Source organism: Tachypleus tridentatus, chromosome 1 (genome assembly GCF_004210375.1).
Source record: "Tachypleus tridentatus isolate NWPU-2018 chromosome 1, ASM421037v1, whole genome shotgun sequence".
In the NCBI taxonomy this organism is placed as follows: Eukaryota; Metazoa; Arthropoda; class Merostomata; order Xiphosura; family Limulidae; genus Tachypleus; species Tachypleus tridentatus.
In genome coordinates, this window is record NC_134825.1 from 99,121,405 (window position 1) to 99,265,583 (window position 144,179).

Below are 144,179 nucleotides of genomic sequence, written 5' to 3' on the forward strand. Positions count from 1 at the left end.
GAATTTTCTGGAAGAGTGGAATGTTGGAGACTCATAACTGATGAGTACTGTAGAAGCTTCCTCATGGGACCTCATTTCGTCTTGGCGACATATAATCTGTTTATTTTTTTTCTTCTTCACACAGAAGGCCTTGGTTGGCTGACTCTGCCAACAATTCTAATTTGTCTTTATTGTGAATAATAACAGACCAGAGAGTAAAAAACAGGAGTATTTGGTGGAGTTCATGCAGCATTCTACTACCAAGATTGAACTCTCACTTGTGTCTTGATGGTCCTTTAACCTTATTCTAGTCCAAGTTTATTTATCTCCATTCTAGCATTGATTTTTTTTCCATCAAACAGTAAGATAAATAGTCTTAAGAGCTGCAAAAATACAAAAATAACAGCATATAATCAGCAGAAAAAGATAATTATTTATATTCAACTCAGCACAAACCTAGTTTTAACAAAACCCTGGTCACGGCTATAAACTGTTAAAGCATTGTTATATTGGGGTAATCTTGAGTGATTTGTAACCTATAGGTGTCTGGAAAGTGAAGAAAGAAACATTTTAAATTCGAGTGTGGAGGTTTAAGGAGTGAAATGAAATGCAAAAGACACAGTTGTAGAGTGAAATACACATACCTTTATTAATCGTGAACAGATCAACTGTAGGCACAGCAAACTTTGAATATAACAAATAAGTGAGGACACAACAATGTACGGAGTATAAGAACACTTAAGATGCAAATGAACGGAACGAGTGTAATTCAAGAGAAAAATAGAAAAGCAGCTTTGGAATGAGACACTGGATTTCCGACATTAACAGAAGAAAGAAATTTAAGAAAAGTAAGAACATGTTTCTTGGCAGGAATCAAGACAAGAACCCTTTGTAATATATCTCAGATTTAGCCAGCAAACTGAAGGCTCATTCCAGATACAGTCACAATAAAAATAAAAAAAAAACATGAAACCTAACGGTATTACTTCACTCTTTCCTGTGAAACGTGTACAAAGAAAAGAAAAGAATCAGTCCACAATTTTGGTATTTCAGTGTCACTTTAATTATTTATTATGATAAAACTATTTCTTTATCAGACAGACTGTCATCTTTCATGCCAGTCGTAAACTGAGGTACAAAATTCTGTCTGGTGAAACAAATTTTGAAATATCTGATTCTCTAAATCTTTTTCTTTTTCTCCCTAGTAGCTCAGCTAAAAGGCTAGGGCTTATAACAGCAATAATCGGATTTTGATATCACCGATGACCAAAACATAAATGGTCATTGTGTAGACTTGCAGTTAGAAACAGTTGAATAAAATACCTTAATTTCGGTTTTAAATAATTCATAGGGAAAACACCACGTGTATAAAATGTAGTGATAAAATACAGCAATCGTGCTTTATGTTAGTACTTCCTTATTCATTTAATGCATAAATTGTATACAGATTCTTTCTCAAAATTTGAATAAATGTTATTTTAAAACAATTTTTATAAATGTTATTTTAAAAACAATTTTTATAAATGTTCTAAATTTAAGTTTTATATTCAGAGAGGTGACCATTCATCCGAAGGTTTGCCATAATGTCAGGTTACCCACAATGTACATGCACTGATGTCTGCAAGTAGTTAATGTCTGCTAACTAGTGCATACCAACTATAGTATCCACAGGAATGATGCATATAATCTACATTTTAAGTTTACGTACAGACTTGAGGCTTATATAACTCACATAACTACAGACATAATTGTTACAATATCACTTCTGTAAAAGGGTGAAAAGTTGACGAATTATATTTCAGGTAATTCAAAAGCTTTGAAACTGAAAAGTGATAACCAGTTTTTATTGAAAGGGCCTCAGAAGACGGAACTAATTGTCGCGATTATGTAATACATCAAAGAAGGGTTTATTTGTTTTCAGTATTTTCGCAAAGTTACTCAATGTCTGTCTGTGTTAACAGTCTCTAAATTTTAACCGATAACATAGATATAAAAGAGCTTGTCAATGGCGCCCGCAAAAAACTACTAGGTTTCTCTTGTGTCAGCGAATAGTGGAGTTTAAACACTACTATTCTAACATACTCACAGTCCCAAAAGGGATGTAGTGCGATTTTTTCCATGGTAGGAAGACGAAAACATTGGACCCACATATCCACAATTTGGCACACTAGTCACTGAGACATGCTCAGGCCAAAAATTTGAATTTTTTTTAAGAAATATATATAGAAATCGTAAGAAACTTGTCTCCTTGTTCAATCCCATCATATACTTTTATTGTTTAATTTGAAATCTATCAAACATTATTGATCAGTATATGTTCATTATATCTATTGATTTTGATAGGTTCCCATGAGTCTCATTCAGCTTTGAAACACGGATTTCTGGCCTTCACAGCTTTAGCAATATTTGTTTGAGAACAGTTTAATACAGTTTTGTTTTATATAGCAACTGGAAACTGTCCGAAGATGAGCATGGGCTATTTTGTTTTAAGAGAGAAGCAACAGGAAAGTACTGCCTATTACTTAATTATTTCAAAGTTTAATTAAACTATATCGAAAACGCAAATTTATTTGTAAGTGCAGAAGGATCTCGCTCTCGACCAGTGGTATTTTGGTAGCAGAGATAAAAAGTAAAAACTAAAACCTATTCGATTTGGGTGAAGATATCGACGAGATATAATAATTACTATTTGCAGTTTCCAAACCAAACAATGACTGACTGAATTATGACTGGCCACATTATCAGAAATCCCATAATTAATGATGGTACTTCTTGTATAACCGACGAGTTTTTTATATGAGCTTTCTTCTTCGCTTGTCGCGTCATCTGTTTTTCTTACCATCGCCATATAGAGCTTCAGTAGACAACTTCAAGACTCACGACAATCAGTGAAACTTTGTTACTCTTAAGAATGTCATTATCAACCACCGTTATTTCCTCCATTTCCTGCATATTTGAGATTTTAATTTATTTGACATGAAACTTCTGTATCTGCTACGAATACGATAGTGATGAACTTTTTGACATCCCTTGCTGAGGTAGGTTTATCTATAAAGCCGAAAAACGTTGTGGCAGGACTCAAAAAAGTATTTACATGGTACTATGCAAAAGTGTTAGAACAAAGTCAAAAATTAGATTTCAGGCTACTTTTGAAGATTAATGGAAGGTAAATTACAAATGAAACATCGAAATTTTTAATCTTCATATTTAGTACAACAGAAACTCAGTGGAAGTTCTTGAATTCAACAAACAGTTAATATTTCGTGTGTTCTCCTTTTGCTTTAATATCTGCATACAGTCTTTCAGACATTATTTCAAAATATTTAAGCAAAGTGTCTTTTAAGATTTCACTTCAAATGTCTGTAATACACCCCTATAAAATTTCTTTGGAAGTAACTTTTCATTTGTCAAGTTTTGGTCTGTCAAATCCCAAATTTCAGCATAGGTTGGTTGAGGGTTGGGATCATTATCTTATTGGTAGTAGAATACTTTACCAATAATACGCAAACCAATGAATTTACCATGACAGATTAGTATCTGATGGTACTTGCGCTAGTCAATTAATTCATCTATCTTGCAAATATTTCTGCAACCTCAACATAGTAGGTGTTATGCATTGAAGTAAGTATCTTTCACTTCTTTCCCGCAGGACGTACATGTTACGATTTTAATAACGTATTTCAAACTTAAGCTCATCCATCCATAACACCCTTTTCCAATCACCAACAGTCTAGTTTTTGTACTTTTTGACAAGTTTTTTGTCTCTTGACAATATTTGGAGATCGAAGTAAAGGCGTTTTAACTGCTACATGACCAAATCTTTCATTCTTGTTGAGTCTTCTTAATACTGTAAATCTCGTTACATTTGTGTCATTTGGTACATGATCGTTTATCTCATGCTTGAGATTCAGTGGCAATCTTACTTCTGTCCCGAAGATTACTTAAATGAAGATACTTAATATCAGTATCATTAATTTTAGTTGTTGTACTTTTTCCTTTCATTTTAAAATTTATCTGTCTCGGTCTCACGGTCTATGATGTACCTGACAGTGTTGGTGAGTTAATCTGCAGCAATTTGTCAAATAGTCCAACCAGTATCATGTAAAGCTTTTATACGAACTTTCTGCTTTACTGACAATTCTCTACGCTTTTGGGCTATGCCATGACAAAAAAAAAACTTAAACTTAATTATATAGTGTTAAACACTGGTTTTATCAAAGTGTATTTGTGGTGTGCTATTAAATTGATTTCTTCTAGCCTATACCAGTACCACATGCTAGCTCTTTGCTATTTTCTTTCCATATAGTTAAACCATTGCATGGAGTACGATGACAATTATTTCAACCCTAAATTTGGCCAGTGTGTGTGTGCGTTTTCTTACAACGAAGCCACATCGGGCTATCTGCTGAGTCCACCGAGGAGAATTGAACAATTTGAACAGTATGTCAACTATATGGGAATTATAAAGAATGGTAACAGCACCATAGCTCATTCAATTGTTAACAGTGATCAATGATGCATTACCATAGTGTTGAAATTTACATTCTGTAATGACATGGAAGAATTAGCTCCATAAAGTGGAAAAAAAATGACAAAATATTATTTGTCCTAACACTTTTACACATGCTGTAATAGTATTAACTCTCCGCCAACAAAAAGACGAAGTTATTAGACGACCATAAATAATAACTAGTGGTCTTATAATACAATTAAAAAGGCAGCAGTGGGTTGTATTGATGATTCACTTAAAGACTTCAGGAAGTTGTTGTTTTTGAATCAGAATTGGTAGTCATAGAAGTAAAAAGTTCATACTACAGAAAAAGGAAAAATAATTTTTAAAAATATTATCTACTAATATTTTGTGATTCATTAAAGTTGTTGTTTTTTGTTTGTTTGTTTTGAATTCTGGTTGGCCAGAAGAGCATGCGCTGAAATCTGTATATTGGTTTGCTATAGCTTCGTGTTATGAACAGTTTTATGGACTTCTCACTGGGTCTAGGTTCACATCCATCCAGATTTTGTGGATATAGGAACTTTAAGTCTTTAGGATAGCAGAATCATAATACTTTCCTTTCGAAAATTTGAACTCAATGTTTTAATATTTAACTTAATTAAATGAGTAAGTACTCTTTTTAAAGATATTTGCAGTTTACTTTTTCAAGCCCAGGAGATCTCAAACCTTCAAATAAGTCAGCTTTATATTTGGGATTCAGTTCTTCAAATATAGTGATTGACTTGCTCTAAGCTAAATATTTGTTTCCCTTTGTTCTGTAAATAAAAAGTGTGCACTTAAAATTGATTTATTTTTGTTCTTTGTTTGTACGTATCTTATAGATTTTACCAAGCATTCTGAGTAATTAAAATACAACGTAACATAGATGTTGGAGATATCCCAATACTACAATATTTTAAAAATTAAAAAAATAGCTGGAATTAGAAAGAATATATATATATCAAATAAAAACAACGTTTTGTCACTATTGGCGTGGCATCAACATGTTAACATTGACAAAATGTTGTTTTATTTGATGCTTTTTACTCTGTCCCATTTAAGCTGTTTTCTAATTTTTAAAAGCAAAGTAAACATACATGATGAAGATAACAACGGAACGACAATACATGCAAGTCGATGCACAAACCAACCATTTTATTAAAATGAGCTTGTAAGCTTTTCATGTAATTAAAATCAATTACAACTTTGTAAACTATTAAATGCTTGTTTCTTGTCAATTTAAATCTCTCTATTAGTGTGCAAAAAGAAGTCAGTAAAACAACCAAAAGTACAGTAATGATAATTTTATTTACAAAGGTGTGTGGGTTTTCTTATAACAAAGCCACATCTGCTCTTTGCTGAGTACACCGAAGGGAATCGAATCCCTAATTTTAGTGTTGTAACTCCGAAGACTTACCGCTGTAGCAGCGGGGCACATTTACAAGGGTCCTTGGTTTGTTTGTTTTGTTTTATCCAAAATAAAATGCTTCCTGTTTGCATTAGTTTATGGATAATAAACTAAATATTACGTATTAAGACAATTAAATCTTCCAAACATACATATGCTAACAATTTCCTCCTGTAGACTAACTAAATTATTGATACTAAAGAAAAAATATTAACGGTTAAATATTTTCAAACAAATCATTTTCAGTAGAATGTCGATAAAGTGATACAAATAAACAATTTTTAAAAGCTTTTTAGCAATCTGGATCACTCAATAACGCATTTTTAAGTTGTTACTTCTCAAGATCAATGGATTATAAAAAACATTTTAAAGGTTTAAAAATACTTCCAGTACTTTAGCTGGGTTCTAAAGACACTGAATCCAAATTTGTTGAGTATAACTTTCAATAGATAAAAGACAAATAAAATAAGTTATTCGAGTTTGTTGATTTTTTGTTTGGTGATTAATTTTATGTGTTTGAATAACTAATTTTATTTATCATTTATTAACAGAATTTAAGTATTTTGTTTATGAACACTAGATGACAGGAAAGAATCTGAGAGCCGTGTGCATCTATGGCCTTGGCACGTGCTCGAAGTAGAAGAAGATTATAAAGTGCAGTGGCAGTGTGTCTGTTCAAAGAAAGGAAAAGGTGAAGAGTGTAGTTTGGGTTATTTATCGCTAATATTTTAGTTGGATGTAGCAAGATGTCGTCAGCAAGTCAAGCGATTGACACGAACGCCATGACGTTAATACGATATGTTTTGGCAGAGCAAAAGAAATTTCCAGGAGCAACAGGTGATTTAACTGCTTTACTTAACTCTATTCTTACAGCGTGCAAAGCAGTATCATCAGCAGTTCGAAAAGCGGGAATAGCGAAAATGTAAGACTCCTGTGTTTGGTTTGGTATTTACGATTAGCAGTAACGAGTTAATAATAGTTTTCGAGAAATGTTATTGTTTGCTTTTCGGTTTCTTACTTGCGTTTACTAAGTCATGAGAAATGCCTTATTTGTAGTCATATTAAGTAATTTTTGTATAGGTATAACTTTTTGTTGTTTGTGTCGTAAGGTTTTACAATTTTGTCTATTGTTTTCATCTTCATTATTAAACTTTGGTTTCCCCGTCATGAATTCATTGCTAGTACTATAACAAAATTTCTTGAAGTTGCGTGGCTTTTCTAGGATCCTGAATATCTATGACAACGGGTAAAGTGGAGAATTAGGTCATGGAGGAAATGAACTCTCTTGAACTACTAGGATCACATTTTCATACAAAATATTATACATGTCCATGACCAAAGTCTGACATGTTCAGCATAAATATTAAAGGGCCAAATCCAAGTGATGTTTGATTGGGAAATCCACCATAGGCTATTTGTAGCTTTTGTGCTTTTGATTGGTGGTTGCATTCTCTGATGGACTGTGTGTGTGTGTGTTCTATAGCCAAAAGAGTTACTGCTCCATAACTAATGAGGGGGTGGATCCTAAATAAAATATAATGTGGAGTACCATTCATGTGCAACTAATCCTAACATGCACAAGACATCCTCTCCTTTCCAGCTTCAGACTTGGCATCTTGTGATGTGGCACTGTGCACTAGAGGATTGCTGTCTCAAATTGCTGCAGTCAATATCTAAAATGGTAACAAACTGTTGAATTGTCTTGCAGTGGTCTGTCTAATTGAAATAAAATATTCATCCTGTAGGCTAACCTATAAACTGAATTGTAGTGGTAAGACAAAGTTGTCTTCTGTATGTTATCATACTGGTTTTTCCCACTTGTGTTGTTGGTTTTTAGTTTGCAGTCTACAGATATCACCATTTTAACTTTTGTTTATTTGAAATTGGCATCAGTAATTATAAATAAATACTTTTCAAGTATTAAAGTACAAAATACAATTCTTTTGAGGCAAACATAACCAGAATGAAATAAGTTCCAAGAAACAAAACTAGCCTAATTTTAAATTAAATATAAGGCATTTTTAAACAAAATAAGTTTTTGTTTTGCATAACCTGCTGCATGTTTAGTATGGTGTTTGTAGTTGGTATTTTACAAAGAATCATGCCTAATTGTCATAACAGTAGTATTCACTTGTATTATAAACTCAACATTGTTTATATAGTCCATGCCTAATTGTCATAACAGTAGTATTCACTTGTATTATAAACTCAACATTGTTTATATAGTCCAATGAAGATTAACAAGTATGAGTTTCAGTTGCCATCAGCAGTGTATATGGTAAACAATGTTACAATGTTATTACTGTAAGGAACTAGATAAAGAATGTTGAAATAAAAAATATAAACCTAATACTAGGCTCTTATGACAAAGGTTTGGCAGTTTGAAAGACTTGTGCCATAAGTGAAGAATAATATTGTGTAGTGAATGCATATTTAGAAAGAATATTTATCATATTTTACTGAATTGTAGAACTTTAGCTCTAACCTACATACGTACTAAGGTATAGCCCATCACAAATGAAGAGTCAAATACTACTGCCCCTACTCCATAGTATACCTTAACTTCACATTTTATAGCTAACAAATTTAGGAAAATTCAAGCTTGGACAAAAGATTTAGTTGCAGTTAACTGTCAGAAGTATTTTAATTTGTTAGTCAATCAAAATTCAAAACCCTTGTGAAAATTTGCTATCTCAAGCAAGATAATTTATGTGAATTTCTTGACTTCAGCCAAAGTAAGTTAAAATTCAATGCCAGTTTCTTCAGATGTGATAGGTGAGGAAAAATTGACACTACTGTTTCTAATTAAAATCTAAGTTGAATTAGAAAAAATGTATACTACTTGCCCATATTTTGAGCATATTTAGATGGACTATTAAACTTGTTTCTGAAGAAATGTTAGCTTGTTTTTATCATTCTTGTATTTTAACTGCATTTAACTTTTCTGTAGTTGAAAATGCTGTACATGCAAGTATTTCTGCTGGGGTTAGTGATGAATGTGTAATAGTATGATTTATTAAATGAGAATTCAACTGTTAAGTTTTGTTTAATTGTCCCACTGTATGGTAAGTCCCAATAACCATTCCAATTTTGTAATTAAACATTCCTGTGATCATGCTATATATTCATTGATAAATCAGACAAATTCCAACTAATAATTTGGGCATTCAAAATGTTCAATTATAGAAAAACCATTCACTCTCAACTATTACCTGGCTGTTCAATCTTGTGTTTTTTGGTTTTTAAATCTTATGAAATTCCATACTGTTGCTTCTCAAATCTTTCCAGGAACTTTTGCTTGGGAAATGGTTCAAATGACACTTATCTATTTGGAAACAAAATTGAATATGCATTTAATGTTTTAGTTTTGGAATATTTCTTAATACAGCTTCATTGTCTTTTGTTACCTTCCCTGATAAACCTTTTCCTAAATTGTTGAATATACCCTACTGCAGGACTTTTTGGATCAAACTGATCTTGACTGGTTGAGTTTATGCACTGTCATCAATGAGGTTCCCTTAGAAAGGAGAACACTGATCGCTTTCTTAATTTAAAATCGGGATCGCTTTCTTAATTTAAAATCGGGATCACTTTCTTAATAAAATCGGGATCGCTTTCTTAATTTAAAATCGGGATCGCTTTCTTAATTTAAAATCGGGATCGCTTTCTTAATTTAAAATCGGGATCGCTTTCTTAATTTAAAATCGGGATCGCTTTCTTAATTTAAAATCGGGATCGCTTTCTTAATTTAAGTTAGGCTCTACATAGATATTTGAAATTTCAAATTATGGTTTTGGAAATTTCCTGGTATCAATTTATCTTTTCTAAGAATAAATATTCTATATCTACATAAACCTGTATACTAAATTTATGTTGACATAAGTATTAAAATGGTTTTTATTAGGTATTATTGCTTTTGTGATGCATTGTATTAGTTTTTGCTTTTGTATTGTAGATTTTATGCAAAACAGTATATCTTTGGATATTACTTTGAATAAACTACATTATCATAGTTTTCATAACAGGTTTTTATATTGATAATATTTATGAATGAAATAACCTAGCCTCATTTCTATTGACAGTAATTTAATATTGATTTGGAAACTTAGTGTTACTGTGGCTGTATTTGGGTATTTGTATACTTGTTTTAACGTGTTTCATGTTAAACTTGCAGAGCTTAGTTAACATTAATACTTAGTAGCCACATTTTGCAGACTAGTTTTAAAGTTTACTTTTATATATAGTGATAGAAAATTTTAATTACATAACCTAGTGAACTAATACCATATTTAAGTCAAATGGAAAATAGCAAAGTGGAAATCCTCTTAGTCATCATTTCAAAATCATGTCCACCTCAATCTTTATTGTCTGTGAATGAGGCTTATTGCCACAGCATCTGCAGTTGTAACATAGCCTTTGCCTGCCTGTGTTATCTTTAATATTCTAGCTAACCTGTTGCTTTCTAGTCTTAACTTCAAATATTAATACATGTTGAGGATCTATGAATAGAAGTAAGGGACTTTTAACAGTGCATTAATTGTATATAAGGCCTTTTTTATCAGGGCTCATTCAAATACAGTAGTGATTGACACTTTACAATATTGGATTGTTTGCACAACTGACAAATTAAAGTAAAATGTAATTTATCAATTGTACATGAATCATTAACAAATCATAATTATTTAAGATTTAAAAGTAAGTTAAGTAATTATCATTACTTTTACTTGAGGTAACTTGTTACTCAACTGGCAAACCAGAGTACACTAAGCTGTTTTAGCTGACTGCAATCATTTTATGTATGTTCAAGAAACATTTGCATTGTTTCATATCTTGTGAAATCTTAAATATGCAATTATGAAAGCTGAAGTGTTTATACCACATTTTAATTGCATTTAATGCTCCTTAACTTGGATTTGGCTTTTGTTATGCCTTTGTAGACTATCCAAAGTTGGGTGTGATTAATTTATAAATGCTCCTAAAAATTAGTACAAAAAAGTGGTATCTTTTACTTGTTTTAAAACATTCCTGGCCAATAGTGTTTAAGTTTTATATTTTGTATTTTAGGAAATTAACATTTGTTGGATATAATTTTCTTAAAGCTTAGATCTTGCACTAGTAATTCCCAAGGTTAGTAAAGACGGTGTGAAATAACTTTCAAAACTGCAATTACATCAAATATTCTTTAACTAGATCTGATATCACTGGATTGACAAATGCCTAGGTTGGTACAAAACTCTTAAAATATGGATACCTGGTGTTAGAAATACTTACAAAAATAAAAAAACGTGATTGCTTTCAGCTAGTTATCATTTTGTGATTTGAATTTAGGCATGACTTAACTACCTAATGTCTAAATCTTGTATAAATTTAGGAAATGTTAAATCTGTACTCTGTAGCACCTCTTAACTTGTACTGTATAAGCTCTGCCTGTCTTGCTTGCAGTTTGTAGAATATGAATGAACTTTCTTGTTTTTCAGTATTTTGTACCATAAACACACCTGGAATAGCATCTTCAAAATAATTACCAATTTCTTATTTAAAAAATTTTAAAATAAATGACTATGCTAACATTAACTTAAACATTTCATGGTGTTACTTGTTAGAACATGTTCTAAATTTTGTGAATCATAAATCTTAATGTAATTTTTCTACTTTAACACTTAGTCTTTTGAGTTTTATGGGGGAAGGGAGAAATCATCAAAATTAGTTGAGAAAAAATGCAAAGATTACAAATGAGTAATTTAAATTTTGATGTTAAAAATACATAATTGCTTAAATATACACAAATATGTAATTGATATTTATCATAATGGCATCAGTGATCATTACTGTAGTAAAATAGTGCTACTGGATGTGCATTTTTGAAAATACTTAACCATATACCTAAATAATGGGTTTCAAGAAATTAATAAACCTGTTATTTACAATAGTAGCCAGTAATGATTATCTGATTATCAGTTTTTAGTTACAATTTTATGGATTAAATTAAAAATACTTTGGCTTGATTTACAGCAGTTTGTTGATACACTGTTTAGTTTTATTTCATTGAAACCCTTGTACATTAATCTTAGTCTTTTGAACATGCTCTCAATCATCCAGAACTTCAAGAGATGGAGTATTTAGATAATTGCTCTAAAGGTATTTAATTTTATTTTTATAAATACATAATTGCTTATGCAAATGTTGCATCTTAGTGAAGTTGCTATAGAAATATTTTTGAGCTCCAGGAGTGAAGTGAATATCATCTAAAGACCTTAAAATACTATCTAGTTGAAACTGTTTCAGTTTTAGGCTCAAGCAATGCAACAGTTAAATAAGAGTTAATAGTGAAGTGTTTTAGTGTACTTAACTGTTATTTGACTCAAAGCCATTCCTGTATTTCATTCTATATATCCATTTAGATCATGATTAGACATATCAAGAGCTGGAGTTAATGTTACTATATTACTTAATGAAGCATTGGTATTTTAAAATTTTAAACAAGGACATATCTTTCCACAAAGGTTCTTTTATTCTCTCTACACAAGTTAGTGTTTTTTTGTTATTCAAACTAAATTTTAGTTTTATAAATATTGAGCAAATAAAATATTTAATGTTTTGTCAAAATGACTAATTTTCAGGCCAAAATTTGAAAGGTGGTGAAGTGGCTTTCATGCAAGTTTTATCAGCTGTAGTGTCTATTTGTTATCTAGTTAACCACAAATGTGCCTACTGTGCACCCAGACTGACATAAATTTCCAAATGTTATTAAACTTTGTAAATAATTTCAAGACAAGATGATATAAGTGTAATAGGACTAACATAACATGTTACTGTTTTTCCATTAACTTTTAAATTAATCCAGCAGTATGACATTGTATAATCATTGCTTATTAACTTTTCTGACATCAGTTAATATACTAAACTTAAAGATTTTAAGGGTGAAAGAACATTTTGCTTTTGTCAGTGTAAGTGATTAATTTATCACTTTCATATTAACATTATCTTTTTAGTGGCTTTTGGGATATTTTGAAAAAAATAATGGGAAATGTGTAATGTTCATTTCCTCAGCATGATTACATTTGCTTTGATGCAAATTCTTGAAATTACTGTGAACCTAATTCTTCATAATATTTCTGAGAAGTTTATTCAGACCTGATTAATTTACTAATTACCTTTGATCTTATGAGCACTGAGCAAGTTTAGTCCTAAATTATGAATCTTGCCATCTAGCTAACATCCAATTCAAAACATTAATGAATTAGTTTGTAACTATTCTAAAGTGTTACATGTTTTATTTCAGCAGTCAATGAGTTGTATTGTTTAACATAAATATAAACTACAATTGTTATACTAACTCTCAACAAGGTATGGATAAATTTAATAGGTTATCCTTCCAACACTGTTGATCAGACTACAAAAATGGGTAGTGGAAAGCTTTGTTTTACATTACAAAATTAACATACAAACTAAAATTATTCATTTTAAAACAGTTCAACTATCAAATGAAACACTAACTTGTCTGAAAGTAATCAAGAAAGGAAATTAAAACTGAAATGATGTAGATAGCAGAGAAATTTTCTTTTCTTTTTGTTGTCTGTACACAAATTATGATCTATGAATGTTATTGAAGTATAAGAAATGTTTTCTGAACATGTTTGAAATAATGAATTTCAAATGTAGTTTCTTAACATTCATTTTAATACTTGCAATTTGATAATAAACCAACTGGAGAAAACCTTAGTATAATAGAACTATATATGTCAACTTCAGACTGCACTTAGTTTATGGTAAAATGAGTTGTGTTGGAAGAACCTACAATATTGCTGTAGTATAGTAAGGAAAATACAAAGTTTTAAATCTTAAACTTTGTGTATCATTTCTAGGAATTCTGTGTAAAGTCAATATAGGGAGTAGTTATGAAGTTTTGTTTTTAGATGCATATGAAGGTTGAATGACTTGTTCATGTACACGTTTTATATCTTGCACATTTTTGTTTTAGTTTTGGTATAGCAGGCCAGACAAATGTCCAAGGAGAAGAAGTAAAAAAACTGGATGTTCTTGCCAATGACTTGTTTATAAATATGCTTAAATCATCTTTTACCACCTGTCTTCTTGTTTCTGAAGAAAATGAACAAAGCATTGAAGTTGAAACTGACAAGAGAGGAAAGTACATTGTCTGTTTTGATCCACTAGATGGCTCCTCAAACATAGACTGCCTTGTTTCGATAGGATCTATCTTTGCTATATATCGAAAGGTAAATGTAAATCCTGTGCAGTGTACTTTTCAGAACTAAGAACATTGAATTTCTACTGCTTTAATGTATTGAATTTAATTTGGTATGTATCTATGCACATGTATCTATAATCTGAATAATTGACTCATTCTATAAGCATCTGTTTAATTGTAAATTATACTTGCTCAAACTTTTAAACCTCCTGTTTAAAGAGCTCTTACAATCAGTTAATTCTAGCAAATTAACTTATCCTGTCATCCACATGGCTTATTTTGTTTTGCAGGTCATTCCTTGTAAGTAATAAATGAAATTAACTGACATTTCGATAAGCTAGGCAAATTGAAAATGAGCAGTTACAAAGCATGAATGCTGCAGTAATAAACTATTGTTTACATACTGGCAGCCCTCAATTTTGTCCTTTTTAGAACAATGCAAGGATGGATGAAACAATTGTGCTCTAAATGTTCACTGGGATTTGTACCATCCACCAATTTACAGTAGTTTTAATTTTTTTACTTACAAGAACATAAAAATGCTCATATTTGAACAGATTTACCTCCAGTATACCATCTTGTAAAAATTGGTATTGACAGAAGTGAATAGGAACAGCTCAACATACTGCCATGTGCATTAATTTTCATCTTACTGTTAAGAATACCATACTAAAAACTTAAGTTTGTACAATTTATAAGTCCATAATTATGAAGGAACTATTGATGATAATTAGGGATCTTTTATATTGTGCTTGTCTTTAAATGAAACTACTACAAACATTATCTGTTCTGGGTAGTATTAGCTCATGTTATTACTCTGAACACTCAAAAAGCATTTTATTTCTTTTAAAGAGAAGAAAAAGGTAAAGACAGTTTGCTGGAAAAGTGACTTAGGTGTACAATGAGTTTTGATACATTTAACTTCTACATTTTTTTTTTCTATCCAGACATCCACTGGACCACCAGTAGAGCAAGATGGACTTCAGAGTGGAAGAAACATTGTAGCTGCTGGTTATGCTTTGTATGGAAGTGCTACAATGGTAGTTTTATCAACAGGCAATGGAGTCAATGGTTTTATGTTGGACCCTGTATGTAATAGTTTACTTTTAATGCTAATGATGATAATAAAGAACTGAATATAATTGCCCATTCATAAGTGGAAAGGTTTCAAAAGTTCATCTTAAATAAATATTAAACTTATTCTGATATTGTCACAAAGCATTTTGCATTCTAATGTTACCCATTTCTTGCATACATTTAGAATTTTAATGTTAAAATTGAAACTTTAATGTTCAAATCTGATGCAGAAATAAAATCAGTTACAGTAAGTTTACATAAGCTTTTTATTTCCAAACATAGCACCCTGATAGAGGATTTAAAGCTTTTTTTTTATCAGCATTTAAAACTAATCTAAATATCATAAGTTTTTGATAAGGATTGTATTGGTCTGTTCTTTTGATTTGCAGTATATATCTATAAGATTATATTAAGTTACTTTGTATTTTCTTAACACTTCATCAGTAATGTTTGTAACAACCTGGAAATGCCTAATGTGTGCACTTGTACTAATCATTGAAGGTTTTGTAATTTTTATATAAACCTAAAAAATGATACTTTTAATGCGTAACTTTTATAAAAGATGTTTAAACTAAAAGTAGTTATTAAATACTATATACCTGGTACATAGTTATTTCAATTGGAATAGTTTTAATTTTACAAACAAGTTTATGTAATCTTTTAAATCGCTAATTGTTCAATTGTAAATTAGTTATTGTAATGTTACTTGAACCTTCTAACTTCTAATTGTTTTAAGTGTTATTGGATTGTAATATCTTGTAATGTAGCATATTTTAATGCTGTCAGATTGCAAGAACATGTCCAAAATGTTTGAACTAGTTGGTTAGTTAGATCAAGACTATATGATGTGAATTTAATGGTCATTTCTAAAATTAACTTGTAGCAAATTGTATTGGAATAAGAGTATAGGAGAATAATTGTCAATTGTGTTCCAAAGTAACTCTTTCATCAAACCTTGCATGCTATTTCAATTAAAGTACCAGATAAGACTAAAACAAGTGAACTGTGAGCAATTTGTTTATTTTTGAAATTTACCATCATGTCACACTTACTGTAGAGAATTCTGCATGCATATAAAGCCAGATGTTGGTGAGCCTTTTAATATTCATAGTAGTAATTGGTGAGACATAAATAACACTAACACATTTTGTTCCTGGATAGTATGTTATTTCTTGTATTTTGCAAAAATAGTGTCCATTATTCCCTTTAAACTTTGATTTTGTGACCTGGATAATGAAATTCAGAAGTTCACCTATTTTATATGTAAAAACAGGCAAATTTGCATTTTCATTTACATAAGGTCTGAATAAAACATGAATCAAGATTTACATGTATTTACACTAAAATTGTACAAAAATGAACAATGTTTAGAAGTGAGTTTTTGAGATTTGTAACTTTAATGTAAATCACTTTCACATGACCCCAAACAGTCTCCCCCTCATGTTTTCATTATTTGAATGCTGCTAAGGAGCAAAGTCCAGTATATCTTGGTGGAAGTGCTCACCTTGCTCCTCTGAATCTGCTCCCATATTCTCCCTGAATTTATCAATACAAGTCTCAGGGATATGGACTCTCAGGGACATCCTGCAACCCATTTTGCTGTAGTTCTTCACCAGAGCCTCAACCACTTTTACATAATTTTTTGCCTTGCGAGTGCCCAAGAAACTCAACTACTGACAAATCTGCCTCAAACTTTTTTTCTCCTTCCTACTGAGCTTCTTGGGGAAGTCTATGCACTCCAGGATATTTATTTGTGGTACAAGGAGGACATCAGCTTTGATCTTTGCCTTGGATAACTTGGGGAAGTCTCAAAGGTACTTGAAGGCTGCTTATTAAGAGCTCTGACAAATTGTTCCATAAGACCCAATTTTATGTGCAGTTGTGGGAACACTTAGAGGTCCACTAGTAGCTCACACTTGACATTGTGCCTTCCCACAGAGAACTTGGTTTGTTGTGGCCAGTGCTTCCTGTTGTAGTGCACTGCAGTGTCCCTGCTGTTCCAAAGGCAAGATAATGGGGAAAGGGAAACTTAGACACATCAGGAATGCAACCAGTTTGAAGTCTCCAATAACCTTCTAGCCAGCCTCATCATACTTCAAGGCTTCTAGCAAGGGCTTGTTGCTGTGATATTCCTCTTTGAGGTTCACCAAACAATATTTAAATTGTAAAAGGTCTAACATTTGTATAATATAAAATCTTACTATTCAGGCAAGCAAAAATTCTCTTACCTTTTAGTTTTTTGCAGTGTTTGCAAGTAAAATGAGGTGCCCAGGGTTTGTCTTGATCTCCTACAGGCATGCAGAAATATACCTTGTAGGCTTTACATTTTAGCAGATGATGTCACTTTTTTGCTCTTGTCTTTAAATTGGCCACATACATAGCAGAATGCATCTGGAGATGCTTGTAGCTTCTTGATGCCATCACTGATAGGTCTGTATTCACTTAGGCAGCTGGAACTAACCTAAAGCAGTGAGTGGTGAACCTGTGTTACTATGGAAAGTTCTAGAAAATTCTAAGTTAGAGAAAATTCTCTCAGCTACTCAGCACTGAATCTACCTGGAATGTTCTGGAAAACGGATAAATTTGAAAATTTCCTTACCCAGATCACAAAAGGAAAGTTTGAAGATAAAAATAAGTTTTCCATTTACTTCAGGCATAAGCAATTGAGAAATACTTTTTGCCCAGGAAAAAAACTAATTTTACATAGTGTAATAAGAGGCAAACTATGCCTAATATATGCACATCTGTAATGGTAGTGGAATTATGATTAGAACTAGGCTATACATCTGTTAAAGTTAATAGATAGTTGAAAAGGTTCAAGTGATTTGGACTTAAAGATGGTGTTCTACAAGTTTGTTAAACCACAAGACTGAGAAGAGCCCCACTGGAGGAGGGAAAGGAATTAAAAGAAACTGAAAGAATGTTAGTGCAAAATCTAAGCCCATAAAATTTGTGGAGGAAGGAAAGGAAAAAGTGAGATCATAAAATAAGATTCTAAAGCTCACTTGACAGAGCTATAAAACACAATGATAGAGCCAGCTCAGGCAAGTTGCCCAAGCTTGATGATGACATAAATGCTTTCCTGAAGAAACAAGATTTTTCTGAAAATTGGAACTGGGACAAAAGTGACTGAACAGTTTGTCTTGGTTCACTTGTAGGAAAAGCCTTGAGCATATGCAGTCATGATATCAGATGATGCCATAAACAATTACAAGTTAAAGTGGTCTTCTTGAAACACTGAACTTACTCAGTAAAGTTTTTGCCAGAACTAAAGTTGAACCTAACACTAAAACTATTTCAGTTTTTGGAAAGTCTAGTGATATGCCTAAAATGATGGCAGATCTAATACACAAGTGCTAAAGCCATAAAGGAGTTTATCAAACTGGCAGAATAATATATGGAAGGCTATGAATAAAGTAACTGTTAAGTCAAAGAACCACTGGTCAGTGGAAACCAAGGGGTAGTTGAAGTAAATATCACCTAAGGTGGCAAGATGCCAACACACAAAACAGATCTTATGCTTGTTATAAAATAGAGCACTTTTTGGGAGTGCAAGTCTGTTACAAATAAGCAATAGCAAAAATCTCAATCTCAGTATAATACAGTGAGAGCTACCTGTGAATATGGTGTTGGCAAGAAAACAAGCAACTCTCAATGAGTGCTGCAGCTATAAGGAAGTATTATTATGATTAAATAATGCATAATTATGGTCATCTCAAGTTAGTAGATAAATCAACAGTACAGTGGTGATTGGTATTTGTGACAAACATCAGAAGGTGCCTACAACCCATAACATGCCAGTAAGTGAAGGCTAGGTTGAATATAAAAAATTTTGTTCTAAAAGACATAGCAATTCTCAGTGCTGCACTTATCTGCTGACCAGATGACAGGCAAGGTTCATCTGTGCTTATTGATAGGACTGTGGAAAGGTTCTTCCATAACAAGAATAAAAGTAGACATTACATGTTAAATGGGAGAGCTTTAAATTGTGTATGAAGGCACATCTGTGATTTGGTGATTGGAAATGTACCAGGCAGTGAAAACTTGGAGGAATAAGACAGAACAAAAAGGAGACATTTGTAGTTACCATAATAGCTTAAAGAAACAAGACATCAAGCTCATGCAAGTCTTAAAGGTAAAATTCCAAATGTAAGTTTATGGAACTAAAGTACAGAAGACCCTTTGCTATAGAAACTTTGGCATGGTGTCTAGAAGAAATTAGCACAAGATCAAGAGGAAAATATGAATAGAGGAGTGGATTAGAACACTACCAGTTCTGTTTGGGTAATTTTACTGGAAGTTAAACAGATCACAGCACAAAGAATCCTGGATTTCAGTAATGAAGTTAGTTCACAGATTGACACTTAAGGAACAAAACATGGCAGCTACAATCTTCAAATTCCATTGGCTAGGAGACATCAGATGGAACAAAATTATTCAGGTCATGATATAGGACAGTACCTAGAAGGAAGGTGCCACTGGGTGACAGCTTCTCATAGAACTATTAAGCAGAATATGTGGACTTTATCACACTACCAGCTCTTGATAAAATGTACCTGCTAAAGACAACAGTTGACATACTGACAGTAATCAACTATGCAACATAGTATTCATAAACCACAGAAATACCAGACAGAAAAATTGAGTAGCAGAAATCTTCCTGAAAGCATTCTGCAGAACAGGCTTTTCAAAAGTCTTGTATGATGGAGAGACTTAATTTACTTGGAACTAATGAAACAAATGTGCACTCATCAGCATGAGGTAGCTCTGCCACCTCCAGATATACTGTACTTTGTAAGACTATTAATGGAGTCTTCAAACAGTAAGCTGAAGATGTGCCAGGCAGTACTTGCTTACCAGAAGTCTCAAAACTAAGTGCAGAATTTTCCCTTTAAGTTACTATACAGTGACAAGGTTGTATGTTGGTAGTGAAAAAATTGAAAATAGTGAGGAAACATACCAGCATGTTAGACATCAAACTGACTGGAGGAAAGCTATCAATGTGCTCTTGCAAATGTGTATGAAGTGCAGTCAAGCATTTCTGTGACAAGGAGGCTATCATGGCAAAATTAAATGGATTCAAGTTCTTTTACAAAACTGACTTCAGTGAAGAATTAGCAGATTCTGATGGAAACCAAATCTAGACACCCTTAGTAACATCAAACAGGTGCTAGTTGGTTCAAAATGTTTAGATAAGGCAACTCAGCAGCAACATTCACGCATATGATGAGTAAGATGTTGCACAAAACCAATATAAAGTGCAATGTGGATGACATTCTTGCCTATACTGCTAGATAATTACCATCTGTAAAAACTCTTTACTCAGGTGAGTGAAAGCAGGTTTGGCCATCACACCATCTGAGTAATACATCAGTTAGTGTCTGTTGGACAAGGTGAGAAATGAAAGGTAGCTGTAGAAGAAAAACTTACTTTCATACAAGGTACACAAACTCCAACTAAGTAGTAAATCAAATTCCACCAAACCCAGGAAGGATACCGTAGAAGTTTCATTCTAAACTACACTGAAGTTGCTACACCACTGACCTAACCAAAAGTCCAACTAATACAATGAAGTGGAAATAATCATAACAGATGGCATTCTGAAAGTTGAATATGGTAGGAAGTTTATTGTTCCTTAGAATACCAGACATTGAACAAATTTGTTCATTCAGACCAATGCATCAGATGTTGGAACTGGAGCATTAATATAATAGAAATGTTGGTCTGTTTTACGTAATGTATGTAAGTAAATTAGTAGGGTAGTGAAAACTATTCTCATTGAATGGGAATGCCTGACCATCATTTATCTGGAAGTTCCAGAATTACTACATCAGGAAGGAAATAAATATCCAGATGCACAATCAGAGGTGCAACACTGAGAATTTAAGGGTCCTGAGGTGGCTTTACCTCAAGAATTACCAATTCCCCATTGAGGCCACCTATGGAAGTGCAAGTGTTAGTACAGAATTGCAAATAGTCTATAGTGTAATAAAACATTGTATCTATTTTTCTTGCAGCATGTTGTTAGATGTACAAGACAGTTAACACTTGTGCTACACTTAATGAAACAATTGTTTTTAATAAGATCAAAATTTTATTGTAAGCTTTTAAGAATTGTAAACTGTAGTTGAACTAATTTGGTAATTATCTCAACCTTAAGTTATTTTAGTTGATGGCTATTACATTTCTAAATATTTTGGCTAGGTCTCTATCAGGCTATAATTATACATTCAAGATGTAATTAGTTAAAATTGACACTCACAAGGTCTGCATTTGATCAAATGTAATATTCACACCTTGTATTGAAATAAGAGTGAAAGATTTCTGTTAATTGTCTTCTAAAGTAATTGAAGTAGCCTCTAGTCTTTAGACCCCCCCCCTCTCAAAAAACAAACTCCAGGTACAACTTTAATCAGTGGTGTACTGAATATTTGTTTATGGAAATTAGTGGGAAAACCCACTTGTAGAGAAATATATGTAAAAACAGCTTGCTTGAGTTTGATTTTTATGTAGAGGAGCAAACATTTGAACCTTTGGTCATTGTCAGGTTCACAAAGAAAGAGGTAACTTGCCAATAGCTGACCACATATTTGAAGGAAGTTGTGTAACTGAGTGTAGGAATGTAGAGGGTGTGCTTAGATGTTGAATTATATTTATTAATACAAGTATAAAGGTGTTCCTTTGTATTGGTTTATTTTGGGCTTAAGTTGCATCGAAGAAGTAAGGCTTCTTTAATTTTGCATTTGTATGTTTGTTTTTATTTAGTATTTGGGTGTTTTCTATGGTTGTTTATTTGACTTGCAGTATTCAAAAACATGTGAAGGTAACTGTTTTTTGAATCTTGTTTCCAATATTGAAGTTGTGGCAGTTATCATATTGTATTTTACAAAATATTGGTGTGGTATTTCTGTGTAGTTTTTCCATAGTATAGACCTCAGTTTTGTGCCTGGTTTTTGAATAAATTTGATATTAACTGGAATGTCATATTTTGTTACTAGTTTTTGCCAAATGTTAGTTATTTGTTTGCTGATGTCAGGAATATATGGTATACAGCAGTATATGGTTTCGTGATTTTTCGATTCGTGAGATATATTTACTTTTGTTGGTTGATTTTGCTTTTTCTCTAGGTGTGCGTATAATGTTTTCTACGGTTTGTGGAGGAAACTTATTGATGTTGATGAAGTATTGTTTTATTTTGTCTAATTTGTTGTTAATTTTATCTGGTGAGCAAAGTTTTATGGCTGTTTATTTGGTTTCTTAGGATGTTGAGTTTGTTTTGTTTCATGTGCTGAGTCCCAAGGAATGTATAGTCCAGTATGGGTGATTTTTCAGTGGATTTGTTTTAAATTGTGTATTGCTTGTAATTGTGAAGTTAAATTTGTTTTTTTCCTGTTAACATTTGAAGTTAATGTTGATGTATAGTTAATGTAATTGAAAAAATTTTGTTCTGTAGATGTGAATTCTGTAATTATTGTCTACCTATCTGTACCAGTATAGGGGTGGATGTAATGCTGTGTTAATTGCTTGTTTCAACTTGTCATTAAAAAAAAAAAAATGGTTAGAACTGGTGAAACTGGGTTGCCCATGCTTTGGCCATTTGTTTATATATAGTTGGTTAGTTGAATTCTATGAGGATTGCTTATTGATTGATAGGTTAGGATCTTGCAGGCTTCAGCTGTTGGAATTTCTGTAAAGAGGGATATGATGTCAAAACTGGCCATTAAGGCTTTGATTAAGTTGATTAAGATTAGACTTGCAATTAAGTCTGAGCTGGCTGTTGCATTTGGAGAATGCCCATGCTATGTATTTACCAAGATTTTGATTAAAACATTCCCATGTGGACAGTATTGGTCGTAATGGACAATCTGGTTTATGAGGTTTGGGGATGCTGTATGTTTGTGGTGTGCACGAGTTGGTCTTGCATAGGTAGGAATAGTGTTTTTGAAATTGTGTTGGCTTTTTCATTTTTAGTAGTATTTTGTCTAGCTGTGTGTCTGGATTTGGGAGTACTGGTTTAAATTTGTCTGATAGTATGTCCTCCATGTTTTGGATGTATTCATTTGTGTTCATTGTGACTATAGCATTTCCTTTATCTGCTTTTAGAATTTGTCTTGTTTTAGGTTTTTAATGGAATTAATGTCTTTTTTGAGATTGTTTTTAGCTTTGTTTTGTGAAATTATGTTGATGGTTTTGTGAGAATTCTCTAAAATCATTTAAGATGTTTTTAAGTGTTTCTGGAAAATTTTTAATTTCTAGGAAGTTTGGTTGTTGGATGTCAATAAAATTGTTAAGTTGTCTTCTGTTGGTTGTTTTCTTGTTTTTGTTTTCTGTGCAAAGTATCACAAGTCTCCTGGCTAGGTCTTCTAAACGTGTTTTTAATTTCTAAAGTTAATGTACCTACATGCTATTGCAAAGTTGAGTCCTTTCTTAAGGAGATATCTCATCTGTTTAATTGTTGGTTGGATTTGTTAATTATGAGATTAGTCAACAGTTTGTGTTTGTGTCTTTTCTGTTGTCTGCATCTTAGTTTCTCTAGTTTTTTTGTCCCTGTCATTCATAGTGTTGATTTGGTTGTTTTGTTAAAGTATAAATTACTTGCTTTAATGCAGCATACTCGATGGCTTATTTTGTTGTTTGTCATGTAGTTCTTTGTATTTCATGTTCAACATGGCTTTAAGTAGTTTTTCTGTAAATTTTGTATGTTTGTGCATTGATTAAAAGTTTGAGTTTTACCTTTACAAAGTTACAGGTTAATCGTTCCTTCTCGCATTGTTGAATGAAATGTCGTGTATATGGTTTACATTCCCCCAGTGACCATAACATTCATTAAAATTCAGTCACTTCCTTATTAATTTAGAAATGTTAAATATAATTTCATGAAAATGTTTCATGTCAAGTGGTATTAGTTTCATTAACAGTATTAAGAATAGAACCTTGTATCAAATGGTTAGCTCAAATTTCTTCCCTTATTTTATTAATACTTGTATCTGTTTTGTTTTTGTTAAGGCTATTGGAGAATTTATTCTCACTGACCCTGGTATGACTGTTAAACCCAAAGGAAAAATCTATAGCATTAATGAGGGCTATGCTAGTGTGTGGGATAAGGCTGTAACAGAATATGTACGGAGAAAGAAATACCCACAAGTAAGTTTATTTCAAAATTTTATAGATAATGCTCTAATGGTTTTTAAACTATTTGTTTAAAATGGAATGGTTTATTTTGAGTGTTTTTGTTTACTTGGCAGTTTTGATTACTTTAACTGAATTTATTTAAAACTATGTACTTGTCTTGAGGCTTTATGGTTTTTACTCTTAGTGTAAGTCATACAAAAGTAAATAAAGAAATGGTGCAGAATGTTGTAGAGGCTGGCATAAGCTGAAGTAATCACCCTTGAATTTGGCATTAGTGATTAGCAACATAGAATCTAAAACTGAGATTATGCAGAAATATTCCTTATGTAAATATTTTTCTTGCCATTTCTTATTTTTCTTAACATTATCTTCAAACCTTGGTTATTTTGTATATGGTTTTGCATATGAATGCTGCAAACTGTCAGTACACTATGCTTTGTTTATTCATAAACAATTTTTTTGCAATTGTGTGGCATTAATTGTTGTGAAATGTCTGCTTAATACAGTTACTATTTTTACTTGGTGAATTTCTTTACTCTTATATAGCACAAAATAATTAAGATAGTAATTGAGGATAAATCAGGTAAGTTTTCACTTAATGGAAAACTTTGCATCCAAAAGCACTAACTACTCCCAAACCCATATTACCCCCCCTTCCCTATGCACACACACCTTCTCTAATATTCTATTTCAAAATGTTTCCTTATGTGATCATTTTTAAATTATAGAACTAATTATCTTTACACTCCACTGTAGAGGGGAAAACCTTATGGTGCAAGATACATTGGTTCTATGGTGGCTGATGTTCATAGAACATTGAAGTATGGAGGTATATTCATGTATCCTGCGACAAAGGATTCCCCAAATGGAAAGGTAAATCTAGATTATGTACAAATAATTCCACTATTTGAGCATAAATAGAACTTGTGAAAACCTGACTAGCTAATGAGAAACTTAGCTGTGGTACAACTGCAAAAATATGCAGTACATACAATTAAACTTTCACATAATCAACTACCGTAAACCATTTTTGTGGTGTTTGAATTATTGGTTAATTATTTCGTCTTCATTACTGCTTTACTAAATTAGTATTCATTGTCACTCTATTTCACTCTATTAATTTTGGCAAATCAAGATTTGATAATCCATGATGAGAAAACTTGGTTGTAGAGAAAATTGTATATTTAAAAATGGCTGGTTTGGGTTGAGAATTTTTTTGTAGAAGAGTGAACAATGTTTCGACCTTCTTCGGTCATTGTCAGTTTCCCAACGAAAGAGCTAAGTGACCAATAGCTGACCATGTGTTTGAAAAGGGTTGTGTAATTAAATGTAGGAATGTAGAGGGTATGTTTAGATGTTGGATATAACTATTAATATAGGTATAAAGGTGTTCCTTTATATTGTTTTATTTTGGGTTTAAGTTGTATAAGTAAGGCTTCTTTAATTTTGCATTTGTTTGTTTCTTTATTTAGTATTTGAGTGTTTTCTATGGTTATGTTGTGTTTATTTGACTTGCAGTGTTCGAAAATGTATGAAGGTGACTTTGTTCTTTGAATCTGGTTTCCATTTCTCTACTTGTTTCTCCAATATAGAAGTCGTGGCAGTTATCACATTGTATTTTATAAATGTTGATGTTGTTGTATTAGACAAAATAAAACAATACTTCATGAACATCAAGTTTCCTCAACAAACTGTAGAAAACATACATGCACACCTAGATAAAAAGCAAAATCAACTAACAAAAGTAAATATTCCTAACATCAGCAAAAAAATAACAATCAATTGGCAAAAACTAGTAACAAATTGACATTCCAGTTAATACCAAATTTATTCAAAAACCAGGTACAAAACTAAGGCCTATACTATGTGAAAATTACCCTGACAAACAGAACACCAACATTATAAAATACAACTGCCACGACCCTTATATTGGAGAAACAAATTGAAAATGTGAAGGTAACTGTTCTTTGGATCTGGTTTTCATTTTTCTAACACTGCATACCAAACACAACCATAGAAAACACCCAGATACTAAAACAAACATAAATACAAACATCTAAGCATGCTCCTTATATTCCTACATGAAATTATGCAACCACCTTCAAACATATGGTCAGTAACCCTTTCTTTCTTTGAACCTGATGATGACTGAACATCAAAACATTGTTCACTCCTCTACTAGTGCTTTCTATACCCATAGCAGCTGTTTTTAAATAAATCAAGATTTGCAGAGAATGTACAACTTGTATGATTTTTTAACTGGCAGTTTTGTTTCATGTCTAAACTTAAATCTGACTTTTAACTAATTTTAATTGTTAATTGTTTTAAGTCAGTTTTTTAAATAAGCTAAAAATTCTAGTTATGAACTTGATTAAACATTATGGAGTTTGTGCTATAAATATTTTAGTATTTAAAATAGGTAATTTTCATGCATCTTACTCTTAATATTAAAACTGAGTATAATTGTTTTTTACAAATTGAATAGTATATTACTTTGGAATTCTAATGTAAACTCTCAAACTAACCAATACTTCGAAGTATTGGTTTTATACTTCCAAAAATATATAAATAACAGGCTAAGAGTTGGTAGTAGGTGCATCTGTCTAGCTATGTCTTCTGTGTCAGCTTCAAATTGGAGAAAACTAGCTAATGTAACCCTTATAAAGCTTTGAGCAATATCCAAAACTTTTTTATTTTCATCGAAGCCAACTTTGTTTTCTGTAATGTTGTTGCTTTTTCTCATGTCTTAAACTAAGGTTTCTGTATAAAATATTTTTACTTTTTTTCTTTAAAGCTAAGACTTCTGTATGAATGCAATCCCATGGCTTATATAATTGAACAAGCTGGAGGAGTTGCAAGTACTGGCAAAATTCCAGTCCTTGATGTTGTGCCTGAGAAGATTCATCAGCGATCTCCCATTTTCCTTGGATCAAGAGAGGATGTGGAGGAAATTCTTGACCTTTATAAACAGTATGAGTAATGGCAGTAACTTCTCAAGCCACTTTTAATTGAGATGTTTTTGTAGATTATATAACTTTAATTATCTAAACATGCCTCATCAAAAATATCCAATTGAAAGTTGCCTGATATAACAATTGCAGTAATGAATGTGTAAAATATTACTGCAATGTTGAAAAACATTTTACCCCATAAACTTAGTTTTGAAAGACTTTTTTATAAAATATCTTTGGAATACATATTTTTATATAATTTTCAAGATATAGAAGTTAACATATAATGCAACATTATTCTACTTTAATTATGTTGAATTTTGTTGATAATGTTCTTTGTTCAAACATTGAAGCTCTTGCATTTCCAGTTTCAGTTTTTCAATTTTTCACAATAATTTTGACCAATTTTCAAACGTTTTCTAATACAAGAATTTCTTCAATAAACTTTAAATGTATTGCATGATCCTTATTTTGAGGATACTGACATTCATTTTTATTGCAGGAAAAGTCAATATTCTAAATGAAATTTAATTTATATTGTTTCTCTTTATTCAACTGCAGGATCTCTTGTAAAATTTGTAACCAAGAGTAGGAAATTAATGAGGTGGACAAAAAACAAGTTAACAGTTTTCTAGTTCATAACAAGTTTCTCTAGGTTACTTGTACCAAACTATTTACAAATGAAACAAAGGGTCCAAATGTAGACATTTTAGTTTAAATTCATTTACTATAAGCATTGTTTCATATATGAACTTGTGTGACATCTGTATAAATTCATGTTTGATAACTCCATAAAATGAAACGCATACATGCACAACTTCGCTAAGATTTAGTAAAGCAGTAGCCCTTAATGATATTCCAGACAATACATTTAACTCAAATAATACTGCTAAAACTATTATCATGTCAATTAAAAATATAGTGAATTGGCTTGTCCTTGGTACAGTCACTAAGTAATGAAACTTAAACTTATCATGTTCTCTAACTAAGCATAATTGAACATTTAAAAAACCAAATAAGCCTCACAATTACATTGCAAGTTTAAGTTCTGACATGTATTAACTATGATTGAACTTTCTGCTATTAAATACAAATTAATTTCAATCCTTTAACATTGACAAATGCATATTTTATGTAACTGTTACATTGTTTTATTTCATTGTAAAGTCTTGTTTCCTTCTTCAGAGGAAATGGATATTAAATTTGCACTTGCCTTATCAGTGCATTTTATTACATATGTTAACTAGGTATGAATGTCAAAGTTCAGTATGCTGTAAGGGTTTAAGATGCCTACTTCATGTACTAAAAATCTCTGGAATGTCAGATGTGTTGTTTTCATGCAACTTATTTTAATTTTCTAGTAAATTTTGCAAAACAAAAAGCCAATGTCTTTAAAATGGCTTACTTACTAAAAACAATTATAATAAAATATACCTTAACCTTTGTAGCTGTTTAACTAATAGTCTACAGTGTGAATTTCTTACATTGCAGTACAGTGTTAAGGTTAGGAAGTTAATCCCATAACTCATTTTCAGTATGGTAGCAGAATGCTTGAACACTAAACTTATTTTGTCAAAAAGTACAGTATTTTGAACCAGTTTTTTTTCTAATGTGTGTCAAAAGCAAAATTTCATAATCAATGTTTATGTAAAAATGCACTGTATTTAGTGCAATAATTGATCAATCATTTGAGATAACATTTGTCGGGCATGGAAGTAAAGGCATACTAGATATTTCATGTGATGCACAATTTATGTAGTTAAGTATAATTTCTTTTAAAGAGAAAAACCACTTAACTGTTTGTCCATAAGAACAAAGCAAATTATCATAGGTGCTCCTCCATGAATAATAAAAAGTGTGGAGTGTATATCTAAATATTAGTAATAAAGATGATTAATTTCATTAATACAGTAAAATAACTAGAGTTGGAAAGTATTACTAGCCAATACAATTGGCATAACTTATCCAGACAGTTTTAAGAAGCAATATATAAACTTGTTTGTGATGTGAACAGTAACAGCTTATTACTGCTTTAATACAAACAGTAATGTAAACTGTATCAGTCAACAATTGAATTTTCATTTTATCAAACTAGTCATTCTCGCACATCTCGATAGCACATTTTCTAGCTTGTTAACAAGTATAGCCCTAATGTCGGTAATGACCGTTATTCAATATTAGCTACATTCAATATCAACTGTGATGCAAGACGACAAACTGTACTCGTGTGTTTGAACTACGATAAAAGTGGCTGGACCTTGTTCGAACAAAAAATGAAAAATTGATAACTACTCTCTGCCACTAATAACTCTCCAGTAACCAATATTTCTTAGAGGAATATGCTAAGAATAATAGAACATTCTTAAAGCTGTTAATACGTTGCTATATCAAAATTTGAAATTACACCATCCAAGAGGAATTCCATGAATGTATAATAGAAAGAATAATATTCACCAAAATAGATAATAAATCTGAACGTCGGTGGGACAGCGGTAAGTTTACATATCTGCAACGCTAAACCCTGTTTAAATTCCTGTTGTAATCAAAACAAATACCAAATGTGGCTTTCCTTTCAAACTAATAAAGCTACTACTAAAATGCCGTCACCTAGAAACTATCCACTGGCTAGGACAAATCTAACACACTTTAAACCCTTACCTTCCCGCTATTTACACAACCCTGCTTTTAACAACAATTGTGTAACAGTTACTTGATTCACAACATATTACTGTTAACTATTTTAAGCAGTCCGAAATAATTATTTAAAATAAACATAAATACTCGTCGATCTGACAAATTGCATTTATAAACTTTGGAAATAATTATAGTAGATCAACTAATGTTTTGGTGAAACATGACGCATTTAGAGCAGTCCAAAATGGTTTTAGGAGAATATAAACTTCAGATAGTTGATCACATATAGCTGGTCTCGTTGAACGCTATTTACAACGGTTTCAGCTAAGGTAAGTCAACTATAGCTGGAGTGGTCGGTCAACTTCATGTCCCACGTAACCAGCTCGAGGTCAGGAATAAACCTTTCCATCATTTGTTATCGCAAATTTGGTAATCAACAACTGCACTGCCTCGCGTCATCACTGACGTCGCTTGCTTCACCACTGCCACAGACTCCGCCTATTTTGTAACGTCAAGGTGGCTTAGATGTTTCTTAGCGAGTGAGTCTTTTTTTTTTTTTCATGCGCTTGCAAATATGTTTATTGTTTAACTTTAAAGTGTTTAAATATATTTTGTTTTTAATCCCATAAGTGGATAATTCGAAAACGAAAGAATCCAGATGATGAACACTCAGAAAATACAGTTTAATTGATTCTGGCATCACTACTCCAAAGAGAATGGCGCGTGACTGCAAAAACGGGAAACGAGAATTTAATGAAAGTTGGGAGTTGATTTGCAGTGATTGAAGCAAATAATAAGCCGGTGTCTTTTGTGTAACAAAGTTTTTAGGAATGGTAAAGTATATAACCTTAAACAACACTCACAATTTTCACAACGAATTTGATGTAAAATTTCCAGTTAATAGCAAAAATCGTATGAATGAAATTAGCCGTGTGAAAATACAACTTGTGAACACAAGGGTTTAATTTGTTTTGAATTTCGTGCAAAGGTACTCGACGGCTATCTGTGCTATCCGTCCCTAATTTAGCAGTGTAAGATTAGAGGGAAGGCAGCTTGTCATTACCACCCGCCACTAACTCTTGGGCTCCTTTTACCAACAAATAGTGGGATTGACAGTCACATTATAACACCCCACCGCTGAAAGGGCATGTTTGGTGTGACGGGGATTCGAACGCTCGGATTACGAGTCGTGTGCCTTAACTACCTGGCCGAACGAAAGGGAGGCCTAAAAAGATGTTTATCACTGATAGAACTAGTTATGTTAGCGAGCTATAAAGTAGCTTGGATTTTAGCTCATAAAATAAATCTTTCTGATGCTTAGTAAAAGAAATATTGATTGTGGTGATTGAAACTCTATTGGAGAATTATGATTCAAAAATAAAAGATCATATTCTTCAAAAAGTAACTAATTTGCAATCGAGTCGAAGAACAATTGTCCGCAGAATGATAGTTAGCGAAAGACGTAGAAAATCAGTTGCTTGAACAACTAAGACTATTTTTATTTAGCACTAGATGAGTCAACAGATGTAAGTGACGCGGCACAGTTGATATTTTGGGTTCGATCTGCAACTTCAGATCTTCAAGTGAGAGAAAAATGCTTGGCCTTTGTGGATTACGAGATTGAACATGTGGAAAAAACATCTTTGAAAAATTTCTTGAAATGTCAAAAATCATTCTAGACTTTAAAAAACTGGTTTCTGCCCGGCATGACCAGGTGGGTTAAGACGTTGGGCTCGTAATCCGAGGGTCGCGGGTTCGAATTTCTGTCGTACCAAACATGCTCGCCCTTTCAGCTGTGGGGGCTTTATAATGTAACGGTCAATCCCATTATTCGTTGGTAAAAGAGTAGCTCAAGAGTTGGTGATGGGTGGTGATGACTAGCTGCCTTCCCTCTAGTCTTACACTGCTAAATTAGGGACAACTAGCGCAGATAGCCCTTGAGTAGTTTTGCCCGAAATTCAGAACACAACAGACGGTGCTTCCTACGTACATGATGAACATAGTCCTAAGTACCTCTCTCCTATAAATATATATTTAAGAAATATAAATCAAGCTGGCCACCACGCACTAGATGATTAAAACTTATTTTTCTTTTATTTATTTTTCTTTTATTTATTTTATTTATTTATTTTTCTTTTATTTATTTATTTTTTTTCTTTTATTTATTTATTTTTTTTTTTTATTTTTTTTTACGATAAATATATACAGTATTCCCTCGCTATTCGCGGGGGTTACGTTCTTTACACCCCGCGAATAGCGAAAAACCGCGAATATTGGATGCAGTTTTAGAACTTCTATGTATGAGATTATATACGGTACTAAATGCTTCCCAGACACTTTCTAAAGACACTCTTACTCATTAATACAGTAATAATGTAGTAATATTGCATGCAGTCATGTATTTCACTAATGTAGTAATGATAATGTAAACACATTTTAATTTTGTACTGCAACAATATTTTAATCAAAAAGAAACGTACATAGTATAGTTACCCATAGTGTATTACTGTACCGTAAAGTCATTTTCTATGCGTACAACACATGTATTAGAATTGACAGAAAGTGGAACAAATTTAAAGGCAAACTTAGATAAATACAGTACGCACAGTTCAGTTAATAATAATAATACAGTACAGTACAATTCAGTAATAATTGTTCGATAAAGACGTCAATCGATAAAACTGCTTGAGAGAGTAAATACAGACATACCCTCGAAAAGCGCTTTTAGTCTCTATGACCTACAAAACCCGGTTTACCGAGCATTCGTTTTCATGACGCTAGCCTGGTATACCGGCATACGATGCGATAGGGTTAAGAGCCTAACCCGCGAATAGGTGAGGGTATACTGTATATGGAAAAAGGGTGTGTGTGAAAAAAACAAACGTATAGAAATATTAAAAAAGAAATAAAAATAAATGGATAAAGGAAAGGTGGGGGGGGGCAAATCAAGACAATACATGTACATTACCCTGAAAAGGGCCGGAGTACTGTGGGATACTCTGGCCCAAAATCTACAACAACAACAAATCCTTACTAGTAGCTGACATGAAAACTAGGAATAGGGAAGAGGCGTTGTGCACCTGACCCTCTTGGGTATTCAAAAATTAAACACCTACAAAGAAGCGTGCTCTTTCCATAACTGGTGCGAAATTAGGATTTGTTTCTCTTTTTAAGCATCATTTAATTGAAAATAATGTGAAGTCCACACTATCATCGTTCCATTGCATTTTGCATCAGGAAAATTTATGTGCTTAGATGTCTAAAAGTGATGAATTGAAAAATTTGATGGACATTGTTGTAAAAATTGTGAATTATATTAGAAGTGGAAGCTCTCTTATCCATTGACAGTTTGTTGAGACTTTGAAGAAAAGCAGTGATTGCACTTTTGATGATCTCACTGATTTTGTAAATGTAAGATAATTAAGTAAAGGAAAAGTATTGGAGCGATTTACTTCCTTATTTCATCAAATAAGAGTATATTGTTAAAAAAGGCAAGATTGAAAATTTCCCTGAAACTCGAGCTTTGTGGCAGTGTGATTTGCACTTTTCTTAGACATGGTGGCTCACTTGGATAATTTTGAATTCGAAGCTTCAGGGAAGACGTAAAATAAAAAGCGAGTAATCAGTCTATTCATGAATTTCGATTAAAGCTAAACCTCCTTGGGGATCAATTACAAAAGAATGATTTGACACATTCTGCAAAGTTGAATAGTTTTATAGTAAAGTAAATCAAAAATCTATCTCAAAACTTTGAATGACGTTTCTCCGAATTTAAAAATTTGAAATTGATATTTCAATTTTTGCATGATTCATTTCAATTTCGTTTAGGCAATTTTCAGTGAGGAAGTTACGTAATCGAGGGTCGCGGGTTCGCGCCGCGCGTAAAAATGCTCGCCCTCAGCCGTGGGGCGTATAATGTGACGGTCAATCCCACTTTTCGTTGGTAAAGAGTAGCCCAAGAGTTGGCGGTGGGTGGTGATGACTAGCTGCCTTCCCTCTAGTCTTACACTGCTAAATTAGGGACGGCTAGCACAGATAGCCCTCGAGTAGCTTTGTGCGAAATTCCAAACAAACAAACAAACAAATTTTTTTGTCTCTGGATACGTGTGGATTTAAAGAAGAAATGCTTACCCTGCGAAATGTAGAACACATGAAAAGGTAAGCAAAAGTGTTATATCAGAGAGATGTGGGTCACTATTCTGATAAATGAGAAGTCTTCCAAATTTAGAGATAGTAATTTGAAAATTATTTTCCATGTTTGGATCAACATTAATGTGTGAGTCAACATTTTCTACGCTAGATTTTCTCAAGTCTAGATACAGATCTCGGCTTACTAAGATGTTCATTGAACATAGATATCAAGCCAAATTTTACGAAACTTGTTGATGAAAACCCCCATCAATTTTCACATTGAAGGTTAGTTGAAATGCAATTATTTTGATTAAACTAACATTTTTTCATTGTTTTTTATTACTTTTTAACAGTGTAGCTAACGTTGTTTTCATTAGCTACAGTTATGTCCACAATGAAAAATAAGTTGCCCACCCGTGAACTATAGTTTCCTGCGTAGCTGTATGGCTTCGAGATGCTTTATAAGGTCAATTCTCTTCACTCCTCTTAGATAGCAACTAGATTTCTTTAAAAAGAAAAAAAAAACTCAGACTATTTTTTGTTTGTTTTGAATTTCGCGCCAAACTACACGAGGTCTATCTTCGCTAGTCGTTCCGAATTTAGCAGTATGAAGCTCGAGGGAGGCAACTAGTTATCACCGCCACCTCTTGGGCTACTCTTTTACAAACGAATAATGGAATTGACTGACTGGTGTGTATGCGTGTGTTTACACATTTTGTTTTCTTCATTTACTCATTAAACTCTATCACTTGTGGGAGGAAAGAGGACTGTTTAACTTCAAGTAGCCTGGATTCTTCCACCCTAAAAATCTGAATCCATTTCAATGTTTCAACTCCGTGATTACTGGCTCTAGCTTGAAAACAAGCTAGCTTTTCATGTTGCATTTTTATTCATAAATACATAGTTTTGCAAAAACCTGGAGTTACTGTGATAAAGCATAAGATGCATACATTGTGAAAAATTATAACAATAAAACTTGAGTGTGGTAATCAAAAGAAGTCGACCACCAAAATTTCTCTGATTTTTATAAATATTCAAGTATCATATTTTGATAGATGTTTGAATTTTGGGCAATCGCTCTAAGTTTTTCTTTGTATTTTCTTCGTTATAATTTTTTGTTTTGTGTTTAAAAAAATGTTTTTCTCCGTATTGGCATGTCTTTTGTATTTTCTAATCATTTTTTGAAAATTTTTAGTCTCCTGTAATCGGCTGAAAAACGTGTTTCATAATTGTTTTATTGAAATAAAATTTCAATTTCTTTATAATTTATTTCTTTATAATGAGACGACAATTTTATGCAATAAAGTGCCAAATGTTTTGCAACAATGTATAATTTCTCATCTTGCAAAATACAAGTTATAATCACCAAATTACCGATCTAATTATATTCTCACTTTGAAATAAATACCCTTCACAGATGTCTTAAAAATATTAAAATGTAGAATATATTAAAAATATTTGGGTGAGACATTGTCCGTATACCTAAATACTACATACGAGAAAAAATTTGAAATTAATTGCTACCACACATATTACTGTATTGTTACGGAGGAAACTAAAAAATAAGTCTTAGAAGCGCAAGATGAAACAATTTTAAATATACTCTTCAAAACAAGAAACGCAAAAGAGAAATATATGTAATAACGTTACAAGCTCAGAGTATGTGATGTTACACGTGTTAAGGCACTGATTGTCAGACCAAAATGACAATAAAAGTTGTGCACTTTGAAAACGGAGGAAAACATCGGAGTTTTCGCCAAAACTCTTTCGTGTCCAATAAATTTGTTTGAGAGATCTGCATGTGCAAAATCCCTATAAAAGTGACGGGTTCTCGGTTTCCATAGCTCAGTGTTAAGCCACCGACACGCAATACAGTTACGCCAAGACTGACTGAAGCACAACGCAACAACGCCATTGGTCGTTGGAAGCAGGCGAATCTCGATCAGATGTTGCCAGAGCTGTGAATGTCCACCCAAGCACCATCACAAGGCTATGGAATCGTCACTAACAACATGGATTAACTCGTGACCGTCCACGATCTGGCATACCTCGTGTGACCACGCCCGCACAAGATCGCAACATCCGGTTACGTCACCTTCGGGATAGGACCACCACTGCGACGTCTACTGCCTAAACCATACCAGGGCTGCGTAGGATTTCTGATCAGACCGTACGCAACCGTCTACGAGATTCTTAGGACCCATGTGCAACCCATCATGGTGAACGTCAACGACGTTTTTCAACATGACAACGCCCGTCCTCACACAGCCCGACTCACCACTGTCTTCTTGAGATATCACAACATCAACGTTCTTCCCTGGCCCTCCAGATCACCAGATTTAAACCCCATCAAACATCTTTGGGAGGATTTGGACCGACGTCTGCGACGGCGACAACCTCAACCGCAGACTCTACCTCAACTTGCAGCAGCTTTGCAGGCTGAGTGGACAGCCATTCCACAGGATGTGATTCGTCATCTCATCGCTTCCATGGGCAGGAGATGCCAAGCAGTTATTGATGCTCACGGGGGGGGGCATACTCGTTATTGACGTTTAATGACGTTAAACTTCACCTAGTGAGCGAGGACTTCGCCTTTGCAGACTTTGGATTTCAGCAGCGAATGTGCAAAGTTTCACACATGTCATACAGAACTACCCGGAATAAATTTGTTAACAATTTGTCTCATATTTTGCCTTTTGCTTTTCTTTTTTTGAAGAGTATATATCAAATAAACTAAAGTGAAATAATGTATCTTAATTAGTTGAAAAATAGTAAGTTGACAAACAACTATTTACAAGAATAATCGGTGGACTCAGCAGATAACCCGATATGACTTTGCTATAAGAAAACACACGCACATACAAGAATAAGAGCCCCCATTCAGTGGCACAGGGGTGCCACTAAAAAAACGGATTTCGATACCCGTGGTGGGCAGAGTACAGATAGCCCATTATGTAGCTTTGTGCTTAAGTCAAAACAAACAGCCCTCGAGTAGCTTTGCGTGAAATTTAAAAAACAAACAAACATTTTAATATTAAAGAATGTTGTCACCTAGAAATAGGATTAAGGTCAAGTGCGTGAACGAAAACTATGTGAATAAACTCATGTCACGGTGTAGTGAAAGATTGCCTACTTTGATTATTTATATTACTTCTGTTTACAGGTTGGTAGAAAATTTTCGTTCCAAAGTATTTTGTGACCTGTTCAAACTGATAACGTGTTAAACCAGATATCTGAATCTCACTTCTACCCATGTGACCTTGGTGTTTTTGCTTACTGTTTCTAAGGGACGTGACTTTTGACCTGTATATTACTTGTCACATTTGCATGGAATACTATACATTCCTTGCTTTTGTTCCTTCAGGAGATATTGTTTTAGGTTATGCAGGGTTTTGTCTTCAACTCAAGTTTAAACTTTGAAGTTTAACCTCTAATTATAATTATTACCACCAAAGAATCCAACACTAATTCTTTAAACGTGAATCTCAATGAAACAAAAAAGATTCAAAATTGACGTATTTTCTATATTGGATTTCTTTATTTCTTTAAAACATATTTCAGAGATTTATTAAATATTTTTCAATTTATTTTAGAATATTCCAGGAATTTAGGACTTCTGCTTAAAAACAGTCGCAAGTCATCATCAGTTACGATGTCAAGGTTACCAGTAAGCACATGCATGAACAATAGATGAATTACATTTGCATTGAGATGATAAAATGTTCCAACTCCTCACTCGTTACGTTACATAAAACATTATCATGATGTAATATATTACTGTCAACAACCTTTTGCTAGAATATCTAAGAGCTGAGTATTTACTTTTACAAGTGTTTATTTCAAATTAAGCATATAACCACACAATGGGCAATCTCTGCTCTGCCCACCATGGGTATCGAAACCCAGTTTCTTGTGGCGTGAGTCTGCAGACATATCGCTGTGCCACTGCAGAAAATTTTGCAAGTGTTAGGTAGTAAATGCATACATTGATTATAATATAATTAGCTCTATACTTTTCAATAAATGGAACTATGAGTTAAACTTTATTTTTACATCCGTTAACAACTGTTATTTTAGGTTTAAGTAGTGACAAGCAACTACTCTACATTTTTCACCAATCTTAATGACGCTGTATTTATGTCCAGTTAAATAAAGATTAGTTTACTAGCCCCTTTATGAAAACTTATAAACTTTCTAAGAACTTAAGTTTATTGTGGGCCTAGGAGGTCTCGTCGTAAACTCTCATGCGCTGAAACTCGATTTATAATGTGTTTATTCTCGTTAATGCGGGGCTGCCATGCAATAAGTTGAATAAAATAGTCTTATGATTTAAAAATTCACAGTCTTAAGGAATATTACATTCATTTTTATCTCAACGTTTAATCTCATAGGGATAAATCATATCTAACGTGTTTATTCACTAGTCTTCTCCTTTCACAAGTTTAGCACGAAAAGCATTTACATTTTTACATTATTTGAATTCTATGAATTATATGCGAAAAACTGAAAGAGTACGTCATAATTAAAGCGTTTATACATATGTATCCAGTTTTGTTGCATTTTAATAATGTAGCATCCTTAATTTTAAATTTGTATCCATTTTTCCGGTTTTAATTCAGTTTAATTTCTGGTTTGTATATTATTTTATTTAGTAATTTTATATAATTTTGTGTGTAGTTCTGTTTATGATTTTATTCCATTTCATATTCAGTGTTTCTTGTCCTCTAATTCGACTGGAATTTTAAATTTGGTTTTGTATAATATAAATATATATACGTGTGTGTGTGTCCCGTGGCAACCTTGTACAGTCCTTTCGGATAGTATTTATAAATTACTATAAGCTCAAATAAAGTATATTAAGTTTTTATTTTGAATTGCACTCTGAAGAAGACAGAGTCAAAATATTCGTTTATTTTATAAAGTTGTCAGAAATGTCATTTTAATAAGCTCACCAATGAAACAGCGGTATGTTTACGGACTTCTCACGTTAGAAACCGAGTTTTGATACTCATAGTGGGCTAGTGGCACAGCATAGATTACCCATTGTGTGGCTATATGCATAATTATAAAACATAAAACTTTAAAACAAATATGTTTGTTTATTTATTAGTGGTTATAAAAACTTTTGCCAATAGAGGACGCGATCGTATTACACATTGTGTGGCAGAGTCACTTCTAAATTGGGATATATATTTTTATTATATACTAGTCTCGTTAATGATATAGTTACACGATATAAGTGTAAAAATAACAACGTTTAAGTGGTATTTTTCGTAATAATTTACTGCTTTGTAAACTGATTGTGTTTTTCTTAGTGATTCAGGCTAGTGTCATTTATTAAATCTAACGGTAAGTATTATTTATAAATAATAAATCTTTAAAATTTCTTCTTTTTCAAGTTTGGAATTACTTTCGCCGCACCGAATACTATGCTTGGAATTTAATTAATAACAACGATGGTCTAGTACTGAATTCAATTGTTGGTTTTCGACAATCACATTGCGATGTCATTGTATGCTACTATTAGTTCTATTTGTACTAGTAGTCAACCGCTTATTCAAATTTTAATGGCTCAAGTTCTCGATGAGGGTATTCTTATAAGTGCGCATTGCAAAATAGAACTATTAAACTGGTTATTCGTATCAAATCTGTTTGGAGAGAGTTGTAATAGATGGCACTAGATAGTTGATCGGTGTCGAAACGACGAGAGGGAGATGCAGAGTAACAATAAGTAATGATAATACAGTTATCAACGGTTAAAAGAAATGTTTTTTATTGTTGATTATTGATAAAGTTCATTAAGCATAACAAGTAAATCATATTTGCAGTTGATTAATAATTAAGAACAAATTGGAAGTTTTAAGTGATGACAAGGCTCCTGGAGCAGATAATATACCTTCAGGGGTTTTAAAGGGAGGCTAAAGACTGAATGTGTGAGCTACTTGATTTTTTATAAATTCTTTGTGAATCCCAGTGGATTGGGAGTTGGGCAGTGATATCTCTGTTTCTTAAAGGAGGTAATGAAGATGGCGAAGTAATTATAGTCATTTTAAAAAACTTAAAAATTGTTTTGATATTTAACATGGTTTCGCTGAGAGAGAAATCTCACATAACTGGTTGTTTGACATTCTTTGAAGATGTTATGCTGAAGAGGGTAAAGGTGTGGATTTGGTATATCTAGATTTTCAGAAAGCATTTTATGAGGTGATGTTAACTTCTTTCTGTGGGTGTGGAGTGAAGGAGACAGAGGGTAGTAATAAATGGTGAATGGTCAAACTGGACAGTTGTTACAAGAGGAGTACCTTTTGAGATTTTGGACCTTTGGTGTTTTTGATTCACATTAGTGACATAATCAACAAATTGCCTGTATTTGCTGATGATACTGAAATCTTTGATATTGCTGGTTGAGAAAAGAATGCTGCTGCATTATAAATGAATTTAGATCAGTTTGTGAGTTGGACAAATAACTGTCATATGACTTATAATAAATACAGCGTAACAGGAGGGTAATCGTAACTTAAATTATAAGTGTTATGAAAGAAGAAGATCTTGGTATTTTGGTTGATTAGGTATAAGTTATCCAAACAGTTTGCAGTGACTAGTACTGAAGTAAGTATGATTTTAGGTTGTATTTGCATAAATATTTAATATGAATCTAAAGACATTATTTCATTGTATAGGTTACTGGTTAGGCCTTATTTGGAATATTGTGTTCATTACTGAGCTTCTTACTTTAAGAAGGACATTGTATTGTGAGAAAGGGTTCAAAAGAAAGCTACTTAGGTGGTATTTGGGATGGAAAGATTGTTGTAAAAGTACAGCTTAATATCTCTGAAATTGCTTTCTCTTGAGAAGAGTTGGAGGGGATATGACTAAGTTGTTTACATTTATTAAAGTAATTTTTAATATCTATGCATTATTTTGATTCATGATGAAAATAGTAAAACAAGGAGATATAAATATAACATTAAAGGACAGTGAGAGACATTTTTTTTCTAGCTTAGATATCCTGTTTACTAAACACTTAAAAACCTCAAAGCCAGTCTGTTAAGGTTATTTCCCTCAAAATTAAACTCATAATTCAAATTGTTATATCCAAAATGCATTACCTTGCATTCATTTCAATTAAAATCTGTCTTTTTATTTGTCAAATGCTCCAATTTTTTTTTTGTAAGGCAGTAGCATTCTTGTCACAGCCAGCAACACTCATATTTAAATAATCTGTTGATTATTCTTTTATCTTTGTTATTAATGTAAATTAAAAAGAGCAAAGGCCCTAACACTGATCCATAATATTAATCTAGTTTGATTGAACTCCTTTTGTAACAACTCTCTGCTTTTTTCTATTTCATCCAATAAGCCAACATATTCCCCACTTTGGCTTAGTAGGATTCATCTTCAGCTCACTGTTTTATTCGTCTAACAGGATGGTAGGCCTATTAAAAGGGTTGTGTTCATATTTGGTGGTTGTGAAAAGGTGAGGGAGTGTAAAGGTAGGCTTGATAAATATTTGAGTGTTTTTCTTTGAAGTGTTGGGGACAGCCTTGATAGACCAAGAAACCTCTTGTTATCCCTTAAATTTTATGATGTATATATGATCAATAAATTGGGGCATAACCATTTTCTCTTTTGTAAATTTTAGTTAATGTAATTTGTAGGCACACCAGCACTTCATAGTACAGGGTGGCCTGTAAGTCCCTATCCATCTATATATCTTATGTATCCAGTGTATCTAAGTGCTGTCACCAGTATTCTTGCGCTCATGTACCCACGTACTTGTTACAATGTATAAGCTCTTCAAGTGTAAATGGGCTTACATCAGCCATATTTCTCTGAAAAGAAAAGAAACAAATTTATAATACATGCGTAATTGAATATAACATAATAACATATGAATGGGTAGGGACTTGCAGGCCACCCTGTACAATAAATGTGAAACATCCCTTTAAATATATTAAATTTTAAAGTGTTGGAATTTAACTAGCATAAATTCAGATATATTCCCTAACCAGTTTATTTGTAGTAATCTACACTTTTACATTATTATTATTATTATTATTGCTGGATACTAACTTTTAAACAGCAAGTTTGTTGTCAGCTTCAGAGAAAATCTGAGAAGAACTGCAGGTGGGAGTAGTAGTCAGGATACAGTTCATGGCCTTTTGTTAGAAATATTTTGTGCTATATATTCAACTGAGGTTTTTTCTGTTAGAGCTTTAATCAATTATATTAATGATTTGAAGAGTATCCATGCATTACTCATTCCTATGCCAGGATGACTGAGTGTACAGGTAGGTTTTTACCTTTGAAAGTCAGAACACATTACTGTAAAAAGATTGAAGATTCAGTAGTAACATTTTGTATAACTTACTAATGAAGTCACCATAACAACTAGTATATATTTGATTAAAAGCTTTGTTTTGTTTGTAAGCCATATAAATGAAATAAATAATTCACATGGAGTTTGGAAATATGTTACATAGAATATTAATAGTTTTTAAACATTATGTAATAACAATTCATGTTGCTCATGTACACATGTTTTATGCTGTGTACAATGTTCATATTGGCACATGAAGTAAGCTTGCATTGCAAGAGCATCCTGCTGCAGTAAATGAAAATAACTGCAGCTGCCACAAGTAAAACAACTCCTTATTTAACTATCTCCATGCCAAGCAGATTAACAGTCGCAGTGTTTTTTACATAACATTTATGATTATACATACCTAGTAAACATAATAATAATTTCACATTAAAACAGAACAGGGTAACATTAACAGTTCAATTTGAAAATAAATGCAAAATTTTAGCTGTGCCAGAAAGTTGCAGGAGGAAGTCTTATCTCAGTTTTAATTTATGAATTACATTGTTTTCTCTTGGCTTATAAGATTTTTGTATTTATAAAGGGGCCATATTTTGTCAGTTGGTGTCTGTGATTTTTTGGTAATAAATATCAACAATAAATGAACATTACACAATCCACTTGTTTTAAAATAATATATATTCAAAATAAGTCAAATACATGTACAAAAGTGTAACAAATTTTTGTACATGTATTTGACTTATTTTGAATATGTATTATTTTTTTCAGTAGGTGTCTGTGATTTGTTGGTAATAAATTTCAACAATAAATGAACAGTACACAATCCACTTGTTTTAAAATAATATATATTCAAAATAAGTCAAATACATGTAGAAAAATTCATTACACTTTTGTTTACCATATTTGAATATAGAGCTATAAATAATTTTGAAAAAGTCCAAACAGCCTGTTTCAATTACTTTAGACCCCAGTTAATAAAATGAATTATCATTATGAATTGTTGTTATAATACAAACTGTAAAAACTTTCACTTTAGAAATAATTTGTTATGGCTAAACTGATAATCATACAGTCTAACTTTACTTTTGTAACTTTTACTAATTTACCTCCTCTCTGCAGCTGCAAGTATTTATAAAATACTGCAGAAAAACATAGAAATATATAGCCATATAATAATAATAATATTAAATATAACAAGAAAGATTTAGAAGCTTTGAGTAAGATGATATCAATAATATTACAAAATCATAGTACAACAATTGAACTACATGCACTATGTATGAATCATGCAGAATTATGTAACAAAACTTGTCATAACTATTAAACTAATTAACTTTTAGCACACTTGCTGTGAAACAACAGAACTGTTAACTGTTGATTTACTAAATAAACTAAATGATAATAAGTCTTAAACAAAACAGTCTGGTATATCCAACAACAAGCCTCCTTTAAAAAAAAATTACAATAGTTTTTATGCTATATACAAAGACAGTTTTCAGTTCATACACAAAATCTTGTATGGCTTTACTGTCATAAATCCCTTGTATTTGTCTTGAACTTGTGTTATCTGAGGTCTGTTTTGCCTAATGTATCTGTATACTGTGTGCTAGCACAGTGCATATTGTACTTTTTCTTCTGCTTTCACCTACTGGCATATTATAGCATCTCTTGATGTTTGTCACATGCTCCAATCACCATTTTCTAACTTTATACCATCAATCATGCACTGTTTAATTGTGGTGATAATAATTTCTTCTTGTGATGAATCTAATTAATTGTCTCTATTCAGTTTCTTCTTGCAGCAGCATTCATTGCAACAGTCATTCTTTTCTTGTTTCTTGCCAACACCATATTTACAGATAGCTCCTGCTGCATTATAGTTAGATTTCTGCAGTTGCTTATTAACACTAACACTGTGCCCCAAATTTTAAGAAGCATAAAATCTCTTTTCTTTGTTTTGTCTTTTGACAGCATTCTATTTTAGCTACCCATGGTTTCCACTTTGACTGGTTATTATTGGACTTGCCAGTAATACTCTCTTCATGGGCTTCCATCTATTGTTCTGTGAGCTTGATCATCTCATCCATAGTTTTAGGTGCTCTCTCTTTTAGGAACAATTATGTGAGTGGAGCACATGATTATGAACTGTTCATCTGTTAGTAGATTTCACAGTATTTCAAAACCATTTTTACACTTGGTGATGTAAGTTCACCTTGTGAAGTGTTGCTATAGACATGTAAAAAACTGAAAAACAATTTAATTTCTGTAGTGTCAGGTTTGGTTTCTTTGAATTTCTGGCAGAAACTTTTCAGTAAGTTTATAATGTTTCAACAAGGTCAAATTTAACTTGCATATAGCATCTTCTGACGTTATGCCTATGTACACTTGTAGGCCTCTTCCAGTGAGAAGTAACCTGAAACAGACCGCCCAGTTGATTTTGTCCAAGTTTTTACTTTGGAAGAGTCTTTCATATTTCTTCAGGAAAGTATCTATATCATCTTTCTGTTCATCAAATTTGGGAAGCTTGTGTCAGCTGACCCTGACTCCATTGTCATTCACAGGTCCTTCTTCTTTTTGTTGGGACATTCTCATTTTTGTTCTTTTTGACTCTATTTCCAGTCTCTCCTGCCTCTTTTTCTCTTCTTTCTCAAGTTGAGCTCTTATTTTATCTCCCAGTTTTACACCTCTCCTTTTCTTCTTTGCCTACAATCTCTTCTGTCTAGTTTTTGTTGTTGCTTAACAAACTCTTGTAGGTCACCATTTTAAACCCAATTTGTTCACCTTTTTTACCTGTTTATCAAAATTAGTAGATATCATTTTATAGTGTGACTTTTAATTTTACACTGTTTTTACCACCACTACAGTTGTGCAGATGTAAGCCTACTTCTACTGTTGTTCAAGTCTTTTTCTGCCACTGTTCATCACTGTATAATCCTGGCTGTCTTGTCAAAAGTTTTTTTTTTTTCATATAGGGGTTGGAATCTTTACAGCAGGTATCTGTGACTTATTGCCAAAAATTTCAACATTAAATGGACAGCACACAATATATTTGTTTTAAATTGATCTACATTGAAAATAAGTCAAACATATGTACAGATATTTGTTACACTATTGTTCAACACAATTGAATCTAGAGATTTATATAATTCTTTTTTTTCATCAAAAGTCTATGCATGCTGGTTGAATTACTTTAGAATCCAACTGATTTGACAAATTATTTTTCTCTACCTCTTTTGTTATAATACAAACTGTAAAACTTTGACTTTGGAAATTATCCATTATGGCTAAACTGACAATTATGAGGTTTGACTTCACTTGTTTCATTTTCACAAACTTACTTTCTTTGTATTTGCATGTATTTGTAAGCATGATAGAGAAATCTACAAATATCTCATCCTATAATAATGACAATATTAAACATAATGAGAAAGACATGAAAGCTTTGAGTAAGATGACATTAACAATATTTAAAAACCCCAGTACAACAGTTAAACTACATACACAATGTACTGTTTCCATGGAGATACCTAATGAGACTTGTCATAGCTATCATTTTTAAAATAATTAACTTTTAACACTTGTTATGAGAACTAATTGATTATTAACTACAAAATCACTAAATAAACCAAATAATAACTTAAACTAAACAGCTTTAAACATCCAACATCAATGGTAGTGAGCCAAATTTTCATCCAGGCAGAAGGTTAAAGTGTTGTTCTTTACATTCAATTGAAAAATAAGGTTTGTTTAATGCATGGATTATTTTGAGGATTATGATATTAATTACCTATGAATATTTTTAAAATCAGTTCTTTAAATAAAAAAGTTTGTATATTTTATATGAAGCTTGATTTAAACTGATAAATAATATAACAGATGAATTGACAGACAGTCTGCAGATAATACAAATTAAATAATACACCAGTTTTGTCAATATCAGTAGACAGCATTTTGTCTCAGATATGTACATATATATATATAGATGCTTTCCTGGTCTTCAGTATGACAAAATTGTGAAATATGTCATTATAGTTAATTTTCTCCAAACTTCCTTTTCAGTGGAAAGAATGGCCAGGTTGTTGAGCTTAGATGTACCATTGATGAACTGTTAGATACATTTTGGTGAGTTTTAGTTTGTGTGAAAGTTTGCTCACAGCATCCTTGAACATACATGCTGTGAGGAATATGTGCAGTGCAATTGCAAAGCTTGGCAAGGATTCGGTGTAGACCTGCTTAATGCTTCACCCCAGTAAGTCCACCATGTTACAGTTCATCATGTGTTGTTCTTGAAGCTTTTGATATATTGATGATGTGTTTGGAGCTGTTGCTGGAAATTGGTGGCATTCATCGTGGTGCATTTAGGTAATGATATTTTTTAATTTCTTGATTGTGTTCACTGTTCAAGAGACATTCCAAGTTAATAAATCCAAAATGATTGTGTAAGTCATTCAGATTTTATGTGCTTTTATTCACTTCTCTTTTAAGTCAGTCAGTAAACTCCAACTGCTTTCTTCTGATATCTCATTCTGTCATATTTTTCTTACCATTTTCCACTTTTTTCTCGTTAGGTGCTCAGTCAGAACGTACATTGCGGAACATAACTCACTAGCTGTAGTTTCAGCCTGGATAACTTAAATGGCTGTTTTTTCACCTGACATTAATGAAAGAGCATTCATTTCTGCTTTACATTAATCTAACCCAAAACTTCTTTCTTGTACATTTATTCGGGTATTATTGATTTCCTTCAGCACAAAGTTCTAAAAATACAGGTATGCAATGAAGTTATATAATATAATGCTCTTATATATGTAAAAATGGCTAGTATGGGTATAGAAAGCACTATGTAGAAGAACAAACAAAGTTTCGACCTTCTTTGGTCATGGTCAGGTTCACAAAAAAAAGAAAGAGGTAACTGATCGATAGCTGACCACGTGCTTGAAGACAGTTGTGTAATTGAGTGTAGGAATGTAAAGAGCATGCTCAGATGTTGAATATATTTATTAATATAGGTATAAAGGTGTTCTTTTGTATTGGTTTATTTTGGACTTGAGTTGTTGTATAAGTAAGGCTTCTTTAATTTTGTGTTTATGTTTGTTTATTTAGTATTTGGATGTTTTCTATGGTTATGTTGTGTTTATTTGATTTGCAGTGTTCGAAAACATATGAAGATGACTTTTTGTGTTCTTTGAATCTGGTTTCCATTTTTTTACTTGTTTCTCCTATATAGAAGTTGTGGCAGTTATCACATTGTATTTTATAAATAATGTTGGTGCTGTGTTTGTCAGTGTAGATTTTATATAGTATAGACCTTAGTTTTGTGCTTGGTTTTTGAATACATTTTGTGTTAACTGGAATGTCATATTTTATTATTAGTTTTTGCCAAATGTTGGTTATGAAAGTGAAAGAATCATTCACGGACTTCATTCCATTTGAGGGAAAGACTGCTGAAGCAATAATAAATGAAATAATTAATAAGCTGGAAAAATATGGTGTGGACAGATAATATGAGACATTTGATGAGCATGATATACATCTTACATACTGACAAACATAATGGCAGAGTATTTGGCTGCAGAATTATGTTGCTAATGGTGAATAACATGCAACAACAAAGAAGAGTGATGAATTCACTTTGCACTTGTGGGGTATGAGATGGCTGTGGCTGTTGTCAGTTGAATTTTTCTTCAGGTGTTTCCTAATGACTGATTTGTACTTTCCCAAACAATTCTGTAGTTAAAGCTTGTTATGTCAGTGCTGTCAGTTATATTTTCTCTGTTTTATGAATAGAACATTTTGTATAACCAGGAACATAACACACTCATAGATGTGCTTTAGAATTTTTTCCACTGTTCCATAGTTTTTCTGTTTGCTGTTAGAATCCTTTACTGAAGGTTACTCTTCTCTTAAGGTAAATTGACATATCTTTCTATTGCTAAAAACCTCAGATATGAACAGAGCTACTTTTGTGTTTCCAGTGTGAGAGTTTAATTTACTCCAAGTTTTTAATTCTTTTTTTTACCTTTCCAATGGCACTATTTTCAATATTAAAGAGTTTCCAACAAAAGCAGTAAAGTTTTTTTTTAATGAGAAAAAGAAACAACCAAGACAAATCAGCTTTTCATCAATTTCTTGAAGACATCGATTAATTTTTATTGTTAAAAGGGAATACTTCATTTTGATTTTGCTTGCATCACAAAAAGAAGATTGGATTATGTTTGATACCTAACTCATTGTCCCCCTCATTCTATATGCTCGCATTGCAGACACTGGATAGGTGAGAGTCAAGATGGCTTTTAGTTGCATCTGTAGTTCCAACTCTGGTGATGTTGAAAGTAGAGTTGCTTGTTTCCTGATTCTTATCCTCAACTAAACTGCTTTATATTATGAAAGCAAGCTGCATCATACTCATTTTCTGATTCTTTTGTTTCTCTGTCATCTGTACACTAAGCCACTAAGGTAGAATCTTTTATTTTGTGATGCTGTTATTCTTTTACCCTCACTAAAAGAAAGAACATTTTTGTTATAGGTAATGGCAGAACAATTATAAACTGTTTATGAGAATGTGCCTAAAACAAGATATATGATTCTTATGCTTTGGGAAAAAATTATTAGAAAGTGTCTTGTGAGTAATCTTTGAGCATTCAACTAACAAGTGACATCACTGAGATGTATTTATTAAATTAATCTTATCCACTGTGGAAGGAACTGTGCCCTTGCAGTCTGGTTTTCTTCACACAGCTTACAAACAATCTTTTTTTTTTTGCTTTTTTTAAAGTTTTTTGTAAATCGAAAGTACACCTATATCCAAAATTTCTTTTTCAACATGATATATCTATTTATTTATAAGATGAAAGTTGTTAGCCTGCAAGGACAGTAGGCCTAGGTCAAATAGAAAGGGTTATTTCAATGTTTCTTTCACTTGATACTTTTAAAGCTTAGCTCTTTTTCACTTACTCTTTTAGACTTATGAAAACAAGAAACTTTTAAGAGTAAAATTAAGTTGGCCAATCATAATATTATCTTTTAAATTTAAAATACAATGAACAATGAAAAATGCTGACTTGGACAAGTGTCCTGCACTTTCATTATGCCATTGATACTATTGGGCATTTATATAGCATAGTCTGGTTATAATATCTAAAAGTAAGGAATTAAATACAAACAGAAATAACTGTGATATGTAGCAGTATTTTTAATTATAAACTATATAATAAAACTATTAAAATATTCATTGACATCAAATAGATTTAAAAATAATTAAATATTAATGAATGTATTTACAAGTTATAGTTGATCATGAAGTATGGCAGAAATTATTGTTATAAATTCTCCATGTATTTTTGTTATGACATATAATCAAACATTCTAAACAACTTAGTACAGTGAAGGTTGCATATTAGTGTTACTGTACAGGAGTGTTGTATGCTAGCAGTAGAAAAATTAGAAATTTGTTAGTTGAGGCTCACAAAATATTGCTGGGCCTTTGTCCAGTCACTTTACACTTTATGAGTATGATTTTTTTGCTAATACTAAGATAATGTATTGCCTTAATTTTTATATTTTAAAATAGAACTCTTTTCTTTGATAAAGTTCTGAAATTGGATTTAGTTTGCTGTGATTGAGTAGGCAATGAATACTACATCATGAAATCATAATATGTGGAAATCTAAGAACCAGTTAAAAGTAACAAGAAAAAATGATGATCAGAATATTTTTTTAACCTCTTAAAACATTATTGATACATTATAAGGAAACATCCTTTTTAGGCTTAGCCATCAAAACATCTCTGGTTGTTTAATGTGTTCACTCAGAAAATATTCTGTCTCTTTATTCTGTTTGGTGATAGAGCTAATTAACAATATAGAAGATAAAAGGCTAAATAGTCAAAATTGCAGATTAAAACCATTTGTGTAGTATACTTCCATACAGTTTCATATACATTGGTTTTTGTTTTAAGAATAACACTTCTGAAAAATTCCTCATCATTTCCAGTATTTTTTGAAATGAGTACTATTTGCAGTATATACATATGTGTGTGTTTAAGAGTTCGTGTATTTGTCATATGTACATTAAACATATTTTTCAAAGTTGCACAACTGCCACCTTCACATAAATTGATAATTATTTATAAAAAAATACTTACTCTGTTGTACTCTTTGCTAGTGAGTGAATTTGCTAATACTTAATCTGTTGTACTCTTTGCTAGTGAGTGAATATGCTAATGTCAGTACTTTACTGACTGTGCTCATATACATGTCTGTGGCATTGTCAAAATTCATTATCTAAAAGCATATTTTTGCCATAAAACTTTTGCACTTCATTCATGTACAGACAAGCTAAAGCAAGAGTATTCTGAGTGCATATGGTGTAATTTCTCCAGATTCATTGCCATGAGAAAACTGAAGATTTGGAAAAACCCAGTCTTAAAGTGCATGGTAGTTACTTGTAGATATTTCTTTTTAGTTAGCTCATTCCCACTGACAAATAGATCCCAAGCTTCATAGTCATTCTTGTAATTCAGGTTAGCACCCAGTCTTTCTAGATATCTTGCAATTTTTGTTAATCATCCCTTGTATAATCTGAAATAAAATTTCTTATTATCTATACCACTAATTTCAATATAAGCATCAAAGGTGGTAATGTTATTGGTTGTAGTTTTTCATATTTGGTCATAGGAGCTCAACATTATTAGTTGTAAATACTCTATATTTATTCTGTACTATTAGGACATTTGAGTGGTAATTGCTCCTAAAATCTACAACTGGGGGAATGGCAAGCGAAAATAGTGACTCTGAGATCATGAATGAGTGGACAATTTTGTCTTCAGTTAATGGTGAAGATGAGGTATGTCAAAGAAATTCATTTATCATTTTCAAGTATCATACAAAATATGAGGTATGTTCTAACAGTTATTTCACTGTTGATGTGAGATAAATTTTCTCTTCAATTGAATGAAGTGATTAGTATTTTTAACTTGCATATCTACTTATAATTACTGCAGGTTATGAAATTTGAGGTTTTTGAATGCTGCTAGGAACAGAGTAGTCAGGCATACTGATATTTAGTAAGAAAATGAGAGAATCCAAAGTTAAATAAGAGCATATGGCTCATTATAGAAGGAAAATCTTGTACAGTTTAAGAGCTACTAGTAATGAAGGATGAAGATGGTGCTATTTGAAAAGAGATGTTAAAAAGCTAAGTTTTGTTAATATTGTTGCTTTTTGAATGTTAGCTGGTTTTATAATTTTTGTATTTAAAAATTAGAGTTGATATGAAAACAAGTACATTTAGTAAGATTGGAGATTCAAGTAGTAGCTATATACTTTTAATTTAGATTTTAGTAGTGTAAAATATAGTATAATGTTAGATTAGGCTTAGTACACATAACAGTTCTTTTGGCTTAGTTATAATTCAACTTGCATTAATATTGTAAGACAACCTAAATACATTGTTATAGTTAGTAAATAGTCTGAAAACTAATTAATTGTCAAAATATAGGCTTAAGAGTGTTAACAATGGGCAACTGGTATTTAAGCATAGTATCAATTGTTTATTTTAATTCTACAAACAATACAGTGGTTAAGGATATTTGGGGGGTTAAACATTCCCAGTTTGTTAGGTTCAAATAATGGAAAATCTGCATTACTGTGCATTTTTAAGGAAGGTAGTAGTGAGGATGCTCAATTTATAAGTAAAGTTTGAGGCTATCTTAACAAAAGTTGAGGAAATATATAAAGAGAAGTTTAAACTGTGGAAAATTACAACAGGACTTCAAGAGCAGCTTAAGTTTTAACATACAAGGAAGGCATCAGTTAAGATTAACATTCAGGAAGATAGAAAGGATTGCATTAGGGTTAAAAGTAGTGAACTTACCTTTTAAAGATCCTATTCTATTAAGCAACAGATTTCAGCACTTGGCTTATGTAGACAAGAAGCTATTGTAGGAGGGAAAGCAAAAGGAATAGAGAAAGATATAGATTATGAACTTAAAGAGATTATAGTTACAGGTTATTCCTTTACACGGCATGTGGATAAAATAGTCCATAGGTAAACATGGAGAAAAAGAGTTAGATTATGCTATCCTGGAAGACATAACTGACAGAAAAAGAGATATTATAAAGGGGACTAGCAATGATGCAGTTTATATTGTGCATGTAGGGGATAATGATATAGAGAAGAGTAAGTCAGAAGAGCTAATTAAAATGTACAAGAGGTCAATAAAAGCATTTAAAGACAGGCCATAAATTAATTGTGTCAGAGATACTGCCAAAAAATTAATTGTGGAGATGAAATTTTGAGTAGGTCACTAGGGCTAAATACTAAACTGAAATTGACATGTAAAGATGAGCAGGTTAACTGGTTGGATCAGTTCTGTGGTAGGAAGAAATGTTTTGGAATTGATGGTTTACACTTAGGTAGGAAAGGGTCTGGCATGTTTGTAAGAGCTATTAATTCAGCTGTAAGGGAAGTTTTAAACTAGGACTAGATAGTGGTGAGGGCAAAGATAAACTAAATATAACAAAATTGAGATGTAGAGAAAAGTTTAGCATACAAAATCAGTATAAAAGTAGTTTTAGGAATAGGTATAATTGTTACTGTTATAATGTTAGAATTATAAGAAATAAAATAGATGACTTTAAGGCACTTGTAGGCATAGAAAGATTTGACATAATGAGAATAACTGAAATGTGGTTAAATTTAGATGATTTTGATGACAGAAATTTATTTTAAATACATGGCTATAGGTTATTTATTAGGGACAGAATAGTAAAGAGAAGGGGAAGAGTGGCTCTATATATAAAGTGTGAGGTACATCTTGTTCAAGTTGAGAATATTAAGTATAACAGCGAGAAGATTGAGTCCATTTGTGTTTCTGTTAGTTGGTAGCAAGGAAAAAAGCTCTTGGTATGAATTTGTTTAAGACAACCAGATGAAACTGAAGGAAAACTCTAATAGATTTAAATTTCAGCTGTTAATGAAGTCTTAACTATTGGGTGATATTTATTTAAAATGTATTGATTGGAAAATGCTAAAGTCAAATTATGAGGGAGAAAGTTTTCTGGAAACTGTTCAAAGTGGATTAATCACCAGTTGTTGGAGAAACATACTAGAAATAATACTATTTTAGACTTTTTGTTAACTTCTAATATAGAAATGGTTGAGGTGAGAGGATGGAAATTGGGGAATGTCTAGCTACAAGTGGTCATTACTGTATTAGATTTGATGTTTTATTGCATATGGAAATCAGGAATAATAATATTTTTATTCCAAATTTAAAAACAATAACAAATTTTGAAGGAATGCAACAATAATTATCTGTTGTGAATTGGGCAAGTAAGGTATTTGGAGACACTGAGCAAATATGAAAATTTTTTTATAGGGAAATGTTTCAGTACTCAAATATATTCCTTACAGAAAGAAAAGATTAGCTGCAATTAAAAAAAAATCACAGGTTGGCTCACAAAGGGTATAAGAGATAAAATTAAAGAAAAGCATCACAAATTTAAGAAATTTAAACTGACTGGTATTATAGAAGATCAAGGAAGTTGGTCAAATAAGAAATTAGGAGATCCAAAATTTGGCTAAAAACATAAAAAATAACAGTGAGGATATTTTAAAGTACATTAGAGCTAAGCAAAATCTTAGAATGGAGTTAGGGTCCTTGAGGTATGACAAAGGAAGGCTTGTATTTGATGATTATTAAGTGGATCGGCTATTAAATTCTTCTGTTTTTTCTTCAGTTTCTGCTAATGACGACTTAAGCAGTATTCTTCATCCTGAATAAATGATGGATGAAAACAAAGTTGAGCAATTGCATAAATTCTGAGCTTGTTAAAATAAAGTTAGGAAGTTTAGAGAATGATAAGGCTCCTGCATCAGATTATATTTTCATGAGGGTTTCAAAGGAGGTCGAGTGTTTTTGATTAGTGGAGAAGTACCATCAGATTGAAAATTAGCTAATGTCACTCTTACCTTCAAGGGAGGTAATAGAAGTTTCTCCAATAATTATGGGCCTGTTAGTCTATCAGTTGTAAGAAAAGTTTGGGAAAGTCTGATAAAAGATACTTTGCAAAGTCATTTAACAAAGTTCAGAATTTTATTGAATAGTCATGTATTCACTAAGGGAAAGTCTTACAAATTTTTTGATATGCTTTGAAAATGTTACTGCTTCTGTAGATGACAATAAGGTTTAGCTTTGGTGCAACTGGATTTTCAGAAAGCATTTTACAAAGTGCCACTTGAAAGGCTTGTCAAGAAACTTATCTTTAAATGTGAGGGGATAAGTTAACTAATGAAATAAAAGTGGCTTGTTGGAAGAAAGCAGAGGATAGTTATAAATGGACAAACTGGATTAATTTGACATGTGGGGTACATCAGTGCCCAGTCTTTGTATTTTCTTACATTAAGGACAATGATGAAGAAATGGTCAATAAATTACTGTGAAGCCTTTTATATCATTAGTGAATTGGACAAACAAATGGCAGATGGGTTTTAATTATGATAAATGCAAGATATTATACGTGAGTTATCATAATCTGAGTGGGAATAACCTTAAATAGTTGCAAATTTTCTTAAGCCATCCAAGTAGTACACTGTTGCTAGTGATAGGACAAATATGATAATAGGTTGTATTCACAGAAATATTGAATACAAGTCTGAAGAGGTTATAATTTCATTGTACAGGTCACTGGTTTAGGCCACATTTGGAGTATTGTGTTTAGTTTTGAGCTTCTTACCTTAGGAAAGACATTGAATTGTTGGAAAGGGCTTAGAGAAGAGTTACTAAAATGGTACTTGGGATGAAGGTGTCATATGAGATGAGACTGAGATCTTTCAAATTGTTTTCTCTTGAATATAGAGGGGATCTGATTGAAAGTTTAAGTTTAAATAATTTTCTTATCACTAGTGTCTTAGAAATTTTTATATTTTAATACATGTCAAGAAATGATGACCATACAGAGGTTTCAATACCCTTCAGTAAACATGTGAGCTCTCAGATGCAAGTTTCTTATTGTAGAATCTTTCATTTGTAAAAAAAAGTTCAAAGTAAAATTAGATTGAGACTGAAACAATTTATTAAAATGTTAGTGTTATTGATATTCTGAATGCTTTTTTAGTTGAACTATAGTTTTTTTTTGTAAGACATACAGTGGCAAAAGATCATGTAATGTAATGTAGTTATTACTCTATCAAAAGTATAACCCTTAATATAGCCAGACCTTTTTTCATTCATTACCTTGATGTATATTATAGTTTCTGTAGTTTCAAATGGTACATTAAATTACACTGAATATAATTGTTTCATATATTAATGTTTCAAAAAGTTTGAGAAGGAAATTATACTGGAAGTTTTTAATGAAAGTTAATTTCTTCAGGTTATGTTTTAATGCAATAATTATACAGGTGCTAAAGCTGCTCTTACATGTAATATGTACAGTATAGATTATTAGGTTACATGCATTTGATTTTTACATACCCTGAGTAATGTTCACATACAATGATTGATTTTCTTGTTGTTTATTAAAATGAATCTTGCTTGGGTAACTGTAATAAACACAAGTATCTTAAAGAATAATGTACTACAATCAAAATATTTTTCATACTTAAGAACTGGTTCAGAGTCATTAACATAGTTTTTGTCATAGTCACACAGTAAATATTTTTAAAAGTAGTGTGTACGTAAATGATTGTTAGTTTTCTATAACTCATAGAAATATGATGATGAGTAATTTCAATGCATTAAATATTTTCTTACAAAAAATTTCAATATTTCATTAACAAAACCAGTATCTTGACATAATTGGATATTGCTTTGATCTTCTTTATATTTAGGTAGCAGATGTGATTGCTAGGTGACAATTATAGCCTGTACACTGGTTAGTAGGAAGTATTTTTATTAGTTTAATTAAAAACATACTTGTAAACTGAGATAAGCTATAAGAATTATACCTACTTTAATAAATTATTTGGGTTTGTTTTCTTTGAAATGGACTTGTATGTATGTCTAAGGACCAGAGGTTACATAATTCATGTTTATAAATTGGATAAACAATCTTTGAAAAGTTTTAGTGGTAGAATCATAAGGATAGACGTGAGTAGCTGAATATGAAGGGCCTGAAATATAAGCTTTGAAATACCACGTCTAGGTATTTTTTAGATTAATTAAATTCCCACAAAAAGACCAAGCTAGAATACAGACTAGTAAGTTATTATATACAGATGTTTTGATTGGATTCATTTCATTGCACTTTCTTTCCTTATTAGTGGTAATAATATAAAAATGTATGTACAAATGCATCTGTCATATTCTATGTATATTATGCATGCTGTTTCAAAATATGCAGTGTGTGAAGCCTGAAAGTACTGAACTTGTAGAATTAAAAGTATACAGTTTTAATACTCAATATTTTGCCTTGTAGGTAGTACATTTTTTGTTCTAGTATTTGGTATCATTTTATAGATTTTCAAAGAAATATTTTGATTCCTTACTTATGATACCTTAAAAAAGTTGAATTAAAATATAGAGCAATGAAATTCCATATCCAGGAAATAACATTTTGGATATTATTTTATAAGCTATTCTTAAACAACTCCATTTAGTGTTGTGAAAAATACAAATATGTGCAAATACAGAACTATTTTGCAACTCAATTAAGTATTCAGTATTAGTGCAATAAAGATTTTGCAGTGTGCCAGAACAGAAATAATGACATATATTTTGAAAATGCTAAATATTTCAGTAGCTGTCATTTAACCTTGAATTTCATGGTTAGTTAAATTATTTTGCATAAAAACTTTTTTAACTAATCCATCTTTTTGTTATGAGATATTTTTGAATTCTTTTTATTTAGAAACATCATCCATCATGATAACATTGATGTGTTTTGTTTGTAGTACTTATTTTACAGCAATTTTGGTAGAATGTTTTAAACAAACACTGCTATTTTTAAAGTTAAAAACCAATGTGCATGTAGAATAGTTTTTGATGTCTCAGTGATACTTGATAGTTAAAAATGAAGATCAGTAAAACAAATTTCAATGTGAGTAGATATTACATTGTACTTAAATGTATAGTGTATTCAAGTTTAACTCTTAAAGATATGTGCATATAAAAAATTATCTATTTTTTCATAATGTGTATATTATAAAGCAAAGACAGGAGATATGTTGAGATGTAAAATCTAATTAAAAAATTGCAAAGAACAAATAAGTACAAATGTAGCAAGAACACAACATTATGTATAAATGTTTTTATGTGTATATCTGTGTATGTAAACCTGTACAAAATAAATTTGAAAACAAATTAATATTGAGATAAAAACTTTTCTTTTGTTTTCTCATTAATTTTATGTTCATTGGGCAAGGACCAATTTGGCTTATACATTCCATTACACAGATTAGCTATTTTTTTTCTTATAGTTAAGCTTTTTGTGTGAGAAACTTCCATATCACCAACTTTGTACAACTTCATGAAATTTATAAATTTGCTCTACTATGTGCTGACATTATGCAGCAAAACCCTTCACCAGCAGGAGTGTGACACACCTCTTTGTGCAAATACTCCCACTTCATTCACACCCAAAATTTCTCATTCATTTCCTCAACAGAGTCATGGAAAGATGCATTTAATTTTGCTGAGACTTGTAGGAGTGTTTAACTTTGATTATTTTATTTTATATTTTCAACTTTACAATACGTACTCACAGATTGATAACTTTACAGCATGCATTCACAAATTGATAACTTTACAGCATGCATTCACAAATTGATAACTTTACAGCATGCATTCACAAATTGATAACTTTTCAGCATGTATTCACAAATTGATAACTTTACAGCATGTAATCACAAATTGATAACTTTATAGCATGCATTCACGTATTGATAACTTTACAGCATGTATTCACGTATTGATAACTTTACAGCATGTAGCATTGATAACTTTACAGCATGTAATTGATAACTTTACAGCATGATTGAACTTTACAGCATGTATTCACGTATTGATAACTTTACAGCATGCATTCACGTATTGATAACTTTACAGCATGCATTCACGTATTGATAACTTTACAGCATGCATTCACGTATTGATAACTTTACAGCATGTATTTACAAATTAATATCAATTCTTTTTTGCTGAAGTAAGTACAAATTTCACTCACATTTACCAAGAATTCTGAAAGTATTTTACCATTTAAGATCATGACAGCCACTGCCCAGTGTGTTGTGTGGTGGATGTTCTCATCTGGACACTCATGGTTTTGAAATTAAATATAAAGGGTATTTCACAAATACGTCTCTACCTAATGAATTTCTTTAAGCTTTTCCACTCACCTTATATGTACCTTTTACCCATGGTTTACTTTCTTCTCCTTAGCCAATTCTTTCCTTTGAATTTAAATTCATTTCTGCTGTTTTATGCCTTTTTCTCCATGCCTTGCCATCTAACATAGAGGTTTGTTTATTCTTCTTTAACATCCAGCTTGTAGGGTTTATTTTTAGACATTGTTTATTACTTCTTAACTTGTTCATGTAAAATATTCCATTTAAATCTTCTCTGTCACTCCTTAACTTGCACTACTTTGACTGTAATGTTTAATCAAAATTACTTACACCTTAACATATACCATATATTATATTATGTCTTGTCGTATTTCATGACTCCTTTTTGTGTATACTTGGAAGTTGATGATTGTTTGTGTTTACTTATTCCTTACCATGTAAACTTGCATATTAATGTTTAATTACAGTTAGTTGCTCTTTAACCTGTAACTTACAGATGTTCAGTTTTGTTTTGATTGATTACTCCTTAACATGTTCACCTAAAAGTTAGTGTTTAGTTCTATTTCTGAGTCTTTAATATGTTCATGTAGAATATAATCTTCAGACATAGTTCATCACTACTTCACATGTACAGACAGTAGATTATGGTAAACAGAGTTACTCCTTATAATGTTCCTCTTAGTGTTTGGTTATTCACATAACATTAGATATTTATGAATGGTTGCTTATTCTTTAGCATCTACATTAAAATGTTAATGTTTAGTTTCAGTTTATTACTACTTAACACATGCACTGTTGCCTCGTTAAAGAGTGGGGGATTTCATGTATTGTTGAACTCGTATGTAGTCTCTGCAGTTGGTCAACTACTGGAAACTTGTTTGGGATCCTTTGGCTTCTTCTGTCACCCTTCATATATTATGGACAATCTCTGATGGTAGTTGGAAAGAGCTCATACCTTGGCAGGCATTTAGCTTCATCCTCTGTGGGCACATTTACATCTGTTCACAGATGCATTCCTTTAGGGCTAGCGTGAGTAGGTTGACCACCAAGTGGGTTTGGATAATTGTTCTGCAGAGGACCATTATATTCATATCAGTGTCTTCAAACTCTTTGCTGTTCATTGGTCTTGGATCTTTTTTTTCTGTGTTCAGAAATCAGTTTGTCCTAATCCACTCTGACATTTCACAGTGGTGGCTTATATCAGTCACCAAGGGGTCACTAGGTTGAGATCTGTGTTTTCTCACCTTGGATCTTCTCCTTTGTGCCCACAACCATTGCATTTGCTAGACGACGTGCCACATATGGTTTATTTCAATCTTATAGTGGATCATCTTTCCTGACCAGACTAGGTTTACCTGATGAAGTGGTTCCCACCATCCCCTTCTTTTTGATGGCTTTGTGATCAGTGGAGTACTCCTCATATTAATGCATTTGCCACCTTTCTTAGTCACCAGTTTCCTTTGTTTTAGTCCCTTGTCCCCTATCCTTGCAATTTAGCTATATATGCATTCAGCTAGGATGGGATGAACAATTTTCTTTATATTTATCCTTCTATCTTATTTCTTATTACTTTATCAGGTAGTTTCCCTCATCCATTTCCCTCCATGGAAAGTCTTTTCGAATTCTCTTTACTGGTCTGCTCAGCTGTGGTTTTCTCACTTACTCCAGTTACAGTTGCTCCCTCTCATCCCTTTCACCTTATTGCATGGACTTTTTCATCAACCACAGTTGCCAGTTCTGTATCATCTACTTGACATCCTCTACCTTCACACTTGGCTTGTGTCTGGTCCCTGGCAAGTAGATCTAGTTTCTTCAGTTGGGTAGATTTTATTTTGATCCTTCTATTCATATTTCCTACCTGGTGGTGTATCAGGAGAAATGGAATATTTTTGCATCTGGGCCTTGGCTGGTGGCTTCCAGCTTCTCATCAAATGTTTGTTGGTGTCTTGCAGTTTCTTTCATGGCTTTTTCAGAAGAGGCTTTCTATCTTCCCTGTATCTGAATATCAGGTAACATTATTCTATACTTTCAATTTTCTGTTTACCACTTGATCTTTCTTTTCTTGTCCTTATCCTTTTGATCCATTCTTTCTGGATACATTGGCTGCCTAACCATCTGGTACTTCAGGACTGGGATGTTATTGTTGTACTCAGTTCCCTCATTTTACCTCTGTTTGAGCTCCTTGGCTTGGGTTCTTTGTTTCACCTGTTTCTTAGGGCACATTTCTTTCCCCTCAGTGTAGATTCCTGTATGTGGTGAGGGGACCTCCCAGGAAAGGTTCTGTTCTTTCAGTGTACCTCCTATGGGATCTGAACATCCACCCATGTGTTTGCTGTGCATGGTGACCAGTGAAGGGGAGGAGAGGATCCTGGTGGTTGAGGGGTATAACCCTAACACACCACTTTGGCCTTGAATTCCTGAAAATGGGCTTCCTTGCTGTGGTCCCCCTCTGGTCAATCAGCTGGTACACTTGGACTGGTCAACCAGTGTTGGATGTTCTCAAAAGCTGTTGTGGACACTGTATCTCATGCTGGCATTTGGGTATAGTGCTTATGGCATTGCTGCAATGTCCTTGTTTGACATTGTAGTGCATCCTCTTGTAGGGTTCTATGGTGGGTGGAGCCAGAGAGCACCAAAATTTCTTTTTTTATTATGGATCCTCCAAATAGAAACTTAAATAAAATAGTGAAAAAACAGTCCATAGGTAAACAACCAAATCTTGAAGATTTTGAGCAGCAATCTTCAACATCTGTGACACCTGATGTACCTCATTTTCTTATCCTACATTCTCTTTCAAACAAACCTTTAGGGCAGATGTCTCCCTTTTTCATTCAGAAGGGGATGCTGGTTCTCCAAAGTTAGTAAAGAAGCTTCAATTTGGTGACATATTGGTGGAAACATCTACATCTCAGTACAGTGAACTCCTCTTGCATTCAAAGGCAATTGGGGATATACCTATTAAGGTTACATCTATGCTACTTTGAATTCATCACAAGGAGTTATTGTTGAGAGGGACTTAAAGAACATCCCAGAGTGAAAGATTCTTGCTGGTTTCTACACTCAAGGAGTTTCTGCAATCAGGCATATCTTCATTCCTAGAGTTGGAATTATGATGAAGACCAACATCCTCATTCTGACATTTACATCACCACTTCCACCTGCCACCGTCAAGGCAGGTTATCTTAATTACAGGGTACAGCCATACATTTCCAACCCTCCCCGATGTTTCCAGTGTCAGTGGTTGGGTCACTCAAAGGCGTCATGTCATGGTTCTTTACATGTACTCATTGTGATGGCAAGTACTATGATGTCTATAAGTGTGAAACAGACTCTCATTGCATCAGTTGCAATGGATCTCATCCATTCTATTTTTGTTCTTGCCCTAAATCATTGGAAGAAAAGAGGTGCAGCATTTCAAAACAATTCATAACATTACTTATTCTTGGGCTCAAAAGTTGCTGTCTACCACTTCATCTCACACTTATGGTGCTGCACTTCATTCTACTACTACAGTGGGAATGCAGACAGATCTCTCTGTGTCTCCAAAAGCACCGTTCTCAAAACAAATGAAAAGTCTTTTGACCTCCACAGTTAAAAGATTCATGAATGAACTTCAAAAACCATCTCTGTTTTTTACATACATTCCAACAAATCCAAAGATCCACTTTCTTTGGTTCCGAGTACAGGCATTTCTTTGGATATATCTTCTCCAACCTCAAGATGCAAAACGATCATTCATTCATTCCTCATTCACTGGAATCCTTTTACAACATCAAAGACCTGCCCAATCAACCCAGGGCAGGATCCATGGAGGTCAATAGACCTCCCTCAAATAAAGACAGTAAAGAAAAAGACAAGTTTGTAAACAGAAGGGTTCTCCATACCAGTTTGCCTACACATAAATAAAAATGTCCACCTTGATACAATGGAAGTGTTGAGTTTTAAGTATTAATCTGGATGACATCAAAACACTGATTGCTTTGTACTATCCTGTTTGTCTTTCCTTACAGGAAACATTTCTGAAACCTGCTGATACAGTCAACTTTCGGCAATTTTCTTTGTACAGAAATGACAGGCTGTGTGATGGATGAGTGCATGGAGGGGTGGCATTGTTGGTTGATCAGCATCTGCCCATTCTGTCTTTGCCACTTGACACACCCTTGGAGGCCATAGCCGTCCGTGTTTCCTTGGGTCATACCATCACTGTTTGTTCTCTCTACCTGTTGCCTGGAGAGACATATGATCAATCAGACCTTGATGCTGTCATTTAACAGTTGCTGTCTCCCTTTCTAATCCTCAGGGACTCTAATGGACATTATCCCCTCTGGGGAAGTGCTGATATTGATAGGAGGGGTTGCTCTGTAGAGCATATGCTCTCTAATCACAACCTTTCTTTTTTCAATACCAGTTCTACTACTCATTTTCATGCAGCTAGTCAGTCTTTTACTGCTGTTGATCTCTCAGTTTGCTCCCTTTCACTATTCTCCCGTTTTTTATGGAGGGTTGACAATAATCCACGAGGCAGTGATTATTTTCCTGTAATTTTGAGAGAAACTGTATGTGGTCGATGCCACCCGACCCGCATGCCCTTGTGGAAGCTGTATCATGCAAACTGACTCTCTTTCACTGCTCTCGCAGAACCATCAATAGGCGACCGTGAGGCAGCAGTAATTGACTGTATTACACAAGCAGTTGCTCAATGTACTCCTAAAACCTCATCACATTTTCTACTATATCCTCATCTGTAGTGGAATCCTGCCTGCCACATAGCATGGAAGGCTCAAAAATGGACCTGGGATACTTTCTGTAGACACACCACACTCTTGAACTGCATTGCTTTCCGGCAGGCCCATGTATATGCTTGGTGGGTAAGACGTCAAAGCCAGAAGGAATTCTGGATTAAGTTCACAACTGCCATATCTTCTACCACCAGTTCCAAAGTCATATAGGACTAGATTTGAAAGGTCAGTGAGCAATATAATTCTGTCCCCCTGTCAATCTTGCTCTCTGATAGCCAGGAAGTAGCTGATACCCAGAGCATCACTGATACTCTAGGTGAAAGCTTTTGCTGGGTATCTAGCTTTTATTCTTTTTCCTCCATCTTCTTAGCCATCAAGACTCGGGTAAAGTGATCACCTCTTTCCTTTTGAGCTGATTGTCTCTATGACTATAATCTTCCATTTTCACTGGAGAAACTCAAATTGGTCCGGCAATACATCAGTTGGGCCTGATGATGTACACTATGAAATGCTGTGCAATCTGTCTCCTGCTTCTCTCGCTTTCCTTCTAATTGTGTTTAACCAGATCTGGCAAGAGAATGTTTTTCCTGATGTCTGGCACCAGGCTATTGTCCTACCTTTCTCTAAGCCTGGGAGGGATCTCAAGATTCCTTCAAAGTACCATCCAGTTGCTTTGACAAACTGTCTCTGTAAGACCTCAGAGAGGATGGTTAATGCTCATCTTGTTTGGTTTCTCAAATCAAACAACCTCGTCTTGCCCACCCAGTGTGGGTTCCAAAGACAGAGTTCTACTGTGGACAATCTGATTCAACTTGAAACATCAATCAGAGAAGCCTTTCTCAAATAACAACATCTTGTATTAATATTCTTTGACATTGAGAAGGCTTATGATACAACATGGAGGTATGGCATTTTGTGAGACCTCCATTTGTCTATTGTTATTTAAAATATTTTAATGGACAGGAGATTCCAAGTTCATGTGGGTTTGACACTTTCCCATTCTTTTCTACAGGAACTTGGAGTTCCTCAGGACTGTTTTTGAGTGTCACACTTTTCAGTATAAAAATTAATGCCATCACTGAACAACTCCCTCTCACTGTTGCAAACAGGCTCTATGTTGACAACTTTCACATCTCATGTCAGTTGTCAAACATGAGGTATATTGAGCAGCAGTTACAGACTGCCCACAATTGTTTACTGAAGTGGACCACAGCAAATGGCTTGAACGTCTCTCTCTCTAAAACTGTTTGCATGCACTTTTGCCGCCAATGGAGTATTCACCCTGATCCTGAACTCCGTATCGGTGAAGTTGTGCTGCCTGTGGTCCCTGAGACAAAGTTTTTAGGGCTTATCTTTGATTGTAAACTGACCTTTATACCACACACCAGGCAGCTACAGGTCAAATATACAAGAGCACTGAACATCCTCTGTGTCCTCTGTAGCACAACTTGGGGAGTTGATCAGTGTTCTATGCTAAAGATATATCATACTGTTATTTGATCTAAACTTGACTATGGATCACTGGTCTATGGCTCCACTAGTACATTGGCCTTCAAGATGTTGGACTGCATTCATCATCAAGGACTTCGGCTCTACATTGGGGCTTTCCACACTTCTTTTCAACTTCGTCATGTTCAACTGTCTTTACTATATGCTTCGAAATTTCATTCCTTACCAAAGCATCCCACCAGTGGTTGTGTTTTTTTTTCCTCAGTGGGCCATACTTTTCCAGAACAGATGATCTGCTATTGTTCCTTTTGGTCTTTGTATCCAGGTGCAGTTGGATGAATTGTGTCTGTCCTTGGATAACATTGCTGCATCCACTAGTCAGCCCATCCCACCATGGCTTCTTATAGTCCCCAAGTGTGACTTGTCTTTAAGTCATTTGAGAAAAGCAGACACTCCCAATTGGAAATACTATCTGTTATTTGCTCAACATCTTTCAAATCATCCATCCATTCCTATTTATATGAATGGTTCCAAATCAAGTGACTCTTTGGGCTCTGCCATGGTTTTTTGTGGTTCAGTGGTTGCGTAAGAATACCCTCTAGAGCTTCTCTGTTTACTGTTGAACTGTATGCCATTTCTCTTGCCCTGGATCATGTAGAAGCTAAGCCATAATCAAAATGCACTGTTTATACTTACACGCTTAGTTCTCTACTGGCCCTGGAATTGCTTCATGTTAGTTCATACCCTATTCTCACCAATAATCAAAACTGACTCGCCGATTTCTCTTTAACATCTACTTCTATCCAGTTTTTCTGGATACCAGGCCATGTTGGTATTTGTGGGAACGAGCTCGCTGATACCACAGCTAAGTCTCTCTGCTCTGGCACTATCACTGCTGTTCTTGTTCCATACATGGATTGCTGTTCTGTATTCAAGGCTCAGCTCTGTGCCAGCTGGCAGTCGACTTGGAGTGAGCAACGTGAAAACAAGCTTTTCCAAGTAAAACCCTATATTGGACTTTGGCCATCTTGCTTCCATAAGGATTGGAAAGAAGTTGTTCTAACTATGCATTGGTCACAGTTTTTTAACTCATTGTTTTCTTTTATCTGGAACTAATGCATTAATGTGTTGTCTGTGTAACACTCAGGTCACAATAAGCCACATTTTACTTGCCGTTGTTGCGATTCTCAATGACAGCACCATTTTATACATGTTCTGTTCCAAGGTTTGTCCATAATGTTAGACAGTATTATTGGTGATGGTGACACTGTCCACCTTGGAAATGTTTTTAATATTTTTTAAAGGCCATTCTTTTTAATGCCATGTAAGTTTTTTTAATTTATACATTAGACCTTTTTTAATATGATTCCCTTTTAAGAATCACAGTCCATCTAGTTTGATTTGAAATTAGAAAGAAGTCGTAACATCAAATAACTCAAAATCAGGACTGCAAAGGCCAACTTCAGGTGACTAACACTGTTGTTTTAACTATCTGTAAGTCATCCTGGTGAGTTATTTTTAAAATTTTGCTTCAAGTCTTTTAAAACTTTTATTACTTTACTTTCTTGAAAATGGCCATAACATCAAATAACTCAAAACCAGGACTGGATAGGCCAGTTTCAGGTGACTGACAGTGGTTTTTGTACTTACCTGTTAGTCTTCCTGGTGAGTTATGATAGTTATAATTATGCTACAAAAAGTCCTTTACAACTTGTATTACTGCAGGTTTTCCCTTAACATTGTAGACTATATATACACAATGGTTTTATGCTATTTATGTTTTTTAAACTTTGTTTTCTTTTACCTTAATTTGCTTTTATGAATTTTACTAAATTTAGTTTAATTTTAACTTTCTACTGGATGTTTGGCACAGATAGCATAGCTGCTTTGTGCCATAAAGCACCAAATCAACCAACCAACCAAAATTCTCCTCTTGGCCTGTGGGCTGCATCAATTAGATGTATTCACTGTAGATATCATTCACACATGGTACCACTCAATATATCTTCTCTTTCAAGAGCATTTCTTCCTTTCCAAGAACTCGACAGCTTATGAGGGTAATTTCTTCTTTTCATCCATTTTCCTTCCTTCTATTGCTCATCTTTCTGCTTTGTTCTGATCTGGATAGACTTCTGTGCCTAGTGAGTGCCCTTTATTGTTATATTGCCCATAAAACTTTCAGTAGGGGTTACCATTCCAATCTCTTTATCCTGTGGCAACCCTCTTACCCAAGGGATCTTTCTCTTACTCTTACCAGTTGGGTTCATCATTTCATTCAGTTGGCTTATTCCTCTTTGTTCCTTGTTTATTGCTTGTTACCTCCTATCAAATTTACCACCTCACCTCTCTTTCTCTCCCTTGCTTCTTGTCTTGATTGGCCTTGGAGGAGATTCTGCAGTTAGGCATGTTGACCCATCCTTCAGATGTCCATCTCTCCTTATCTCCATCATATCAAGGCTAATACATTCTTGGAATATTGCCAGTCAATTGGGGTCACACTTCAGACTTTGTGTAACTATGACATAATATAAGTCTTTATTAACTTTCTTTTCTTTGAGGGACCTTTGCTTCACATTTCATCTTTTGGAACCTGCTCTGTGATGAGTGGTGTCTGATCAGGTATTCTTTCTTCTGCACAAATCTGACTTGCATTCTATTCTGATTTTTATGTTCTTTCCACAGTAATGCAAACTCACCTTTGAGATGGGATGTTTCACAAGATCATTGGAGGGTCAATAACCTCTTTATATGTGCATTTTAAATAGGTCATGAATGGCATGGGTAAAGCAGAAAGGATGCCTTGATTGAATAAATTAGTTGGGTCTGTTTTTCAAACTGGGGTTTTGTGATCATCTATTCTACTGTCTTGGGTGTAATAGTCCTTTCAGACTCTCCAATACTCTTTTTTCCACTTTTCTTCCAGTGGGAGTATGAGAGCCCTTATCACCTACCAGATCCTTGCTGCTGGGGTGGTTAACCATGTTATAAAACCATTTGCATGTAGAGGGCAGGAAAAAATGAAAACAAACAAACCAAGCTTGTGAGTGGAAGAAAGTACCTATTGGAAATACATTTTCAGTTTAGAAAAATTATAACTTCTCAGTGCATGTTTTTTGATTGCCTTGTTTGATTAAAGGGTGAGGGATTACATATGAATATTCACACTGCTACTGGAGGTGTATCACACTCCTACTGCTGGAGGTGTATCACACTCCTACTGCTGGAGGTGTATCACACTCCTGCTGGAGGTGTTTTTACTGTATGATATGTCTTCAAGCAGAAACAAATTCCTGTGTTTCACATGCATTTTAGATGTGAGTTTTCACAAGACAGCAGGCATGCAGATTTATCAGACAGAAATTGCAACTTCAAGAGAAAAATAGCTACTTAGTTTTTGAAGAAAGACAAGAAAATCAGGAGAGAAAATTGATAAATTGTTTTTATCATTAATTAACTATCTCAACACTAGCTTAGTCAGTTTGACCAACAACATAACCTCTTTGTATTTATTTTACAGTTTTTATGTTTTTGATACCAAAACTTCTATTATAATATGTATATCTTTACAAAATTTGGCAGACTTCCAGAAAACAAGTTTGTTTTTTCTTAAATAGAAAAAAAATCATGTTTGCAGTGAACTATTTTTAAAAGTAAAAAACAATTTGGCCATAAACATATCAAGTATTTTTTCTTTACTAATCTGTGTGCAAAGTGATTTTCATGTTAAGGTTAAAAAAATACTTTTCTTCATCTCAAAAATCTCAAATTTCAGTTTTTGTAATTTGAAAAACCTGGTAGGTCCATTTCATATATTTATTTTCAGTAAAATTTTATACTTTTCTCTTATTTTTTGTATCCCTAACTCTGTACAAAGTCAGTCAAATTGACCTACCTTTTAACCACCAAAACATTAACATAAATCTAAATTATTGTTTTTTCTTTTCTAGAATGATTTCAGATTTTAGTAAAAAACTGCATTTATTTATCACAAATAGCTGTAAACTCATAACAGTGTACATCTATGTTTAATTAAATGTTATTGTTTTATTACTCAATGAATTGTGTGTAACTACTATTCATGCCATTATAAGTTGTAAATCACTTGGGGAACACACATGACCCACAAGCTACATGAAGCTGCTTGTATGCATGCCTCATGAATCAATTATCTTATATTATTATTTATTTTACCTAATTTAATCTTAATTAACCTAAAGAGATAGCTGTTTTCACATTTTAGTTACTTTTATAAAAAATAAATAATGCATAAGAAAAAGGAGAAATAAAGTACTTACTCATAGTTTTCTTTTTTTGCTGTCGGTTCTTGATAACACTTAACCCTACTTTTTTTATACTAATGATAGTAATGCAATAAATAACTTTTACTTAATTAAATAGTGCATTTGCTGGAAAACCTTCACTTTCTATTGATTTTACATAAAGTAGTATCAAGTGTAACACAGAATTATTAATCAATCCTTAAAGAGAGGATGTGACAAATGTGTATGACAAGAGGGTCTGATTTTCTGTTTGATGGCTCAGTAACCAAACAAAATTGAAGGTTATAAGAATTCTAGTTTTTCTGAGCAATAACAATATTATAGTGAGTCATTTACCTCTAGGCACTGTTTAAGCATCTTTTTACTCTAACCAATCCACATGTCATTTTCTTGCAAATGGTTAAATTTGGAGTTTTTTAGGTTTCTAATTTAGTGGTTAATGCACTTGGCTATGGATTTGGAGTTTATTGGGTTGCATCTTGTGATCACCAAAATAAAAATAGAAACATTGAGCTTGTAAACGTTGGGGACTTGAGTACATTATAAGAGTGTTGAATAAATCCCACTAATTGGTCTGACAACAGTATCTGCTTTACAGTTTAGAAACAGTATACTTATGTGAGCTACCCTTCAAGAGTATAATAAATTGAGTAAGAATATAATGATGATTACGTGTCTCTCACCATAATCAAAAGGAAAGACTTTGAAAATATTTGGACATAAACATAGTTCAGGAGTAAATGTGATTTTGTTTTTGGTAAATGATCAAGGTGAAAGTTTAGAAAAATGAGTAGCAAAAATTACACATGAAGGGGATCATATAACTGCATATAATTAAAACATAAACTGAAGTTTTTATCAAGCATGGCAAACATTATTTTTGTCAAGAAAGATCAGAATATTCCATCTAAAGTAAAACCCTTTGATGCATCTGTTTTTACAACAGGTTACATTCTTCAAATTGGAATTAATTGTAAAGTATGAAAAGTTTAAAAGAAAGTCAAAGCCATCAAATGTAGTATATGCTAAGTAATAATAATACCTTTTTTCTGTTATGATATCTTACTTCCTCTCATAAAATAGATTTTTCAATTAGTATTACCATCTATCAGTATAAATTTTCAATGCTCACCACTAGCCTTCCACCTTCTGTTTATGCATATGTACATGATAATGACTTTGTAGCAGTTCTCCACTAATAGGAGTGTGACACAACTCCTATTGCTACTGGTACCGTCTCCAAATTTGCTCTCGTTAATCTCTTTTCATTTGGCAGTAGTACTGAACATACATCTTTATTTTTGGTAACAAGTTTGTTGATATTTTTCTCTTTACTAAAGATTTAGTTTTTCATTGCTATTTCTTTAATTGTTTGTGTTTGTGCTTTGTGAAAATTAGTTTCAAACTTATCTTACTTTTTCAAAGAGACTTTTTGCTAGTGTATTTTAGCAAGTGTTGCCTGACCAGTTATGCTGTTTTTTTTTTTTTTTTGAAAATTCACACTGTCCATCCAGTGACTATGTTTGATGTCAATTATGTTGCAGCCCTTCCTACAGCTGAACTGATGTACAATTCCAGATGCTACCAAATGTTGGTTGTGTTACTTTGTTCAGTTGTTGTTTGTTCTGAAACAGTTATGTTACATGATTAGGTTTCACACACTGCAGAGATGGTCTGTTCTGTATGACCACTAACAGTTCTGTTTCATGGTCTTATGGTTCATAAATATCTTTGTCTCAGACCATATATTTGTAGGTGCACATAAGTAAAGCAGACAGGGATTGCTGCTCATTTCTTATGTTTTGTGACATTGAGACTCTTTTTACCACAGTTGATGGTGTACAGCACTTTCTACCATATACCTGATGTCCAATTCCAGATGCTGTCACAACACTGTATTAATCTACAGATATCTGACAGATTGGTTTTCCCCATTGTGGTATACCTCATCACTATCATCCTCTAGTGGGTCCAGTGTTAGTTGGAGATGGCCTGATCCCATTTAGAGTTGTATGGATGGTGTGACCCTTTATACCATGGATGTAATGTATAATTCCAGATACTGCTAGGTTTTGGTTGAAGCACTCTGCAATGTAACAATGCTGATGTTTTTATTTAAAATGTATCACCATTATAATTAGAAAGTAATTAAGTAGCTAGTCAGTCAGTTTATTTATGAATGTGATTTGGATGAGATAAACATAAAATAATATTCAATAAAAATTTGAGTCATCAGAATATTTTGTAACTGTCTAACTAAATGGTAGACTTACTTGATTTGACAATGACTTTATTTGGTGAATAAGATATAACAAAAAATCACATTTACAAAGTTTTAACTTGGTAAAACTATAGTATATTTATTAATAAGTAAGAACACTGTAATTCAAACAGAGTCAAACATCATGATACTTTTTTTGAGCTTTAAGCAATCCCCATTCATCTGATTTCTTTTTTTCATACTATATATATTTTTTCGTACATAAATAAACTGCTTGAATCTAATGGTGACAAAACCTTTTCCAAATGCTGTAAGTTTGTCACCACTATAAATTTCTAATAAAGTTTTCTTACCCATTCTACCTGTTTCATAAATTGTATAAGCTTATCTTATATCTATAATAGAAAGGTTCTGTGGCTTTCAGTTAAGTGTAATTTATCACACACATGCTTTCACAATTAACAAACAAGTGGAACTGAAATTAACATTTATAGAAACTATAAAAAATAATCATAAAGTTTTATATTCATTCTACTGTTACATGATAGTCTAATTTTTGACTTATCCAGTTATATTGAGATGAGCAGAAAAAATTATAAAAAAAAAAGTGAGCAAAGCTATTTGTGGTTATTTAGAAATTAAAATACAATTTTTTTTCTTTTATAACACTCACTAATTAAATTTCGGAACATTCCAAACATTTCAGTATTGTTTTAAATGTTTATAAGCATATCTATAAAAATGTGGGGCCTTAAGTGTTGTATCTACACAGTTACTAAAATGCTTTGTAATCAACCAATGGGAATGAATAATCATAACTGAATTTATGTATTAGGTAAACAAGTACTGAGATAAAGTAAAAACTTTATTTTTTTGGCATTCTTCAGGTTGCTTAACCTTAAGATAGTGCAACATAAAAATAAGACTGTAAAATAAAACTTTTGTTGACTTTAATGTTATTTTACAAAGCATCAAAACCACTAGGGAGTGAATGAGAATAAAACTAGAAAGTTTAATCATATAATAATGTATTATTATGTTGACAAGCAACAACAGTGTTTAACTTCATCACACTAGCAGTAGTAATGTTTCATTTTTTCAGTGATGATATGATATTATGTTTTATAGAAAATAAAGAAACTTCCATTTTAATAATATAGTGTCTTTAATTAATCAGTGTTAATCAGCTAGTTTTAAAATAACCTAAATAAGTCAAAATAAGATAATTATTTTAGGATATATTATTTTTTGGTCTTATTTATTTTCATATCAAATTGCATTTTAAACTTTTTAAGTAAAATTAAGTATTTGTAATTATTTATAAACATTTAGAAAAACAAAAAACATTGGTAGCAGGATGACTTTTTTTTTTAATAAGAAAGTTGTTAAGTACACAGTTGCATTACTTGCATTTTCACTTATGTAGGATGTCAATAATTCATAAATTATCTTTTACACAAGAAGTTTAGCATTTAAAAAAGAAAAATTGATTCTGTAACAAATTGGTTTTATAAGTTCTGCAGGTATCTCAAACAGCAATAATGTTAATGAAAACAAATATCTAAAGTCCAGTTATTAAAAAAAAAAAAGGCAAAGATAAACATTTACCATGACAACATTTAATTGGTGTTTATATTAGCATATAAAAAATGTTATTGGCTAAGGCCTAGCTGGATTGCTGTAGATTCCACCTGTATTGATTTTAGAAAACCAGAAAAGAAGCTTTTAGAGTAATTAATAGTCCATTTAAGAAAAAATACTGACATCTAACTTTTCTCTTTTATACTATATATTAGTGTGAAAATCATGCACCTACCTACATAACATAAAATTATACGGTTAGTAATTACTGAAAAAAATGTGTGTAGAAGGTATGACCTTCTGGGCCTTTCTACTAGATCATTTCCTGCTTCTATAACACTAAAGAATAGTTAATTCGTAAAAAAAATGGGTCCTAGACTTCTTTCCTGAAGTCTGTGCCTGTTTTTACAATATTGAATAGTAGTTATTAATTTCTGAAAAATGGATATGCATCTGCTTATACATCATGAAAGAATGCAGTTATTAATTCATAAAAAAAATTGATAAAGTCCATACCTCTCTAGATATGTGCCCACTTATATAACATTTAAGAATACAATTATCCATTTTAGATTAGAAATACAACACAGTTAAAAAACACAGTAGATTTGCATTTTATATAACATTTAAGTAATTAGTTAGTAGTGGGTGTTATCAACCATCTGCCTTCTGGTGTTCAAAATTAGTTACAGTGGTAGATAGGTTAACCTTAGCAGCTTTGCCATAACAAAGAACAAATAAATTTAGTGACAGTGAGAATCAAATATGAGACCCTAAAATCATGTTCTCCCATTGTGTAGCTTAACAACAAACAAATAACATTTCAATTATCTAAATAGTTATAATAATCATAAGCAGTAAATGATCATAAACTAATTTTAATTAGTAGAATAATTTTATGACAATTGTAACTAATATGGATCAATTAATTTTTGCAATAACGAAATTAAAAACAGTACTGACCAGAAACAATTTCAATTGCTTTATTAACTTTGTGACATTAATCAGTTAAGCATAATTTTTATTAATTAATTAGTTTACAAGGTACTGATTGATTAATTCATTCAGTTCTAAGCTTGAATAATTTAAAGGCACTATTCAGCAGTAATTAAAGGGCAACATCCCAGTTTATCTACTCCCATTTACAAAAGACAAAGTAAGAATAAACCTAAAAAAGTATAATCATCATATTGTTAAATAGTAAATAAGGTTTAGATACAAAAATATTTTGGTACACTTTTAGAAACAAATCATTTCTGTATTTAACTGTTTACAGTGCAACGCAATTTACTTTTAAACATTCACGCATCACTATTTGTTACATACATGCACATAGACACTACAGATACATTACGTAAAACAAATGTAGCTTCTTCTAAAAAAATTATAGTACTGTTCTAAAGTTTTTTTCATTCACAATAAAATGGCATACCGCCTTCACAGAAAAAATGTAAAACATTTATTTTGTTACATGATTACATTAGAGTAAAGTAAGTGCAAGTAGATGAAATGGGAATAAACCAATTAAGGTAAACCAATTTAATGCATGAACATTGTTTCTTGTGCATCTATGGAGAACGTAAATTCAAAATATGGGCATACATGCATTTGCATTGAAAGAATCAATAAATATTAATTTCTTAATTCTTAAATAAATTTAGCAATCACATATGAAAGTAACATTTAATGCGCTTAATAAAAGCTACAAGAAGAAACTGAATAATTCAAATAACATAATTCACAAAAATTGAGTATGAAATGAAGCAATACAGATTCTGTGTATTACAAAGTTTACTTAAGAAGAACTTGATATAATTCTTCAGAATCATTTACATGTGGGATAAAATAAAAGAGTTGTTATTGCACCAGATCCTTTGCTTTTAGAAGTTGACCAGATTTTTAAATCATAAAACTGAGACACATTAAGATTTTCAAGTATTAAAATTAAGACCCTTCCACTTTTTTTTTCCAGAGAAAATTATAAATAATAAATTAAGCAAATAATTAATACAACAAGAGGATATTTTAAATTACATTAATTGCTACTACAGGGTGAAAGTTTTCAACCAACTTCTCATTGGCCAGAAGTTTCTTGTTAAGTTTTGAGTAACCATGAATCTGGAATTACTGTAATTCTTTTGCAAAGGGCCAGTGTTCAAAGGCCATGTCATCATGTTCGTTGACTTGTATTCAAAATTTTATTGAACTACTATTTTACAAAATTATGACAGTGAGTTTGAAATCAAATTATATATTATAATTAATACTTTAATAGTATACATGAGTTAATGTTTTAATTTAAAAGTAAATATTAAAAAAATACATTTAAATATAGATTTTAGTTAGCCACATGGTATGTTGAATGCAGTGCTGTTTGAAATTAGATGTTTATGATGTCAAAATGCTAAGTCTATAGTTTCATTCAAATTAGAAACTCAAATTACTAATATCAATCTAGAATATAAAATTAGAACCTCTATCTTTTCATTTTGCTGAGATGTGGCTTATGTATTGAATCGTACACAGTGGCCCCAGGGCATTCAACTTTTTTCCCTTTTTGTGTGTGATTCAGTACATAAGCCATATCTCAGCAAAATAAAAAGATAGAGATCATTTTATATACACTTACTTCAATATTTGATGTGAATAATCAATCATAAGCTTAGAACATCCTCATTCTGTTTTCCCTGCTACTTTAATCTTTGAAAATTCTACAGTGTTTTTACAATCCAAGATATCAATATCTAGTCTGCTAAAGTTTCATATGTTTTTTAAATCTAGATAAATCTTAGTTAATAAGCTGGATAGATTATAGTGGAATTCTATGATATCAGTGTAGGTATATGTGTGTTTTTGTTTTGTTATTCAGGTGTATATACAAGACCTAAAAATTTTGTTTTTGATATCTTCTACATGCAAAATTTTAAAAGACATAGTAAACTTTGTCCTGCAGTAATCAAGTATAAAGGTAGTAGTGAGAAGAGATAATTGTTTGCTTTACTTTTTGACTTATTATTCTGCATTTTAAGAAAAATAAGTTTAATAATTTACAAATAGTAACAATCTATATACACATATATAATGTATAATAATTGAAATGTGACTGTATATTACAAAATTCTGGTCCACTAAAGTACAGCCAAGACAGGGAAAACTAAAGGTCAGTTTTATGTTATGGGATACTGATCTGAGTGCATGTGCACTGTGTCAGTACAAGCAATGTAATGTTAGGTAGACATGGGTGGAAGGTCAGTATTATATAAAATAATAAACATATATATTTCCCTACTTCATCAAGAAAAAGAGTGTGTTGATTTGTGTTTACAAGAGGCTGAAATGTACTGTATAGACCATAATAGATTGAACTGAATGAACTTGAAGTAATAAAAAATAATAGAGAGAAATACTGTTGGCAGTATTTTTCTTACTTGCATAGTGGGAAATATTAAGTATAAAAATTATTTGAAACACTAATTTTGATTAGCTGATTATTTTTGTGAGTAGAGACACTAGTTAATTTAACTTCACTGATATGAAGAATAAAAATAAAAATAAGAGATCGTTTTGCTAATATTTTGATTACTTAGATAGTTGGAATAATCCAAAACTGTAACAGTCAGAAATACTAATTTCCGTTACTTGATAGTTTTATGTCACAATAATCAATATAATTGTTACTCATAAATAATTATATCAGTTTAATCAGCCAGTTCTTGTGTAAGCTGGATTAAGTTGGTGAAGTGTAATTTTCATAGATTTTAACAAAGTTCTAATGCATCAGAAGTAGGGAAAGGATGTTTCAACATTTTGGTTTATTTTGTTTTATCAACAGATTGTTTATTATGATTAATAATGTTTTCTTCAGGTAATCTACTTATCATTCAGAAGATATGCAAACAAGCATTTTGTGTGTATCAGTACAGGGGCTGTAACCTTTCCTTTATATTGAACATCTAAACATTTAGGACTAACAGTTTAGTACTTTTGATTCTTTCATATAAAATTGTTAACTTTGTTGATAAATGTCATTTTTGTAGAACCTGAAGTGACCCTGGAACTTAAATTATTTTTGAGAGGTTTCAAGACTTGAATAAAGGACAACTGCACTTTATAAAAACAAAACAAAATGTGTTCTCCACTATAATATGGATGTACTTTCCTATGCAGAGTAAAAGTACTATAAACTCTTTATTTATATTGTACTTCTCATATTTAATAATTTAGTGAGGCACTATATACATCAACTTTCAAATCTTCTGCTAAAGAAATTAATCTTCTTCCATAAAACCCATTACTCGTATTTCTCTGTTTTCTCCTGCTATGAAATCCTAAGTGAATTAGGTATTCCATACCAGGTGGCATTCAAATCTTCAGTATTTAGTAGTGTGTTAGCCCTGATAAAGAAGAGAATTGGTCAAGTTCAAAAGGTTTAGATCTTAGAGTGTATTATGTAAAAAATCCACAGTTTTGATCTGTTTATTTTTGTTATGTTGTGTTTATTTGAATAAATTATTTGTATTTTTATCTTATTGTACCATAACAATTCTTTCTGTGTGGTAAAATGTACTACATTTAATTTCACTTCTCTAGGATAATATGAAAAGTGTTACTGAAAAACCTGCAGAAACCAATAAAGAGGAGAATTGTGGCAATGGTGAAATGTAAGTTTACTTCTTGCCTTGAAAGAATGACAAATTTAAAGATTTTTATAAACTATGTTAAATGGATACTTCATATGCTTTATAAGAAAAATGTTATTTTAATGCACTTTTTACTATGGTTGGTTTCAAATAAAAAGTATAGTAACATGACTACTTAAATATAAAAAAATCTTTAGTTTGCACTTTCTCATACCAGAAATCTTCTAGTTATTGAAAACATCAAAGTATATTTATAATAATAAATACACTAAATTGCTAAGAATAATGTTTTGCCTGTTACTAATCACAAACTAAGAATACTTCTGTAGTTTGTAATAAAGCACAGATTTGGGATATTTTCTTCTAATTTCATGAATTCTGTTATTTAATGATATGAAACATGAATTACTTGTGCAATTTATATATATTCAGTTTTTCAAAATACATACTTTCTGTTCTAACTGTGATATCAATTACTTGCAAAGTAGTCAAATTTATATAAATTCTAAGTAATAGAATACATGAATGCTTTTGACATAAAAGGTATATAACATACATTCTTTCATGGTAAAGCTGAGATTAATATTTGAAATTGTTAATTTGAAGCTTCCACATATTTGTTGTTGAAATATACAATCAGAGTTTCTGTAAACATCTCTTAGTAAAATTATTGGTGAATAATGAAACTTGTTTGAAATTGAAATATATTTAAGTAAAGTATTAAACACACAAGGTAAAGTGTTAAAAAAATTAGTTGTGTGTCTTGAAAAATGAAGAATCTCAATAAGTATATGCTGTTGTATGTTCATTTTTAGTAGTTTTTACAAAGCAAGCTCAAAATTTATGAAAATATCTTCAAATACTATGGAGACGTAGTTAAGATAGAAAAAAGCAAATGTAAGAGAGAGAGAAAAAGTATTAAAACATCTATTTGAAAGTTCTTATATGACACCTTTTCTAGCTATTCTCATTCAGTGCTGTCCTCTATATGCGAGCTTTTTTTTTACACATGGAATTCGAATATCCCTTGTTACCCATGCAAGTCATTATACATCATCCCTTAATCTGTAGGAGCATGATGCTTCAACAGTAACAGTTATTACTTGGTTAACAGTGTTTGAACTCAAATCTGCTCCTTTATTTCTCGCTTGCTGAATGTTCAACTTTATTTTCCATCCGAAGTGGTCAATTTTAACTTCATTTGATTTATTTAACTTGATTATTACATTTACTTTTATCAGCTCATTAAAGTCACTTTCTTTTCTGCATTCATGTTGGATCTAAACTTTCTGTGCAATGAATTTTGAAATTCACATTACCACTTCAGGAGTTACAGGTCTCAGGTGTCAGTAACCCAATGACAATTTTATTTGCGTCATGCATCAGGAAATCAAATGCTACATGATCCATCCTTTATTTCCAACTTTCTCCATGACTCCCATAAACTATTCTGAACCTTTACTGATTGATAAGGAATTTGTATGTCTTTTTCTATCTCAAGAACTTGCCAGTCATTACAGTTTTTATCTCATGGGGTCTGCTAAGCCTAATAAGTCAGTCTTTATAGAATTATGTCTTAGGTTTATGATATTTTTTCTATCTCTCTTCATTATTATGTCCATAATTCTTACTTATTGTTTTTTATCATTCTCCTGACATTCAGTTTCATTTGATCATTCAGCTTCTCTATTACATAGAGGGATTAGAATGCTGTGCCCTCCAAGGACTTTGGCTTATTTTGCACTTTCTTCCAAATGGGCTGTCTGTTGATTTTTGTATCAGTAGTTCGTATGTTTTTTATTACCTATTTGGGGGGAAGCTCCCAAATTATGTGTGTGTGTGTCTTAATTTCATATACATGGTTTGTTTGTTGTGGGGACATTAGAGGTTGTGATGCTACATTGGTTCACTTCTGTTTACTCTCAATTTTTCTTAGGTTTATTAATAGGGCCCTTTTTAGGTGTTTTTGATACAAACCTGGGAATTATTGAGCCTCAAATGTTGTTGGCTTACTTATATTCCACCCTTACAAATATTGTAGCTGTTTGTCTTTGTCAGAACCTCATTTGCTTCCATCTCCACCCCCTCAAATTTCATTACTTCTGGTTTCCTTGCCTCCTCCTCAAGCTACAATGGCCAACTGATGTTTGTGAGAAGCAGCTTGTTAATTACTCTGGCACGTGTTCTGCTCCTTGCTGGGGTTTTTGTTCCAACCTTTTCATTGTCCTCAAGAGAACCAGGAAGCTAGTAATCAATTGTTCTTGCCATATCCTTTTTATTTTAATATCCATTTATTCCTTGTAGTCCTTTTATACCAGAGATGGGAGTTTTCTTCTATGTTATGGACATTGTATGTGGATGCCTCCTGCATTGATGTCATATGATGATATCACCTCTTTCTTGTTCTCTTTGGTTTGTTACTCTTGGGTTGGTTAATCATTTTCATGCCTTCCCTATGGACTATTTTGGCACCATATGCATTTTGCTAAATTGTCTGGGCTATTGCATGTTATTTCCATGCTGAGGGACTGTAAATTTATTATTATATGGCTTGCTGACTTCTTCTGACTCCTTTGATCTGGAATCAGCCATTCTTACTTAGCAACTACTTTTTGTGGTGGCTCAGATGGACTGGCTGGTAAAAAGACAGGACTTCTTCCTTTGATTCTGTCACTGTTTTGTCCAGTTGGAGATCATTTTGCAGTCAAATATCTGGCAAGCTTTGCATTATCCTTCATGACTTAGATTAATGGAAGTTTTGTTCACCAAATTCTTTCAGCTCAGTCAGTTACTTTTGCAAGGTTCTATCACCTTTGGAGATTTGATCTTCCATGAAGTTTGCTGGTACCCCTCTATTGTGCTTATTTAAGATCCCTTAAGAGAGTGTTTCTTGATGATAGAACCTTGATTGGTAACCTATTTGCACGCTCATTTCCTTTTCTCCTATACTATGAGACTATTTAACTTGGTGGCTGGACAGTGCCTATACATCAGACTGCTTCTTTTCCAGCATCCAGTTGTACATCTTTTCATGGATGACTTTCTTCAGGCAATGGGAGTATGGGTCAATCACAATGACTTTTCAGACCAGTGTGCAGACTTCTGTGATTTGCCTGTTATTGTTATTGTACTTCTGTCTGTACATTGGGCATTACGTCATTTTCTTCTTCTTGCCTGACATTTTCTGGGGATATTCCTTCAGCCATTTCTATAGCAATTGCACATGTTACTCAGTGAGTGAAGGCAAGTGATACAGAGATCTTTGTTTTGGTCATTGAATCTCTTCTACTTGAACCCTGAACATCACATTTACATTATTACATATCCTGTACAGTGCTTTATCAGGTTGTGGGTTGTCTTTTGGGCCCTGACTAGTTATATCACACTGAGTTGGCATTAAATTTCCTCATTTTCAAGGTTCTTTACAGTCAATGGGGTCTCAACAAGTGAATGCCTTTTATGGGAGCCTGTATACAACAAATTTCTTCTTTTCTGGTTACCTGTACTTTATCCTCTAGCTCAGGCAGTTGATTGCTTTAGCCTGAATTGGTCACACAAGTATCTTTATGTATCTAATTTATCTGATTATTTGATCATGTGACTTCTTTTCTACTGTACTCCTTGTCAAGTTATGATTGCTCCTTATTGAGCAGATCAACCTTGGAAACCAAGGTTATGTTGACAGCTTCTTTTCCCTTCCTTTTTGTCAACCTTGATCAAATTTTATATCCAACCTTTCACATTTTTTATCTTCACAATTACCTTTTATTTGACCCAAAATGGTGGAGTAGGTGATGCAAGTGGCTGGTTATCCACATTGTGTTTCTCAGTGAATGGCCTACCCTGGCTCATGTGGTAGATATTCTTACCTAGCTCTTCAATCATGGGCCTTTGTTCTTCTCATTTTTTAGGTAGCAGGCAGTCTTTATCCCATATCTTTTGTTTTCCCAGTACCATTGTGTTTCTGCTTTCTTTGTTCTTCCCATGCACATAATTTCCTTCCTGTTACATTGCCCCCATTGGCTTCATATCTTTCTGGATTGAGCCAATCATTCTGTTACTTTACATCCATTTTACATTTTATCTTTACCATACTATATGGTTCCTTCTCTTAGCTGTGGATGTCGAGAGTTGGAATATTTTTGCCATTGACATTTCATGTACTCTTTTCCCACTACCTGTACTTCTTTTACCCAGTTTTTTCTTCCTTCACAGACCTTGCCAGTTTAAAGGGTTACTCCCCCTCTTCTCCTATTTTCCTTCTTTCTCTTTCCCACCTATACTATTGCATGATCCAGAGATGTTTGCTTCTGGTTAGGGCTTTTTTTTTTCTTCTAGAGCTCATTTTGCTGCCTCTTTATTCCTTGACATTCATTATTCCTTTGTAATTTCATTCTTCCCTTTTTTACCAGTTGTATCCATTCTTTGGTTCAGATGGCTTATTTTCTCTACCATTCTTCTTCTTGAGTTTGTTCCAGTCTTCCTTACCTGTGTATTCACATCTTACTGTTTTCATTGCTTGTCATCTTGGTCGTCAGATCCAAGAGATTTTTCATACTGATGTGAACCATTTCCTGTACTTTCATCTTCCACTGTAATATAATCTTGGGGATTTCTTTCTTATCAGAATCTTGTCAACCACCTATGGCCATTCATTTGTCTTTGGTGCAATTTTAATTATTAAATTTTATTCATCCTTTTTTTTTTCTTTCTGAGTTCCTTATCTCATTGTTTATATGTTTCCCAGTCAACTGTGAGTGGTGCCTGACTAGCTGTTCTTTAATTTACACTGTACACCTTATTGTCTCATGCTTTCTCATTCATGGTAAGCAGATCGATGTCTTGGAGATGGGATGTTCCACAAGATTGCTTATTTTGTTTCATAAACATGACCATTCCAGATCACCAGTGGAATGCATGGATAGAATTGAAGGGGAATGATGCCCATTCTTGCCATGCCTTGAGTGAATAATTCAGTATGGTCTGCTTTTCAAAATAAGGTTTCATGTTCATCCATTGGGCTGTCTTAGGTAATAACATTTCTCTGGACTCTTCATCACACCCCCTCGATGTGGATTCGTGTACATGGAGAGGGGACCTCCCAGAGAAGGTTCTCTACTTTGAGTTTAACTCCTCTGGGATTTAAACATCCACCTGCATGTTTGCCATGCATTGTGACCTTGAAGGGGAGGAGAGGATCTTGGTGGTTGAGGGGTCCAACTCTAACACACCACTTTGGTCTTGATTTCCTGTAGACGGGCAGTCTTGTGGTGACTATTATGGATACCCATCTAATAAAAAATAAACAAGCATGACAACATAGAGAAAAATCTGACTACTGGCAAATGACCATGCATTGATGATTCTGTACAGTCAAACTCACAACTTGAATCTGTCCCATGATTTTTAATTATACATTCTTTAACTGAAAAACCCTTAGGGCAGTTGTCTCCATTTTTTATTCAGAAGGGTTTGCTGGCTCTCCTACATTGGTAAAACAGTTACAGTCTGGGGACATTTTAGTGGAAACATCTTCATCACAACATTCCAAACTCTTCTTGAAATCAAAGGCCATTGGGAATATACCCATTGAAGTTACTCCTCATTCTACTTTGAATTCTTCCTGAGGAGTTATAATTGAGAGAGAGATTTAAAGACCATTCCCAAGTCAGAGATCCTCAAAGGTTTTACTAGTCAAGGTGTTTACAGCTGTGTGCCGAATTTTTACTTGTAGCGATGGTATTATAGAGCTGACAAATGTTCTAGTATTAACATTTACAACATCATGTCCTTCCACCACAATCAAGGCAGGGTATATGAATTGTAAGGTATGACCTTATACTCCTAACCCTGTTAGATGTTTCCATTGTCAATGATTTGGTTGTTCTAAAACAATTTGCTGTGGTTTCTTGACATGTGTCCACTGTGCTGGTAAAGACCATGATGCTTATGAATGTCAACTAGAACTGCATTACATTAACTGTAATGGTCCACATCCTTCCTACTTTACTTCTTGCCCCAAATGGGTAGAATAGAAAGAAGTACAACATTTAAAGAGAGTTGACAATATAATTGATCCAGAGGCTTGAAAATTACTATTCCTAATTCCATCTCAGACTTATGCTGCTGTAATCTGTTCCATTACTACAGTAGGAGTTTAGACAGACCTTTCTGTGCCTCCTACAGAATCCCTAACAGTGCATCTTAATCTAGTACTTTCCAAAGTAAAAAAAAGTCAATGAATCAGTCTCTACTTCTATCTCTGTGCCTACCATATCTTCCAGTTATTGCCCAACTTCATCTTGTTCAAGCCCAGGTGTTTTCATGGAGTCTTCCTCTCTTGACACCCCAAAAACTAAACCATTTGTTCATGCCCTCAGTTACTGGAACTTATGCCTACAAACACTGACCTGCCTACTCGATCCAGAGTAGGATTAATAGAGGGTGACAGACCCACATCTAGGAAAGAAAAAAAAACATTTTCACAAGCAGAAGGTCTTCTCCAAAATAAATAAAAATGGCCATGCTAATCCAATGGAACTGTTGAGGTTTTCAATCAAATGTGAATGACATCAAGGATTTGATTGACTTTTATCATCCCTAATGTCTTTCTTTGCAGGAAACATTTTTAAAACCTACTAATACAGTCACAATTTAACAATACTTCTTACACCAAAATGACAGGTCATGTGTAAGACAAAGACATGAGGGAGTAGCACTGCTGGTTGATCAGCATGTACCAACCTGGTCCTTGTTATTGAATACACCCTTGGAGGTGCTACAGATACATCTGTATCTCCTTGTGCCATACCATCACTGTTTACTCTCTGTACCTTACTTCTGGAAAAAATTATAATCAATCAGTCCTTGATGCCCTCATTAAGCAACTGCCAACCCCCTTTTTACTTTTGGGGATCTTAATGGGTGTAATCTCCTCTGGAGTGGTTCTAGTATTGATGTGAGGGGTCATGTTATAGAGCATATACTCTTGAATCACAACCTGTCTCTCTTCAATACTGGCTCTTACACTTATTTTCATGCACCCAGTCAGTCATTTACTGCTATAGATCTTTCTATTTGCTCATCTTTTCTTGGGAGGTTGACATAAATCCATGTGTTAATGATCATTTTCCTATCGTATTAAGAGATTGGCTGTTGTCAGTACCACCCAACTAGTGTACCTCAGTGGAAGTTGGACCAGGCCAACTGGCCATCTTTCTCTGCTCTCTCACAATGTGATCCTGCCATCTTATGTAAATCATCGATAGATGATTGTGTAGAAGCAACTGACTGTATTTTCTAAGCAGCTGCTCAGTGCATCCCCAAAACCTTAACATCTTTCCCACAGCATCCCCTCTCCTGGTGGAATTCTCCTCGTTATATAACACAAAAAGCTCAGAAACATGCTTGGGATAAATTTCGTAGATATCCCACACTTACAAACTGCATTGCATTTCAGCAAACCCGTGCATATGCTTGGTGAGTTAGACAACATTTCTTCAACCAACAGTACAAAAGTCATATGGGAGAAGATCCGGAAAGTGAGTTGACAGTGTACTTCTGCCCCCCTCTCTGTCTTAATAGCCAATGGCCATGAAGTTGTTGATGCTCAGAGCATTGCCAATACTCTTGGTGAATGTTTCTTTTATGTATCTAGCTCATCATACTCATCCACTTCATTTTTAGCTATTAAAATGCAAGTTGAACATCTGACTCTTTCATTTTTGACTGATCATCCCTATGACTACAGGTGCCCTTTTACACTGGTAGAACTCAAACTTGCACTTCATCAGTCTGGCAATACATCAGTTGGACTTGATGATATACATCATGAGATGCTACACCACCTTTCTCCTCCCTCTCTTACTATTCTCCTGGCTGTCTTTAACTGGATATGGCAGGAGAATGTCTTTCTTGATGCTTGGTGCCAAGCTATTGTACTCCCTATTTTTAAACCTGGGAAAGATTCAAAGATTCCTTCGAATTACTGTCCAATAGCTTTGATGAGTTGTCTTAGTAAAAAAATAGCTGCAGTGTTTGAAAATGATTCATAACATTACCTATTCTGAGGCTCAAAAGTTTCTGTCCACCATTTCATGTCAGACATATGCTGTTACACTTTGTTCCACAACTACAGTGGGTATGCATACAGATCTCTCTGTGCCTCCAAAAGAATCATTCTTAAAATAGATGAAATGTCTTTTGACCTCCATGGTTAAAAAAGTTGATGAATCAACTTCAACACCCATCTCTGTCCCTTACATACATTCTAACAAACCTCAAGATCCACATCCTTTGGTTTCGAGTACAGGCATTTCCTCGGATACATCTTCTTCTCTCACCATAAGATGCAAAATGATCAATCGTTCACATCCTCAATCACTGGAATCCCCTTCCAACAGCAAAGACCTGCCCATTCAACCCAGAGAAGGATCCATGGAGGTCAATAGACCTCCCTTGAATAAGAACAGTAAGGAAAAAAATGTGGTTGTCAACAGAAGAGTTCTGCACCCAATTTGCCTACATGTAAATAAAAATAGCCATCTTAATTCAGTGGAACTGGCAAGGTTCAAGTTCTAATCTGGATGACATCAAAACACTGATTGCTTCCTACCTTCCTGTATGTCTTTCCTTACAGGAAACATTTTTTGAAGCCTGCCAATACAGTCACCTTTTGACAGTTTTCTTTGTATAGAAATGACAGGCTGTGTGATGAACGAATGAATGGAGGGGTGGCACTGTTTGTTGATCAGTATGTGCCCATCCTGTCTTTGCCACTCAATACACTCTTGGAGGCCTTAGCCATCTGTGTTTACATTGGTCATACTATCACTGTTTGTTCTCTCTACCTGTTGCCTGAAGAGACATATGATCAATCAGACCTAGATGCTGTCATTTACCAGTTGCTGTCTCCCTTTCTAATCCTCAGGGATTCTAATGGACATTATCCCCTCTGGGGAAGTGCTGATATTGATAGGAGGGGTTGCTCTGTAGAGCATATGCTCTCTAATCACAACCTTTCTTTTTCAATACCAGTTCTACTACTCATTTTCATGCACCTAGTCAGTCTTTTACTGCTGTTGATCTCTCAGTTTGCTCCCTTTCACTATTCTCCCATTTTTCATGGAGGGTTGACAATAATCTATGAGGCAGTTATTATTTTCGTATAATTTTGAGAGAGACTGGCCATGGTCGATGCCACCCAACGCATGTGCCCTTGTGGAAGCTGAATCATGCAAACTGGCTCTCTTTCACTGCTCTCGCAGAACTTGATGCTGCCGTCGTCTGTAAGCCATCAATAGGCAACTGTGTGAGTGCAGTAACTGACTGTATTACACAAGCAGTTGCTCAATGTACTCCTAAAACCTCATCACATTTTCTACTATATCCTCATCTGTGGTGGAATCCTGTCTGCCACATAGCATGGAAGGCTCAAAAATGGAGCTGGGATACTTTCTGTAAATATACCACACTCTTGAACTGCATTGCTTTCCAGCAGGCCCGTGCACAGGTGGGTAAGATGCCAAAGCCAGAAGGAATCCTGAATTAAGTTCACAACTGCCATATCTTCTATCACCAGTTTCAAAGTCATATGGGACAAGATTTGAAAGGTCAGTGGGCAATATAATTTTGTCCCCCTCTCGATCTTGTTCTCTGATGGCCAGGAAGTCACTGATACACAGAGCATTGCTGATACTCCAGGTGAAAGTTTTGCCAGGTATCTAGCACTTCTGCTTCTTCCTCCACCTTCTTAGCCATCAAGACTCAGGTGGAGCGATCACTTCTTTCCTTTCAAGCTAAATGTCTCTGTGGCTGTAATCATCCCTTTACATTGGTAGAACTCAAATTGACCCTTCATCAGTCTGGCAGTACATCAGTTGGACCTGATGATGTACACTATGAAATGTGGTGCTTTCTATCTCCTACCTCTTTTGCTATTCTTCTGATTGTTTTTAACTTAATCTAGTAGGGGAATGTTTTCCTGATGCATGGTGCCAGGCTATTGTCCTGCTTTTCTCTAAGCTTGGGAAGGGTCCCAAGATTCCTTCAAACTACTGTTCAATTGCTTTGATGAGCTATCTCTGTAAGACCTTAGAGAGGATGGTTAATGCTGATCTTGTTTGGATCCTGAAATCAAACAGCCTCATCTCGTCCACCCAGTGTGGGTTCCATAGACAGCGCTCCACCGTGGACCACCTGATTCAACTTGAAACGACAATCAGAGAAGCCTTTAACAATTGACATCTTGTATCAATATTCTTTGACATTGAGAAAGCTTATGATACAACATGGAGGTATGGCATTTTGCAAGACCACCATATATATGGGTTACGTGGCCATTTACCCATTTTTATTAAAATTTTTTTAATGGGCAGGATATTCCAAGATCGTGTGGGTTCGACACTTTCCTGTTCTTTTCTGCAGGAACATGGAGTCCCTCAGGTCTGTGTTTTGAGTGTTACACTTTTCAGTATAAAAATTAATGCCATCACAGAACAACTCCCTCTCACTGTTGCAAGCGGGTTCTATGTCGACGACTTTCACATCTCATGTCAGTTGAACATGAGGTATATTGAGCGGCAGCTACAGACTGCCCACAATTGTTTACTAAAGTGGACCACAGCAAATGGCTTGAACTTCTCTCTCTCTAAAACTGTTTGCATGCACTTTTGCTGCCAATGGGGTATTCACCCTGATCCTGAACTATGTATTGGTGAAGTTGCGCTGCCTGTGGTCCCTGAGACAAAGTTCTTAGGGCTTATCTCTGATCGTAAGCTGGCCTTTAGACCCCACATCAAGCAGCTACTGGTTAAATGTACAAGGGCACTGAACATTCTCTATGTCCTGTCTTCTACCACTTGGGTAGCAGATCAATGTTCTATGCTAAAGATATATCGATATATGTATACAAGATATATATCTTATTCAATCAAATCTCAACTGTGGATCACTGGTCTGTGACTCTTGCAGTCCCCAAATGTGACCTATCTTCAAGTCATTTGAGAAAAGCAGACACTGCCAATTGGAAATACTGTTTGTTATTTGCTCAACATCTTTCCATTCCTACTTATACAGATGGTTCAAAATCAGGTGACTGTGTGGGCTCTGTCATGGTTTGTTGTGGTTCAGTGGTTGTGTGTAGAATCCCCTCTTCAGCTTCTGTGTTCACTGCTAAATTGTATATCATTTCTTTTGCTCTGGATCACATAGAAGCTAAGCAGTACTTAAACTGCACTATTTATACTTACACGCTTAGTTCTCTACTGGCCCTGGAATTTTGTCATGTTAGTTCACATCCTATTTTAACCGATATTCTAAACTGACTGGTCCATTTCTCTTTAACATCTACTTCTATTCGTTTTTTCTGAATAGTATTCACATGAACGAGCTTACTGACACCATAGCTAAATCTATCTGCTCTGACACTATCACCGCTGTGCCTGTTCCATACATGGACTGTGGTCCTGTATTCAAGGCTTGGCTCTTTGCAAGTTGGCAGTCAACTTGGAGTGAGCAACGGGAAAACAAGCTTTTCCAAATAAAACCCTGTAGTGGACTTTGGCCATCTTGCTTCGATAAGAAGAAAAAGTTCAAGCTAGACTATGCATTGGTCACAATTTTTTAACTCATCATTTTCTTTTATCTAGGACTGATGCACCAGTGTGTAGTCTGTGTAAAACTCAGGTCACAGTAAGCTACAATTTACTTTCTTGCCATCATTATGGCTCTCAACAACGGCACCATTTTAAACATGTTCTGTCCCAAGGTTTGTTCATAATGTTAGACATTGCCATTGTTGATGGTGACACTGTCCATCTCGGAAATGTTTTTAGTTTTTAAATGCCATTAATCTTTGTAATGCCATTTTAGCTTTCAAATTTGTACAATACACCTTTTTAATGTGATTACCTTTTAAGAATCAAAGCCCATCTAGTTTGATTTAAAACTAGAAAATGGCCATAACATCAAATAACTTGTAACCAGGATTGGAAAGGCCAACTTCAGGTGACTGACGGTGGTTTTTGAACTTACCTGTTAGTCTTCCTGGTGAGTTAGGATAATTACAATTATGCTACAGAAAGTCCTTTACAACTTGTATTACTGTATTTTTTCTCTTACTGCTGTTGACTGGATGTAAACATTGGTTTTAATGCTTTTTTTTAGACTTTGTTTTGTTTTATCTCAGTTTTCTTTTATGAATTTTACTTAATTTAATTTTAACCTTTTACCACATGTTTGGCACAGATAGCCAAGCTGCTTTGTGTTATAAAACACCAAACCAACCAACCAACTTAATTTGTCTTGAAACATCAGTCAGAGAAGCCTTTTTGAAGCAACAACATCTTGCTTTTTTTTTTATTTATTTAGAGAAAGCTTATGATACCACATGGAGATATGGCTTCTTGGAAGACCTTCACTCATATGGATTGCATGGCAATTTGCCACTTTTTATTAAGCAGTTTTTAATGAACTGCCAATTCCAGGTTCATGTAGGCTCAACACTTTCCCATTTTTCCCTCAGAAACTTGGAGTCCCTCAGGGCTGTGTTCTGAGTGTCACATTTTTAATTATAAAGATTAATGCCATCACTGAACAACTCTCTCTCACTGTTGCAAATGGGCTCTGTGTTGACGACTTTCACATCTCATTTCAGTCATCAAACATGAGGTTTATTAAGTGGCAGCTACAAACTGCAATCAATAATATACTTAAGTGGACAACAGCAAATGGTTTTCAACTTTACTTCTCTGAAACTGTGTGTGTACATTTCTGCCACCAACTTCTAATTGATGATGCTGTACTTCCTGTCATCCCTGAGGCAAAGTTCTTAGGTCTTATATTTGATTGCAAATTAAACTTTATTTTACATATCAAGCAACTTCGTGTCAAATGTATAAGGGCACTGAACATCCTCCGTGTCCTCTCTTCCACCTCTTGGGGAGTGGATCGATACTCCATGCTTAAAATTTATCTTGCTCTTATCTGATCCTAACTTGACTATGAATCTTTAGTTTATAGTTTTGCCAGAACCTCAGCACTGAAAATGTTGGATCCTATCCACCATCAGGAGCTTTGGCCTTGCACTGGGGCCTTTCGTACTTCTCCAATCCAAAGTTTGCATGTGGAGTCCCATGAACCCCCTCTGTATATTTGCCATTTGCAACTGTCTCTTATGCTTCCAAACTTTGATCTTTACCACAGCATCCTAATTGGGGTTGTGCTATCCATCCTCAATGGTCCACACTTTTTTTATAATAGAAAATCTGCCATTGTTTCTTTTAGCCTTCGTAATCAGGCAGAGCGAAAAGAATTGGATTTGTCTTTGAATGGCATACCAGTATCCACAGTTTGGTCTCTTTCACTATGGCTAATTACTATCTCCAATTGTAATCTATCTCTGAGTCATCTGAGGAAGGCAGATACTTCTGATTGGAAATATCACTCTTTATTTGCTGTACATCTTTTCAGTGATCCATCCATTCTCATATATATTGATGGTTCAAAATCAGGTGACTCTGTAGGCTCTGCCATGATTTGTTACAGTTTGGTTGTAGCACACAGAATTTCCTCTACAGTTTCTGTGTTCACTGCTGAATTGTATACCATTTCTTTTGCCCTGAATCATATTGAAACTATGCAATATACAAACTGTACGATCTATACTGATTCACTTGACTGTCTATTGGCCGTGACATCATTCCATGCAGTTACCATCCTTTCCTTATCAATATCCAAAACAAACTGGCCCATCTCTCTCTATCATCTATCTCTGTCCAGTGTTTTTGGATACCACGTCATGTTGGTATTCGTGGGAATAAGCTAGGCAACAGTGTGGCAAAGTCCATCTGCTCTGGCTCTATCACCATTGTACCTGTTCCATAGATGGACTATAGTCCAGTTATCGAAACCCAACTGTACAGCAGTTGGCAGTTGATCTGGAGTGAGCAACAAAATAATAATCTTTTTCAAATCAAACCATCTTTAGCTCTTTGACCATTTTGTTTCTGTAAAGACCAAAGGGGGGAAGTTGTTTAGGCTAGGTTACACATTGGTAACAGCTTTTTAACCTACCACTTCCTTTTATCTGGTACAGATGCACCAATGTGTGGTCTATGTGGCACTCAGGTCACGATCATACATATTTTATTATCATGCCATCGTTACAACCAAGAATGACGATGCCATTTTAAACGTAATATTAAGGTAGGTTTACTCTTGACATTGGCCAGTGTCATAGGTGATACTGCCCACATCACTCATGTTTTTACATTTTTAAGAGCCATTGGTCTTTTTAACTTAATTTAAGGTTTTAGCATGATGTCTTTTATACATTTTAATTTTTATTTTGACCTGAACCCAGGACTGGAAAGGCCAACTTCATGTGACTGACAGCGAGTTTGAACTTAATGCTTCAGTCTTCATGGTGCATCTTAATTTTACATATTTTATGTATTTTTACCTTAATTTCTATATACCGTTATAGTATACTTCATCTTGTTTGGTACAGATAACCTAATAGCTTTGTGCCAATAAACATGAAATACCTACCTACCTATCTTCATCACATTGTCACCTTCTTTCCGTGAGTAGAGTATGGGAGTTCTTTCCCTTTTCATTTCCAGGTCGTTTGGGTGGTTTGATCATGGATGCACCCTTCTGAATTATTTCTACAACAGGTTATAATCATTCAGTTGGGAGTAGAGCAGTGGTGTTCTTGGGCTTTAGAGGAGTTGAGCCATCACCTTACTGGATCATATAGTCTCCTAATCACAATGACACAATAACTGGAGTTGAGCTGTCTCCTTACTGGATGACATGGCTTCCCAATTCCTGCACAGAAATTGAGCCAACACATTACTGGGTGATGTAGCCTCCTGATACACATTACATACACACTACAATTAAGTCATTGCAACTGCAATTTACTGCTTTGATTGGGAGCCTTCATCCTACCTTCACATGGAAGTTCTTCCCAGCATTGAGGTTTTGAATTTGAGTGAAAAAAATCACACCCTAGACATTCTGCACCTCATAGTTTCCACCCTTGTGTATTATACATGGACAAAATGTATATCAAGCCCAGAAGTGGTGTGGTTTTTCTTTTCTAATCTTCAAATATATTTCTCTCACTGTCAGATATATCCTTCAGTAGCTTTCAGGGGTACTTCTGTTTTTCCCTTCTCCTTCTAAATGTGTGGGATTCTAGTTAATCTTGTAAGTACCTAATTAGAAGCTGTAATTTTCATATACAGAAAATGTATTTCTAATAGGTACGTACCTCCTATCCACATTTTTCCAGTGCTGACATCTTCCACTAAACCTTGAAGTGATAGTTCAGTAGAGGAGTGTGGAGAAAGCCACATGCATCATGTTAGCATGTCATACTCCTGTTGGTTAATAAGAGGTGACATGTTGGAATCAACAGAAGGATAGTTTGTGGCATGAGTAAAGCCAAAGTTTTCATATAGAGGGCAGCACTAGAAATGATAATAACTAATCTTGTGAGTACATTTTCAGTATTGGAAAAATTATAACCAGCTGTTGTTTATGTCTCATAAGCTCCTATAGCTGAAATGGATTAACTGAAGATTAGTGGTGGCAATATATTACATTGATAAAAACATTTCTATGGGGAAACCAAGACACTGTCTTTCAGACCCTGATTAAATGCTGTCTTTCTATGAAAAATTCATCATAAAACATCATGTATATCGTACTTATGGGTTCGTAACACCATCAGGTTGGACAGTGGTAAGTTCAGTATGGTGAAATGAATATTTTAGGTATGTCAGATAACCAGACCTGACTTGAATTGTCATGTTTACGGAACTTTTCTGACTTAGAAAATTAATTTTATAAACCTTTTTCAAGGATCAGTCATTTTTGTAAAGTTCATGGTTTTCAGTGATGTGCTATGTTTTTCACATTTTGTATCTGACTCTTTATGTTGCTTTTGAAGGATAAGAGTTAAAATCTTTTAACATGTTTTCTGAAGTATTTTCATCTGCTAGAATAATATTCCTTACTGATTGGAAGTATAAATATTGTTAAAACATTAATATCAGTATATTTCTTGGATATTTCATTATACTTTTAATGTAACTATTAAGAACAAAAATTATGTGAATTTGACATTGCTACAAAGAGGATGTTTAGACACTAAGTCCAGTTAGTTAAGTTATAATCTTAGCAGTAAGATTCAGCATACAGTGTACAGGAATTTGATTTCTTTCTAAAATAAATCTTCACAGAGAAACAGCAAATCATCAAGAAATAACAGTGTCAGAGGTTGGGAAACAGAAAACTCAAAAGGAAATAGCTACTGTTCAACCTGAAGTTACCACAGGAGAAGATAAGTCATTTTCAATTAGTAAGAAGAGTCATTTATCAAGTGAGATTGATGTGTTGAAAGAGGAAGATAATATAGATGACAGTAGGAAACTTTTGTCCACTAAAAATTCAGAATATAGTTCTACCAACTGTACAGGTAAAGTTGTCTTATTTCATAGATTGCTATATATGTAGAAAAGATTTTAAGCAAACATTTTATAATGAAAGAACAGAAAACTGAAATAAAACTTGCAGCTTTCCAAAAGGTTCTGAGATTTCAAATTAAGTGAAAACTTTTTCATAAAATAATTGACTTAATTAAATAAAACAAGTTTGTTACTTATTAAGTTAAATGTGTTTGTATTTGATGTCTGTCATAGTGAATCTCGCACCTAGTGAGACCTGAGACTTACAATTTTTACTAAGAGGCATATCTGATGAGCAAACATATTGGGGAAATGCCAGTTTAATCCTGATTGGTATGATTTAAAAAGTTCCAGAAATTTTAGCTTAAGCCCTGACTTTGTTTTTGTGAATTTGACATAAATCTTGGAAATTATAAATCAAATGAAACAATTGCTATTTGCAGTTTTGTGTATACAGAAAATATCTTAGTATGCTAAAAAAAACATGAGATTAAATAAAGCATACAAACAGTCAAATTTCTATTGAACATGAGTGGATAATATGTGTGAAAACTGTATGAACAGAAGTGTAGTGTAACTAGAATGAAGTTCCATGGTACTAAATTGCTAATAAATAAATTTTTTGTTATATATTTTTTAAATATTTTCTCATTACAATTTGCATCAACACTATCTTGTAATAAAAATAATTGATGCTGGATGAATATTAACACTGACTAGCAAGAATTTAAAAGTATGCATCTGTGAACAAAGTGTATCAGTGGAGGGTCGACCTTCTCATTTTTTCAAAAAAAAGCATTCCCAAGGAATGCTAGCTTTCATTTTATATCAGCTACGAAATGAATAGCAGTGCTTTTAGCCAATAAGAATTGAAAATAATAATCTCAGTTCAGCACACCTTTTGTCACTGTTTTATCTCAAAAGTAGCAGGACTCTGATGTCTACATTCCTTGAAAATTAGTATAAATAGGTATTAGGATATGATAGCATTTTAGCATACATTGCTATAGTCTGTATACATAAACAATCACATCAGCTCTCAATCTGTTAAAATTGTTCTTAACTGTCCCAAGCAGTGTTGCCCAATAAACACACTAAATGATATACAAGTGTAATAAAAATAAAATGTATTTGAATCTTAGACTTTCAGATTTGTTATAGTTATGTGAACTTCTGTATTGTCAAGCATCAAAATGGTCTATGTAAATTTATTTCTAAAATGCACTTTCAAATGAAAACAAAGAAACCTTACGTAATTGCCCTTATGTGGGAGTTGATTATTTTTACCATTGTTTTTGTAACTTTTACTAAATTTTGTTAGTTGAAGTGTTAAATAATTTTATCAATATCTACCACTTAGTCATAAATATAAATTATTATATTCTGACACTAGAGGCATACTATAAAGGTTAAACAAATGGCCAGCTTGGCTAATGAACTTGTAAAATAATAGGAATGTTAGTAATTTCACTTCTAATAATTTAGTAAAAAACTTGGTTGTCTCTGGACAAGGATGAATATCAATGCCATTTACAGCTGCATCTAGATGATAACATTCAAATATTCCAAGTTTAGCAATTATTGAAAAATTTTTGTCTTTTAGTTTTGATTCTAAACAAAATAATACTACTTTAGTCAGTCATATATTTTAATTATGTTTGTAAAATTGAAATGTAACTAAGTTTTGTGTTTAATAAGCATTCTTCAGTATTTGTACATACACAGTTAGTGTTTTAAACTTACTTTTAATTGTCAAACTTATTTATTGTACAATAAAAAATGATGAAGAATTGTTCACAACAAATGCAGGAATTGAAGTAATTCATGAAGATCTGTCAGATGCCTCTGGTCTTTCTTATGTATGTGATGAATTATTGACTGATGTGGACATGAAACCAGGAGTTCGGCACTATGTACACAAGCCAAACACTCGTTTGAATCTCATCCTTAATCTGGTGGTGGCTCTAGCAGTAACTGCAGTTGTTGGATTTGGGGTTGGACATTTCTTAGGTTTGAAAAATGATAAATTTTTTATTAAAAATAATACATATGTATGGAACTCCTTCTAAATGTCTGAAGAGACATGGTTCATGACAATTTAACTCAAATTATAACTAAACTTCATACAAGTCTTGATTTTTATGCACATGATATAAAGATGGTGGATTCCTCTATTTTCAAATGCCATCCATATAAACTTGCATTGTTTTGGAACTGAAAACTTTTAAATCAGCTTCATTTGAATATTTTGTGAAATTTTATTTCACCTGTTAATAATGCCATTTTATTATCTCATAGTAGTTTTGTGTTCTCTTTTCATAGAACTTAATCATGTGAAATTTAAGTTTCTCAAGTCTTTAGATATTCTGTGAGAAGTGTATTTGCACTTTATGATAAGGTGCCTATTTGATACAAATTAGATGTTTGTGATGTCCAAATACAAAATCTATAGTTTCTTTCAAATTAGGAACTAAAATTATTGATATTGACAAGCTGGAATATAAAATAAGAACATCCTATCTTTTATATTTGCTTAGATATTGCTACATTTACTGAATCAAATACAGTGACCCCACCTATTTCTGTCCATGTTTGGAAAGAGTTGCTTATGTAGGCCTACTTTTCTGTTTGATGTGTGAATGACCAGTCAAAAGCACAGAATGTTCTCCTGGTAACTTTCTTTTTTTTTTTTTTTTCTTTAAGTATTCAGATGGAAAACACCTTCTTTTAATGCTAGATTTTTGACTTCAAGCGAAAAAGATTTTAGTAAGCTCAAAATTTCATTTACAGTTTTTGTTACTAATATTGAAAAATTATAGTGGAATTTTGTGGTATTGATATAGTAATTTATGTTTTTTTTATTATTCAAATGTATATATATATATAAACTAAAAAAATATTTTGTTTCACATCCTCCATCTTGAAAATGTTCTGATGCATAAAAGTATTTTTAATCTTAAAATAAAAATTACTTTGCATGTTAGATAGTCAACATTTTGAAATAAGACATTTTGTGAGAAAATCTTTAATTAAAGTCTTAAAACTTAATTTAAAAAAATGATATTTTTTATTTTCAATCCTTGTAATGTTTACCAGTAACCTAAAAGTTTGTAAACATATGCATATATTATCAAAAATTATAGTAAAATTACTTTCATGTATACTTTCATAATCTGTGATAGGTGGGATACCACCCAGCCTGTAATAGTAGGGTTAATTTGTTCTTTATTGTGTGTTTGTTTGTATATTTGTGTTAGGTTGGTCTCATCAGTGGTTATGTCAGAAACAAGTAACTCATGGACAAGTTCTTAAACTGAAACAACTTGAAGAAGAATTAATTAAGTGTATGGAACAGGAAAATCAACAGACACTGATATCTCAGGATTCCACAGTATGCACCAAAAAAATCTTTATCTCTTTGATTGCAATCATAAAGGATTCATATAAGTTTAAGGTTTAAAGTCTTTCTGTTTGGAGTATAATTTTAGTTTTTTCATAAACTAGCTTTAGCTCTTAAGTCTATATCAAGGCGTATGTTAACCTGAGAAAAAAACATAGGAGACACAGTGCTGTGAGTTGTTATTTAACTGAAACACTGTTCTCTACAAAGAAGAATCACATTTTTGGACCAAGAGATATCCCAAATAATTAGAGACAGAACTAATATTTGTATTTGGCAGTTGGCTAGACTTGTGTTATATTCAAGAATAATAGTTCATTTTCCAAACCAACGTGTGTTTGAAAACATCTGTAAACATGAAAATATTTTAAAAATTAATTAACTTTTTATAATCAAACATCACTTATTCCTAGGAACTGTGAAAATATAGGAAATATCAGTAATTTTATATTTTTTTGATTTAATGTATTGTTTATTGAAAAATACCCTGCAGATCATGTATTATTGGATACATGTGGAAAATCATATCAGGTGATTAGTTTACAAAATGAAATATATTTTCTTGCAGTCAGAGGGGCATAAACATTATAAAAGATTGTGGTACATGTACTTTTTTTAATTGCTTCTTATTTTGGGTTTCTTCAAAGTCATCTTTTGATTATAATACTCTGTATTTGATCTCAGCATGTGAACTTTTAAGATATTCATCAAAGCTTTAATTTTCATCATTATATCTGTCACCTGAGAATAGCAAGACCATGGTCATCATTTGCCCACAGATATTGCACACATGCATGGAACTTTGTTTTATAAATTTGTGATAGGATTGGTGAAAGCCATTGGTGAGAAACAAATGTATATTTTTATAAACCCTTGAAAATTTCAAGAAACTCTAGAAAAATTGAAGCATTTTTGAGTTATCAAGAAAACATGAAGATACGTAACCTCAGTTGTAATTTATGTATGAATCAATTAATCTTTCCCAAGAATAAAAACCTTGTAGTTCTATCAAACTGAAGACAATTTCAGTAAAATAAATTGTTTCTCTGTATGTTATATTCATTAGAGTTACCTTAAAGTATTTAAAACTCTCTTAATAGCTAGCACTATCAAACTAAGGTAAACATGGAATGTAGAATTATTGGTGTTGTTTTATCAAGCTGTTGTATTATGTTTTGTGATCTTACTTTCATGTGTTTCATTTCAATTTTGTGCACTATAGTTGTTTAAAATGATATAGATTTTGATATCTGATTGTTCCATTTAACAGAGTACAATTGAATAACAGGTTGTAAAGATCACAGTAATGTATGGATATTTTTGCTATAAGAGGTCTATTGTAGTATAAGCAATGAGAACTAGGACATAAAAACAGTCTTGTTTGCAAATCTTAATGAGTTAAATACAAGTTTAAATGCAATGGAAACAAAGCATGGAAATTCAGTTTTGCAGTGTTGTTAATGATTAGCATTAAAGAATTGTATATTGCGTATGAATTTATTTTATAGGAATTTGACCTTACATAAATTATTCCTGCTACCAGTTTTCAGTGTGAAAATATTAAACAGCATTTCAAGATAGTACAAAGAAAAGTAGAAAAAAAAGTCAAATGAACTGAAGTAAATTATTCACTATATGGTACCGTTGCGAAAAACATTAATTCTGAAGGTGTTTACCTCTTTCACTGCCTCATTTACAGATAAACTACTGTGTAAACTGTGCCTTGTTTAATTGTTGATACACAAAAAGACTTATTTTAATATTCTATCACCTACCAGAAATCTGAGTTGGAAAATATTTAGGAAATGTGAAGGGGAATACCCTATTTTGATGGGGCAAAATTTTAAACTCGCATGGCACTGGGTTAGAGACACCTAGGAAAACTTCATGTAACTTTCTGTGATGAAGTTTTCCTAAGTGTCTCTCTCTTTTTTCATTTTTTTTCTGGTTCATCCTAGAAATTTGTTTTTATCCACCATATATTTCATATTATACAGGGTTTAAACAAACATTTGCAGACTTTAACGTTTTAAATTATTTTGACACATGTCAAAGTATCTTATGGAAAGTGTTTTCTAATGCTACCTATGTTTAAATTAAGATTTGTAGAAATACAAACACCCTTGTGTGGTTACATTTCAATACCTTTTAGTTTTTTGTCATACTTTAGCACCTAGATGGTAAATTCTGGTGAATTATTGATATTAAAACTATTATACCTTAAGTTTTAAAAGTGGCTTATATAATTTCAATATTTCTTTTAGTTTACTGAAATCTTTTCAGAAAATACCAATTCTAATTAAAAAATAGAAGAGGCAGAAGGTTATATTAAATATAATAGAGTATTTTAATGTTATTCTAAATGATAACAGGTTTGCTATAAGAACTCTGAATACTGGAAGAAGAGATTTCAAGAGTTATTTAATGAAAATGAAAATCTTCGTGTTCTTATGGAACAAACTCAGGACCATCTACGAAAACATAATCTAGGGAAAATACCTCTTTCACCTGTATCAACAAACTGTCCATCTGATGTCAGTGAAGATTTCCATAAGTTGAGGCTTGATATTTTAGTAAAACAGATGGAACATTTACAAGTATGAATGCTCTTTTTTTTTCCCCTCTACATTTGAGTAATGTAAATTCTTTCTCCATAGATTGTATGTATGTAGTTTGAAGCTGGACAATAATTCACTGTTAAGCCTATCATTTAATCAATTAGCAAATATCACTGATTGTCTTGATCTGATGTATTTAAGCCAATTACTAGTCAAAGATCCCTTGATGGGATGGTGAGAAGTCTATGGGTGTACAATGCTAAACTCTGGGGTTCAGTTTGCCTCAGCAAACACAGCACATAACCTGATCTGGTTTTGCTATAAGCAAAACACACACACATGCTTATGTCAAATGTAGGAAAAGGTTACACATAGAATAGCCACAGGAAAACCATAATATATTAAATCAACTTGCAGAAGTCAAAGTTTTCTTACTTTTTTTTTTAAATGGATCCTCTATTTTTTCAAAAGAAATTGAAATGTAATTCTTAGCTATATAACAGTGTGAAGTAAGCTTTTTACCAGAATAGTATAATAATTCAAATTTGGACATTTTTCTTATGACTATTGTATGTAATCACCAACAAAGTTTGATTATGGTAAGCCAATTTTTACATGAAAAGTTTTATTTATACATTGAAATTTTATGCATACAATTATGATTTCAGTTTTTCAAGACCTATGAAGAAGTGAAACATCAAGAGAAAGAATCCCATAAGAGGCTAAGAGTATTAGAAGATGAAAATATAGAACTGAAATCTAAGTTGGAATTGGAGAAAGAGGATGATAAAGTACTTGAAGAGAAGGTTAATAAACTGAATGAAGAAAACTTTGAACTGAAGGCTAAACTGGTGAAAGAAGAAGAAGATGATAAGATGCTTGAAAGGAAGGTTAATGAATTAAATGAAGAGAATATTGAGTTAAAAGCTAAGTTGATAGAAGAAGAGGAGGATGACAAGATTTTAGCCAAGCTTGAGCAAAAAATGGAGAATTTGATGAAGGAAAATATTTTGCTTAAAACTCAACTTGCTACAGGAAACAATGAGAAGACTATATTAGCTAACCTAGAAGGTGAAGTCCGAGAGATTCATTTAGAGAATTTGGAACTGAAGAAGACTTTGGAAGAGCTTCAGTCTCAACTTTTTCAGTCCACATCACTTCAAAATGCAGAGAATTTAAAAAAGACAGGTAGTAACTTGAAAATAGACACTCTAAGGAAACAGACAAATGCTTTAGTCACTGAGAACAGACAACTTAAAACTAGTATTGATCAATTTAAGGATAGTATACTATCTAGAACAGAGGAAAATCAGCATGAGCTGCTGAATGAACTTCAGCTTGAGAACCAAGACTTGAAGAATGAGATTGGACAACTTCGTTACATGAAACCTCCTAACAGACAGTATTATATGTCTGATGTACCCACTAATGACCAAAGTGTAGCTTCTGATTTAAATACTGAAGAAACAACACATAATGGCATGGAATCTTTACTTCAGATGCTGGATACTGCTCACCAAGAGTCCAGGCACTGGGAGAAATTGTACAAACAGATGAAAAGCAAATTAGACAAAAAAAAAACATTACTTAATGAAATCTCATTGCCATATGAAAATTGGGCTGAAGCTATTACTACAGGCTTTACTAATGGTAGCAAGGCTGTAACTAATATTATAACATCTGTACTTGATCACATCTCTCAACAGAATGTAACATTTAGTGACGTTATGCATGTTCAACTAAATGCAACTGAAGTAGTATTTAGAAACATTAAACATAATCTAGCAGAAAAATGGAGAGAACTACAGATGATTACAGATTTCAAGCAGTTCAAACAATTTGCCAATCAAACAGAGAAGCTGATCACCAGAATGTCACAGACCCTTCAGAGTGCTGTTCAGAAAATCCAAGATATAGGAGACAAGTTTGTCCAGAGCCAAAAGCCCTTGGAATCACGGATGAACAAGCTAGGCCAAAAAGTCCTGAAAGTTATAGATAGACTGGAAGAACAATGGGCTGACATGCAGAGGAAGTGGTCTAAGAAGGTTCTGAAACAACAGTCACTAGTTGGCAAAAAGTTTTATGAAGATGTTAGCATTGGCAACAAGAATAAAGATGAACTATTTTTAAAGCAAGGTTCTGATTATGAGAAAAAAATATCTGACAGGACTGATAACAATGACAGATATTTCCAGAAGAATGTGAGGGAGAAACAGATTCAAAAGAAAAAGGAAAACAGGCTAAAATACAAGAAAAGGAAGAAAGACAGTAATGAGCACACAAGTGAAGGACTACTGTCCTTAAAGGACAAATATCGAGTGAAAGAACAAAATTACCTCCGTTAAGAAGGTTATTACTTGCAAGATTAAGTTGCTATGGTATGAAATATTAATCTTTTGAAATCTATTGTAATCCCTAGCTGTTAAGGTATGAAATATGTATTGTCGAGTAATATATGGGGAAATATTTAATATATTAGGTAAAATCAATAGCATGGTTGAGGAGAAGAGTTCACGCATTTCTTTACCATTTAGTTTTTTGTCTTAGCTTCATGTTATGATGTGGTAATGTAAAACTGGAGGTGGTGAAATGTACTAGGTATCTTTGTGTTCCTTTCAATATCTTATTTTATACCAACATATACACATATATATTTACATATTTATATTGTGATTATTTTATTAAAGCCTTTTGCTTGCAAAAAATTGTTTTTTATAGTTTCTCATATTAGATGATAGCTACAATATTATTTCACTGGCTACTCATATTTGATTCTCAAGACCAAATAAATTTCATTGTTTTTTATATTAATATTATTGGGTGGATCTTTTTTATACTGATAGCTGTTTATTTTTATGCACTTTGTATTTTTGTTTCATATACTCTTAAATTTTATGTACCATATTACATTTATTAGCTAGTTGTGTGTTTTTAAGTGCTTTGAAATTAAGCAACAATCAAGATACTTGATGTATTTATACCTTAGTAGAAGATGATCATATTTACTTGAATTATTCACAGTAGTAAAAGCATGTGCTACAGAATACCAATTGTATAAAATTGTTTCTGCAGTACATCACTTATAAAAGTACTCTTATGATTCATAATTTTGCACTGACTATTGTGATGCAGTGTTAGCTTCGGTCATTTTCATCATTTGATATTATACACTACATAGCATGTTGGCTTGTATGTACATATTTAAAGGCTAGTTACGTATATCTCATATATATTGATATACTAATAGTTGTGTAAACTTATTCTGAATACACTTGATGTAAAGGACTTAAGAACATGAAATATAAACTTATTCTTAATATACTTTATGTAAAACACCTCACAATGTGAAATATTGATATGAAATTCTGTGTTAATTTCATTGTACTTTATGGACTCAAGTTAGTCTTACCATTTTCCACATATAAATTTTAATGTTATACTGACTGGTATACTACTCAATGTGTAGATTAGTATAACTACCCTTTATCTATAGTTCCTCTTGGAACCTTTCTTGCATTTTTAAAGGTTCTTTTATTTATTATAAGCTCCATTGTTCATAATTATTGGAGATGCTTGAAGAACACTTAATATACATGTATGTTTAATGTTAAATATTGTTATTTTCAAACAGCCAGTCTGTTGTGTAAAAGTATTAAATGAAAGATTAATAATTAATAAATAAGGCATTAAAGTATACACAGACACTAAAAGTGAAACGTTATTGGACTTACCAACATAAATCTAGATTCAAAGCATATATATATATATATATTCAGCTAAATATGTTATATCTGTAGATCGATTTTGTTAAATTTTAGCAATATTTATAACTCTTACATGGAAATGTCATGTAGCTGTGAAAAGTTTACAAAAAGCTATTTCTGTGTAACCCCTTCTCAAATCTGTATAGCACTACGAGCCATTTTACGACTGTTAATTTCTCAGCATTTGTTGTTAGTAATACCTCATTCAACAGAATGCTTAATAAAGTGAGTCTTTATAAAATGTGTCCAAAGGTGTATGTGCAAAGATTATTGCCTAACTCTGTATATATTTGATACAATTATAAAAAACTTTCAAGTCATTGTTCAACATTGCCAATGTTGATATACAGCTGGCTTGTTATCAAATTGACATTTCTTGTATACTTGTAAATATCTGATTTTCTAGTTGGAAGGTATAGAATTCTGTATTTTCCAAAATTTGGATTCCTTCATTTGCATAGATTTTTAAAGACATAAAAAAAAAGAAAAAGAGTCAGTTTACACAAGTTTATGATTCTGATTTGTGATATTACTCTTCAACTATGTCAGTGAAGTTGTTAAAAGTCTGGAATTTTTTATCCATCAAATATAAAATAAAAGTGCTTTCATAAGTATACTTTCTTCATACTTACTTAATCTTGCAACTTGTGATGATATCAGAACTTATGTTACAGGTGGAAAGGACATCTGCTTGTCATTTACATTGTGTTCTTATAAATCTAATTTATTGTGTTAGATTATATCAGGTTAAATACTAACTAGTACTTTCTTAATTATAATTTGCCCATAGACTGTGTCAATGGTTCCCAAACTTTCTAAACAAAGGTGTAGTCCCAGTTTTGGAACCATTGAACTATATTACTGTTGCAAAATAGTAGATTTTAGATTTTTGACAAGGCTTAATTATGTTTATTAAGGCTAGTAATGTTAAAAATCCAACTTTAAAAAGGATAAATTTGTATTGTAATAATAAATACTCTTTGAAATAATTTCTGACTTTGTTACTTACAGTTTAATTTTTGGAATTTTTTTGCAATAACCAGGTATCCCAAATGTATATTTTGGCATGAAGTATACTAAGTAACAGTTAAAAGAATGAATGTTATTTTAACAGTGTGAATTTTTGCTTTGCAAAATTTTAGACTTCATAAAGTAGCCCTGTCAGTGATTAAAACGGTACAAATGTACATTAATACATTACCAACTACTAATAATATCAAAATAATCTATCAATTTTGTCTGTACAAATTGCTAATAATAGCAAAATAATCTATTAATTTTGTTTGCCATCAGTAAGAAGATGTTTGAATTAGAAGAAAGTAACACTAAAACTGCAACTGAATTATAAGCATATTTTTACGTATGGTTAGCTTTGAAACAAATTATTAGGCAATAATGCCATTACTTAAGGTAAACCCAGTGTACGATTTTTTTAAATAGTGTCATTGCATTTCTGGCTAGGGAAAAGTAGTTAATAGCATTAAGAAATGAATACAGAATCATAAAATATTATGTTACTCTGAAACAACATAGAATATCTTTAATCTTGTCATTGGGTTATTTTTCTTCTGTATTAGATCATAGTGTTAACTAGAACTTGTTCTGTGAAATGTAGACAATTCCTGTTTACGGACATGTTACCCAAGAACAAAAAGCAGTTGGGATATTTTGATCACATTTGATTTGATAAAAATAAAAGTGGAATAGTTTACTACATTTTAACTTGTATTAGTTATAAAAGGATTTATGCTGTATATTAACCAGAACAATTAGTTTGTAACCAAGTTATAATTAAGTGTTGCAAGAACAAAATAAAAGTTTGAAATTTTAATTTGAAAGTAAAAAAAAAACAATATCAAGATTTTAATATTATTGGTTGTTTCTGTAATAAATATTTAGTAATTTGAAGCACAAGTGTGAATTGTTGTCAGTCTTACAAGTAATTTAGACATAAACTGACCAAATAAACAGTTTGTACAGTTCTTGAGCCTGTTCTAATTTCCTTTCAGAAACAGCTCAAAAATGTAGAATCATTCTTTCCTAGATTGTTAACTCTGCTGTATTTCTTATTATTTGTTATTGTCTCTTTCCCAAATTATCCAGCTGTGGTTTAAATTGTAGTCATTCATCAGTGACAATGATTACAACTTCCTAATTTTTTTCATGACTGGTATCTGTTTCTATAATGGTATTTTTTTTTTTGAAGTCCCAAGTATAAGAATGTGAGTTTCACACATTTAGCTTGGAATAACTTTCCCTGGAAACTACACAGTGTATTTCCTGTAGAGGGAATCCTGTAAGCAACCTCTGAGCCACAACAAGTCATAGCAGATCCCAAATACAGATGCAGCTGGCTGAATTAGGTTTATCATTTGATGTTACTGTTTCCAATAACCAGTCCATCCACCAAGGCTAATTCCCACCTTGACCTTTCTTTAAGTTATATGAGGAAGGCAGAGATTCCTGTTTGGAAGGAGAGTTTTCTCTTTGCCAAACATCTTTTGAACCATTCCTCTATTTCCATTTACACAGATATTTCAGATGATATATTATGATAGAGCATAGCCCACTGAGAAAGGAATACACAACCTCAGGTTGGATGCTTCAGTAACAATTGAAGCTTGGTAGCATACTTTAGAGAAAGTTACAAGTGGCATAGATGAAGAGGAGGATTGTGAGACTTAGTCTACAAACTGTACAGGACACTCCCGTGCAGAGTAGAAGCCCTAGATGGTGAAAGAGGTCCAACATTTTCAAGGTAGAGGCCTTGGCAGAACTATATATCAGAGATCCATCATCCAATTTAAAACAAATGAGAACACAATAGATCTTAAACATAGAACTACAGGTGGAAGACACCAGGGATGTTCAGTGCCAATTAAGACAAAAATATCAACATTTCCATTACATCAAATTGGTAATTTTGTTTAGGTGAAGGAAATCTGGGCACAGAAACCTTTTGCTTGCAGTCATTCCATTTTTCTTTAATGGAAAGAGGTCTGTCAATCTCCATGAAAATTGCCGTAGGTCAAATGGGCAGACCTCTGTCAGAAAAAGATTTCAATGGTTGACGGCGTGAATGAATAACTGTTCTGCCTCTTAGTGGCAGAGAAGATTAACCAGGAAAAATCGGGATTGAAGGAGATGAACCCTAACAGATACTGGGTGCAACAGTGGGGACAGAGACAGGAGAAAACATTGACTTGTTTACTCTTTTATCTACAAAGCAAAAGACTTTTCACATGGTATGAGAAAGACTCTGTTGATAGCACATGAATATCTGTCTGCACTCCCACTGTAACAGTGAAATGGAGGGCAGCAGCATATGTTCAAGACAGCATGGGGAACTTCCAAACCTCTGGTTAAGAAATGTTGTTTACAGTAAAATTTGTACCTCTTTCTCCTCACCCACTTAAGGTAAGATTGAAGCTAAGAAGGGTGGGAACCATCACAATTGATGAACTTAGGGTCCTGTTAATCCTCATGGACATCACAGTCATTGCCACCATAACAAGATGTCTTAGAATGTCTAAACCTTTAACATGGAAACATCTGAAGGGGTTAGGAATATATGGCTGTACCTTACAGTGAAGATAATCTACCTTGACAGAGGCTGCTGGAGTAGCAATGTAAATGTCGAAATAAGAATACTGGTCGGTAGCATAGTTTCATCCTTGCAAGTGGAGATGCATCACACAGCAGAGACTCCTTAGCTGAAGAAACCAGCAAGAATCTCTGGCTCATGGATGTTCTATAAATTCCTCTTAATGATAACTCTTTGTGAGAAATTCAAAGTAGCATGAGGAATAACCCAATAGGTATTCCACAGAATGTAACTTTTTCCAAGTGAGTCAAGTTTACAGGACAAAAAATTGAGAAATTTGTACTAAGGATTTCTCAGTCAAGGAACGTAAAATTAGAAAATGAGTTATAGGAATTGACTTCAATGGTGACTGTGGAACAGAGTTCTCTACACATGGTCACTTACCGTTTTTTATTATTTTATTTTTATTTAGAAATGGGATCCATAAGAAAAAGGTTCAGAACCCACTGACCCCACCCACCATGGAGAACCACAAGGGGATGCATTACAATGCCAAACAAGAAAAAATGTCAGCATCAAACAAAATGTCCCCAACAGTTGCTGAGAATATTTAAATCTGGTAATCAGTTGATCCGAAACATACAGGACCAGCATAATGACCCTGAGGGCCACCTGTCTACAGGTTTCAAGGTTAAAGTGGTGTGTTGCAGTGCCCAGACACCACTCAACTATCAAGATCACCTCCTCCTAGGCTTGGCATGGTCAGGGGGATAAGGCACTCGACTTGAAATCTGAGGGTCGCGGGTTCAAATCTGTTACACCAAACATGCTTGCTTTATCAGCCTGGGGGCGTTATAGTGTGACAGTCAATCCGACTATTCGTTGGTAAAAGAGTAGCCAAAGAGTTAAAAGTGGTGGTAATGACTGGTTGCCTTCCCTCAAGTCTTACACTGCTAAATTAGGGATGGCTAGTGCAGATAGCCCTTGTGTACCTTTACGCAAAATTAAAAGATCAGCCTACCAATAATCTCTTCCTTTTAACTGTTCATTACGCATGGCAAATAATTGGGTAGTTGTTCAGATCCCAAAGGAAGAAAACTCAAAATACAGAAACTTCTTTAGGAGATTCCCTCACCACGTACAGGAATCCACTTTGAAGGGTGAGTTATGCTCATGAGTAGTTTATGCACTACATACTTTAATATGGTAACTTGTGCTACACGTTTACTAAGTGATGTACAAGTTTCATTGCATGATTATTAATTAAATAGAAACAGATGTAAACTGATAAACTTTTACAATTTGCAGTCATTCATGATAGAAAAAAGGGTAATTCAGATTCATTCCGTACTTTATGTGGTGGTTCAAAAATCAGTAAAATCAATCGGGTCCTAATATAGTCCATACACTATTTAGAGAATAACTGAAAAAATATAAATTTAACTTGAAAAATATCACTTATTTAGAAGGTTTTATAAGTCACACAAAAGAAATTTGAAGGTTTGAAGACAAAGAAAAGTATTTTTAATCTTGACATGAAAATTATTTTGCACTTGGGATAGTCAACATTGTTACTCCATACAATGATTGACAAAATATTTAGTAAACATATGGAATTTTAAAAAATCTGATTTTTTTTTCTTTAAAAGTCATGTAATGTTTACTGCAAACTTGCTGCATTTTGTGAAGATACATATACTATATTAAGAGATATAGTATGGAAACTGATGGTTACTTTGGGGTTAAAAAGTTGGTTTACAACAACAACTCTGTACGGAAAAAGTTGAAAAGACCCAATGTTTCACAAGTGAATATTTGATCTTTCAATTAAAGCAATGTTTAAATGAAGGTATCATCAGTATAGGCTGCAGCATGATAATCAAGGAAGGACAATGATGGCCCTGCCCATTCACTGAATACCAGTTTGGTCGCACTGCAGAGCCAAGATGTGTGAGTAGTTTATTAACTCTTGACTTAGTTTGAGTTTGGCATGTATGGATTCCTTTGTAACATTAAAGTTAAAATTACTTTGCACCCATGAAGTAGCCCTTTCACAAAATTTAAAAAAATAAGCAAGACATCCACCTAAGCAGCCACACTTTTTGTGTCCCACTGATTTGAGCTTTTAACTCAACTAAACCTAAAGTTTCCTTAACTTTCCTCAGCAACAACATTACTAAAATGCACAATTGTGGATAGAGCTGGACTATTTAGATCCATGATTAGGTGTTTTACATCCAGTTCTGGACAGCAGCTATTGAAAGAAGTTACTTGCCAGAACTTTTTCACGAATGGTCCAAACATCATCTGTAGCATCCATGAATGTAATAGGAAAGACCCATTTTGTCTCACTCATAGTGACCCATGGTTGTCCAGAATCTCTCTCTCATGAATTATTGAGCATCATCTGATGAAGATATCCTCAGTGTAACAGACACAGCATGGTTACATGCTCATGGATCTGAATTCTCATACAAGTAGTCAATCCCTAGTCCACGTGGCAATATGTCTGTTGACTGTTCACAACCACAGGCTCCTTTGTGATCTAAAGTTGCTTCAGAAGTATATCATTCAGCTTAGAAAGGTTCATCACTGCCCTATAGTTCACTTAAAGGACCATTCGATCTCTAGTGTCTTGATTTGTAGTGAAATAGCTATTGTTGACAGATTTAGTTTACGAGCAGCATCTCCAATTTCTTTCCAATATTCTTCAGTTTGAACAGCACAAGAGTTTGGTTACTCTGGTTAGTGAAGATCTGAGAGTTCTATACAGCTCATCTCACAACGTCGAAGACTTGCTGGGTACTACATTGGTTTTCAGCCATCTGTGCTACACTTTTGTCAAGGTCACTCCTGATGGTAAAAGTATGAACAATCATGTTGGGTGCACCAGACACTGGAAATTCTACTTCCTCAGTTATGAGCAGCTATAAGAAAAACTGATTTTTGGTGCAATGATAAATAAACTGATGTCCAAGTGCAGATCCTCCTTGGCTCAACAACCCTCTAATACAGCTACTCCCCATCAGTAACACGATTCATCTCGGTGGTTAGTCCTTCATGTTTTGGAAAATGTAATTTCTTTAACAATGAGAATGAAATAAAAAGACTGGATACAACATAAACACAATGGACGATATTTTTTATGTCAAGTACACAAATACAGTGTATCCACTTGCCCTACTGACAAATAATAGTCACTTTTACAGGAGTGAAATTGTTCTTTCTCAAGACTGAATCCAGAGTTCTATATCAAAAATATATGCCAAGCTTTTTAAATCTAACATTCCTTATTTAAGAGATAACATTAAGTTCTCCAAGAGCAACTGGTTATTCTCATTGAAACATAATAGAAGTTGTAACCGTGAGATATCACCTGGCCTATCATTGGATGGCACAGGTGTCTACATTTTTTCACAACATGCAACACTAATAATATATACCCATGGGTAGAACAGGTATTACCTTTGAAGAGTGACAAAGGAACACAGGTGGCTAGAATGAAGTGAAATTGACTTTCTTCACTATATTATGTGAAAACTGTAAACACAAAGAGTAACTCCAAATTATGAAAAATATGATATTAAATTTTAACATTTGGGAATCAGGTGTTGTTTCTATGATATACCATATGGTATTATTAGAATATTTGTTAAAATATTAATATACGGTAAAACATAATTAATAATGCCCATAGCAAGAATTTTTAATTTATGTAATGTTTGAAAAAGTGAAATTGATAGATCTCATTAAAGAAAGAAAAAAAGGCAATTGCTAGTGAAATTCCTGTCTAAAGCCCAAAATATCCTCGAACCACTACAATGTGCAAATTTGAGAGACAATCCTTAGAATACAAAATGCAGAATATTGAAAAATGTTTGGATTAATAAAACCTAATTTACTTAAAATGTTATACTGTACAATGTACATAATCAGTGATGACGAGAAAACCCACTTGTAGAGAGAAATATATATGTAAGAACGGCTGGTATGGATAGAGAAAACTCTATGTAGAGGAACAAACAATGTTTCAACCTTCTTCGGTCATCGTCAGGTTCACAAAGAAAGAAAGAGGTAGCTGACCACATGTTTGAAGGGAGGCGTGTAACTGAGTGTAGGAGTGTAGAGGGCGTGCTTAGATGTTTGATTGTGTTTATTAATATAGGTATAAACGTGTTTCCTTTGTATTGGTTTTTTTGGGCTTGAGTTGTTGTATAAGTAAGGCTTCTTTAATTTTGTGTTTGTTTATGTTTATTTCTTTATTTAGTATTTGGGTGTTTTCTATGGTTATGTTGTGTTTATTTGATTTGCAGTGTTCGAACAAACAAACACAAAATTAAAGAAGCCTTATACAACAACTCAAGCCCAAAATAAACCAATACAAAGGACAACTTTATACCTATATTAATAAATATCGAACATCTAAGCACGCCCTCTTCATTCCTACACTCATTTACACAACTCCTTCGAACATGTGGTCATCTATCGGTCAGTTACCTCTTTCTTTCTTTGTGAACCTGACGATGACCGAAGACCCAAACCAGCCATTTTTACGTATGTATCACACTATACATAGATCTTTGTAAAATAATGAACCTACCATGTGTATAGAGTGATATTTCTCAGATTGTTCCTTTTCAGCACTGACTTTCTTTTCTCTTTTTCAAATGAGCTAAACAAGCTTCCTTTAAACCTTGATCTAAAATATTGATTAATTAAAGTAAATAACATTTTCCAGATTTCAAAAAGCACATATAGATTTGCAAAGTGATATTATTTACCAAATGAGCACATCTTAGTCTGATGAGAATTATATTTGTTACTTTTTCAAACGATTTTTAAAATCCAAACGCAATTTCTTATAATGAATCAAAAATAAGAAACATATTGAGCTTACAGCAAATATACATTATGGTTTAATACAACTGGTGCAATTTTCACAAAATTAATAATGATGAATATGCACCTATTCCTTATAATTTAATCAACATATAACTCACAACACTTGCTTCTGGAAGGTTGACACAATTCAGAAGCAGAATATCAAAATGACTCGTTTAGTTACAAATTAAATTACTTTCAGAAATATTTATAGTCGAATGACAATAAGAAATATTAATAACAGGATTAATTACTAAACCACAGCAATACAGTGCTGTAATAACTCTTGGTTCTGTTTTTTGGAATAATATCCAAAACATTGTAGATACAGTTCAAATATAAAGGAAACGTTAATATTTTCCAACACTGAAAATGTATTTTGAATAGATACCTACTGTTCACATAATAGCTTTCTTCAATTACATGCTAATTCGTACCTAATATTTTTTCTCTCTGCTAGCCTTGAGGTTCCCATCTAACTCATGTTTCCACATTATATTGCTGCACTGTTGCATGCAAATAAGCATGAAACAACACTCCACTAAAGAGAATGTGATACACCCTCCTGGTGCAGCTGACTTCTTCTACACTGATTATACAATAATTTTAAGATTAGGTACGAAAAGATGCACCAGAAGTGTGAATGGAGGCAATTGTCTATTAGTTGGAGAAAATTACCTTCCAATAAACCACCTTATCTCTACTCACATAACAACTAAAATTCCACCCTAAAGTGGTGGAGGAATTGATACAAAAGTTATCTAAATGATTCCTCTTCAGGTAGTGTCTGTAGAGAATACACAGGGTGTGAAACCTCATACCATGATTTCTAAGTGCACAACTGAAGGAGGTCACAACCCTTTTTAGATCAAGGTGTATTTTTTGTTTGTAGTGTAGAAATGTCATCAAGTCAGGTAGAAAAAAGCTAGTCTAGAAAATCCACATGAAAACTGGGTGTGCTTTATGATGTAGTGTGGCTAGGGAACATTAAAACATATGTAGTAGGTCAACTGCAGTTCAAAACAAGGGAGCATGGGTAAGTATCAACTATTCTAGAGTAGAAGGAGGATCCAAACCATTTTCACCTGCATACCAAAAAGCAGAGGGGAAAAGTAATTTGTATTCCATCATCCTATGTGTAAATTCTGTACACATCCAACACCAGGTCACTCAGAAATCCAACATCAAGGCAATAGTATGATGTAACAAAACAAATTTGGTTGCATCAAAATTTATTATCTGATTTGTGCTAGGAGAAGGGTTCTGACTAACCACTTGAAAATGTGGATGTATGTTTGTTGGTCCAGCACCAATGCAACACCAGACTGCCTGGGAGCTGACACCCAGGCAGTGGTAGAATGAGGGAAAGTGTACTAGAGAGATGAAATGTATGTGGTAGATCAATTCCACTCCAAATCAAGGTTGCTTCAAAAATTTTTCATCTATTCTATGGTAGGAGGAGAGATCACATCATCTGTATCAACAGAACATCACTGTCCTACTCTCTACTCAGGGGAACTGATCGTATTCAGAAGGAAACCTCCAAGGTTAACCACTCCAGTAGCTAGGAATTGGTGAGGGGCAAGAACACCCATTTTCCTTTAGAGAAAAAGAGGAAATATCTTGGGAAGCCTGGAGGAATGCAAAACCTTAAGACAATGCAATGGGTAACCACAAAACACTATTTTCAAATAGGTATATACAACCAAAACCAAATGAATAGACAACTGTCCCAACACTGCTTTACTCATAATAGTCCATCAGTAGGTACAGTTTAGATCAGGCCTTATTTAGGTAACAAGACATTTGTTAGGAGGCATGCATATGGCTGCATGATGTAGGTTTAAACCTAAGTATATCCTTGCAGGCACTGCATACGACTCAGCAAAATTAAAAAATGTAGAAATGGACCCCTGCACAGGTAAGATAGATAGGGGAAAAACATATCATCAGAGTCAATAAGGGCTATAAAGAATGATGACTGGAGGCAAACAATATCCTGATGGAGAAGAGACAGCTAAATGGTGAAGGTAAATCATGCAGGATAGTCCACTTGTCAGTACACATGATCTCCTCCAATAGATAACAGAAGTGAACAGCCAAAGAGAGGGAAAAGTGTCAAATCTGGTGAGAAGATATCTAGACATGACGATGAGAATCCCCACCAAAAGAAATATATGCAAAACAAACAAAATGTATCAGCCACTTTATGAGTGTAATGGAAGGGCAATTTTGGGAAGAGAAGGAATTCCAAAAGGTAACGAGATGAAATCGAGACCGATGAAAAGGATTACTGCCCAGATGATACAGATGATCAGCATCAAAACAGAAAAAAAGAAGCAATGGACAGAGGATGAGTGAATGTACTGTCTCTCTCCCATGCTGCAGAAATTTTTGGGAGAAACATACAGTCTTTATAAAAGAGAATATATGAATGATGGGAAAGAATACGAGAATTATCAGTAGCATATATATTTCTGACAGCAAATAGCCACAAGCAAAAAAACAAGTAAGTCTAAAGTGAAAAATGGTATATGGAATAAGAGGCTAAAGGTTCGAAAGAAAGATAGATAATAATACCATGCATAACACTATTCAGGTCCTAATCAGGGAAGATGGCAGAACAAAGAAGGCCAAAAGAAATGACAAAAGACAGAATGGACAGAAAAGGAGAAAACATGACAATAGTAAAATTGAAAATAATTTAACAGTGCAGTCCTGAAGCTAGTAATGTTCAACAGAGATACACCTTGTTCAAATAACCAAGTGAAAACCTCAAACAGGTGGAAAACAAAAGTGCAGGAAGAAGAGAAGCCATGACACAGACACCAATGACAGAAAATGGTCCATTTCTGCTGATATATAAGGAGAGAGGAACAATTAACAGAATAAAAAGGAAGACTACATGTGAAGATAGTCCACAATATCTCGCAAAGGACCATACAAAACCCACGTGTGACGATGAAGTGCAGGTACATGAGAGAGTGAAAACCATGAGTGAAGCAGGTTGTATAGAAAAAGGAGAAGAAAGGATTGTTCAAGGTTCAAGAGAGGAAACCACAATTGAGCCTACGAATATACAGTAACCAGGAAATCTTACGCAAAGTTGTCTGAAAAAGGAAAACTACACATGGAAGAAGACGAACATAGAGTGAGCATAAAGAAAAAGGTTGCTTCAGTCCTGATTGGATGCATCTACAGACAAAGCTACAGGTGCAGAACCAGTGATCAGAATAGGGGAAGTTTAGTACTGACATGAGTGACAAAGTATCCAGAAGAGGAATATTCAGCTGAGAGCATAGCCACTTGAATACCAAAAGATCAGTGGTCAATCCCATTGTTAAAATCTTCTTTGGTAATGAGAATCAACTGGCAACAAGATTAAGACAAACAATAAGAAGAAGATGTAACAAATATGCCTATAACTGTAGAGTGTGTGAAAACGGAAACAATAAGAATAGATGTCATTAGCAACTGAAATTATTAAACAACAATAGAGTTATTGGTATGGATCATTATGAAATTCCCACAGACTGTTGAAAGAAAATGATCCTAATCTCAATGCACCACTAACAATTCCAAGAAAGTAATATGAAGAGTAAATTTAACCTTGGTCACCAGCCTAAAAATGTTTGTGAATCCAAGTACACTCCCACCTTATCAGGGATGGGCATCTGTAAACAGTTGAAGATCTGGATGAGGAGGAGGAAGAGTAACAGTTACTAAAATATTGGATTTATTGAGCCACTGGGTTAAGTCAGTCTGCAGGGAAGAAGAATGGTGAATAATGTAGGACATGGAATCTCAAGTGAGGTTCCACTGGTCATGCAAAATTGTGACCCAAAAGGATAAAGAATTTCATGGAAGCCCAAATTTCCAAACGAAAGAGAAACTCCTGTGCAACGGGAGAAGAAGAAGATATGACACCAGAAACCAACTACTACATGTCCTGTAAATAAAAAGAAGAAAGTTGAGCCCTCTGAGGTGAGAATTAAAAAGCACACCCAAATAAATGAGATACTGGGTTGTGTCTGATATAAGCTCTCCAGTTTTAACTAGCCAATCCAGAATTGCTGACTCCTGAAGAAGGGGGATAGTAAGGCTGTATAAGGCTTGTTGGAACAGAGCCAAAAGAAGCCAGTTATCCATGTGGTGGTGGAACTACAATTCCAGGCCATGAATATGATGAACAAACCTGACAGAAAATTTATGGAGCAGAAGGCAACGTTGAAAGGAACCGTGTAGAAATAATACACCTGACCTTCAACAAACCAAAGGTAAAATCTGAACATAGGAATGTTAAGATAAGCATTCTAAACATCAATTTGAGGACAAAAAGCACAATGAGTAATTGCCAAATGCCAAATCCCATTTTCGTAAGGACAATGAACAAATGAGAACAGAAACTCAGAGAAGAAAGATGAACCTGTTCTATAGCATTCTTCTGGGATACAGCCAAAATTGTTCCAGATAGATGCTAGCAACCAACCAAATATCAAAAATAAGGAAGAGAACAGTAATGAGAAACACAAGAGATGAGAGGAGAATTAAGATTCATACCCTTTGACAATACCTGAAAGACCCAACAATCTACTTAAAATGGGTGCCACAAGTTAGCAAACTAGGCCAACCATGTCCTAACAAGTTGGTCAATATCAATCTTGATGGTGTAGAAAGCAATGGTGAAATTATGAATGTACTAGAGCATAAAGACAGTAACAGAGAACAGGAAGAAGAGAGGAAGCATGAGGACAGGATACATTTACAGGAGCAGGAGAGTGCAAAATATGAGAAACCAAAAAAGAAATGGATGAGTATTGACACACAACCTCCATACAAGATTCCAACAAATTGCCCACCCCAAAAAAAAAACTAGAGGTAAAACAAAGGAGTCAGTCAAAGGTCACATAGATAGGAAGCAAGCAAAGATATCTTATATAGTAAGGCATTTCTGTTCAATAAGTTTCAACAAAAATCAACCACACATATAGAGAGACAAAATTAAAGAAGGTAAATGTGCCAACAAAGAAAAGACAAGAGAATGAGTATCTTTCAAAAATTCCTCAGAGGAACAATGAATATGCTCAGAAAGCAGAAGATAGAAAAGTAGTAAGGGCAAGACAAAGATGAAAAAATTGGCCAGGAGAAAGGTAAAGAGAAGAGAAAGAATCTGATCATCATGTCTGAATAAAAGTTCTAAATTCTGAGAGTCAAGAAGAGGGATCTCCGCTCAATGCACATGCGCCACTAAACTAGGAGGATGAGGCATGTTAGATCCAGCATGAAAGTGAGAAAGAAACCGATCCATGTGTAGCTGAATATCTGGTAAAGATGGAAAAATAACAATTAAAGGCAGGTCCACAATAGAGCAAGAAAGGTAAGATACCAAAATCCTTTCACAAACAAAGTAAAAATAACAGAAAAATAGTTCTCAAATAATGAAAGACTAAGAACAAACACGATAGAACATTTATAGGTTCGCACATGCGAGTTCCAAATTGAGAAGCAATAATTGTGCAAACAATATAGGAGGAGTCAGATACATCAGAATGGTATGTCACACTTCTGTTCGTGGAGTGTAGGCATATGCTCATTTGCATGCTACAGTGCAGCAATACCACACGGAAACAAGCGAGTTTAAGAAGAAGCTTCAATACTAGTGGCAAGCAAAAATTGCACATTTAGAGGGCAGCACAAAATTGAAGAAAGCTATTATACAAGAATAGATAAGGTATTGTATTTTCAAGGTGGCTGATATGGGTATTAGCACTTTATTTAAAATAAAGTATAGAGCAACGTTTAGTCTTTCTTAGGTCATCTTCAGGTTAACCTTTCCGTCTTAAGAATACATTTTTACTTCAAGCGAGTTCATCGTCATCATGAGATAAGGTGTGGTCTCAGAAAAAAAAACAACAACAAATAAACATATTCACACTTTTTAAAATCTGTGTTATCTTTAAGTGAATATACACTCATTTGTATAACACATACTAACGTTTAATTCTGGGTTAAAACTTGCTTATTATGTTGTTTCATGTATTGCATGATTTGTAGGATAAGACATGAGTTCGAAAGCTATAATACGATGATTGATGTTCTATTGTACTGAACACAGTTTAACACTAACAGCTGCTCAAATTCTGAAGGAGAAGAAAAACTGTGGTTCCGGTAAATCATTTCAAACCTTTCCCGAAATAATCAGAAAATTTAAAAACATCAAAAATTTTTACCTCAACTTCACTTTTTAACATTTAGCAGATAAATGTTTTAAATATTTGTAAAAAACATAAAAATTAAATATTTCTGATTCTCTATATTTATTTGTGTTAATCTGCTTATTGCTATCACATCCTTTAGTGATTCATCATTCCTTAATTTCCTTTAAGGTATTGTTTTGCAATTTTATTTGCAAAAGCTATATTGCTAACTGTTTATACTGTGTCCATCATGGGAAACAATCTCACATTTTAGTGTTATAAACTTTGAAGCTTACTTAAATATTTTTAGCAGAGATATAATTCACTGTGATTCTAGAAACTATTCATTCAATAACTGAAATTATAGCTCTGAATGAATTTATCTAGGACATTCTATTTTTATCATCAACAACAACCTCAATTATTCATTTATTACCTCTGCTAAGGGTTTGGTAGAATCAACATATTCTTGACCCCAAGCTGCCCTTTATAGTTTCTGTACAATAGCATCTAATATGTTTTTGTATATTTTTACAAACCTTAGCAAGCTTTCTGTATGTATTAAGTATTTTATAAACAAAAAGAAATCAGAGCTTTCAACGATACGTTTTCACTAGTAATTACTGAATACACTGAGTCAAAGTATTAACTGTTCTGAGTCCAAGGATATTTTTCATACTAACATAAAAAATTCTCAAATTTCATTTTTGTGACCTCTAAAACGTCTTAAATAAAATTCAAATGTTTTTCTTCAGCAAAGATTTACATTTCATCGCTTATTTTTTCTACCATAACTCTGTACGAGGTTAGTCAATTTGACTGACCTGAAAATCACCAAATCAAGATATGAAATAAATTTAAATTGCCTTTTTTTCTTTCTATAGTGACTTCAAACTGTAATACGAAACCACATTTCGTTTACCATAAATATCATAGCAGTATACATCTATCTGAACTTACGTTTTATATAGTTATTGCTTTCCGATGGGTGTCTAGCTAATATTCCAACCACCTAATTTGTAAACCACTTAGTAAACTTGTATCTCTCATTAACCTAACAAATTACAGTAATGTGAGGAATTCTTGCAAGCACATCTTTTGAAAAAATATTTTTATTACTGTTCTTTTTCTTTATTTTACCTAATCTAACCTTACCTAACCTAACCTTAAAAGTTCCTAATTTTTACATATTAGTTACTTTTGTTAATTACAAAGAAACAACTCACATTTAAAACGAAATATAGTACTACTCCACTGAATATTTTATTTAATTAAATATTCACAAAAGGTCACAAAATATAAACCATAAAAAGCAGACAGTGTCTTTTAACTATCGCAATTTTGCAATTTTTTGGGCTTTCTAACTATGTGACAAGAATTGTTAAAAATGCAGCTAACCTACTTGACCTGTTTTCCACGAGAATAACATTTAAAATGGAGGAGAAATAAACAATTAATTCTCTGTACAGATAATAATGTTATGTAATACATCACTTAATATATTAAAACCAAGGCTATATATTGTTTATAAATAATATGGCATTAAGGGTCGGAGATAACTATTGGCAATTTGTGAAAGAAATTATGAGAAGAGGGTTCTGATTTTCTACTGATAGTTCTGTAACAAAATGGAATTGAAAGCTGTAAGAATTATGTTTGGCTGAAGCAAGGAGAATACTGTAATAAGTAATTTACACAAAATTTTGCACTTCTTGAAGAATGGTAAATAAATTAGAGGAGAGGTATGACTAAAAAGCAATTGTTTCAATTCTCATACTACGGAAAGTTGAAGATTTTGTTTTAATATTGCCTCATGAAATCAAGAACGTAAAAACTAATAAATTAAAATATGAATAATTAGTTACAAAATGCACAAAAAATAATGCTGTATAGAAAAAGTAAAGGCAATAGCAGAAATACTGTTCTCACAACTTGTTAATTATTTTGAGGTAATGATAACAAAAAGTATAGGATATGTACAACAAGTGCATATGAAAATTGAGCAAGTAAAAATAACATCTATTTTCCCTATAAGACTAGTTGTCTAAAAAGCTAGCAGCCAAACTTGTTTACAATTGTTTCAATTCTCATAGTACGGAAAGTTGAAGATTTTGTTTTAATATTGCCTCATGAAATCAAGAACGTAAAAACTAATAAATGAAGACAGCAATATCATCCAATCGCACACCAAACTCAACCAGCTGCGTCAATATATAAAGTTCAAAGGGACGAATGGTAGACCATCTATTCTGAAAGAACATAGCCTACTGAGATAGGAAGACACAACTTCACGTGAGATGTTGTAGTATGAATCAAAATTTAATAGCATACTGCAAAGAAAGTTGCAAACAGCGGAGGTAGAAAGAGGTTTATGGGACTCAGTGTACACATCTGGACTAATAAAGTGCAAAAAGCTCTAGTGCTGAGCTTAAAGCCTAGATGATGAATGATCAAAGTCCTGGCAGAGCTATAGACCAGGGACCCAGGGACTTTAGTTCATTCTGGAGCAAATGAAGGCACGATATATCATGAACAGTGAACATCAATCTGCTCTCCAAAAGATGGTAGAGAAAACATGGATAATGTTCAGTGCACTCGTATAGTTGACACATAGCTGGTTGATGTGAGGAATAAAAGCTAGCCCCAAGAACTATGTTTTAGAAATTACAAAAAAAAAACATCACCAAGATGAAGTGCTCGGAACCAGGATGTATACCCTATTGGCAGCAAAAGTGCATGCAGACGGTTTTGGAGAACGAAGAGGTAAAATATTTGCTATAATCCACTTCAACAAGCGATTGAAGACAGTCTGAAATTACTGCTCAATGACTGACACGAGATGTGGAAATCATTGTCACAGAACCCAACTGCAACAGCAGGAGGAAGTTGTGCAATGACAGTATTAAATTTGATACTGAAAAGTATGGCACTAAAGGCAGAGTCCTCAGGACCTCCATGTTCTTGTGGAAAAGAAAGTGGAAGTGTCAAACCCACAATGAGCTGGAATAGCCTGTCCAGTAAAAGTCCTGGATGAAATGGATAAATGGCTGCATAACCTAAAGGAGCGGAAGCTCCACAAAATGCCATACTTTTATGTAGTATCAAATAACACGAAAATAAGATATCCTCTTTTGGAGGTTTCCTTGACTGATCGACATTTCAAGTCATATCAGGTGGTCCATGTCGTAGTCCTTTCAACGGAACCCACACTGGGTGGGTGAGAGAAGGTTGTTTGATTCAAGGAACTAAACAAGACGAGCATTAACCATCCTCTTTAAGACCTTACAGAGAGAGCAAGTCAACGTAAATGGACGATAGTTAGAAGGAAATTTGAGATCGTTCCCAGATTTAGAGAAATGGAGTGCCAAGTATAATGAAGAACATTCTCCTTCCAGATTTGGTTAAAACTACCAGCATAATATCAAAGAAACAGAGAGAGATGGTACAACATCTCATAGCGAACATCATCAGGTTTAACTGATGTACTGCCAGATCGATGAAGAACAAGCTTGAGTTTCATTAGTGTAAAGGGGCGAATATAGTCAGAGAAATGATCAACTCAAAAGAAAAGAAGCGATCACTCTGCCCTAGACTTGATGGCCAAGAAGGTCTTAATATTATTCCGGTAAAATTGTAAAGTACTATATTAAAGTAGCCATTTTTATTTAGGTGGAGAAGAAGTAAATGGAGAACCCTTCAGTTTACGACCCTGTTATTTTTCCTTATTAGAAGAAGGTTTGTCGACCTCCATGAGTCTCAAGTGGGCAAGTCTTTGTAAGTAGATATACATTAATATCGACAAATATAATTAATTTCTCTGTTAAAAATCCGTTCAAAATGAAATTCGCAGATTTTATGTAAATACCCATGTCTCTATAAACGTTATATTTTTGTATTACTCAATTTTTCATTCTTTTTGAGTTGTCTTTAAGCTATCGATTTTCAAACTTTCCTACAATAAATAATCAAATACGTAAACCTCTTTTCTTTCTCATTTTACTACTTGTTATCATTTGTTACGGCTTCACAAGGTTAGGACTCTCGATTCGCATCTTAATTATAACGAGTTTGCATTTTATCCTGAAGATTCTCGCCCTCTCAGACATGAATGTTATAATGTTACAGTCAATCTCATTATTTATTTAAAGAGTAGCTCAAGAGTTGGCTGACTGTGGTAGTGTTGAATATCTTCCTTCCAACTATTCTATCATTTCAAAATTAGGGACGACTAGAGCAGGTATCTTCTGACTAGACTTGCCCAAACTTCACAACAAATAAACGCATTAATTATTTCTCAACATGATGCTACAACCCAGAGACATAAATCACCTCATCTAAAGATAGATAAGTAATACTTATTCATGATGTTAAAAAAATACGCCTACATTTGTTTGAATTTCGCGCAAAGCTACACGCGGGCTATCCCTAATTTAGCAGTGAAAGACTTAGAGGGAAGGCACCCAATACCCACTCTTGAGCTATTCTTATACCAGTGAGTAGTGGGATTGACCGTAACATTATAAGCCCCTAAACGCTGAAAAGGCAAATGTGTTTGGTGTGATAGAGATTCGAATCTGCGACCCTTACAGTACAAGTCGAGTGCCTTAACCACTTGGCCATGCAGGGCCGAAACAGATCGTTTCAAGAATGATAGAGATGAAATAAAAATTCAATAGCCCCGAGCGCTTTCCAAAGGTGGAGTTTTCTTCTTCAGGGGCAAACTAAAGTAAGACTGATGTAAGAGTACAAAACGGCAATGACTAAAATTTTTAAGGGATCATTTGTTAAGAAAAGAAACAGATAAACTGAAAAAAACGTTATACTTTGTAATTTAAAAAGAATCACAGATGGACACGACGTAGACAGAATAAACATGTAATTGCAGGTATGGCTCAGTGGTATGTCTGCGGACTTACAACGCTAACAATTGGGTTTCGATACTCGTGGTGGGAAGAACACAGATAGCCCATTGTGTAGTTTGTGCTTAATTCAAAAACAGCAATACACACAGTATATATGTCCATGGAAGTAAGATCATACAGTTTCAATTTTCCTCTAAAAGAAAGAAAACAGATAACTTCAAAATTCGTAACTAAAATTTCAAACTTCAGAATTTCGTTAATAAAGTTTAACTGCAGAACAACAGAAAATACGTAAAATACAGTCATTAAGCGAGTTTAAAGAGAAAAATCAGTTCAAATGACTAATCGGTTTAAATATTTCACTAGCAGTAGAACACTATGTTTTTTAATTATTAATAAATGATCTCTACTTCCTATTAACTGCCTTTACGAAAACAAAATTAAAGAAGAGATTAGAGAAGCAGCAATTTCTGAGTAGTGTAAGAACGATGAGTGAAAACCTGTTCTTGAATTCAGTATACGAGCTTCAATGTCTCTAAGAACCAACAATATGCATATTATTTAGGATATTTGTCTCTATCATTAATTTCCTGACTATGGTTTTCTTTTTTTACTAGACATTTATGACTGTCATTTGCTTCATTATTTTTTTTCTTTTTTGACAGACGTTTATCATTTTCATTGGATTCATTGATTACACAATTTAACACAAATTTTGTTCCTGGATAGTATGTGTTATTTCTTAATTGCTTATGTTGTAAAAATATTGATAATAGCTATTATTCCCTTCAAAGTTAGCTTTTGTGATCTGGATAATGAAATCTAGAAATTAACCTATTTTCTATGTAAAAACGGGCAAATTTGCACATTTTCATTTACATAAGGTCTGAATAAAACAACATATGAATCAAGATTTACATGTATTTATACTAAAGTTATACAAAAATGAACAAAAATGTTTAGAAGTAACTTGCGACTTGCACACTTTCATCTAACAAATCCCACTCCTTGAGCCTAGATGTCAAAAGCTCGGCACTCGACTTTTTTAGACCAAGATCTCTGACCAAGTCATTGAGGTCTCTTTGGTTGGGATAGTATGGGTTTTTCTCACCAGCTGCACCTCTGAAATTGTAATCTGGATCTTCTACGTCTATCTCCTCTTTTGATTTGCTGCTCTCTTTTGAGGATGGCTGCTTTCGCTCTGGCAGAGTGGGTACAGGGAGCTCAGGGCAGTGTGACACTGGAGTGATGGATGATGGAAGGTCCGGATACACAATAGCAGATGCATTCTTGCTAGCCCAAAAATTGGAAGGGTCCACCAAGCAGAAGTAACAGTTGCTTGAGTGGTCAGCGGGTTCACGCCAAATTCTTGGAATAGCGACTTCATGGCTCTCTTTTCCCATCTATACCATCCTGCAAAAGAGCAAAATAAAATTGTTATTATGAATAATAAATTTATTTCATCCACAACTAATGTGTAAGAGGTTCATGCAAAATATTTTATATGTAATATTTTTTCTATGCTATTGGAAATTTATAAAAAATAAATAGAAAGATATTTACATTGTAAAAGGTCTAAAATTTGTATAATATAAAATCTTACTATTCAAGGAAGCAACAATTATCCGTCTTACCTTCTAGAGTTTTTTTTTTTTTCAGTGCTCGCAGGTAAAATGAGGTGCCTAGGGTTTGTCTTGATCCCCGACAGGCATGCTGAAATATGCCTTGTAAGCTTTACGCATTTTAGCAGATGCTGTCACAAAGTACTTTTTTGCTCTTGTCTCGAAAAATTGTTCACATAGCAAAATGCGTCTGAAGAATGCTTGCAGCTTCTTGATGCCATCTCTGATAAAATCAGATAGGTCTATGTGTTCACTTTGGCAGCTAGAACGAAACTGAAGTGGTGAGCCCTGTATATATATATATTAGTAAGAAAAGTTCTAGAAAATTCTAAAAGGTTCTTGAAAATTATCGTAAGTTCTACAACATTCTAGAAAATTCTTGTAAGTTCTACAACTGTTTAGAAAGTTCCTGAAAATTATTGTAAATTCGAGAAAATTCTCTATCAGCTACTAAGCACTAAATCTACCTGGAATGTTCTAGAAAATGGGAAAATTTGAAAAATTCATTATCCAGGTCACAAAAGCAAAGGGTGAACAGAAAAATAGGTATTTTCCATTTACTTTAGGCATACGCAATTGGAAAATAACACTTTCTGTCTAGGAACAAGAAAAAGTAAAAATTGTGTTACATAGTGTTATTGTTTCATTTTTTCTAGGTATGTATTAGCGTAGTTCGATTCATTGGGTATGATTTTGTCTGTGTTAGGCATTTAAACCCATCACTGGGTTTACTGACAGTGGTTTTCGCTCTGCTGTATATTTATCACTATCAATGGTTCATTGGCTTTAATTTCTCTGTGCTAGACATTTATCAATATCATTGAAGTTATTGGCTGTGGTCTCTTCAGTCTTAAAGAGTGATCTTGGGTATTTTTCAAGTCAGATATAAAAACAGAAATAACATCATTGGAAAATAGTTAATTTTGAGACAGACATCTGCTCAAGAAGTATGTAAATGACTCGCCCTATCTGTTAGAAAGAAATGGACTACTTTACGTAGTTGGATCGTCTAATATGCAATTCGACCAAATTTAAGACAATTAAATCATTAGTTATATAAGTGTGGTTACACTTTTGTGTAACCAACCATTTCGGAAACTCAGGCGCTGTTAATTAGTCAAAAGTAGTTTCTCGATTTAATGTCTGACTGCTGATTAAATGGCAGTCAAAATTGATATCCATTGCTAGTTACATAAAATATTCATTGCATTAGTGTTTTTACCTGGGATTAAACTGAAACAACTCTCCAAAAATGTGTACTCAAGGTGTGAGTTCCTAAAACTAGTCCTAAGAAAATTCTTTTGTTTTTCAAAATAGACACTATAAATTATATATCTATATGTATTTGTTATAGACACTTTTACTTTGCTCCAAAGATCTTTTATTGCATTAGGTAAGAAAGGCTTATTCTTCATCTGTTCAAAACAAGTTAAATTAGATTGGTCAAGGTAATCAGTGAGATTGTCCATTATCTCTCTTCCCCTCGCGACCCTTAGGGCAGATGTATTTCATTACAAAACACTTATTTAGACAGATTTTTGTGCTGTATAATTTCGTGCGCATATTTAGTTGTTTGTAATGAAACACAAAGCTACACAATAGGCTATTTGTGCTCTGCTCACTAGGGGTATCGAAACCAGGTTTTTAGTGGTGTGAGTCCGCAGGCATACTGCTGTGTCACTGGAGTCCGTACGCATCTGACAACCATGTTAATCAGTAAAATATTATTAATACTTTCTTGGCCATTATAATCAACATTGCTTACAGAGATCTAGTGAGATACAATAGTAGCTAAACTACATGAATTCGTAAATATGTTCAGAATCATGGATAGCACGTAAATCACATACATCGCAGAAAAACAGAATACACTAAACAACTTGAATAAGCAAACCTCCATTCTAAAAATGAATAGGTGAAAACGAAGAAAAACTTGGATGGTTTACAATGTATTCGCATTAGGTAATTGGTATTTTGAAATTAATCTAAAATTTTTATCTCAAAGGCACTTCAAACTATGGCCAGGCCAGATCATACACATTCTAAAGTGATGCCTTTTAACGGTCAAACTCGGGTGTAAAATATGAACAATCAATTTTAACTGAAAAGTTTAACCACTGTTGGAACACAGGAGTAGCCTTAGACATATAAGGAAAATTCATAATGCATACAAAATATTATTCAAAACTAAGGTTTGGTTTATTTTGAATTTCGCGCAAAGCTACACCAGGGCTATCTGTGCTACAATTTAGCAGTGTAAGACTGAAGGGAAGGCAGTTAGTCATCATCACCCACCTCCAGCTCTTAGGCTACTCTTTTATGAACGAATAGTGGGATTGATTGTCACAGTATAACGTCCAACAGCTGAAAGGGCGAGCATGTTTGGGGTGACGTGGATGCGAACCCGCAACCCGCAAATTACGAGTCAAACGTCTTAAACACCTGGCCATGCCGGAACTAAAGTTGACCATGATGGTCACGCATATTCTATTACTGACCCAATATAAATAGTAATAACAGTTTCTGTAGATGCCTGTTAATCTTTTGAGATAAGTTGCTCGTTACCACATTTCTTTTTCGGGATACGGACGATGTTTCACCATATTTTGGAAAAAAGGACAATTTCTTCCCCAAATATTTTTTCATATAGTCTACCTTTTTATTTATTTTTTTTATTTGAAGACATCCTGATACTTCGTTTGTTTGCAATTTTGTTTTCTTTGTTTCAAAGTGAGAACTTAATTATGTCGGGAAAATTACTTCAAAAGAGAGTTTATTTCCAAGTGAGAATCTAATTAGGTAGATAATTTGAGGCCTAGTATAGCCAGGTGGTTAAGGCAATCGACTCGTAATCCGAGGGTAGCGGGTTCGTATCCCCGTCACATCAAATATGCTCGCCATTTCGGCCGTGGAGGCATTATAAAGTGCGATAAATCCCACTATTTGTTGGTAAAAGAGTAGCTCAAGAGTTGCCGGTGGGTGATGATGATTTGCTGCCTTCCCAGTAGTCTTACACTGAAATATTAGGGACGGCTAGCGCAGATAGACCTCGTGTAGTTTTGCACGAAATTCAAAAACAAACAATAGGTAATTTAGTAATTATATTTTGTATTCTTCAAGATGAGAAATCGCGCATTGTTGCAAAAAATTCGTGACTTTGTTGCATAAAATTGGTGCCTGATCAGAAAGAAATGGTTCTATTTCAATAAAACAATTGTCAAACATATTTTCCAGTCGAATACAAGAGACTAAAATTTTGAAATAATGATTGGAAAATACAAAAACATACTTATACGGAAAAGAACAGTTTTGTCTGAACACAAAACAAAAACTATGACTATTCAATTCGTGCAAAGGAAAACTTAGAGGAACTGCCCACAATTGAAACATCATTTCAAAAAATATCGTTCAGAAATTTTACTAGTCGACTTCATTTAATTACTGCATTCAAGTCTTATAATTATAAATTTTAACTATGTATGCATCTTATGCTTTATCAAAGTAACGCCAAATATTTGGAACAAAGTACCAATTTTTTGCAGAACTCTGTATCTATGAATAGGAATGTAACATCAAAAGTGTGTTTTAAAGTAAGAGTCAGTAAACATGGAGACAAGACATTGTCCTAGATCAGGGGCGTAGATCCTGGGGAGATCGGGGATACATTCCCCTTCATTTTAGATGGGGGTATGGTGCATACAATCATCCCCCCTACAGTTTGGTCTGTTGAATTGTTTTATTGCATCACAGGCCTACAAATTGTGTGTTTGTTCTTGTGATTCTCGTGTTCTTACCAATCGAATTACATAATTAGGCCTAGATGTAGGCTTTTTCAGTAGCCGAAATGTACATCTTTAATATAGGCGTGTTTCTAAGCTTTTCGATCTAAGTGATAGTTCTTTAGTATCAGTCAGTAGGCCTAAGTATACATGTAAGGCTTGCAATCACTATCACAGGATCTACCTACGTCTTGTACGTAGTGTGAAATTAAGTAAAATTTTCATCACAATAGATTGAACAGAGCATGAAATTCGAAAATATTACTCCCAAGCGTAAACTCCTGTGATCTACATCTGGCAGGCCATTTGTAGCTTGTAGTTGCATCAATCTTATGTGTATATTGTGCGGTTTTTCTACGCCATTTGTTCTTATGCATGTCTAGCCGGTTTTATTGTCGAACGTCTTACTCTCTCTAGCTGCCGAAGCGCTGACCACAGTATACGTTTAGTGTGCAGTTAACGACGAGTTCGGGCCGCTCGGATCCAGACGCGCCCTACATCACCCCCCTCCGCTCCCTTTAGTCTGAGCCTCGATTTTACAACAGGGCTCATTAGACCTGTGTTTGTGGCCCTCATTAATCCATGAAATTTCAGATTATCACCGCCCTCTAATAAAGTGCTGGTGCTTTATGGTAAAACAAAAATATATTCTCTTATCATAGATAGTAAAAATATTGTATTTTCTTGTATAATTAGAACACAAAGGAGCGATTTCAACGGCCTGAAGCCTCTACTTGAATTGTATTGCTAGTTTTTGTTTAGGTGTTTTTATTTAATAGACGTGCTTATAGACATTATATCACAATGTGTTTGCCTTTTGATGAGCTTTAACAGGAATATGATATATTTGTAATTGTTTTAGTATTTTTCGAGAAACTTGCAATTACTTGAGTTGTAACTAGCACACATTATTGTCCCAGCGATGACCAGGCGGTCAGTGGGTTCGGTGGTCATTGTGAGGTTCGCGCGTTCGACTTAAATACATTGTACAGTTCAGTCCTACTTCCATTCTGTTCTATCTTCGTTCGTTGTACGTTAAAGCTTTTTAATAAAGACTGTATTTTAGCCTGTTGAGTCATCTGAGAAACAGATTCCAATTATGAGAAGCAAGCGTCAGAAACTTTCCGATATTAGAAGTTCTGCAAGCCAGTTACTGGTACTACAAGTGACAATGCAGATGCAGATAATCCAACAACCTCAAACAAAGGAATAGAAGCTTGCCACACAGAAGAAATACCATGTTCATCACAGACGAGTCTGAAAATGCTTGTGCAACTATTGCACATCATGAACTATCAGATAGTTGTGAAACAAGTTTGTGCAGTAATGAAAAATCTGACACTCCACAGATACAGTGTGGAAAGTCATATCATCCAGATGCACAACTAATACCACGACAGAAAGCAAAATCTCAAAATATCAACTTCCAGGGCAAGTGGTTTGATGAGTTCCCATGGCTGCACTTCGACAATCAGACTCAAAAAGTCATATGCTTTCATTGTGCCAAGGCGGAAAATAGAGGCCCTTTTACAGGGAAATTGGAGAGGCCAGTGGAGTATACCTTCATATCCACCTTTTTGGAAACTGGAAAAAGGCAAAACAGAAATTCAACGAACACCAATTCTCCTCTCAGCACAGATTCGCTATATCTCCAGAAGGTTTACTTGATGTAACTTCAGTGACTGTCCAGCTACATGATGGAAAAAACCAGCAGCAGGAAGAATGCAAAAGAAGTCTAACCAAAATATTCAGAAGTTTACGTTTCTTACTGTGTCAAGGTTTACAATTATGTGGACATACTGATACAGAGGGGAACTTCGTGCAGTTAATGAAGCTCCTGGAAGAGGACGATCCTGAGTTGACGGCCTATTTATCAAAGAAAACCACATTCACATCACCCCAGGCTCAGAATGAAATAATGGAGATGTTCAGCCATCAAATACTGGGGAACATAGCACACGAAGTGTAGCAAAGTAAAATCTTTGCATTAATGGTTGATGACACTCAAGATGTTACAGGTGCCGAACAGGAAGCAATATGTGTACGATACGTAGATGAGAATCTTGACGCCCATGAGACATTTCTTGGTTTGTACAGTGTTTCCAATACAACTGATGAAACAATATCCTCGACTACACTTGATGTACTGACTAGACTCAATTTACCACTGTCAGGATTAAGAGCACAAACTTATGATGGAGCCACTAACATGAGTGGTGCGTACAGTGGATGCCAGGCAAAAATAAAAGAGAAGCAACCGTCAGCTTTGTTTTTTCACTGGGGAGCACACAAGGCTAATTTAATAATGCATCATGCAGTTGAAGCTTGTGAATGTGTTCGAGATTCTATCCAGTGGGTACATGAACATGATGTCTTGCTTCAGAGGTCAGGCAAATACAAGACAATCTTTGAAAATATTGTATCATCGGACAGCCACAATGGTACAGTTAAATACATCCGCCCGCTGTGTCCAACACGCTGGTTGTGCCGCCTATCTGCAATTACATGTACTAATGATTACTACAGTGACTTTGTTGATTCTTTTTTCTGAATTAGCAAATGAAAAATCAGGGTTAGCAGTGAAAGCACGAAGTGTGCTGGACAGATTTGACAAAGAAAAGATAGTTTTAGAATTGTTGATGGCTCAGCATCCATTAGCTGCATTAGAGGAACTAAACCGTGCATTCCAAGCAAAATTAGCGACAGTATCTGGCATGATTGAAGCATCTGCAATGACATTTGAGTATTTGCGGGTATTGTGAACAGAGTAAAATTACAACAAGATATTTGATGAAGCTGAGAAAAAGGTAACTTCTCTAGATCTTGTGCCTGTTGAACTACCACGCATTTGCAGACCCCCCAGAAGGATCACAGGTGATGGCTCAGCACACCATTCTGAAACAGCTAGAAATTACTACAGAAGCCAATATTTTGAATTTGTGGACACAGTCATAGAACATCTGACCACTAGATTCAATTTATACAACAGTGACTTGAGGCAATATCTGGCACTTGAGAACATGATCACATCTGGCAAGATTGATAACTCGGTTATAAACTTCTATCCAGAAATCTCTGCACAATGGCTCGAGTTTCAGTTGCCTATGTTCAAAAGAACAACAAGAGGGGTATCTCTGAAAGGTGCGAAGGATGCTTACTGTAAAATGCATTAAACAAGCCAGCAGATGTTTAGTGAAGTGTTTCTTCTCATGAAAATTTTGCTTGTATGTCCAGTATCCAGCTGCGAATGTGAACGCAGCTTTTCTGCATTAAAACGGTTGAAGACGTGGTTTAGGCCAACTATGTCTCAGTGCCACCTCAACCATGTGAGAGTTTGTCACACTCACAAAGATGAGTTCGACAAGATAAATATAGAAGAGCTTATGAAAGAATTCATAAACAGATCATCACAAAGGAGGTCTACGTTTGGGAACATGTAGACTAGAGGACTAAATGAATCTTACTTCAATGAAAAGTATGAATAATTATGTGCTACATTGTACTGATGTGTAATTTTCAAGAGTTCGCAAAGACATTTTAATTATTTTTATCAAACAACATTAACAGTTTTTCAGTAGATATAAACTTATCAAGGGTAGTTACTAATTTTATTAATATTTGAAAACGTAATTCATGCAATGAAAGTTATTAGTAATCTTGTCAAGTGTAATGGTCAACTTTTATACTGTACAGTGTGCAGGAATAAATTCATGTGGCAGTTAATTTGTGACACATTTGTCTTTATTCTATTAACATTTTGAAAACTGTTCACAACACCTCACTTATACAAACCTACATGAAAACCTTAAAGTATCGTGGCAACAAGATAACTCTGTAACTGCATGTTTACAGCTTTCAGGTTCACGTAATAAGAGATTACCTATTTGCAAATTGAACAGTCCACATAAGTGGTTGCAAAAATCATCCCACCCCATCTGTAAAAAACCTACGCCCCTGTCCTAAATTCTACTGAGGGTGTATTTGAGCTCTTCCAGATAGCCACCTCATCAGCAAAATACGAATTTGAACTACAAATAATATTGTTTGAAGACATGTCGCAACAAACATGATGCACAGGATAGCACTAACTACCCGTCTCTGAAAACACTCATCTCTGGATTAAAATAATCCAAGTGAGTGCCCTCAACATTTGCTCTACATTTTCTGTCGTCAAGAAAGTTGAATGGGCAATGAATAACTCCTGTTGTTAATTTTATTTTTTGTTATTTAAATCTTAAACCAGTATGACATATGGCGTCAAACACGTTCTCAGTATCGAGGACACAAGCGAGAGTGCATATGTTTTGGTTAAAGCTATCTATTATTGTTTCAGCGATTTGTGTTCAGGGATTCGAACCCGTGAGCCTCGGATTAGGAGTCAAACGCCTTAACACGCTTGGCCATGCCGAGCCCAAGCTGTTAAGTAATCAAACAATCTCCTAGTGCCTTTCTTTAACAATATTTTTTGTATTTGATATTTACCTGGTGTTTTGTTTGTTTTATGGATTGTATAACTTCGGGTTTAGTTATTGTGTTTATGATTTTTTTTGTGCTGGATCGTGAATTCTTTATCAGCGGTTACCTACAACAACCAACTACAAGACCGTACGTTTAGGCCCAACCTGAAACTTTTAATGTAATCAGGTTTTAATATTGATGTGTCAATGTGTGTAAATGTCTTCCAAGTTTTGAAGCAAAAGTATTATGAACACTAGGTGAGGCTTAAAAACTTTCAACTCGACATAAAGAGTGGCAGAGCGCTTGAAAAAAATCACTATTCAGTCATAATTTGTTCAACATGGCCGTCTTAATGATTTTGGAGACCACTTGGCACATTATATTGTAGTGGAAAGTAAATTATAATTTTTTTTTCTGCCAATGCACTTTTTGTTCTATTTTACGAGTTCTGTGTTTTTTTGTTTTGTTTTTTCTCTTTCGGTTGAGACATAAAATAAAGACATCGGTTAACATTCTGAAATTTGTCTTTCTTTAAAAACGTTTCTTTACAATTTGTACTCCTAAATTAACGCGGTTTCTCCCTGCGTATCAGCGGCAAGTTTACGTACGTACAGCACTAAAATCCGAAGTTTGGTTACCTGCGGTGACAGCGTAAAGATATTTAATATGTGTGTGTGTGCTCGCGCACGTGTGGCATTTCAGTTAAAACCGATTTCTCGACAAGTTTTACCAATAGAAATACTCTTGAATAACTCCAACTTCAGCCCAGTGATATAACTAAACTCTCGGAATGAGAATATTTGACCGCATTTTTGGAATTAGTGTGAAAATATGAAGATAAGAGTGTGTTTGTGTGTTTTTCTTACATGTACTTGTATCTGTGGTATTATTTATAGTGACTTTTTAAGGTTTGCGCTGTTTAGGTGACTACTAGGAACCCGTACAGAAACAAAAAAAAACAACATGAATTAGACAAAATTTATAAATACCTTGTTATGTTAAATACAGTGTAGGTGTGTGTGTGTTTCCTTGTAGCAAAGCCACATCGGGCTATCTGCTGTGTCCACCGAGAAAATCGTACCCCTGATTTTAGCGTTGTAAATCTGTAGACTTACCGCTGTCCCAACCTGAGACCTCTCAATACAGGCTTGGTCCCAGAGACTAATCGCGTGGCCATTTTGTAATGATGCTTTTAATAATGTGTGTTTACTTTTATAAAATCTGGCAGACATTTAGTAAACATTACAAGTCGTTTGTACAAAAAGTCAGTTTTTAATGAACTGTTTTTACCAAATATTTGCCCATAATTGCCAAAATCTTAAGGCCAATGAACATAAATAAAAAATATGCATTTTACGTTGTTAGACTCAACCACTTATTTGAGTAGAGCTTCGAAAGATGAAAATAAGAAAAGGGAAAATAAAAAACCTTTTAGCATTTTATAGGGAAAATGCAATGCGAACACTATGAAATTAGCCTAAATACTAGCTGATCAAAAGTTTAAGACCGTACCAAGAATAAATCCTAAACAGGGTATGAAATGCCCAACAAGAGGTTTCAGTAGTGAGTTGCACGGCCGTCATTGCAAATAACTTCAAACATTTGCTTTCGAGCGGTCGATATAAGCGTTTGCAGAAGGCTGACTGGAATGTTATTCCAAGTGGTGAAGATGGCTTCACGAAGATCATGCACTGTTTGGAATTGACGTCCATTTCTATAGACTTCCCTTACCATCCACCCCCAAACATTTTCAACAAAATACTTTATTCGACTCAAAGTCTTAAATTTCAATTGTATAATCTTTATAACTAATTAAATTACAAACATTTTTATAAGGAAAGCTTCATATTTTATCTGTTATTTCCTCTGACTTAGCGCTATACTGGGCTGGTAAAGTTGATCAGTATCGTAACGACAAAAAGCAACAACAACAAAAAAACAAAACACGAAGTGAATCTAAATTACCAGTTTTTTCTTACCAGAAAGACTACAAATAGTAATATGAAACTACATTTGTTCACCCTAAATAGTCATAAACTCATAACAAAATGTATCTATTTATACCTAAGTTTTATTCTTTTATTGCCTTTGAACCGTATTTAACCACTATTGTGGCCATTATAAGTCATAAATTACTCATGATCGTTCAGCTCATGTTACGCTCTCGAATTACACTGCACAAGAGCTACTTGCGAGCTTTAACCTTATGAAAATTTTCTATTATTATTTACTTTTACCTAATTTAACCTTAAATATCTACAAACGTTTTCTATTTTAATTTTTAGTTATTTTCAAAATAATAAATAAACAATGCACGTGAAACAATCAAGTACTTAGCGTTGTCTTCTTTTTCTGCTGTCGACTTTCCATGACATGTAAATCTATTTTTAATAGTAATAATATTACCATTCTAAATAATTATTATTTAATTAAACAGTGTTCAAAGGAGCACAGGATAATAACGTGCAAAAACCAATCTATGTTCCATAACTTTACAATTCGTGTGGCTTTCTTGCAATGTGATAGGAGTCGGTAGAAATTCAGTTAAACACGTTGATATATTTTACAAAGAAATAAAAATTAAACTGGAAGCGAAGCTAAAGAATTTTTGTAGATAACATAACAACCTTGGTTTACTATTATTTGTAAACGATATAGTACTGAAAGTCATAAAGCACTATTGGCAAATTATGAAATGGAGGATGTTACAGATGGTCAAGGCAAGAGGAGTCTGATTTTCCATTTTATAGCTCTGTAATCAAATAAGATTGAAGTCTATAAAGATTATGCTTTGCCTGAGCGATGAGAATATTATAACCAGTAATATACGTTACATTTTGTAAATTAGAGAAGAGGGGATGCCTAGAGAAAAAATATCACAATTCTTAAACTAGAAGAAATTCAAGATCTGTTTTAATATTGCGATTAAAATATAAAACCATGAAATTTATAAGCTATTAAAATATGGATAATTAGATACGTTTTTATGATTTATTTATTTTAAATCGTGATAACAATGTAGTTTAATGTAATTTTGAATGTTAAGTCACTAAAACGTCATGATATGCACAAGAAAGAATGCCTGCCCTGGATCATGTCAAAAATGCCATGGAAAGGAATGTATGTTGTTCTTGTATACGTGTTATGCGCCTCAGTGCTAATTCCGAAACCGTCACGATTTTCTTCTACTGAACTTATTTGAAAATAAGAAGCCCAGAAAAGAAAAAAACAACAAATATACGAGGAACAAATAAAAGAAGACACTGCTACACTGTAAATGCTCGATAGATTTTTGAAGTAAAAAACAGACGAAAGACCAGATGCTATTTTCGATGATGCTATAAAGATGGAATCAACTTCAGGAGGCAACGAAGACAACAGCCCGAATATTGACTTAGGTAAATCTAATATACCATATACACCAATCCTAACTACTTACAGACATCTGTATCGAACTAGACTGTGATGAACATCATGAATTGAAAGACAGACGATCGAAATTCGTGAAAGACATTGGCTTATTGGGAGACAACATATCTAAATAATTGAAAACTTTTGAATTTCAAACAGTAGTGAGAATTGTCGACACTGTAATGGTGATTCTCAAAACTCGAATGTAGTTCAAGATGAAGAAGGTTATTGTCCATACTGTTTGGAAAGTTTCTTCTCACGTGTGCACCCGCTGGATTTACTATTCATCATCTAATAGAAAGTTATACTGTTTTGCATGTAAACTTTGTACAAAAGAAAGTGGCCCTATTACTTGTGGTACAATGACTGGAAACACAGGTATGAGAGAATTTCTTCTCAAGAGAACAGCAAAATACACTGAGAGGCCATAATAGCGATGCGGTTGGTTGGTTGGCATTTATTGCCAAAAAATCGATAAAAAAGTAATATTATTCAAATACGTTAAAAGGAATGTTGTTAAATCAAAACAAAGTTTAATTTTTAAATTAAAAACGTAAATAAAGTTTAAAAGGCCAAAGGTCCTTAAAAATCTAAAAGTACAACTGAAGTATACGATGTTACCATCGCCAATGACACTTTCCAAAGTCAGGAGTAAATCTATGGTAAAAACATGTCTAAAATGATGCCGTCGCTTACTGTCGTAACGACGGCACGACAGTAAAATGTGGGCTGTTATGACTTGAGTATCAAATAGTTCATACATTAGAGCATCAGCCTCAGATAAAAGAAAATGATGAGTTAGAAAATTGTGACCAGTGTGTAGCCTAGCCAGGACAAGTTCCTCCTTCGGATTCTTACAGAAGCACAATAGTCAAAGAGAAACAGAAGGTTTGATCTGAAAAAGCTTGTTATTACGTTGTTCACTTCTAGTCGACTGCCAACAGGCGGGGGTTTGAGCCTTGAATACGGGACTGTAGTCTATGTATGGGACAGGTGCAGTAATGATAGCGCCAAAGCATAGAAACTTAGTTGCGATGTCAGTAAGCTCGTTCCCGCGAATACCGACGTGGCCTGGTATCCAGCAAAACTGGATAGAAATAGATGATAGAAATAAATAAGCTAGTCGGATTTAAATATCGATGACAACAGGTGGTGGTTAACGTAAAGCAGTTCCAGGGTCAGTAGAGAGCTAAGAGAGTCGGTATAAATAGTACATTTCTTGTACTGCATAGCTGCTATGTGATCAGGGCAAGAAAAATGGTGTATATATAAATGAGAATGGGAGGATGGTTTGAAAAATGCTTGGCAAATACAGGGCAGTTCTTTCAGTTGGGAGTATCTGCTCTCTTAAGGTGGCTCAAAAAAGAAGGTCACATTTGGTGATAGTAATAAGCCATGGTGAAATGACCTGACCAGTGGATTTAGCAATTTTATCCAAGGACAAACACAGTTCAAACTGCACTTGGATACAGAGGCCAAAAGGAGCAATGACAGACTGTCTATACTGAAAAAGCATGGAAGACACAACTTCAGGTTCAAAACTGTGGTAAGGATCGAGATTTTGAAGCATACAGTAAAACAGTTGCAAATGGCAGAGGTGTAGAGGGGATTCATGAGACTCGGTGTAAAAACTATAAACCGGAGAAGAGCAGAAGGCCACTGTGCAAAGCTGAAGCTCCTGCTGGTGAACAGGGTCCAACATCTTCAAGACCGATGTCCTGATAGAGGCATAGACCAGAGACCTATATTTCAGCCTTGATCGAACATCGATCTGCTCCCGAAGAGATGAAAGAGAGGAAATGGAGAATGTTCAGTGCCCTTGAACACATGACACGTTGCTACTTGATATGTGGAATAAAGGTCAGCTTACGGTCAAAGATAAGCCCAAAAAACTTTGCCTCCAAGACCACGAGAAGCTCAGCTTTTCTGAGGCAGAGCTTGGGATCAATGCACGCAATCGGTTTTAGAGTGAGAAAAGGTAAAACCGTTTGCTATGGCCCACTTCAGCAAACGATTGAGGGTAGTTTGTAGCTGCATTCAATAAACTTCATGCTTGACAACTGGCAAGAGATGTAGAAGTCGTCGACATAGAGAGCATTTACAACTGTAAGGGAGTTGTCCACCACTGGTATTAATCTTTATAATGAAAAGTGTGACACTCAAGACAGCTCTGAGAGACTCCAAATTTTCTGCGGGAAAGACCGGCATAGTGTCGATCCCACACAGAACTGGAATTGCTGGTCCATTAAAAGTGTTTAATAAAAATGGGCAAATGGCCACGCAACTTGTATAATTGGAGGTCTTGCAGGATATGTAGTATCTATGTAGTATCATAAACCTTTCTAGGCAGAAAAATACAGAAATAAGATATTTTTGCATGAGAAAGACTTTCCTCATGAACGTTTGAAGACGAATCAGGTGGTTCATAGTAGATACGCTGTCGTCAAAATCAACATTGGATAGGCAAGAGAAGGTTATTTGATTTGAGGAACCAAACAAGACGAGCATTAACCATCCTCTCTAAGATCTTACAGAAGCAGCTCGTCAAGCAATTGGACGGTAGTTTGACGGACTCTTTGGACTCTTCCCAGGCTTAGGAAAAGGGAGGACAATAGCATGGCGCCAAGCATCAGGAAAAACATATTTGGTTAAGAACAACCAGAAGAATAGCAGGAGAGAGATGGTGTAGTATCTTGTAGTGAATATCATCAGGTCTGACTGATGTACTACCAGATTGATGAAGAGCAAGCTTGAGCTCCACCAGCGTAAATGGGCTGTTATAGTCATAGAGACGATCAGCCTGAAAGGAAAGAGGCGATTGCTCTGTCTGTGTCTTGATGGCTACAAAGGTAGGTGAGGAAGTAAAAGTGTTGGATGCATGAGAAAAGCTTTTACCAAGAATATTGGCGATTCTGTGGGTATCAGCAACTTTCTGGATATCAGAGAGCGAGATCGATAGGAGCAGAAGTATACCACCCACTCACCTTTAAAATCTTGTCCCATATGACTTTGAAACTGGTGGTACAAAAGACGCTAGATGTTTATTTAATCCAAGATTCCTTCTGGCTTTAAAGTCTTACCTGTCCAGCATGTACATAGGCCTGTGGAAAAGCAATGCAGTTTGAAAGTATGCTCTATGGAACGACCCCTCACATCAATATCAGTATAACCCCAGAGTGGATTATGTATGTCCATTAAAATCCCCAGGATTATAAAAGAAGATGGTAACTGTTCAATGAGGGCATCAAGGCCTGACTGATCATAAGTCTTTTCAGGAGCCAGGTAGAGAAAACAAATAGTGATGGTATGACCCAGGGAAACATGGATGGCTACAGCCTCTAAGGGTGTATTAAGTGGGAAAAACAGGGTGGATACAGTGTCACCCCTCTATGCTCTCATCCATAAACACAAGTTATCATTTTTGTAAAATTTTTGTAAAAAGAAAATTGCCAAAAGGTATTGGAAGGTTTTAGAAATGTTTCCTGTAAGATAATAAGAATCAATCAAATCATTAATGTCATACCCAGTGGAACAAAATCCTGATACTTGTACTGTATCAAAATGACCATTTTTATTTATGTCAAGGAGAATGAAACAAGAGCCCTTCTGCTTCTGACCACGTTTTCTCTTTATTGGACAAACTGCACTTGGATATAGAGGCCAAAAGGAGCAGTGGCAGACTGTCTATACTGAAAAGCATGGAAGACACAATTTCAGGTTCAAAACTGTGGTAAGGATCGAGGTTTTGAAGCATACAGTAAAACAGTTGCAAATGGCAGAGGTGTAGAGGAGATTCATGAGACTCGGTGTAAAAACTATAAACCGGAGAAGAGTGGCTGAGGGCATGAACGAGTAACCTTTTTGCATCTTGGGACTGCAGGAGAGGATAGACTCAAGGAAATACTCAACCCAAAGGCAAAGGAAGTGGACCCGTGCAGTCACTGGAAGGAGAGATAGAAACAGAGATGGAAGTAGACATAGATTGGTCAACTCCTTTAACCATGGACGGCAAAATACTCTTCAGATGTTTTGAAAACGACTTTGCTGGAGGCAAGGAGAGATCTGTTTGCTCTTTTACTGTGGAAGTGAAAGAGAGTGCAGCTTCATATGTCTCAGATGGAGTGGAGGACAATAACTTCTGAGCCTCTTGGTAGGATATATTGTTTAGTCTTCAAGCATTGCATCTCTTTCTCCTTCACTCACTTAGGACAAGAAATAGAGTAAGAGGAGTGTAAATCATTACAGTTAACATAGAGTGGCTCCAGTTCGCACTCATAGGCATTCTGCTCTTTGCCACCATAATGAGCACATGCTAAAGAACCATAAGATGATGTCCTTGAGTGACCGAACCACTGACACTGGAAATATCTTAGAGGGTTGGAAATGTATGACTGTACCTTTTAGTTCAAATAACCTACTTTGACTGTGGCAAGAGGACGTGGTAATGTAAACGTCAACAGCAGAACATTAATAAGCATTATAATTCTGTCTGTGGAGGCTCAACACACTGCAGAAATGCCTTGGCTGGAGGAACCAGCGAGAATCTCCGATTCGGGAATGTTCTATAAATCCCTCTCAACTCAAAGTTGCGTGAGAAGTACCCTTGATGGGTATACCTTAATGGGTTTCGATTTCAAGAGGAGTTTGGTATCTGGTGGTGGTGATGTTTCCACCAAAATGTCTTCAGAGTGTAACTTCTTTTACTGACTTGGGGGAGCCAACAAGCCCCTCTAATCCTCTTTGAATAGAAAAAGGAGACATCTCCCCTTAGAATTTCTCGAATAAGTAATGCATAATTAGAAAATGAGGTACAGAATCTGACTGTGATGGTGACTGTACAAAAGAGTTACTCATTCGTGATTGTTTTTTAATAATCTATTTTTTTTCAATTGTTTATGAATGGTGGTATTCAAAATAAAGGCATTACATATCAGTGCCCACTGACCATGAATCCCTAAGAAGAGACGCACTACAATGCCATACAAGAACATTACAGCAATGCCAGGGTCTTGTGAGCACTATACCCGAACACCAGCACGAGACACAATGATTACAATACCCATTGATGAAGTCCAACACTGGCACTCAACTCACCCTAGCCCAAGTGGACCAGCCGAGTAACCCTGGGGGGATATCCCAAGGTCATCTGTCTGTAGAAATTCAAGGGCAAAATGCAGTGTTAGGGTTGGACCTTCTCAACTACCAGGATTCTCTCCTACCATTCACGGTTGCCACGCATGGCAAACATGTGGTGGATGATGTTTAGATCCCAGTGTAAGTAAACTGAGAGTATTGAACCGCTTCTGGGAGGTCTCTTCAGTTCTCTCACTACGTATAAGGATCCACCTTGAGGGGAATAGCAATGTGTATAACACAATCAGGAATCATCTGTGTGAGCAATGAAATTATATCCAAGTTTCAAAAAGAACGCTACTACTGGTGTAAAGTACTACAAAGAGCTAAAAGCGTGATTAAGTTGGCGGTGGGTGGTGATGACTAACTGCTTTCCTTCTAGTCTTACACTGCTAAATTAGGGACGACTAGTGCAGATAGCTCTCGTGTAGCTTTGCACGGAATTCAAAAAACAAACAACAAACAAGCCAAGAGACTTAAATTTACTAAATTTTACTCACTGTTTGTCGATTCAACGTCAAATACATACATTCTGATCAAATTACTTTTGTAATTCATTACCTTTTAATAACTGGTCCTGAAGTTCCTACCGATATGAATTAACGACACTTGTGTAATATTTAAAATTATAATAAATACTTGATAATAATGTTTCTTTTTATACAGTTCAAAACTTTATTGAAGCCGTGTGGCTTCCAATTTAAAATGACATTCGATATGTACAAGTTTTGATGCTATCTACTTCATCATCAGTAGATACTTGCAAGACATACCTAATATTTTTATTCCTTGTTGCATTGCTTTAGTTATTTTTATATTTCATTGGTCTGTTTTTTCATATATATAATATATTTTGCTGGATATCAATGTATTGACTTGTTGGCCTTGGTCTCTATTTCGTACTTATTTTTTTGTTTATATTTTTTAATATTTCTCTCATATTTAATGATATAATATTTCGAGCTTAAATTAATCTTTCCCCTGTATATTCGGGAGTTTTTACATGCTAGCTATAGCCAATGATTCTATTTTATTATTTCTTATATAACCTTTATATTCTTGTAATCTGTAATTTAATATTATTTTAGTCAAACCAATATAAATACCACTACACTCACATTTTGTCTTGTAAAAACCCAGTTTTTTTCTATTTTAATTCTATTTTATTTTTAGTATTCCCTATCACATCTTTCACCTTATTTATTTTTGGAAGATAGCATAAAAATTCTGATGCTTTTTAAATGCTCCCCAGTAGCACAGCGGCATATCTACTGACTAACACCGCTAAAATCGGATTTCGATACCCGTGGTGGGCACATTACCGATAGCTCACTTTGTAGCTCTGTGCTTAATTCCAAACAAACAAACAAAGCTTTTTAATGCTTTATAAAGACTCAAAAATTTGTGCATTTAACACACATGTCTGTAGAGCTCATTGTGTAGTTTCGCGCTTAACTTCAAAGAAACAAAGAAACTGAAACTTGGTGATCGGAAAGATATGAATCTCCTCCGGCTTTTATGAAATATGCAAAATGCTGATATTCCTGGTAAATGGCGTTCAGTGAAAAGCTATATGCAGAAATGAAGCTTGAATAATCATGTGAGAAATTGGAGAACTAGATTAGAGTATTCTTATCGTTATGTAGTACAGATTCTTGGAACGATTCCACCACACAAGTCTCGTACATCAATAAACCGGGTCAGATCTGAAGTGTTGCCGTGTCGTTATCAGATGCTTTTATCAAATTTGTTGAAAATAAAATAACAAGGTTTCACAAATTCGAGAACCGAAGTTCTATGCTGGGGCCATAGTTCAGTTCAGAAGTATGTCCAGCTGCGCAACTGTCGCTATGATGATAGAGGTACAGAGGATACCATACTACCACCCAAGGATAAATTCAGAATTGAAGTATTTATCGCGGTGAATACTTTGTGCTATCGCATGATTTCGAACCCGATAAGCTAATACCGAAATCCAGAGCTCTGCTACAGGACATATCCACACCCACTAACGATTACAAGTGACTAGTGATAAGACTTCGTTTTGTCCATTTCCTCTTTATTAATTCGTAACATTTTCAGAAAGCGATTCATGGTGTATAAAATAATGATTCTTGGGCCTTATATTATTTGCAAATGAGTGTTTGTATAAGAGAACAACAATGACGTATCACATCATAATAAAGATTTTATCTTGTTTGCCGAGTTTGGCTCTTTTATTTTGCATCATGATATTTACGTATACAATTCGAGCTAAATTTATATAGATATCTTTCAAAATCACGAAGGTTAGAAATAAAACTGTTACGTGCTTAGAAAATAATTTATAACATTCGTTTAAACTGGAAGCAAATAATACTTGAAAGTGAAAATGCTTCAAGAAAATCCATTTGTTGTGTTATTCAACTGACAGTTCCCACAGCAAAACCAAGAGTACTAACAGCAATAACCTCGACTTACTTTGAAGCTTGGCAAAAGACGAGTGCAGAATACTGATCAAGGTAAACTAGATAATTAAAGTGTATTTTTTTTCTATTTTCTATTATTCACTGTGTAAGC

At 33.7% G+C, this 144,179-nt stretch overlaps 2 protein-coding genes across 15 annotated transcripts; both read left to right on the forward strand.

Annotated features, from left to right (window-relative positions):
- The first annotated feature begins 6,472 nt into the window (after positions 1–6,472).
- On the forward strand, positions 6,473–29,164 carry LOC143256716 (fructose-1,6-bisphosphatase 1-like). The gene is made up of 6 exons (XM_076514325.1): positions 6,473–6,801; positions 13,861–14,116; positions 15,036–15,176; positions 24,172–24,309; positions 25,054–25,170; positions 27,092–29,164. The coding sequence occupies exons 1-6, from the start codon at positions 6,626–6,628 to the stop codon at positions 27,275–27,277; spliced, it is 1,014 nt and encodes a 337-aa protein (XP_076370440.1). The 5' UTR covers positions 6,473–6,625; the 3' UTR covers positions 27,278–29,164.
- A 9,994-nt stretch (positions 29,165–39,158) lies between these two features.
- LOC143256725 (uncharacterized) lies at positions 39,159–105,644 on the forward strand. 14 transcript variants are annotated; one of them, XM_076514343.1, is made up of 9 exons: positions 39,159–39,362; positions 46,396–46,698; positions 51,063–51,231; positions 77,484–77,554; positions 93,787–94,022; positions 95,821–96,021; positions 97,269–97,402; positions 99,784–100,008; positions 100,638–105,644. In XM_076514343.1, the coding sequence occupies exons 3-9, from the start codon at positions 51,106–51,108 to the stop codon at positions 102,312–102,314; spliced, it is 2,670 nt and encodes an 889-aa protein (XP_076370458.1). In that variant the 5' UTR covers positions 39,159–39,362; positions 46,396–46,698; positions 51,063–51,105; the 3' UTR covers positions 102,315–105,644. The 14 variants fall into 14 exon arrangements, with proteins under 14 accessions (XP_076370458.1, XP_076370451.1, XP_076370554.1 ...); XM_076514380.1 differs by having other exon boundaries at positions 39,160–39,362; positions 51,063–51,180; XM_076514351.1 differs by lacking the exon at positions 39,159–39,362 and adding an exon at positions 39,702–39,946.
- The last annotated feature ends 38,535 nt before the right edge of the window (positions 105,645–144,179 follow it).

Excerpts from the sequence above, each read along its gene's own strand:
- LOC143256725 (XM_076514343.1), top strand. The coding sequence starts at position 51,106 with ATGGCAAGCGAAAATAGTGACTCTGAGATCATGAATGAGTGGACAATT. Across the intron at positions 96,022-97,268 it reads TGGGGTTGGACATTTCTTAG|GTTGGTCTCATCAGTGGTTA; the intron begins GTTTGAAAAATG and ends TATTTGTGTTAG. Across the intron at positions 100,009-100,637 it reads AACAGATGGAACATTTACAA|TTTTTCAAGACCTATGAAGA; the intron begins GTATGAATGCTC and ends TTATGATTTCAG.
- LOC143256716 (XM_076514325.1), top strand. The coding sequence starts at position 6,626 with ATGTCGTCAGCAAGTCAAGCGATTGACACGAACGCCATGACGTTAATA. Across the intron at positions 6,802-13,860 it reads AAAGCGGGAATAGCGAAAAT|TTTTGGTATAGCAGGCCAGA; the intron begins GTAAGACTCCTG and ends TTTTTGTTTTAG. Across the intron at positions 14,117-15,035 it reads TCTTTGCTATATATCGAAAG|ACATCCACTGGACCACCAGT; the intron begins GTAAATGTAAAT and ends TTTTCTATCCAG.